General features: G+C 31.1%; 2 protein-coding genes across 5 annotated transcripts; both read right to left on the bottom strand.

Moving 5' to 3' along the window:
- Nucleotides 1–6,877: 6,877 nt before the first annotated feature.
- Nucleotides 6,878–111,334, bottom strand: LOC144845369 (netrin receptor UNC5C-like). 4 transcript variants are annotated; one of them, XM_078702648.1, is made up of 16 exons: nt 110,930–111,334; nt 84,814–84,852; nt 46,103–46,321; nt 43,532–43,645; nt 41,392–41,667; nt 36,100–36,267; nt 29,918–30,079; nt 28,690–28,776; nt 24,348–24,497; nt 21,993–22,649; nt 20,879–21,147; nt 15,203–15,439; nt 9,860–10,006; nt 9,328–9,495; nt 8,597–8,784; nt 6,878–7,482 (listed from the first exon to the last, which is right to left on the bottom strand). In XM_078702648.1, the coding sequence occupies exons 1-16, from the start codon at nt 110,988–110,990 to the stop codon at nt 7,311–7,313; spliced, it is 3,114 nt and encodes a 1,037-aa protein (XP_078558774.1). In that variant the 5' UTR covers nt 110,991–111,334; the 3' UTR covers nt 6,878–7,310. The 4 variants fall into 4 exon arrangements, with proteins under 4 accessions (XP_078558774.1, XP_078558773.1, XP_078558775.1 ...); XM_078702647.1 differs by having other exon boundaries at nt 24,348–24,500; XM_078702649.1 differs by lacking the exon at nt 84,814–84,852 and having other exon boundaries at nt 24,348–24,500.
- Nucleotides 111,335–125,433: 14,099 nt separating this feature from the next.
- Nucleotides 125,434–129,075, bottom strand: LOC144845673 (uncharacterized). Its single transcript, XM_078703100.1, has 2 exons — nt 128,360–129,075; nt 125,434–128,256 (listed from the first exon to the last, which is right to left on the bottom strand). The coding sequence occupies exons 1-2, from the start codon at nt 129,073–129,075 to the stop codon at nt 126,711–126,713; spliced, it is 2,262 nt and encodes a 753-aa protein (XP_078559226.1). The 3' UTR covers nt 125,434–126,710.
- Nucleotides 129,076–144,179: the final 15,104 nt, after the last annotated feature.

A 144,179-nucleotide genomic window follows, 5' to 3' on the forward strand; every position in this document is an offset into this window, starting at 1 on the left:
GTGCAGGAACATCCGCGTTATACTGTCAAAAAATTCAAACCCGCCGGGTACCCCTCTTTTAAGTTCTTTTATTAATTTTATATCCTCGCGATTTTATAAATCGTAAAAGAGCGCAAATTTTAAAGAGAGATGTAAGTGTGCTGCTGCTGAACGAACACAAATACGGGGCGCGGAACTTTAATTGAACCTCCTCTCTTTTATGTTAACAGTTCGTGAGCAGTTCAACGAGTCCCAGTTAATTTCTTTAAAAAAAGATTTAAGGAAACCTTAAGAATAATGGTTTCAGGGATTTTTCCGTCACTTTTATGCATGAAAGCTATATCCATGGTCACTTTAGTTATACATCATAATCTTCATTCTAAATCATTAGAAAGACGTACAGTGAAATAAGTCCTTGTAAGTGGATGCAAGTTGTAGGCCTACCTGGTGAACAGCTCGTGTTAAATAGTTATTGTGTTATGTATACGTTGTCATTACGAGTATAAGGTATTTTGAACAACACAATAATATTAATTGACCAATAGCCTATACGACATTGATAAAATTGAATTCAATAAGCTTGACAAATTGCGTCTCGAAGTGGGAGTAACGAAGAGATCAGGACAAGTGGGAGTGAACTAAAAAGCAGAATCTAAATTTAAATTCAAACAGGAACATATTGTGTTCGTGCTCATGAACTAATTAAAGCAATTAGATAAAGCCATGAGTAGGATAATCATTATATGGTTGGACACTATTCCACCTTTTGCAAAGTAGTAAATCCTGCTCAGGATAAAAATGCAAGTTATGTAGGCCTTACGCAAGCATAGTTTTTGTTTGCATTAGTAGGCTAATAGGCCTAGCTAAGCATAGGATTCATTAAAAAACATCACTTACTCATGATTTCTGTAAAAAATAAGTTAAAATCGTTGGCTATTTATGACGGGGAAACGCACCACAAATGCCACCCACTATCTCTAATCAAATTAATCGGACATTTAATTCGCTACACCGACACCTGGTTTCAAATTGGAAATCAGCGATTCACGAGGCACATGGTCACACAAACAAACGAATATTAGTATTATCACTGAACTTAATATGCACAGCAAACAAATAATTACAAACCATCGATACTTCACGTTACAATAATGTATCTGCGCGCCTCATCATTTTCTTCTTCAGAAGACCAGTTCATCATGAAATAAGCGTCTATTAGACCAACACTTTATCTTGTTGCACGGGGAAATAAGCTCCAGTTCATTGATTAATTCATCTAAAGTATATTACTAACTGTGAATTAGTAACTCAAATCTATAGATTACATATATAACATTATATATCTCTTATCAGAAGTCAATGTTCGTATTATGTAATTGACAGCCACTAAAAGCCTCAGATTTACCTATCAAATACAAGTTTTGGACGATCATTTATCATTAACTAAATTCAAATTTAATCCGTATATTTCATCTGATCTCTCCCTCTTGTAGACGTTCTTTTACCGTCTCTCAATATTATACCTCATTCTTACATTCATCACGTGATCGTATCGATCAATTGAGTGGCAATACAGACGTCGTCGCAGTTGACTAAACCGATCATGCTCACTTGAATCAATCACTGTAAAATCAATGCATCATAAAACAACACTCAACACAAATCCAAAACGTTTTCGATCAAAAGGAGCTTTTAATACTTCCTATACACATTATCGATGTTACGGTATTTTATTTATAATACCAAAGAGAAATGCTTCATAAAAAAAACTTAACATTTTTATACATATTATTATGTGGTCAGAAATAAACAGTTGTTTATCGTAAAAGGTATAAGGGACGAGATGAAGGTTCACACCACCAAGCAAAACGTAACGGCAGAAAAGGCTGTACACACGTACAATATGTTGCACTGTGCGCGCGCAAATGCATGGGGATTATAACGCGTCCGTTGCAACGATGCATGCATGGACTACCGACGACGCACCCAGAGCGAATTTTGCTCTTGGCAATGAATGTTTTTCTTTGATAACAAAATAGTTTTATTTAAGGACAAGCGTCTAACGTTTATTTACTCACAAATTAATGCGGTCAAATATTGATCAAGGCAAAATTACAAATTATAGTCTAACACTGTTTTAATAAACCGCAACGTATATACATTTTAAAGTACATCGTTATCATCTCATCCCATAAAAATAAAATACTTATGTATGCTTAACAAGACACTATCGAAAACATTTAATCTTTTTAATATCCCTTTCTGAGATCTTTTGCTGCATACTGCGCCCCATACTTTAACAAGCGTGTTTAAAAAATATGCGAGAAAACATTTTATTACGTGAAAACGAAATAAGATAAAATTAACTTTGGTACCTTTTGCACAACTGACTTTTGTGGGTACTGTATTTAAAAATTCATCTGCAAATCTCAAATTACCGAGAATGATAAAAGTTGATTTCCATTTGCATGTTATATTCAAATGATATGCAAATATTATGCAAATGCCCACAAGTTGGCATACCTCACAACTACATAAGTTTCTCTCTATATATTGTGTTATCATACGTTACAAACATCTTATTCATTTACATTACTTTATTTACATCTGATTTACAAATAGATTAATCAAAGAAACATAACTATAATAAAATATAATATAACAGTAATTACAATCAAATGTGGTTAAATATAAATCATTCATTGTATATTAAATACCCCACTACTGTAAATAAGGTCATGTTTACACTATAATATTTATACAATATTATTGAGTGAATTCACTTTATGTGTAACATGGATAGTTTTTTATTTAAATGGTATGTTGTGTGAACATACATTATCTCAACTCATCTGAATGTTAATTAATGTTTTGTCAAAGCATAAAATTAATTTGCATATTCATTGGATGTGTGAACATACACTATTCAAATGAATTTGTATAAATGTACGTATTGTGTAAACACACACTATCCAAATTCATTTTACAGTAAAATACACTATTCGCTTATAATTTTCTTTAACTTAAATTTCTCATAGTGGGAACACACATTAACTCAATTTATTTTGGCTTACTGTGTAAACAGCACTTTACCATATGAGTCTGCTAATATTAATCAAGAAATAAGCACTAAACATAGGTTGTATCAATGAAAACTGAAAACAAATGCATTATAACATATAATAATTTAACACAATATATTAATGAGAATATTTTACTGTTAAATGTGGCATCTCTTTAAACAAAAATAAGTCTTTAAAAAATAAAGTAAAATCGTAATATATGAGAGTATCATTACATTTTTCAGGGATACCACTATGCTTATACATTAAATACTAAATAATGTATTACAAATAATATTAGTGACATGGATAAGAATTTAATATTTTAATACAAGAAAAACAAAATCAAAACAGAAACAGCAATAATATAAAAACTATTAATAATAGATGAAGTATAAACAATTAACATCTCGGCCTAACAGTGTGTGTGATCAAGAAAGGATAATTCATAGTTTAGCCATTATCATGGTGTTACCAAGCCTGGTAAAGTAGTAACTAATAAGGGTCAATATTAAGCAACTATCTGTCTATTATACCTCTAGTGTTGTGTATAAATGAATAATAATATATATAGTCTCAACATGTTAGGATACTTAGCTAAATTTTTAGCACAAATGGTGTATGTAAATAGATTGTTTGTAATTTGTAAATTGAAAGATGTTACTAGGCCTACTACCAACAAAATAAACATTAATCTTACATAACTTGCATACTAAATTAAGTTTTTTTAATGTGCACCATACAACCTTTACCGGAATGAAATAATAACAAAGGTGATATAAGTACTAAAGTGATGTTGTACACTGCACCATAAACACAAAAATAATCACATTTTATCTATTTTTATTCCAGGAGGAACACAAACATAGAAACAAAACAGAAAAAATGATGGACCAACAACTTAAAATACTTGACTAGAAGCCAGCCATATTTAGATCTCTGGCAAGTGGTTTTTAAATAGAGGCTAACCAGTGTTGGATCACATATAGAATACAATATCTACATGGACTAATAGTTCAAGATGTGATCCTTTATTAGGAGATGTTAATGAAATACTGTATCTACAAAATTAAAAACAGAATTGGTATTGAAATGAGGTATATCTACATAAACCATCAGTCCCAGATGTGGTCTTTCATTAGAGGGTCATCTGTATTGTATTCTAATTAGTAGTAAATGAATAACAGAGATTAAAACCCACATGTTTGCTGACATGTATATACAGTATATGTATTTACTGTTCCTCCATGTATATACTGTATATATATACTTTTATATTAAAAAAATTTACCTTCAAGGAATACTGATAGGAAGTTTGTACAGCTCTTAAAAATAAATGATTAGGAGTTATGGAAAGCATAATGTACTCTGCTTCTACAATAATAGAACCAGATATTTAAAATAAATCTTCTAACATAGATAATGTGGAGAAAGTTGACAGTAGGTAGGTTTATTATCTCCTCACTCTTCAAACTTTAGATCTATTATGCGCAGAAAGTAATGGTACCGTCTGTTTGAACAGCCTTGCCGATATTCTTAAGATTTTAAATTTAAAGATTAGAGATCTTGCAGAATTTAATTACATGTCTTAAACCTGATTTCTCTGAAGTGAAGAAATGTATTAAAGATGGAAATAAGTTTTGAAATTGTGCAAATTTTAAGTGGATTAAAAACGTTTACAATTTCATATTGTAATCATATATATACAGTTGTCTGTTGGGGTCTCTGAAGGAGATATGAATTTCTATTTAGGTCTCGGAAGAAGTCAGTAGATATACAAATTATCATTAGCCATAAAACCTATTTGGATATGACTGATTTGGTAAATATATTAAAATTGGAATGGCAAAAATCCTGTTTGTTTTTGTTATTTTTTGCAATCATACCAAGTAAGTGTTTTGATGACATGTCTCCACATGCCAAATTAAAGAATTAAAAATCACCCGAAGCAAACTGTATAACGACACGCTTCACTGACCACGTCATGCAGACACGGATAAGCTCATAAACAGAGTCACATGGTCTCTTTTACTAACAACTCGTAACAAACGGTACACAGTTGTATGGTGCTGTTAACATTTGGGAAGTAGGGTTCACTTAGCTTATTAACGACCTCCAGAGGCCTATTTCATTTCTTTCCTCAAGCCAAAAATAAAAATAAAGCATACATTATATGTCTCTACACTGTATATTTGCTTACACTAAATTCTTGATTCTAAATGCATATGTAGGAGGCACTTTGGATTACAATGAAACAATCAAGATGTGTAAAATATTTCAAATGTAAATCATAACAAAAATGTTACAATAATAATATATCTTTTTCAATTTATTTTTTTTATTATTTTGTGGAAAGTGCAGAAAAGGTTTCAACCAAATTTATACATGTACTTTCCTAACATACTGTGAATTACCATGGTAACAAATCAGAAACAGGTAATATTAATGACGTTCATATATCATCTCAAACTAAAAATAAATATACCTAAAAAAAGACATTTTTTTTTTCCAATTTACTCTCTTTTCATAGAGTAGCTACTTCAATAAATTTTAATGTAGATAAAAAATTGAAAATGCTTTTTGTTTAATGAAAACAGTGTGAAATATGGCTGTTGGAAAATTGATGTAAAAATGGGTGCCAATCTAAAAGTTCAAGGTAATTTCAATATCGTTATCTATTTTTCTTAGGCTTATCAAAAAACAATCTAATTCCTAAAGTATTATCAGCAATAACATGGTTAGATCTAATATCAAAAAGAAAAAGATTTTGTTTTACAAATTATAATTGTAATAACATTACAAATAATAATAATGTTCAATGCATTTATAGGAAATTGCAATTGCAATTTAAATTTACTGAAACATTCGCCTCCAATGATCGTCATGCGCATGCGGCAAGATATGGCTTTGATCTGCAAGAACTATCTCTACACCTCTTAAAAGTGACGCCACGAAATGACACTAAAATTCCTATAGACATTCAACTCAACATGGCTTTTTGCGAAACGCTGTTATCAAATGAATATATACAGGACATGGTTTGTGTCAATTCATAGCGTCCCAACAAATTCAGTATAGGTAGTTTGTGAGGGTAGGTTTCTAAAATGTCTATATTTTCCAATAAAACGCTTAAAAAGGATATAAAATTTGTATAAATTTGACATCTTAAGAATAATTATATTGATACTCATGATCATCTTCCCCTACTTCATATCCCTGAAGGTCAACTTCCATAAAAATTAGATCACCAATTAATAAAAGTAGCACATCTTAATTACAACACACATTATGATTTATGAATGTGTATTGATGAATGTTTTCAATTTTCACATCATAGCATGGACCTATTCTAATTTATAGGTCCATGATCATAGCTCCTACAACTGTATTTAAAATTGTTAATGTATGATAAAATACAATCATACATTATAATAAACTAAATGAATCAACTTATAATTCAAATTTTACAAAAAAAAAGAAAAAGAAACAGCCACAAATGATAAACTGTTTTTATAATTTCACCATAGAATTTGGAATATTCTAAATAGGTTTTAGAAAATTTATAAGGAACATTACTTTATTATTATTTACATATTTCAACATCATACTTTTAAAAATAAAATAAGGATTTTGCAGCTCAAAAAAAATATTTTTAATAAAAAAAAAACACCAACTTTAATTTGTAGTTTAAAGTTGCACAATATACTAATAACAAAATAAAATTTGATTTGTCCAATAGAATTATCTTTTATCATTAGAACAAAAAATACTATTACTATATAATTAAATAAAACAAAATGCGATTTTTAAAATAAAAGTAGACTAGTAGACTGAAAGACATTAATGTATAAACTCTACTGCAAAAAAAAAATCCAATTGAACGATTGTTTGATAAATGTGTGCCCTGCAGTTTCTGTACATAAACTGATACAAAAAGTTTTGAATATCTGACAGAGTACTTTTATATAGATAATATATAAATTGTAAGATGGCCACGGTGATCACAAAACATTGTTGAATCGAACAACACACAAGTAGACTTGGGTGGCAACCTCTCACAATTCAGGTATCCACGCATTACTGTTGAACATGGGTGGGAAAAACGACTGCTTTATTCCGCATTTTGTTATACCTTTCTTTCAAAATTTTCGCAAAATTATCCAATAAGGAATATCCACACAAGGACGCACTTTTTGTTATAACATTTTCGACTGATTATCGTTCAGTGTACATAACTTTTAATGTATTTACAATTTCGATAAAAGTGTTTTATAGCCATGATGTCAGTTGCTTCTCAATGACTGCGACGGCATCTGGTCGTCCCATCTCTTGAAATACACCAAGTAAATCCATGAGGGCACCTTCTTCTCTGTGCAATGCTTCCCACAAATCAAGGATTAAGTCAGTAGGGCTAGGCCTAACTGCAAAATAGTTTGTATACCTGAAATATAACAATGGAATTCGTATTTAGGTATAGCATATTTCTCAGAAAATTAAAATAGCATTTTAGTCAAATAATTTAACAGTAACCAATCATGTGATCCTATTACCATTTACTTCTTTTAGGCAAATCAAATCAATTTAAAAGATCACTTGTTACTACAGTATTGTTAACATTTTGGTAGTCGTTTTGTTTGTGTTTTTTTCCCCCGTTTTTAGTAGGCCATTGTGTTCCATCCCAGTTTCAGCCTTCAGATGCAGGCTTATTTGTCAGTCACGTATACTTGAATATACTAGAAAAACGCCCTGTTTGACCTCCAAACAATTTTAATGTTATTATTTTGCTTTGCTTCCGGATGAGATCTTATTTAACATGGTATGACAAATACATATTTTAAGTTTAATGAGATTGGCTAAGCTAGTGATTAGACTGTTTTTTTTTCCAATAATTCATCGAATATTAAACAAATCTAATAATCACAATGAACTTTACCAGTCAGACTTCTGACTGATACCATAGTTAAATGGAGATCAAAGTCTACAACATCATATACTTATACACATCAATATAAATGTAAACAACTGCAGAATGGCAAAGGAGAACACTGCTAAAAGGAATAATTACACTATAGAATGACTACAGTTACTTCAGGCAATATAAAGTATACCAAATTATTTGTTAAAAAAGTTAAATGTATTTTATGGTACATACTAAAAATGTTATTTGTAAATAATTTGTTTTTAAAATTATCCGTTATTGTCGTTTATTAAGTCTTATGTAGTCTCATGGCCCTATGAGAAAAAAAAGAAATCTTAAAAATGAATAAAAAATATACATGGCAGCAGTCGCGTGCTCAAGTTAGTGTTTACCGACCGAGCAACCGACCGACATAGTGAGCTGTAGAGTCGCACTAAAAATGGAGACCATTAAATCAGAATGCCTTTATTGTATTGTATAAACATCTTTATTTAATTGTTAAATCTAATAATTGCATTCAGTGTTATTTTTGATCTTGATCTTTTAATCTTTGCTGACACACTTATAGTATTCACTTATCTGTGGTATTAGTAACCAAGTAGTTTGTAACCCCTTGTGTACAAGATCACAATCTTACCTATCAACTCCTAGCTTCACAGCCAACAACCTCCAATCATTCCCTCTTGATTTTGGTGGGTCTAGCACTTCACAAAGTTCTATTCTATATGGCCTACAGATTCTAAAGGCCTTGTTCGGTGGTTCTATCCTCATTGAGTTACCCGTGTCATGTTCAGAACAACAGTTTGATTTTTGTTCCAAGTCCATCTAAAAAGAAAAATTTTTAAAATAGTATTTAAATAGAATACATGTAGTTGAGGTAGCCTGATAAGCATAGGTTATTAATCAGCTGTGTTGATGTTGATATCTGCTACAGAATAATTTGTAATACTATGCCAAAATATGCATGATATTACAGACATTTTATGATTTAATTTCAATTTTAGATTCAGAGAGGTTACTGAAAAAAGTAGAATCTGGTTTATGTAGGTACAGTCAAATCTCATGAAACCCAACTCCCCGAAACTCTCCCTAAACCAGGTAGGCTCCCTGAAACTCGCCCTAAACTAGACTCCCTAAAACACGCCCTAAACTAGACTCCCTAAACCAGGCTCCTTGAAACTCTTCCTAAACCAGACTCCCTAAAACTCTCTCTAAATCAGGCTTCCTGAAACTCTCCCTAAAACCTCTCTCTAAAACTCCTCCTAAACCAGGCTTCAGGTCTTTTCTACAATGTGCATTCTGAATATTACACTATCCAATGGTGTTTGGTTTTGAAGAGCGGACTTTACAAACAATTTGTTAGCTTACTTCATCTGCAGTTCTTGTGATCTGCAGTGATTGTGTATTGCTGTCGATTCCTTGTGAGACTTCTATTCTACAGTGTACCATTCCAACCGATGCTTCTGTCCTCTCCAGTTGAAATGAACAGTGCAACGTGCTGGATGCTCCGCTCCAGATATGGCAAAATGGAATTTCCTTTAAAAGACAAACAGACTCATAAAATATTTCCACAAATATCTTATTTCATTAATATTGATGAACTATTTTACTACCGTATGGTTTCATCACGTAGCAATTAGTTGAAACTCATTGGATTGTACCATACAGTTGTTTTAACATAAATGGTTAATGACTGTTTCACCGAGATAGCAAGAGATAGTTTGACAGTGCTGGAGTAATATGGTAATATGTTTTTTTGCATATAAATTAAATGCCTGCATTCTTCTATGGCTAGACTTCTTCAGTTGATAACTACCATATTAACTAAAGAAGTTGTTAGCTTGACGAAACTGTCTTGACACACACAAGTTTTACACTATTTTTATGATATCTTAAATACCTGATAATTTGCAGCCAATTTACTCCTCCATCCAGTCATAATTTCCTCAATGCTTAAACACAGATTTGTGCCTGAGTATCGAAATTGTATAATTTGGGGCTTCTGTAGTAAAACACCTCCTTGTTTATGCTCTGTTTGAAGAACACTCTGAAAAATAAAACAAAAAAATTGTTGCTTTTGCATTTCCGAATAGTGATACAAAAACCTGTGTAAATTATAAAAAATTAGATTAGATAGAATTTGTCTTTATGTGTCCTTTTTAGGGAGTACAATTTTGGTTTTATTTTTGTTGTACTAAAATATTTTAAATTAGTACTACAATTGGTATATATACTAGAGCACCCATATACTTCAAAATTGGGCATTCAATTAAATATTTCATTTTAGCACGAACCCGCTGTGACTAAGTTATGAAACATATTGCTATATAGTTGATTTTCAACATGATCTTTTAGGTAACACATTAAAAATATGCAACTAAATCCTTTTAGTTCTCGCCTAGAAGGGATTTAATTGTGACAATAACAGACAATTATTTCCATAGAGTTACATACATTGTTTTATGTACGTAACCATCAACCAAAGAGCACATAACAGATAACCACACATATGGTTGAAGTAAATAAACAAAAAACAAATACAATAATGTATTTTTATTTAATGCACAAATATAAACTGGATTGACCGTGACACATATATAATTCAGACAAATCCTTTTAGTTCTCGCCTAGAGACTGCAAACCCGAGTCAAGCGTGTAGCCTTATTGGCTAATAGTTTCATCATCAGCGATCCACGGACCAACGGTTTGCGGACTATTGTCTGCTAAACGATGTGACATTTAGATTTACGATGTCAATAAAAGATGTAATGATGAATGATGTCTGCGAGAAAAAATGTCAAATACTATTGTAACTGTTGAAAGTTAGCAAAAGATAATACAAAAACAAATGAGTTTATCGATTGTCATTAGAAATGGCCTGGGATTGACCATTATGGATGGCCAATTTGTATGATGACGTCAGCAATTCACAAATGCACATACTGGGAGATAAAGTATACTAATGAAATTTATTGCCATAAATAAAGAATTCAGGAAAACATATTTTTTGTTTTGTATAAACAATTTTATCATGCCAGGAATTCAGAGTTACAAAGCTTAATTAGGGCCATAGACAGTACGTTGGTAGGTTTCAATCGGACTACTTTTTGACATCAACCCCACACCAATTTTGATACCTTTTAAATATTTTTTATTTATATTTCAAAAAGAATGTCTTTAAAATGAACATATAGAATATGTATCCTTGTAGATAAATTCCAAATTCAACATTTTTCCACCTTTAAAAGATGGATATTGTAAATGTACGATGAGAAGAATTAAACTGTATAACCAACATACATACAAACATGTTATGAAATGACAAGGTTTCAAGTTCAAACAGGATGTGTTAAATATATAAATACTAATGTTACCTTGGACAAAATTATGCCAAAAAACTCATAAAACAGTTTTCAATGCTAAACAACCACATGTTTGTAAAATTATTGCATAATGCCATTGATGATTATTAATATTTGAAAATCGATTCAACAACTGATCATCAATTTAGTATTCTGCTTGCATGTTTCATATTATAACTCTGACATTCAAATAATACATGTTTTTATAGGACCTTTATCAACTTTGACAAAGACCATAGATTCAATATAACATGCTATAAAGCAGATTGTTTTTATTGCTATAATGTAACATTTGGAACATCAGGTATTCAGTGAGAGGTGATGATGACAAAAATAGTATTAAAGATACAGAATTAAACATTGCTTCTTACATTGCTAATTGGACAATTATAAAGAATTACCATAATCTAAAAAACAAAGATCTAACATGTGTATAAATACTTCAATGGAAGGTGACATGATACAGTTATAACATAGAGATATTATAGTGTTATCTCTATGGTTATAATGATTGAACAAAAAAACAATGTTTGTCGCAAGATGTTGAAAATTGCGAAAATGCGTCCAACGCCCTAACAATCGATATTACGTTTAATTAAAATGATATCCTTTAAATCATGAAAATTAAGAATCGGTTACAAAATCGACCAATCAAATATCCAGTCTAATAAATTCTCTGAATAAGAAGACGCAATAATATTCTTGTTTTTGAAGTCAATCTCCTGGTTATGGATCCTCGCATGCGTAATTCCGTGGAACATCTTTTAACTTTCTTCTCGCATAATACAAGGATTACAGGGGACTAGTGCAACCAGACTATCTGGCTGCACAGGAAAGAAAAACTAACCACGCACATCATAAACATGATTGAAATTTATATAAAACAATTTTAATGAATTTATTATAACATAAAACACGTTTGAGAGTTGGGTTATATATCACTGGTAACTAGTCCGTGTCATTGAAAAAAGTTGATTAATAATAGTAACAAATTTGTATCCATTAGGAGAGGAGTTAGGATAAATTTTTACCCATTAAGATTTAAAGTTAGGGATTGCAAAGTAATTTAAGTTTAACACTTATATGTTCCAGTATGCTTATATCAACCTGCTGTCCATCATGTTATTTCAGAATAGTCTAAAACACTTTATTCTTCTTATTTATTTATTTTATTCAGTTCACAACGAACAGCAATGAAACCGCCACTAACAAGTTGAATCTTTGTCTACACTATCAAACTAGTTTGAGAAAAAAGCGTGATTTGCCCAAATATGGTAATGATATGCCCAAATATGACATCATCATGTCCATATATGGGCACATCACATTTTTTTGTCACATAAATGTTGATAGTGTAGACAGAGCTTTAATGAGCTACGACAGCATTGCTTGGTTTGGAAGCATGTGCTCAATACATATGTTAGATAAGTAAATATGCATATACGTGCTGTAATTATTAATTTATAAAACAATTTTCTACTTTGATAATTTAACAACTTCCTAGCCTATCATTAGGTGGTAAATTATAATGCTACTTAGCAAAAATTCTTAAACATATCCAGTATATATATTAACATGAACATGTTAATGAACACATTTAAATCATGGCCAAGTAAGGAATTAGTGCTAATGACTAAATTGTTCATGATTGAAAAGCAACAACTTCTAACGATGCAGTTGTTGTGACAGTACAATTCAAAGAGTGGAATCTACATTGGTATTCGAGACCGAAACACTCATTTATCAAGAATATTCTGAAAAAAAAACTCACATTAATCTTTAGCTAACTGAGTATTATACATAATAAAACACATTCTGATTTGAATACATGCTAAGTAGCTAAGTCTTCCACTTTACTTAGATTTCCTTTTAGTAGGCTGTACTAAAATCAATCACAATATCTGTTTGTCTATAAATCCAAATAATTTCCTACTTGCTTAACTTATTAGTTTTAATACATCTGCTTGAGATTTGTATCAATCAATTGCTTTCTTAACCCTAAAAGGAGATGGGGGATGGGGATTTAAGTTTAAAGAAAGATATTCACCCACTCTTACATGAAAAACATTACTGAGGTGCATTGAGTCAACCTTCTACCAAGTTTTGTTTTACGGTCAACTCTCCCAATACTGGACACCTTTGGGCTGGCCAAATATGTCTGGCTTTCTGGAAAGTCTAGTATTCGGAAAATGTTTTAAAGGTAAAAAGAAAAGAAAGAAAAATCTGGTATTAGGAGCATGTCTGGTTTCCAGAGATTAAGATATTGGGAGAGTTGACGGTACCATAAGATAATCAGTTTACTACTTGATATCTTATCTTCTCTTTCTCCAGAAAATACTCCTAATTTTGCCACGAATTCAAGCAATAAAATTAATTTGGTTTTTTGTATACTGATCTGTTTTTCATCTTCAGAAATAAATTTGAGAAAAAAAATGAATAATTCATACTAAATAATAAAAATTTAAGCCTTTTGAACTAATTTTCAGAAATGTTGACAAATTTAAATAGCATTCTAATCCAGTGCACATGAAGCTGTGATGTAATTAGCCTGAGGTGCTGTGTATATAACCCAACAGTAATGGCTAACACATTTGTTCTTGTTTATCATATATATCCTTGTAAAACTGTTTGCATCAACAGCGCTTACATTATGTCAGTCTGTACTTTGTTGGTTTAGTAAATTGTAATTCAAGTAAACATGGTTTTTCTATGGTTAAACAGTCATAGAATATCTCTATGATACAGTTAATGTACAATGGTACTAGGTAGGAATGTTTATGATTTTAAATGTACATGGCACCAGGGAAAAACACCATGTCATGCGTTGATCTGGGCTTCCATGGTTGAATTTAATGAATTGCTACAGATGCAGCATTATTGAGTGAGTATTCATATGGTGTTTATTCAAATTATTTAAAAATGCAAGTCATTATAAAGGCCTTATGATAGTAAGCACAAGACTCATGTTACTTAACATTAAAAAAGTTTTTACAATAAAAACACAATCTGTAAACAACATTTTGCTGGTTCAATGAGATATGTTAAGTTCTGTCTACACTATCAAACTAGTTGACAAAAAAGTGTGAGTGCGCCCAAATATGGTAGTGATGCGCCCAAATATGCTAGTGATATGACATCATCATGTCCATAATAGGCACATCACATTTTGTTGTCACATAAAGTTTGAAAGAGTAGACAGAGCTTAAGCCTTCGTGTTCCCAGAGTTTGTTATTCCATTCTAATCACCAGTTTCCGTCAGCATTAATGAACCATTGTCGATTAAACTCATTCAAGAGTATTATCTCACCATAGATAATCTTCTTGTTTTTAAAGGAAACAATTTTTGCTTGTTCACTTTATTCATACGTAAAACATGATTGATGATTATAATTTATGTACAAGTAATCTGAATATCCTTTAGTTGTGATTAACAAAAAAGGCAAATTAAAAACATGTTTAAGATCTATTTTTAATGTTAATTAATGGGGAAATGTGGTCTGATTAAATGTGTATTTTGCATTTGCTTCTAAAATTCTCCGTCACATAAAATTGAGTTCATGTGTAATTAAAATAAAATCACTTACCATATGATTAAAAACAAATATGAAATAACTGAGTTCATATTAAATATTCTGGTCCGCAAGAAAAAATAAGTATGGTGTGCAAAAGACTTTTTTTGGAACTAAACAAAATGTTGTTCTATTTTGCTTCCCATAAGCATGATACTAGGCAGCCTTACTTAGATGCAGTTTTGGTGGTACCGTTTTTAGGTCCAAAAACGACCCAACTGCACATCAATGAATAGGTCCTAAGTTGTCACAAACAAGAGTCACATATTATACAAACATGAAAGAACATCAACATCAATAAAATGTTCTTACCTCTAAAGCATCTGGTGTATTATCAACAACATAAATACGAATGTTGTAATCGATTGCCGTACTTAAACATGGCGCAAAAGCTGCTAACTGTAACAGTTTCATCGGGTGTCTGTCATGGTTCGGTTCTCCTACAAGACAGTACCAGCCTAGGTGGTCCACAACCATTGAACACGTGTCGTGATTAAGCTGACAGTACACACTTGTGTTAATTGTTTCTTCACCAAGTGTTGCTATTTTCTATTGAAAATAAAAACATTTTATCAATTTATTTTGGAACTAATGGTCTATCAGTAGTCATAATGTTTGTGGGGTACTGATATTTCTCTCCAAGATTCTACAGTATTGAAATGTGCTTTTTCTGGCTGTGTAACTCATTTTTAATTTTCTATTTTGTTTGTCAATTATTCTTTTTTCTTCTTTAGACAGTTGAACAACATGGTTAATGCATACTAAACAAAAATTAATGAATTACTGTTGAAAAGTGCTTTCTTTTTATATATATGTAAATGTATTATTCTAAATCAGATTTTATTATTATTTTTTAAATCTACAAGTAGTAGTTAGATTTCAAAGAGATATATATGAATATGGATAACTACTAATAAAAAGGTAAGTTCTTCCAAGCTTTTGGAAAACATAGCTTCAAAAGTTGGTAGGTATTTTATTTGTTATCTAAGAAATATTATTTAGAGCATGCTGTACAATACATTAAAAATTAAATTATTCCCTATGAAAAAACATTACACTTAATAGTGATATATGATGTGTACAATGGTAGTCTTTAAAACATAGTCACGTTTATTTTGTATGTTTTTTTCTAAATTGTTCATGCATCAATTTATTAATAGCCTTGTGGGAATGTATGAAAAATTACGAGAGCCTGTTATAAATAACAGTTGTATCTAACTAAAATTGTTATATAGATTAATGACAAAGAAAAAATTACACATTTTAAAGCTACAGTACTCAGGTAAATAATATAAAAGGAAGCCATAAAAAATATAATAAAACCCATATTTAGTAAAATGTATTCTTGAATAACTATTGGATATACTCAGATATTAGCCCATACCCTGTCTACATGGCATACACTCTTAAGTCTACACTATCAAACTAGTTAAAAGAGTGTGATGTGACCAAATATGGAAATTGGTAGTCATAGTGATATATGACATCATCACGTCCATATATAGGCATAGAGTTTAATAGTGTAGACAGAGTTTTACTTTCGAAAAAGCATTTCTGTACATCAAAAGATTATTCTTCAGTATTATACCCATCCCAGTATACGGTACACAACAACCGGCATGGTAACCAAGACCATAGAGTAGTACCATTATACAGTGCATCCAAGGGTAGATCCTCAAATTATTCAACAAAAGGGGGCATAAAGTGTTGATACAATAGTATTCACTTTAAAAATAAAATATTTTTGTCGCATTTGAATTAAACAATTTTCTACAGGGAACCTAGTCATTATAACATCTATTAAACTGATCCTCACAGAATGTGCACACTACAAATTTAGCTGATAACACTCAACCAGATATCAGATCATGACTTCCTCTGACCATATAACCCTTGTTCGCCCTATCAATTCATTAATTCTCATTTATTACAGTCTCTTTTCAATTTATCTTTCGATTAGCAACCTCTTGAACAATATTCATATCCATTAATTCAATCACTTATTCAATTTATTTTACTGTTACTCATCAACCATTTCCAACTGTTTTTCTCATTTGTGTTCATAAAACACATTAACAATAATGTTCCGGTATCAGGTTGTGTTTCATTCCCTATTTATTAAATCGCCTAACAGAAAATAAAGAATTGTCTAATAAATGTAGAAATTCCTCCGGCAAGTATGACTGTAAATCGTAATGTAATGTTAAATCTAAGTTAATGGTTATTTTCAAGATATGTTTGAGGCATAGTATTTATTGGTGATATATTTTTGTGGATTGAAATATATGTTAGAGTTAATATTTGAGATTGTGATCTATTTCTTTTACTTTTATTGTTTTATAACATTTTTTAAGTAATTGTGTCAATAAGAAATGAATAAATGAGGTTACATTCAGACAATTGTTGTATTCGTTTGGGACTTATTTTTTCGTTGAGTATATATTTAATGGAATATTTTGAGCGCTGAGCTTGTTCTTAACGAAAAGCTTGCACTGTTTAAAGTTTTTTATTCGAATTCAAATACAAAAAAGTACTCCACGAATCTTTTTGTTGACCACAAAAGTTCCCAATCGAATACGACAATTGTGAGAATTAATATTTGCGATTGCGATGACACTCTTAATTGGAACCACTGACAGCACTGGAAATAACTATTCATATATGGTAAGATAATACAAAAATCGGCATAGATGTTTTATTGTTTCTAAAGCACCTAATTGATCATTTACAGTCATTGTATTATTAACATGATGTACTTTAAATTTAATGTGTTATATAATATACTTTTATATAAAATTTCCTTTGAAAGTAGTAAAATTTTATGCAATATTTGCATTATATTTCACAATTATAATGTCTTTGAAAATATCCAATAATAAAAATACCATTGTTATGGATGTTGGCCTACTTTACAAATGTATAGTTTTCTCATTATTATGTATTTTAAGAATACATTTTATTTTATAAAAAATATCATTTGTAAGGCGGAGAAATAATTTAAAAATAAATTATAGTATAAAATAATTTGTCTGAGGAGAACAAATTATTTGTGTGTCAAGAATGATAAATGTATAAAGGTTAACATAAATATATATTAGGATGCATTAAGTATTACTAACTTTGTTATTTGGAAAAATAATTTACTGAAAAGAGTTTACAATATAATATAATCATAAAAATAAATATAACAACATTTCTTTTGGGAGAATTAGTCTAATGTGTGAAATAATATCATAATTATCAAGGTAATCTGATCGTACAATTTTTAGATTATTCTCAATTTACCCTAATTCCTACCCCCTAATGTCACACCCAGTGAGTATTTTGCAATGCCTTTTTCACATAGTCATGACGCCAATCTGAGGATGAGAAATCACTCAGGTGGATCGTTACCCATATTATTCAACCCTAGAGATTGTCTGTGAAACATTATCTCGCAATATTTTGTATTACCTAATGATTTCTAAGTTTCAATAAATATTCTAATAATCACAGACTGTAGCAATCTTGTGAAATTTAGTGTGATGAAAAGATGGAAAATGTAATAAAATATTTCTATTTGCAAATTTGAAATAATAAATATATGATATGATATAGAGTCTATTACACAGAAATAACAGAAACTTTATTTAATATTCTTTCAGAATAACATTCAATAATCATAGCCTCGTTATAACTTTGTTGTCAGAGGTAATGACATCAAACATTATTTTTGCTTTTGGCACATGTCTCGAAATATAGGACGAACAAAATTGTAACCAAATTTATAAGATTTTTTTGTTTTAATCTACACTGCAATGAGAAATATATATCTATGATATTTGACCGTTTTATAAATAGAAATATACTTGTTTATATGAGAAATATACTTGTTATATATATATAATCTGATTAATTTACTAAAATCCAGATGTGTACAAATCTACAGCCAATAAATAATAGAAATGTGTACATTTTAAATTTAGTATTACAACCTTTAATTGTGTTTTTTTTATTGTAATTATTTTTTATATATGACAGCTGTTTACTTCTTTTTATACTTGCATTCTGTTATGTAATTAATTTTATATGTGTTTTACTTGAGAGGTAGCAAGATTTATGTGTACAAGATGCATATACAGTAGTATCTTTATAATGAAAATGTAGAAAAAAAGAAAATTTACCAATATTGTCTAGACCTGTTTTCAATGATGTTTTGTTTGTATTAATACATGTATTTAAGGATACATAAAATTGTATAGTCATGTACTGCTGTTATACGAGTGATTCTAGGTGGTAGGTCTAGGCCTTATATATTTCATTTAACTGTACACATTTTCTACTTTTGCTGTTAGTTTACATATGGTGACTTCTGTGTGAAATAAAACTAGACATGAAACTCGTCACTTTGACGAGTTAGTTATCCGCACCACGACAAACGCCACGTGCACGTCATACGTTGGAATATTGCACACAGATAAAGATTATGGCATTATGACAAGAACTGAAGAATATGACATGCTGTTAGTGCTGAATTTTGTGTCATATAGTATATACATGCAAACAGTATAAGCTGTATACATATTACATACAGTGTAGAATAGGTGAAATTACGGGACCCGCCATTTATTCCAATTTTTAACATGGCGACGGTATCAAAATGAAACACTTAGATAGCAATTTCAGAAGGAAATTATCTCAGGAACAACATATTAACGTGTAGAAGAAATTTGAATACGTAAAATATAGATGCGCACCCTTTTAAATGTGATGAACTATTACGCAAAATATGAAAATACGACTTTTTTTATTCAACTGGCCATATGATGACGTCACAACATCCGATTGGCAAAATGTTTACATGAATTCGTATCTACAATCCAATAGCTTCCAGAAAACGTTTTAATCGTGATTATCACATTTTATTCTTACGAGCTATTACAGATTAAAATTTACTGTAAAGATGAAATTAATGACCCACGTAATTAAAATTTTTTAGGCATGATGACGTCATAAAAATTAAAATATTTTTATCTCATGCTAAAGAAAGTTGATTGACCTACACAATATATAAATGTAGGAGAAAAAGGAATACAGATAAGCGCGATGCGCTCCATTGAATGTGATGAGCAATAACGAAAGAGACAAAAATCCTATATTTTACATTCGTGTGGCCATACGATGACGTCACAATGTTTTTTTAGCCTTATTGATGCATGATCCGATATCTACAACTCATCAACTTCTAGATTTTGTAATAAAAATAAACGGTTTACTTTAGAAACTATGACTGTTTAAAAAAAGACATAATTTTGACGATTTTTTAAGCTTTTTCATAAAAAACGCGCACGAATTGTCTAATTCAACGTGTTCGTATGGCGTTATTTAAACTGGAAAAGGTCTAAATTGTTTTCAAAATCACTGGGAAAGGCTTGAAAAATATAATTCAAGAGAAAAAAATATGATTTTAACGCTATGTGCGCACCGCGCGCATAAAAAATTGCGCGCCCGTGGGAATTTTTGACATGCTCAAAATGACAAGAAACGCGTAAAAAGTTGATTAGAAATTAATTTTGCGCATTTTGAAATTTTAAATGCGCGTGCGCGCGTAACTTCTTGTCAAACATGCCATTTTTAATCCGTAGAAAGTTTGCCCCTGATATGACTTAAATTTTGTCAAAGTGTCAATACTAAATGACTTTTGGTTTTTAATCTATGATCAATCATTGAAATTCATAAAATTGCGCATAAGTCACGTTGCGCAACTATGACGTCATTCAAAAATAGGAGGTGCACAACTTCACGTAAATGCCCATATGTTGTCAAAGTTATGAAATGTTATGTTTACACATTTTAGAGGAACACGACTCACAAAAAGGAAGGAAGGAAAGAAGAATAATACAGAAAAAAAATATTGATCTCATACAATTACAAGGAGTTATCCGCTTGGTATACCAAGCGGATAACTAATAAACAAATCATAAATACTTCACACTAATTAATACCTACCTCCCATGAGCTACTTGTCCTAGACTGGCCCTTGCAGTAATATATGGAGTATTTCCAATCGCTACTTATTTGTGCTGCACAATGCGATGATGTTAATATCATAGGCTTTACAAGTGTCATACTGGCAGGCCCACAGATTATTATTGGAGTTAGCATCGTCTGTCTACTGTTTAATTTAGGTTTATCCATTGTTTCTCTATTATAAGTTATATACAGTTCCTCTGAGTAACCCTTTGGCACTGCTCCCTCGGGAACAAATACACTAATACCTGGAAAGGAACAAAATATATACATGTACACAAATGTAAATTAGGCCCTATATGGGTTTGCGACAGTTACAATTGATGATTATTTTAAACAGTCAAGACACCATAGCAGGCCATAGATATTTTTAACGCAAGGCATTGCCCGGGACTGTTCCATTTTCCTTCTGCGGTGTTCCATAATAAGGTGAGGTAAAGACAATCTAAACGAAAGTTCTAAACGGTATCTTTACCATTCAGCCAACTTTGCCCCTTTTAATAATAAAAGTTAAGTAAAATGAAAACAAAAATGTATGGAACAAAATTAGAGTACATCATATTAAAAGTATGAAATACATTTTGTAATTACATCTATAAGATGAAATTTACTATTTACTGTTGCAAGGTGGAATTGGTTGTATATAAAGGCCATCTCATTTTACCATATTAAATTTCGTATTTTAATAAAAAACAAAATACTCTACTAATGAAAATGTTTTATATTCGCACAAAAAAATCGTTGAAATAAAATTAGTTAGAAATTGTAGTTTGCTAATTTTGTATTCATATTTTTTTTTTAAAAGCAACTAATAAAAATATGACAAGTTAAAGAATTGTAATTAGGATACAACAGAATCAATACTGAATAATTCAACAATTTTCAATAAAAATGAATTTGTAGCATTATTAAAGGGACAACATCAGAAAAAAAGCAACAGAAAGTGTTTATTCCTTATACAAGTTGTTGCTTTATGCACGCATCATACGCACACACACAGGGGGTATGAAAATGAGTGTGATTGTACTGCGAAAAACGTATTTTGCAGTATAATATTTGCAAAAAATATGAAGTAAATAAAACACACATTTACCTGCATTGGGAACACTTAGTCTACCACCACGTGGCCCAATTGTACCCCATGCTACACAGTTTGTGTCGATATGTGGTGGCAAGTCTGTGGTTACCCCAGGAGGGGCAACTGAATCAGAATCATAAGATCGCATTTGGTCACTTCCTCTTGATGAAAAACTTTTCTCAGAAGGCATAGAGTCACTGTTTGTCAAGCTTGGGAGAATCGGCTCTGCATACATAGGTTCTTTGTTTGATAAACATCTATCTGAGCAACAATCAGAATCCGATTTTTGATATGGTAGACAGACATGGGTTACTGGCGTGAATCGACCTGACCTATGAGAAGGGGAATACAGTTCACAACTACATTTACGTGATGATGCAAGTGGGAGGTTCAATTTCAAATGCTCACGACTCATAGCATGACCATTGCTGTACCCATTTGCGAATCCGTTACCATTTTGGAGCACTTCGTATGGGACATTATATCTCATTCCTTCTGGTGACACTTGCTTCAGTTCACCACAGTATGTCATTGAGCCATCTGATAGATTTAATGGTGATGTCGTCATCTGTATTTTCTCTGGGTTTGATCCCATCAAAACTGCTTGAGTCTGTATTGGATGTGCATGTGTTAAATCTGGCTGCATGGTCAACATAGCTAATCTTGTCTCATCTAAAAGAAAAAGCCAAACAAAACAAACATAATTTATCATTATATAATGTATTTTGTTTTCCATGCAAGACATACTATTTTATCGTTTGATGCAGACCGCGATGCGAGTGAAGATCAAGAGTGAAAGATCAAGAGGGTACATTCACCTTTGACATTGTGTTTGTTCATGGGTGGTGAGTATAGGAAAATAAAAACTGTACATAATTATGTCTTGACCTCTACTTGTCTTTTCCATCCAGTTTTTTAAATCTATTTATTTATTTAGATATTTAATTTTTAATTTTCAGTTCATTTCCATTTCTTTATTTAAGGCTCGTCCAACAAAAAATGTTGTTTTTTATCTTATTGGGCATCTATCATCAATCACTTTTCAATTGCTTTGTATTTCATTTTTTTATTTTATCACTGTACTATAATTATCAGAGTTTGTAAATAAATGTTATGAAACAAACAAACAATGATTGATTTCCAATTATCTATTATTTACAGATAGGAGTGTTCTTTTTAGCTGAACACAATGACTTTATTCAGCATTTTTCGTGTGAGTGTTCATTTTCCATGTGTAGTCATCAGTATGCCAGATGCATAATGTAAATAATATAATACATGTTCTAAAATTGTGTTCAATTAACAAACAAATCAATATTGAACCCCATGGCTGTAAGGTAATACATTGAATACATTTAGATTATTTTTACTTGACAGCAGAATTTGAATTGTATATTTCTTTTATGTACTTACTCTGAAAGTGTACTGATGCAATGTTTGAAACTGATAAAATTAAAAGTTTAAAACTATACTTTGAAGAATGGAAAGAAATCATTATTGTATGAATGTTCTTGAAACTGGATTAGGGTTTCATGAGCTTTTGTTTAATTAATATCTATTATAAGATACTCAGTCATTTTGTCAGGAAAGATTATCAATGGTTAATGGTGTCCAATACTATAATTGTAATATTATTTTTAATCCTTATGGTAATATGAAAAAAAACAGTATTACCTTAAAAAAAGATCATTATAATTTATATTGCTACGCACTAATATTCTTTATTTTTTAAATGAAATTTAAATCCAATATTAATTTATTATTCACTCACACCGATAAATGACACACTGACATCATAGATTATGTGCGAAAACTAGATGGCGCGATGAAAAGCGAGTAAAACCATTAGGTTGATTGACAGTAGTATCATACCCTAGAGTATCGTGTCTTTCTCAAATTTGCCAAATACAAAGAAAAATCATATGTAAATTTGTATCAAATTTTATTGAGTGTTCTTTCTTCAAGATTTTATTCTACTGAGACAAAGATTGTAACGACAACCACAAACTGATCAGCAATAACATTTATAAATGTTTCTCTGCAAACATATGCATCATAATACTGTATAATGACATTGTTACTTGGTACTTAACCTATCAATACAGGATGCTGGGCCACAGTTCTAATATTTACTCAAGGTAAAAAAAGTGTTGTCTACCAAACTCAAAGTGTAGACAACATTGACATAAGGGATTTTTGAAGCTCTAATCTTTGCAATAAGAATGTTCATATAGTCACCTGACATTTCAATAAGAATGTTCAAATAGTCACCTGACATTTCAATAAGAATGTTCAAATAGTCACCTGACATTGCAATAAGAATGTTCAAATAGTCACCTGACATTTCAATAAGAATGTTCAAATAGTCACCTGACATTTCCGTGCAGTGTCGTCCACGTAGTTTCTTGCGTTTGCTCGCAAAGTAAGAGATGACAAACACGCTGACAAGTATACAGACTAGCACAGTTAGACCAATACCAACAAATAGCGCTATTGTGTTGGCATTACCTGATGGACTTGCTTCTGGTGGAAAGACAAAAAGATATAAGTAAGGTTGACATGAAATGCGATTTTATATACATTTTTGGTATGGAGTTTAAAAAAAAAATAAAATTATCATAATCATGGTATCAATGATCTTTAACTACCATAATTATGATAATTTTATTTTGTTTTGCCTTGTTTAATAACTAATATGAATGTTATGCATTGGAGACATTAAACAGTAGATGACGGCAATTCAGGCCAAGCTCCACCTGCTTTCACACAGTACATGCCACAAGCTCCTATCCACAATTTTTTATTAAACCACAAATTACTTTATTTCGATGACCTCTAAAAAGTATTTATTATTTTAAAAATATTACAGTCTTGAATTAGATATTGATTGTGGAGACTGAAAAAAAAAACAAGTCAAAGAAAATTTATGTAAAAAAAAAAAACCTATTTTACAATATCTGTAATAATATATTATATGATTTATCCTTAATGAGTTTCTCTGAAAGAAATTGATTTCTATTTGATTTAAAGTAATGGCAACATTATGGTAATTGTAAATCAGATTGCATATTCACAAATCCTAAATTATCTTGCTGTATTCATGTTATATCTTTTACAATACAAGCCGAGAAAAAAAGTATTTATTATATATGATTAATTGCACCAGCAAGAAAGTAGTACTTACGTATATAAGAGAAGATATTAGAGACAAAAAGCAAGTGTATACTACACGCAAACACACGGATTATCCCTTAGGGTGCTACGTGACACTAAGCTCATATTAACTAATGATTCTTAGTACTAGTATTATGCAGCTTGTTTATGATTATCAAATTTAATGGAAACAAAACAGCAGTTTTAGTATATTCCCCATACGTTTTAACCCCTAGGTTCCTAGAAATTATTGATGAATTTTAATGACGTTGGGTACATAAACATCATCTTTATTAATCTTTATCAATAATAACATAGACTGAATGACCTACTAAAAAGCAATATTCTTATTATTGTTTGTTGAAACACATCAATTACAGAAATATTTTACCTCGAAAACATATTTTATTTATAATAATTATTCACTTTAAAAAAAAAATTGTTTTACCATAACAACTTTTAATGGTTAAATGTAACAGTTTATCTACTGTAATCTTTATTTTAATAGCAAAATCACAATTGTTTTATTCCAGTAAAATGAATAACTTTATTAAATATAAAATAAGATATTTAAAGTTTGATTTTATTCATCTTTACTTTTTATGTTTTGGGGGTTTCGTTGGTATGTTCGTTTGCTCCCACTTGGTATTGATGTTTCTGGATTATAAAAGTATTGCTAAGGGTACTACTGTATTATATATTTGTACTTAAGAACTATTTGGCATATATATCTGTCTACAGAAAGAATATAGGTTTTTGTTTCTTCAGGTAAACTAGAAATAGACAATCGCCTTACAGTACTTGAAGTCCCTGGATGTCTAATCGTTTTGGGTATGGTATGCATACACAATTTATTTAAATTTGAAATAATTCTATCTTTCAGAAATCCAAAACAGGTTTGCAATGAACTACTTACAAAATATCCATAATTATATAATCATTTCAATCGTAAATAGATTAATCATTATATGTTTCATATAACAACAAAATGTATGTTGACAAAGCAATAATGTAGGGCATTATACAATGTATTAAAACGTGTAGATTGCTTTTTACATAAAATGAAATTTAGCAATTGTATCAATGAATATATCAATTTAAAGATATAAGAATGAAAGCACTCAGAAACTGAGTGAAGTACAAAATATTGTCACAGAGGTCACATGTTGATATTTCGGCTCATGTTGAAAGAATACAAACTTTTCTTTTTTTTATTTGTGAAGTTATTATTGAACCGATTTTCTTGAATTTCAATAGACAAGTTCTGTAAGTACAGTATAAACCTATGTACACCAAAATATTCAGAATGATAACTTGAAAATTGGAAGTGCTATCGTGCTAACAAACAAACATAGCAAGTACAGTACTTTGCAAACTTCTATTTTACCAAATAACAAAGTGGTTATCATTATTGGATGAAGAGTAAGAAGTAACAAGAAACTTAATTTAAAGTTGATTGTCATTTTTCGATTTGTGAATCTTATGAACATTACATTTACGATAAGTTTACAAAAGGAAGTTGGTTTGATATCAAGCTGATACATCGTAAAGTAACATGACTGAGGAGAAGGCAATATTGATGACCAATTGGATATAATGTGGGAGAATATTTCACTTAATATGAAAAAATGAATGATTCAATGAATAATATGATTGATTTATCTATGAAGGTAAAATGAAATATAAAAATGTTAGAGAAGATAAATGAATAATCATCCCTTTGAACATGTCATAATAAAATGAAAATGAATATAATAAAAAGATGATGTAATTGTCTAGGAAACTGTAATACAATAATAAAGATATTGTTATTCCAAAAATATATATATATTTGTTATTTTATAAAATGTATAATAGATGGAGATATCTTGTATGTTAACAATCTTCATGTAGGGTTTTTTTTCTATTGAGAATTGTGGAATGCAGTTTGTTGTATTTTTTAAAAAATTCTATGGATATATGACTTCGGAAATAAATTGAAATTACTGTTTTGATAGAATTTTGAATATATTGAGACAATTTTTGTCACAAAAATAAGACACCTAACTGCCTCATTTTATTATGAATAAGTCAATAAGGGTGATAGAGCCTTCAGTATCAAGTTTTGATATACATACTGTAACACTAATAACAACATTATATTATGTTTAGCTAGGGCTCTATTTGAAAAATATTTCCCCATCTTCTAGCTCCTCAAAGCTCTAATGGCAAACAAAATTATTATTTACATTAAACATGAGGCAATTCAGTATATTATTTTTATGACAAAAATTGTACATAATCAAAATTGTATCCAAACAGTAATATAATAGTTATGATTTTATTTTGATTAAGTAATTGTTAATATTTAACCACCCACACAATAACAAATTCTGAATCTATAAATTTCTCCTAGTAAATTGTATATAGATTTCAAATTGTCTAGATTTCTTGCTTGGGGCCTTACCATATTCAAATTTTATATTTTACATTATTCCTAATCAAATATAATAGATTTAACATTAAACTTTTGTCTTTATACTTATTGTAACTTTCATTAGTAGAGACAGTAGTTATTTATAGCATAACATTTTAGATTATGGATTTGACATCCAAAAAAATTAAGACAACATTTTTTTGTTATCTCCGATTGGTTGACAGCAAGAAATTGGGCATGAACAGATTAATCTATGACTTTTGTGAATGAATTAACAAAATATTTGTTTGATAGCACTTAATCTTAATAATCAAGACGTAAACATTTTGAAAAGTAAGTTGGGCACTGCTACCACTAAACCACAAATTGTGTATATGAATTAATTTTTTATTGGTAGCACTAACTGATTGATAGTACATTTGTTGAGCACAATATATTCTGTTTATATTTGTAACCATATTGAAAGAATCTTACAACAATATATTGTGTGATAATATTTCTATCACTATGAAAAAAATCTAATGAATAGCGTACAGTATCACAAATGTTGTACTACAGTACAGTCATGAGACGGACGAATTTGTATCGGCAGGTGTGAAAAATAGTTGCAAGACATAATAATATATTATGATTTGGATGAAAGATTTCAATAAATTCAGTTTGAAGGTGTTAATTAAAAACCCTCGATCAACCGAGTCATTATACATTCAACTTTGAATTGAAATATAAATTGGGAATTCTATTTAATGTGAATAATTCATGATGTTCGTTGATATAAACAGATTTGATTGAAATTATGTAATATAAGCTGTTCAATAGCAGTGAAGTTTTAAAAAAAATTAAAATTAATTAATGTCTTCTGTGACTAAAATATTACACTAGTGCAGATCATTAAAGTCAGGGGAGGGAGAGGAGTGACACTGGTCTGTCTTTACGACAGCATCTCTGTCTGACTGCCACCATAGATGCATCAGAAATTGTTTGAAAATATGTTTATGTTTGTGAGAAGTTCATAGGAAAACCTATGGGGATAAATAACGAAACATAAAATTCTATTTAAACAACAATTTGAAATGACTTTGGTGACATCATACCATTCACACTAAAAAAAGTATTATTTCTTCCTCAACAATAGGACCTCACCTGATGAATCTCCAAGTTGATTTTGATCTGGGTTTGGCAGTATGGCTGGACTTGGGGTTGGGTCAGTTCCACTTACTACTGGCGATACTAGAAAGAAAACAACTTGCATTATTAACAACTAGCAAATTCTATAAAAAAATTGTATTAGTTTCACAAAAACTTAAGTTCAAATCTAAAATCCAATTACAATCATATGGTAAAATTTATATACAGTCAACTCAGCCAATAAGGACACCCTTGGGCTGGCCTAATTATGTCTGGTTTTCCTCAATTTCTGGTATTTTGAAATGTGTTTTTGATGGTAAAATGAATTATTTGAGACTTTGGGATCTCAAAAAGAGTCTGGTGTTAAGAAATTTTCTAGTTTTCAGAAAGGTGTTGGGAGACTTGACTGCATTACAAATATACATTTTAAAATCAACTTCATATCTTAACAAAGACTATGAGAGATGAAAATATAACCATACAAGGCAAACACAGTACATTAAAAAAAAAAAAAAAAAGTAAAGTGTATAATATATTGTGAAAAAAAACCCAACTTTTACTGTGATGTGTTCAAAGTTATTAGTGCTCGAGGTGCATGCATCAAAAGAACAACAAATTATCAACTCAATTATTCGATAATTTACTCCCATCACATTGCCATCACATCAAGAACTTGTGACTACAATGTGATGTTACAACTTTTAACCATTAATATGTATTGTACAGTAACATTTGTTACTGTACACTTAAAATGTCTGTACTTCTTCCTATGTTCAGAGTTAAACTAAGCATACAAATCCTGAACTTTAGGCTTGGTGTGATAGTGAAAAATTAGTCGGAAATACTTTAAATAAAAACTGGTCAAAAGTTTACACAATAAACATGCAGGTTTGTAGTTATAGAATAATATCAAAATGTCACCAACAAGTAAAATATAAAACTAATAATTAAATTATACACTTTTCTAGCATGGAAAACTCAAATATTTAGTCCATAACGGGACATACTCAGAAACATTATTTTCTGTTATATATGCCTAGTAACTTATGTCAACACAGTCAGTGACTAAAACTACAGCGATAAAAAACACAACATTTGTATTTGTAACAAACAGTATTAAACATATTATATTATGTGTAAACATGACAATGATCAATTTAAGCTATTAGCAAAGGAAACATAAATATATTCATTATTAAATTGCAATCAAAACAATAAACCATGATTAGGAACCAAGCCTAACCTTGACAGTAATCGCCATAGCAACTTCCTGTTTCGTCCTCTGGCCCATCGCAGCCTGCACCGCCATGTGCAGGAGCAGGGCTAGAACAACTTCGTGTTCGCATGCGTTTGCAAAGTTGGTTGCATGACGACCAGGTTGACCAGGAAGTCCACATACCATTAACTGTACAAAAGAAGAAGATGATAGAGAAGTGCAACACAAAAAGAAAACAAATAAGATGTCAAAAAATAAGGATATAGTAGGAAAATATAATAGTTAAAAATAACTGGAAAGTTTAACATACAATGAATTTAGATAGTAAAAGAAATTAAGAAAAGCAATTAAATAAAATAACATTAAACAAGTACTGTATGTGAAAAAACAAGCAATAAGAGAAGAAATATTGAAACTGTAAGAATATTAAATACTGTCCTCTATAGTTAGAAATAACTTTTGTATTTTGAGCTTTCATTTGCAAGCAACATGTTTTTCTACCCTGGTAATCTTGTTCAATTGATATTCTCAACAAACTTCTTGTTTCAAATTGTAAAGATGGGGGTTTTGTGGAATACCTTTAAATACATGCACAAGCCCTTCAATTGAATCTAAATTGTGAAATTACATTTCCTAATAAACTAGACTGAAAAAGCAATGATACAATCTGAATGTTAAATAGAATCTCTAATTCTTTCAAAGAATAAACGATGCTACCTACATGTCACAGATGGAATAGTTAAAATGACGACCTAAAAAGATCAACCCTCACAAGTTGTTAGGAAAACTTAAATAGAGGCCATTACATTGATACATAAGCTTGCTACTTTAAGTATAAATGAAGGATACTACTTTGTTTATGATATAGAATATACATTCTTAAACAAAATTATATATAAGTATTGAGTAAAAGCTCAGATTAAATACTATCATTTAATTGCATTCATCTTTAATTACATATACAATTTCTGCGTAATATACAGACAAAAACTATTGATGTACATCTATGATTAACAACTAAGGAGGATAGACTTAACAGTGCTAATATGCTCCTATTGAATTCACATCTTCTCCATTTTCTGATGATGAATTTAATACATTGTCATTCTCTAGGGAGAATATTAATCTTTATTAAGAATTAGAAACTTGTTACAAGGTTAAAAACGAAATCTGAGGAATGCTGGACAATTTGCTTGCTGGGATGTGTTGGAATTCTCAAAACCATTTGAGCCAAACAATATACAAATACATGAAACTTGTATCAAGGTAAAAATTAAATAAAAAGTAAACAGGGGAAAATTTAATTAACATCCTGAGCCTGGGAACTTATTTTAGACAAAGCTAATAATAAAGACTACAATATTATACACAATGTACTACTAGACACTGTTAATAAATTAAAGAATTAACAATATACTTGCAAACCATTTGTCCAGTCATAAAAATTGATCTTCAGTAATGAATTTGAATAACAATATTCTTCCTGGTTTTTGTTAATAAAATAGCATACACCTTTGAAAACTAGATGTTATCTATTTTTTCCCAGACTACTACTTGTAAGTAATATCGTGAACAAAAGCATAGTAATTGTTAAATTTCAACAAAATAGACTGCTGAACTCGTTGACTGACATCTACATATTTAATAAGATAAACATTATCTTCCAAAAATAATGTCAGCCTCGAAATTACAATTGTTATTGTTGTTTTCATAATCATATCCAAATTTTCAATACTTTTTTATTACATGATAATCTACCCATCTACATATTTTGTAGGCTATGTCAATTGTATTCATATGTTAAAAAAGCCTTTTTTAATGAGTAATTGGAAGTGGATAAGATTTTAGATTACATTATGAACCTAGGATCTTCGGTTTGGTATGATCAAATGTAATATATAAATTTTCTATTTTTCATTTTTACTTTAACTTACCAAACTCACTACACATTATATAGCTCTTTACCACATTAAATGCTTGAGTAAAGTAGTTTTCAGTCAGGCGAGAAATCACGGTTATCCGTATACTGAACTGGGGACTACATGATTGCAAGCGAGAGCTATTAAATCCCCATTATGATCCATTCCTTACTGTCCTCCGACCCCATCAACATGTTTTCAACGCGACATTTAAAAGTAACAAACAGATAAATTCTGATTGTACACTCAAAGGAATATAACACAAAATATACATCAGCAGATAAATCAGTGTATTTTGAAAAGTTACTGTAATTATTATATTAATTATATTATTACAAATTAATTTTTTTTCGAGGGATTCTTATGCAATGTAAAATTAATGCTACATCCAGTGTAAATTAGCTTTCAATGACATAATCACGATAATGTTGGTACCGTATTGTTTCTAATAAATGCCCCGGGAGCGTTGCATTTTTTCAAAGGGGAGCGTTTATTGGAGGTAAATTTTAACACCCAAAATTACCTAAACAGGCTGCTTCAAAAAAGTTAAAAAGTTTGTTATTTCTAGGCCATATCCCGTTTGTCCATCTCTAGTGGTTACATCATTGTGAAATAAATATTTTCCCTTTAATACCAATTTAAGGCTGCTATATGGACTGGATACACATGCAATTCTATTTGAGCACTCATTACAATATGGAAAAAATCTCAGAGGGATCAGCGTTTATTAGAAACAATAAGGTAATTAAGTTTTATTCAAATTTTGGTGACCATTTGGTGTACTGATTACGAGATTGAAAGTTCAAGTCCAACGCTCGTCGCATTGCTTGTGTCCTTAGGCAAGACAGTTTACCTACATTTGCCTCTCTCTACCCAGGTGTATAAAATGGGTACCTGATAAAGTAAAAACACAACTGCGCTAACGCTGCATTATGGGAGTATGTTTCCATTTTGTTTGATCCAAAAATAACTGGGGTAATAATGTGAAGCGTTTGAAGGCTTTGTTCATTAAGCGCTATATAAGAATTATTATTATACATCATCTCAATTATAAGTTAAATAAACATCCAACTTATAAACAAATGAAAACAATATAGAATAAAGTTCCAAAAGACTATTATGATATTCTCCGATATTGAATTTATAAAGCATGAAAATAACTAACAATTGTTTAATGCTAAAACAGGTGAGTTAAAATTGATTAAAACTTGCTTTGGAGGATCATGAATAGAAAGAAAATCATAAATTTATTTGGATCACGATAATACGTTATACTGCTCTATCTTGTTAAGGGGATTTCAGTGTCATGCAACCCCACTTAGAATAACACTATTCTAATCTTACACACATGCTATGTATAAAGGCCAGATAAAAAGGTAAAAATGGTTCTCTTTTTAAAATTTATTGTTTAATATAACTAGCTGATGCCATTATAGGATGATTATGTTATTACCAAGAATTAATGACGCCCATGTTAGGCCGTATTAACGAAAATTGATCTAAATGTTTTGTGGAAAATCTTAATTTAACAGTAGCCTTTTGGTGGAATTAGAAGGTGGCTAACAGCGCAAGTATCGGTCCCATGGTTTGGGAGGAGACAGTGTAAGGTTTGGTACTATTATAATTTAGATACATTCTTTATTGAAAATATAAAATAGTATAAATCATATAATTTTTCTATTCACTAGAAAATGTATATTTGAGCATGTTTTTATAAATCATGAGTGAACTTGTATACCATGGTATTAGATCCATGTACAGAAATAGGTCCTATATATCTTATCCATTTAAAAAAAATGTGTTTTTTTTTTGCAAAATACTCAATTAGCAAAATCATGAACAGCTGGGGAAATAAATTACATAATATTTCATCCAAGCTTTAAACATTTTAGCTTACGGTATAATACACCAAGTGAATCCGATTTATTTAGAATATAATCTTAACTTTCCAAAAAGAATTATAAGCAGTCATGCATCGCAAAAACTTTTTATATAAAACAATTTCCATAATTTCAAAATTGTATTAAATCCCAACCTTTTATTGCACTGCGGTGTATTATACGAATTGACATTATATTTTCTATTGAAGTCTAAACGGATAGCATATACAAACAAACCAGTCTCTGGCGTATTATACAATTTCTTCAGCAATAACAAAACAACTGTTTAATAGCATATGCACTGTGGAACTTAAATTTTGGTTATATTGCAAGAATATTAAAAGAATATGGTTGATGTAATGTTGGAAGATTACCATATTGAGTGATATTATGTTATTGATTTAATATGGTTGCCAAGAACCCAGATATCACATGACCTCCACAAAGAATTCTACATTGCATTTTATCTATTTTTGCTTCCTATATTTTATTACATCTTAATGTTTTATCAATAATACTGATTATGATATTAATATCCAAGTCATCCATCATGTTTTTATAATTTATATTATGTTTATTATAATTATTATGAATTACGACTCATATTTGAGGTCTAGTTATTTATAGGTAGATTTAGTCACGTTCAACTATCATCCATCATATTTTAAGGCTCTGAATATTTTCTTGTAGGCCTATATGTTTTTGTCTTTCGTTATATAGGATTATGGTATTCCACTATACAATTGATGGCTATATTTGTTTGCCAAAAACATCGATAGTAATTATTAAATGTATGGACAACATAAATTTCATGTGAAAAAAGAGTAATTTTAGTTATTTTTCTGCATCTTATTTTGTATCCCCGATCGCTTCCCAAACAACTCGACAAATAGTGAAATCTGATAGCATTCCGCTGTGATGTAGTAAGTGGTACAAATCTGGAAGCATGCATCTTTACTTTCCCTACTGTAGATCCTCCAATGCATACCCTCAACCTCCCGACAATGGTACCCTCTGGAAGTGTTATGCATGTTGAGTTTTTTAGACATTTAAAACCACAATTTCAAAAAGGTAATTCCTGATACAAGAACACGCATCATTTTTATAGTTATAACAGTTCTAGGCTGCTTTATAATGCAGCTTTTAAACAAATCACTGGATGCAAGCAATTAGAACAACCGGTTTCATTTGCCACTAAAAGCATAAACAAATTTGTGTACATAAAAGATTAATACATTCAGTTATCTGCTTTGAGGTAAGAGTTTGATATAATATCCATTTAGAGTAGAATCTGCGGATGCATCATTTTGGGATGTGCTTATTGGATTAAGATTTATGTTCTTTACTTTAACTGACTTATGTTTACATCATTGTAGTCACCATGGTTACTAATAGATAATATAGATTAACTACTTAAAATTGCCATTTAAGGACAATTGAAATATTCATTTTAAAATGAAAAAACAAACAATACGCAAAAAAAACCCAAAAAGATAAAAACAGAAATTTCAAATCACTGAATTTTATAAAAAAAAAAAAACACTGTCTTCATGTGATGAAATCGATGTTGATCTTGGAAAGTACTTTAGTACCAAATCTACTAAACCCAAAATTTGAAGCAAATGTTCAACTTTGTACTAAACGTTCAAACAATAATAAAAAATCAAATGAAATTCTGCTGCAACATCGGAAGCATTAAAATATGCTTTTCCGCGAGGACAACACTCAACAATTATCACCATTAGCAACATTCCGTCACATCTAGCATAATAGTTTTTTGCAGTTATTGTTAATCCAGTTTATAGAGCAAAATCGGTTTTTATGTGTGGAAGCTTTCTATACGAGTGATTATAGCATGTAGCTATGAGTTGCACTGCTTATTACGTCAGCTCATGACACTAGATTTAGCTGTTCTGTTCTGAAGTGTATCAAACTGACAGAGATAAACACATGACAGGCCTACGTTGGAAATGTGTTTCAGTGAGCATAAAAGAATAACCAGACCCTATGGACACCAGTATTTCAATGAACTTGATACTTTCAAATTTGCGAAACGGACGTGGCTGTTTGTGATATAATTTAGAAATCAGAAAATTCAAATTTCTATATCTCACAGCTTACGTAAATGTTTTTTGTGCAAATAACTACCTACTGTCATAAAACTATATATATAATAAATGTATTAAGCACAATTTAAACAATTTATATATTTAAAGGACAGTGAACTATTTACATAAAGTTCACTACAATCCATATTAGCAACAACAAATTTGACCACATGTTGGCAGTGTTCGTCACAGAATTCTGAAAATTAAGCTTACCACTACATTACATACGGAAAGTTCCTAAAAATTTAGAAAACATGTGGGAGGTTCGAGGATGTGACTGAATGAAAAACAATTGTTTTTACCTGAGCAGGTCGATGTGCACGTTTGTGTTTCCGTAGATTGTCCGACACATTCTTTTCCTTTGTTCACTGGTTTAGGATTCGTACAAGTCCTAGTACGACTCTTAATACCAGCGTCGCATTCACTATTGCACTTTGTCCACTGCGTCCATTCACTCCAGCCTCCATCTTCTGCAAAACATTAATTTATACAACATGCAATTTGGCAATAAAGAATGACAATAAGAAACAAAACTGTGACCATCAGAGTACATGGAATGTTATTAAAGGTTTTAGGGCATGTGCTAGTAACAGAAAAAAAGGTTAATGACACTACAAAAGTCTTGACTACGTATACAAATTATATTAATATTATTTGCAAGTGATATGGACCTATATATATAGTCAACTCTCCCAATACCGGATACCCTTGGGCTGGCCTAATATGTCTGGTTATTCTGGTATTCTGAATGTGTTTTTAATGGTTAAAAAAATAGAATTTGGTAGCTTTTCGGACCAAGAAATGTCTGGATTTGGGAGAGTCTCCGGTTTTCAGAGAGTGAGAGTGTATGTGTACAAAGTTATTATGTATAAAGTTCATAAAACCTGAAATATCAAATCTCAAACACTTGATTTGAACCATGCCTTCTGAGAAAACGGTTTGAAACTCCACTAAAAACCATCTCATTCAATTGTAATATTTAATTTTAACATAATAATTTGTTCATAAAATAGAATAAAATGCTAATCTGTTCTCAATAATTTACGATTTTAAACATCTGTTTACATAAACAGATGTTTACATTAAATTTTATTTCAAATCTGCAATTCAAAACTAAACTGTTGGTATTAAACCTTAGCAGGCCATGCATTGAAGCTTAGTGTCAGACAAGGCATTTCTTCAGTAAAGCTCTGGGTTAAAACCTATTAATAGAAATATATAAGGATGAACAACACTTAATTAAGTATTGAATAGTGTACAATTATTCTTGTAGGCCTTTATTTTTGTAGTGGAAATCACTGAGCCTAAAATTAAAAAAAGAAATCTCTCTTTCCTTCTAGTATTGTTTCAACGATACAACTGTTTACGCGTTACCTGTTTTTTCCATACCAGATACAAACATTTTCATTGCTATGTTTGATGTCATGACTAGCAATGAACTATTTTACAACATATTAGACAAGAGTAATAGGATAAAAATAATAGGTTATTGGGTCTTTTGCAGCACTACTGCGCAAAGACAAATTGTAAAGGTTTATTTCAGCATCTCAACAAATATTTGCTATGCTCAGGCAGTTGCGCTTTTTTATCATTAAAACAAATTATTGAGCCAGAACCTTGGATTGGTAAGCACGAATGTTAAACACCAAGCTATATTGCTGCTACAGTTTATAATTAAACCATGAAAAGTAGAGTTGTAGCTTGGTGGATAAGATGCCTGTCTGCCGATCCAAGGATCAGGTTCAAATCATGTCGGGGGTCAAAATTCTTTCTCATCACAAAAAACAACTTTACTCTCAAAGACTTGTGTAAGACTTTGTTTATATGAAACATCATGTCATGTGTATGTTTGTCTGGTCCAGGATTATCACTTTTTAATAAAAAGAATAGTGAATGTATTTCCTTTCAGATTATCATTGGTAATATAGAAGAAGATTAAAGAAATATGTTAAAAAAGAATGAAATCTTATTCATTAATAGGTTTACCGGTATCTTCAATATACATTTAGTAGTTGTAAGTATAACTACAGAGAGTTTGGCCTTTTTGTCTAAACTAATGTTCAAATTAATATATTTGTTGAAATGTAAATGTCTCAATTTCAGTATTATTAGCAAAAGGTTCTGACAGGTATTGCAATGAATAAAGTAGCATACAGGAATTTAATGTTGGAATTTCTGTAATTCACATGTACTCTTGTTAATTGTTAACAATTGATTCATTCATTTCAGTTTCTTTCTATAAGTAAGGACTATCATAAATCTTTCTGCTAAAGTCAGAATCTATAAAACCCATAATAAACAACAGTATTATATTTTTGTATTGATCATACCTTCATGGAATCTGCTATAAAATGTTTTAAAGTGCATCTATATTGGAATATAGTTTGTTGTAATTGGGAATCTAGAACTTGATACAATTCTTGATTGAACTTTAATATTTTAGGTTTGAAAGCGAACACACAACTCTTGCGAACATTTTAAGATGAGTAAAGTGTGTGAGTGAGTTACAGCCATGACACTAGGTCTAGAAATTTAAAATGTAAATTGCCCTTTTAATACTATTACTATGTAACAAAAACAATATAATAGCAATCCAATTTTGATTGAAATAATTTCATACCAGTTCAAACATGATTCAAACTGAAGATATTATTGATTATTAAACACAAAATTATATAGAGCCTACAGCAAAAAGAAAAACGTTAATAGAAATAAAAATATACAACTTCAAGTAGAATTTTTTTCTTAAAACGTTTCCATGTTGGCAGTCAGTCTATCATCAAAGTATTGAGAGCCCATAGGCAAAAGCTAATATTAATGCAAAACAAACTATTTATATTACTTTCCCATAGATCTTTCATCTTTTAGAAATAGGTACTTCATCTTAAATGATGCATTATCAATCTACCTGATGGAAAAAAAACTCATTTCAAAACAATTTCTGTAAGGAATTATCTAAGAAAATGTTTTTTCATAAGAATGCTGAAGGGCAGGCACCCAGATGGTAATTGCAATGATGTTCCTTACAGCAATTCTGCTTACAAAAGTTATAATTCCAATGTCTTTTTTGTTATACTTCCTATGTGTAATAGTTTGAAAGTCACAAGTTTAGCAAAAGCCACTCAGGGTATATAAAATCCATAATATTATCTGGTAATTCAATAGTTATAAAAGTATACTTCTCTGCTAATAAATTTACGAACTAGATTGTCAAAATGTTATGACTTGCATTTAAATCTCTAGTGAAAATACCTATGAATAATCCATGTTTATTTATCATATTTTGGTCTATGTGGAATTTTAAGTTGGATATGTACCTCAATTAATTCAAAATACCTTATAAATCAAAATAATATATTAAGACTCAATGTTACCTGTACAACAATTCTCTCAATCCTAATTGTAGGCTCTATACTATTTTTTATGAATTGAAAAATATATGTACCAACAGCAAGTCCCTTTTGAAGGATGAGATAATTGGGACATTGGGAATCTTGAGTTCTGCCTGAACATGCCTGAAACTTGTTACTATTTTAATAAATAAATTTACCATTAAATCTCAAATATTTAATTTAAGGGATTAAGCAAGCTACCTAATCTGCTTCCTTGGATAGACTAACCATTAAGTTTGATTATGATATAAAATATTCCTGAAAATAAATAGACAGGAGTTGAAAAACCTCATCAGAATTCAAATTATCCTGAAATTACAATTTGGGGTTTATAATAAACGTCTTGCTTGAATAGGTTGAACCTTCAGGTGTGTCTAATTATGATCCACCATTAAACCAACGGACTTCATCAGATAGACAGGAAAAAAGATGAATGCCATAGATCAATCAGACATTAACCTTATAGTTTATTTATACATCCTATATCAGGGTTTGGATTTAGTATAATAATAAGAGTAAGAAAAGCATTCCAGACAATATTTTCAATCAATCGAATACCATATTTTAATCCAATCATTACTGTAATTTATATATGACTTGGTACTACTAGTTTGGCATAACTATCAACTATACAGTATCAAGCTTTGCACTATCTTTTAACAAAATCTTGGCAATCTACAGAAAACACCACATCTTAAAGCTTAGTTCACACAAGAATGCAAAGACTTATGGGTAACAAATGTAATTTGCCCAATCACAAGTGACATTCTACAGTAGATTTGCATGTGAAACAGTTTGATTTGTAAATGGTGCAAAGCAAACCAAAATGTGAAAACGCTTTCCTTCCTTAGTCAGAAACGTATATACACCACAGATAAAAAAAAGACAATTAAAATTAAACTTTAAATTTAGCTAATTTAATGCTTATAAAATCCAGATCACTAGTAATCATGGCATAAACTGAAAACATGTTAAAAATAAAATAAGTATCTGCTTTAAACTTTAGATATCCTATTATAATACTTTAATTTATTTAACCTTTTTGGTAAAATATATATTGACAGGATAAACTATACAAATGTAAGGTTTTAGGTTCACACTCTAGCCATAATTTACACACATATCTTGTTTAGAAGCCAGATTATATAAATTATCTTAATGGTACAAGAAAAAAATGTCCAATAGATCAAAATAGAGTAAAATGTAACCTAAAAGTGTTCACAATTAACCACAGCCATAACTTACATATTTCTCATAAAATATAGAGAAGATATTTTATATTTTTGCAGATCATATTTTGCTATTGAATAACTGTCTTAAGGGAGTTTCAAAACTTGTAATAGACAAGGATGGCAATTTAGACGATAAGGAATGCATTTAACCAGATTTTTAAATTACATTTTGGTAATGTGGGTGTTATTTAAAGTTTAGAGGCTTATAAGAAATGACAATGTGTTTCATGTCTAGCAACCTGTACAATACCCGACCTTCTTTTAATGTTGGTTAAATTAAACATGTTTCTGATGTTGCTAAGAAAGTTGAAATTGAAAAGGACAAACAACAAGTAATAAATCCAGAAACCACAAAAAAAGCTTTTGTTTTAGGTTTAGATATTTACGATGAGAATTATTAAAGGTGTCTGTTAAATTAGTTTATTTATGTTCTTCCTAAAAGAAAATATAAATAAGGACATTCCTTCTTAGAATGATCCAAACCAGATTTTCCTACATTTTATAAATATTTCTGTTCTGAAATTGTTCATAACACTATCTATACTATCTACCTATCCTTCGGCTGCGGAGTAGGCGATTACAAGACTTTTCCAAGCACTTCGATCTTCAATTACAAAAAATATCATTAAAAAGAAACTATTTATTATATGATCCAATCAAATATTCTATAATGCAGACATCTAAAAGAACACACATGACGATCAAGTATTGTTATTTTGTTTTTATTGTTTTCCTGAATACTGTAGGAAAGAAGACAGGAGACAAATTTCTCTTTCGATGGAGACAAGTATTATTTGAAAAACACAAAAGGAAATAATATTCAGACATTATAACTCCAGAATTACAATGAAACACTAGAAAAATGAAAAAATGAGTCACTTTGTTAAAAAATAGTCAATGAAAGCCAATCTATTTCATTAGATTGTTCATTTTGGAAAATTTAGAAAGATTTAGAAACAGAAATATTTACCATAAACAGTAACACTTGCAGTTTCACTGGTCCTCTTAGCCGCCACATTTTTGGCCACGCATGTGTAGTTACCAGTGTTTTCTGGTGCAGCATGATTGATGATAAGGCCATCTGATCGGAGTATGTAGTGGACACCACTAACAATAACTTCTCCATCCTTTTCCCAATAAACCTCTGGCGTTGGGACACCATCTGGTGGCGTACAAAAAAGCTGTCCATGATCCTCCACTCGCAAAATTTTATCGTCGGGCTCAGCCACGAATGGCCGACGTAAATCTAAAATATTATAGATAAATGATTATTTTATAATACATAACAACAATTAAATTAAAAGATTGTTAAAACTTAAAAATGTACTTTTTTTCAAACAAAACTCTTCCAGTAAGAACACACATGTGCCAAACTATACTCTATTCCTAAACTATGGACCAATAATTATGTAGAAACATTTAGAATGGTGATGTGTTCCTTTGAGATGGTCAAAACACTTTCAGCAATTCCCTTCCTTGACATTACACTTTATGGTCGAACAGGGATCAAAAGAGATTAGCTGATGGACTATATTAATATAAAATTAACATAAATAACAACAATACTATAAAAAAATAAATAATGAAAGAAGTTTTGACAGAAAAGAAAAAATATTGGAATGTAAGAGATTAATGACTAAACTTGAAAAAAGGTAAATTATCAAAATTGTGTAATAACTCGTAAGCTTACAGTTCCATTTGCTTAATTTCATTAAGGTCCAAGTTCAAAATCAAACATCAATGAATCATGTAATACGTTGAAGAATGCAATAAATAACAACTACAAGATTTTTAATTTGGATGGTTTGTCATGATATGAATAAATGACCATGCCTAAATTAGAAGATATTGAAAACCATATTGAATCTGTCAAGATGTTTACTAGATTATTTTTCTATGATTGGAATACTTAGATTGTATGAGAACATTTGTAAATATGGGTTTGTACCCCAAGAACATAAATAATAGGCTAGTGACTAGCTAATGATCTAGAGACTATGGCATCGTGTATTTTGCCAAGATTTAATTTGATGAAGCATGAGCTGTTATAGAATATATCGGATCGTTACCACCATCCTAATTTTGAGAGGGGAAAGGATGGAAGAAATGTAATGTTCCTATACACAGTTTTAATTCAGAAATATTTTAAAATAAAAATATCTTTATGCTATGCATAGTACTACATTTCTCGTTATTTTAACTCGAAAGTTCGGTGGAATCATTCAATTAAGAAATTCAAAATTATTTTTGATTTAAAAAATGTTTAAATACAAATGGTGATTTTTAAAAAATCAATTGATGTAATATGTTTTGCTAAATTATATAGCAAGTATCTAACAATTTAGCAACATTAAGTCAAAGATTTTATATTTACAGTTTTTCTTATTTGATAGGTTTAGTTTAGAATTCAGTAAAGACACCTGATAACACTAGGATATGATATACATACAGTATTGATCATTCAGTATATGTGACATAATAAAACAGACATGAAGTGGGTAAATGTCACCATTAAGGTCTCAAGTTTTGTAAAATCCTATAGAGCGACTCAGCGTAGTTGACATGTTGTTCGTTAAATGAACGATAATCAAACATAAAATCTAGAAAATTTCTTTGAGCAATGTTTAAACTGCTAACTCAACAAGCATTCGTTTATTTATATCATAGTGTATCCTTTTCATTAAAAATATGATACTTTATATCCTTTATAGATAGACATTATTTATCAGCAAAAATCTAGTGTAATTGTTAATCGATGTGTTTTGGTTTTAGGTCTCTGTCGAGACATTCTGTATCAACCAAAAAATAGTGTAATAAAGAAAATAAATCAACTTAAATATTGAAAATATTTAATCGAAGTGATAAAAAAAATCATAGGCATAATGAAACAAGATTCAGCTTTAATTGATGTTTAAAGTGTACATTAGAAATATATGGTATGTTTATAGATACTGAAATCCACAAGCGTTTTTATAGGATATGTAAGCCTGGTTTGGTAATTTCTGCATACATGTCAATATGCAGTTGATTCTCTGTACTGTATCTAAATATATTATCTAAAATCTCAGCCGAGTGTTATGAAAATATGTATTCATTATGACAGTACTTACAAGCAACTTGTATAAATGCTTTTCTGCTTTCAACTTCAACATTTCCAGTACCTAGTGCTACACATTGGCACCAATAATCTTGAAACTGTGCTTCCACAACAGCTTTTTCTATATCTGAAAGAAACAATAAAGTTTAACTCTTTAATGGCCAACTTTAACTCATCAAATGCTTACAAATTGCCAAAAATTTTAAGAAAATACTTTGTGACAAAACTATGTTTTCTGTTAACACTTTGGATGGAATTGCTTCTAGAGAATTTGAGAGAGAGGCCAAGGAATCAAATTGGCACCAGACAACTCCAAAATAAGCTATTACTTATCTCTTTATAAGAGAGAATCGGTAATTTGTATGTTAACACTTCCGACAAAATTGAGCATTAGAGGTGCTATGAAAAGGTCAAGCTATAAAAGTTTCAATATTAATCTTTACTGATTTTGATAAAATAATATAACACACAAACAAACTGACATTCTTCTTTTAACACATTGGATAAAATTGGAACATTAAAGAGAATCTTGCAAGATGCTTAGGAATGAATTTCAAACAATTAGCTGAATTTTCTGACATTTATAGGCTGCTAAGAGCAGGAAATATCTGCACAGCTACATGTGTTAAGATTAATGGTCTCAAATGTTCTTCTGGCCGATCAAGAAGAGCATGTGTAAAATATGTGTTAAGAATATTTAATCACAACTTATCTAAAATTATAGAGGGCGTGATATGATCAAATGTATCGATTCGTAATTTCATTTGCATTGCAATGTCAATGCACCATGAGCATATCTTTCTGATGAACACTGGTGCAAAATAAGTTTATACTATAAGATGTGTGGAAGATGCTAGTCTTCCTCAATTAAGATTCTATAAAGTGCATACATCTCATGTTAAAATAATTGTCAAACACTGACATTTTAAGAAATGAATACTACCAGTATTTAATATTTAACAGCGACCACATTTAGTAAATAACTAACATAGCGAGTGTTGATAAAGACGGAAGTTTCCAATTTTCAAAGGTCAACATATTTTTCCTGATTGATCAGTAACTTAAAGTAATATTATCCTATATAAACTTTACCAAATAAATATTAACGCCAAGAATGTATTATAAAGCTATGTCTACACTATCAAACTAGTTGGACAAAAACAAGTGTGATGTGCCCAAATATGGTGGTGATATGCCCAAATATGGTAGTGATATGACATAATCATGTCCATATGGGCACATTATTACATTTTTTTGTAGACAGAGCTTTAGGGAGAAGTGAATCATGGATTAATAAGATATTTTTGTATAAACTACTCTAAAAATTTTGAATTTTAATATAGGTTAAAGATTTTGAATAAAGATTGGGTTCACTTAAACACCTTAAAGTGGTCACATCCACATTAGCTAGTAGGATTAGATTACTCTTATTTGTATTTATAACAGAAGCCTTAGTAATAAAACGATTTAGATTTTAAAACTTCCGTAAGCATTTTCTAAAGCATGTCCGATAAGAATCCAAAATAATATTATATAAAAAAATCCGTAGAATTTATGACTACTTTGTAGTAGGTAACACTACTGGGTATCATGTTTAAAAGCTTTGAAATCATGATTTGACTTGATAATAGAGCAAGGGAAGTCTGCATGAAATAGCTACTAAACTAATGAAAGTTATTGACTTTTAACTCAATAAGTTTTTATTATTTATGTAGATTTGTTGGTATTTGTCAATTTTTAACTGAACACATGTAGTAATCAATACAATTATAATATTGTTTAAAACCCATAAATAAAAGTCATGATACAAATATACTTTTCCATTAAATCAACCAGTACATATACACGTTTAGAAAATATAGTAGAAATAGAACATCTGAGAAAAAAAAGAATCAATTTTATAGATCAGATTTATACAATCTAATCAGAATTGTTTATTCATTAATCTTCACTTAAACAATCTCAGAGAAAATGAATCAGCCAAACAAAAGGTAACACAAGTTTTCTATTCTTCTCTTCTTTTTAAAATGCAATTTTACTTTGACACATGCCAGAATGCAAGAGTTTGAACTTTACGTCACATTTACAACAGAAAGTAATTTACTAATTGCAGGTTGTGTATGTGATTAAATCAAGATGAAAGGCTTAAGGACTATGTATGCAAAATGAAGCTTTGATGTATGTTCAATTTTGAGCAAAAAACAGAGATTATTTACATATCATGATATATGACTGTGTTTATATTAATTGATGAAATGAAAATGTGAAAATGATAATATTCAAGATGATAGTGAAGATGATGTAATGATGACAACAACGATAATGATGATAATGGTGATGATAATGATGATTCTGATTATTCAAGTAAATATGTTAATAGTTGATAATGATGGTAATAAATGATAGTGAGAAATGATGATGTTCAATTTGATGGTGATAATGATAATGGCGATAATGATCCAAATGCTGATGAGGAAAATGAACACAAATATTCACAATTTAGGACATTTAAACAAATCCATCACCATAATTACTATAAGCAAACTAACAATCATAAAGAAGTAAATAATCTTGTTATCCTTACCAAGGCCTACATGTTGAATTTGTTCAGACGACTCATCAAATGTTGTCATAATGTGTATATCATTACGTGACACATATTCCCCATTACATTTTATTAATATTTCGTGTGTAGGAGTAGCTTTACATTCAATTCTTCCTGGCTTGTTCTTTACTATAAAAACATCTTGGGGTTGCTGCGTAAAAACTGGTTTCGGGGGCGTGGCTACTACGGTTGGTGTAACTGAAAAATAGAAAAATTGAATATTTTTTAACATAAATTAAATGACATTAATATAAAAATACAATTATCAGCTCTCACACATGTATCAAATGGAAGGTGAAACATGGTGCACTATCAATTTGAGTACCAGAAAAAACAAAAAATCTGTAAATAACAGCCTGTCCTCCCTGTTTTTGACCATTTCAACAGTTGGTATTCTCACCAATCACCATTTGAAAACTGTATGTTTTCATGGGCAACTTGATGACTCTGCATCTTTCAGCATTTGACTTGGTCAAGCTTTCATTACTTTGAAAAAGGAATTATGTTTATGATTTGCTTAAAACATTGTTGTAATAGTAATGGTTAAGTTTAATGGAGTGATATCCCAACACAAGGCTTCAGTATTTTAAGTTCAAGGATACAACCTTAAAAAGGTTGATAAAAATTAAAGACATCTTCTATACATTTTGTTATGTTTGGTATATAAAGTCAAGGACAGGTTATGCCTACTGTTAATTTTCAAGTAAACATATAACATGATTAGGTAAATAAAATTTGTCCATGGAGAAATAAGTTAGGAACCTATTTCTCCATGGTTATTCTAAACAATTAAGTTAAGTCTAATTGTATTTTATAGTATTTATATTTAACATATTTATGTGTAATTTTGGGCAAATGTCGAAAGCTTACAGTATATTGTAATTTTTGTAAACTTCAATATTAATCTCGTAGAGTACCATTTAATTTACTTAATTCTACATAGAACTTTTATGTAGTGTAATTATTATTCTAAACCTTATTGAACGTAAATTTACAATAAATTACTGGAAAAATAAATGTTTGCTATACACACACACACACACACACACACACACGCACATCGTAAAACAGCTGAAATCAACACTATCAAATTGGATGATTAAGGAGACATCTAGTATCGCTGAAAGCCTTTGCCGATGGGCCTAGGCATCCAAGCCTATATTTGCCGAAGGGCCTAGGTATCAGAGTCATGATGTCATGTTAGGCTGCATTCTAAAACCAATATAGAGAACATTAATTTTGTTCAACCTTTTACTTTTAACGAAGACAAATATGGCAGCTATTATTTATGAATACTGTAGATCATAAATTATATACCTTTTAATTATTATTTATTAAAAGTTATGATTTAATAAATTTTCATTATACTTACATTTTAATACCATAATTTTTAATACAAATTGATTATTTATGATAAAAAATATGTTTGTGACTATGCTGTAATTGGGTCAAATTAATTTTGTATCATACCTGAATTATGGTGTAGCTATCATGTAGTCCGGAAGAAATATTTAAAATTACAATATGAATATCGTCATAACAACACAGTGCCTAAAGCACCTGTGAAGCATAATAATTAATATATATATAAATTTAGAAGATTGAAAACAATTTGTATTGAATTAAAAAGTAGGGCTTTAATCAGAATATCTTGTAAGTAATTGAGTAATTTTTTTTAAAATTTCCTAATATGATTATGAATTTGATGTAATTTTGCAATATAGGTAAGGCTGAATAAAAAGATTAAAATTGGTGTTCATAAATGTTAAACTATATTATGTCCAGTGGCATTAGGATTATGTAAGGCTTTGTGAATTGGTTGTAAATTGGATTAAAGAGATTTAAACAAATCCCTAAACTAATACAAGTTGAGTAATAACCTTTATATTGATCATCACTTTATAAAATTATCAAAATAGATATCAAGGTAATTGTTTATTATAATCAGATTCAATATGAACTATAGGCATTATGAATGGATACATTTATATAGCTGCCCTATTTATAGCATGAAAGAATACTATGCATTTCCTATTAAACTTATGATCACAATAACAGTTCTAAAGAAACTTGGTATCATAACAATGGCTGGTGAAATCAAAATCAGTAGGAGAGAACTTGTCAATCTCCCACAACCATAACAGTATCCATGGTAAACTGTACCCATGACAAATATCATATCTATGATATACTGTAGTCCTAATATTAATAATAATATCCTGGATTTATATAGGGTCTAATGTTGTGAAACCTCTAAGCGCTGAACATTATTACATATGGAAACATACTCCCATAATGCAGCAAGTAATCAGCGCAAAGTTGTGTCTTGATCTAACCGGGTTCCCATTTATACACCTGTGTGGAGAGAGGCAAACGAAAGTAAAGTATCTGGCCTAAGGATACAAGCAATGCGGCGAGAGTTGGATTCGAACCTCGATCTCACGATCAGTAGTCGAACGTCCAACATACTGCGTCACACGCCCTTACAATCATAATAATACTGAATATACTTTATACTTTTCAATTTATACAATATTAATCAATATTTTAGGGACTTAAACCTACTTTAAACAATCCCATATAAAAACACCATCAACGCTTAAGGCAACATTATATTGATTACAGTATACACGGGTATATGCCCTGTAGCTATTTTCATGTTTTGAATTTTACTGCACATTTCAAAAGGTAATGAAAACAGAAAATTAGCTTTGATGTTCACCGACTTATTGAATTTTGCAGGTAAGATTAATCAACAATATTAATATCGAAACTATGAATAAGGATTAAAAAAAAAAACAAAACTAATAAAAATATATTTTGGATATATTAATTTGCCAGAAAACACATAATTAACCCAAAAATTTATATTACGATATCAAGTAACTATCAGTAGATTTTGAAACAGAACGAGCAATTTTGAAACAAATCAACCATAGTATATTATACTTATTATTAAGAATTTATTTAATATATTTTGCGGATTATATATAAAGCGTACTTAAATAGATAGTTTATAAATGATGGATAGATTTGTGGCGAGTAATAGATTATTTACTGGCTTGTATAAATGTAGTTAATATTCTCTCAGCTCAAAGTTACTTTGTCCATCTAATACATCAAAATAAGCAGCTCACCACTTGTCAAGCAAATTTGTCATCTCGTTCTAATCAGTTTCCAGTCTCTTCTTTCCGTTTCCGTTACTAAAAATCATTCTCAAAAATGGTTTGTCCAATTATGCAGATTTTGTGCATCTTTATTTCCAAACAAAAGGACTTAATTTCTAAAAATAGTTTATCCAATTAGTGATACTATGATGGTAAGTAAGTAAAAGGTCTTTCATGTATAATGTTGTTTGTTAAATGTTAAGATTCCAATTAACAGAATGATAAAAGTGATAAACAACAGTGCTTACAATTTGTCTAGGGAGTCACCAAAGGATACAGTTGTAATACAGATTATTTGTATGCATAAAATTGTTCAAGTTGTTGTTTTCTCATAAAGGTATCAAAGTACACAGTTTGAGTGGAAGCTCTTACACAATACTTATCATACTACTTACGTAAAAAGGCCAACCCAATATTTAACTAAATTTTCTATTGATCTAATTAATTTATGGCTCCATGCGCACATTATATAATCACGCACACTGTTGCAGATAAAAGGCGATTCTTCTTAGTATTAGGTCTTTAGTATAGTCCATAGAGGGCAATATTTATATGCGATAGAGAGTAAAAGAAACCCAGCATAAAAATCCTAGATATGTAATAATTCTTTTTTCATCATTTCTTTCACTGTTATTGACCTTAGTCCTAATAATGATGTCATCTTATAATCCACAAACAGTCGTTGATTTAAGTGGTTTTTTAACAGACAAAATGGTTATTTGGCATTTCTGTAGCAGAAATAGGACATTTGACATCACAGTAAATTTCATAAAGCAATTCTGAAAGCAATAAATCTGTTCAAAGTACCAATTTGTAGCACAAACACAATAAAATGATAAAAAGTAATAAAGAATTTCAAGAAGATAAAGAGATGTTTTTAAATGATTAAAGTGAATTGCATCATTATATTTTTTCCTCATATGGTCAATGCGCTATGACTCAGTATGAGTAACACTTTTAAAGTTCTTTCTCCGTTGGGAATTATTCCAAGTTTGATGAAATGGCATCCTCTGATGAAACGATATCCCATGATCACTGAAGCATGGTTCTTGGAAGAGGCTACAGTGGCTTTTACAGGATAACATTACTACACCCTTGAGAACATTCAGCGACTTTGGTTCGAATCTATGGATAAGTTTCCATTGAAGGGACTTAGTCAGGTTTCAAGGTGGTGTTAATAGCTCACAAGATGACAAATGCATTAATAATTGTTGGAGTAGCACACTTAATTGAAGATAGAAGCTGTTGGTCTAATATTTTGCCAATCCTTGCGCAATCAAGCAATTTGTTGTGTGTTTGTAGTTTTGTTTGCAAAAATTATTAAAAAATGAATGATGAATATTATTAAATGAGATCAAAATGTGATAAACAGTCCTTACTATTGTAAGGGCATGTGGCAGTGGGTTGGACATTAGACTATTGATTGTGAGATTGTGAATTTGAATCCAACGCTCGTCACATTGCTTGCACTCTTTACTTACTTTGCCTCTCTCCACCCAGGGGTACATATGTGTACCTAATCAAAACAGATTACTGGCTGCAACATTATGGAAGTACATTTCCAGACTTATTTGATCAAAAAATGACTGGGGTAATAATGTGAAGCGCTTAGAGGCTTTGTTCATTAAGAACTATATAAGATCAGGGAAGAGTTAAATTAACTCTTCCCTGATAACATCAACATATTATTATTACTAATTCTTCTATGACTTGATTTAAGTATACCCCTGTAAGTACTGTGTAAACACACATGTATTTAATTGTAGTTTTACCTACACTGATGAAACGCAGTACTACATTGCTTAACTTTTAACCTTGTCTTATTATCAATATTTATGAGTTCACTCTTTAGATAAAACTACAAAATTGAAATAAAATTGAAGTTCAAAATCCAGCAAGTCAAGGTTAGTACGGCAAGCCAATCCTGACAAAGATTGTTTTTTCTGATCAACAAATTGTAGACACATTTCACAGATGATGAAAAACTCAGCACCACAAAGGCAAATACTGTGAAACAATCATCTGATTTATGATCCACAGTTCAATTACCTTTCAAAAATAAAAGTTCAATGTTTGCCCTTTTTGTCAATATTAACTTATATTTCATTTTGCCATATTGTGGATTGAGCTTTAGGGAGTATTCCCCTACCCTGAACATACATAGTTAAAATTCAATATGCTCACAAAACTTTACTATATAATTATCACATCCAGGAATTACATTTTGATTTTTTCATCATTAATTGCATATTGTTCTCTTAACATTTTATTTTAACTATATGCAATTGTTTATTGTTCATTTTATCTTCTTTTATATATTTTGCTTGTACTTGTCTTACCACTGTTTTGTTATTGTTAGAGCATTCACAGATAGTGCAATCACATTAAAGAAAAATATATAATATATTATTATTAATGTAATATTAAAAGTGATTTTTGAAAATAAGCCATATTTATAAGTATACCAAATTTACATTTTTTTGTGCTAAAAATGGACATACTTATTTTAAACACCAAAATATTAAAATTATATATTCATGGAAGTCTCAAATTGTATATATCGTACAACAATTCTGTAATAGTAATTTATGATCGGTTTCTTTCCTTTTTGGACATCCCATCAAGGGGACAATTTCTTTCTTCTTCTTTTTTTGTTAAACAAATGAGGGAATACTATTCAGGGAATACTTCTATTAAGGGGACACTTTGTTGGGTCCTAAAGATGTCCCATTAAAAGGGTTCTACTGAATTTAACATATCAACATTAATGTATTAAACATTATGGTTTAACATTTATTAGAACCAGAAGGAAACAATTTAATTACTACATCAAACAATTGGTATTTCTATATTCTAAAAATAATTTTTATTTTCGTTTTTCCTTCAGATCAGTATACCACCTGTGATATAATAACATTCAAGAATTAAAAAGCTATGCTTTATTCTCTGTGTGTAGGCATCTTATTAATAATCATGTTGTAATCGTACGCCACTATATTATTACTTGTAACAGTAGCATCAATACCTCTTTACCAAAATGTACTTTACATAATGTTATTGTTTGAAAGAATAGCAATACACATTATAATTTGAAATAATATAACGACTTTGATACACAATCATATAAAGTTTCACTATACATCCCATGGCACTTTATCTTGTCAGAGAAACTCTACAATGCCCGACATAAAGACTGAGATCAAAGTCTGACATTGTAAAGAAAAAACAATACTGTAAACTACAATGCTGTGTTTTATTGCAGGGAAGATCGTCGGATAGATAAAAATTGTAAAACGATATCCAAATAAAACGTCTGTCATTGTTAACACCATCTGTTACGAGAAAATAAAAATGAGCCTTACATAGCATCCGGATGCGAGCATCAGCTCCGACGCACCTTATTGTTCGGTTGGTCATATTTCATTTTTGTAAAAAATAATCCTCAATGTCCCGTGGGCTGAGACGAAATAATGTAGGCATAGCATTCTAATGGTGTTTGTCTGTTCGTTGTGTAATTCAATTGCGATTAAGTTACTATTTTAATATTGAGTTTGTTTTATTTCCATCAAGTGGAGAATAACAAAAGAATTGCAACACATAAAATCTTACAAGAAAAAAAAATATGTTTAGTGATTAAGCACTCCATCAGCAAGATAGTGATAGTTGTGAAGAGGATGCCATAAATCTCAATGTTTTATTTCTTTTTTGTATACAAAGAACACAAACCACACAAGAATTCACAGAAATTTCTGAATGTATAAGAATTTTCAAACAATGGATACTTTGAATTATAAGTGGAAGACAGTCTTTGTTTATGAAAATAAGAAATGAAACAAGCTACGGACAATATATATCAGGAAGTAAATAGTAAAATATTAATATAATATTGATTACATATCTCTTTAATCTGATGACAAATAATAAGTGTAATAAAACCATTTTGTATATTTACAATATGGTTGATTTTGGAAGATACCATTCTTAATGGGATAAGAACATTGGTGGTCATTAACCTACAACATATCCATTTATCAAGAGGCATGTAATTAGTCTAAAATGTTTGACCCCTTTCAACTGGTTGGACTAGTCAAGTTGTTAAAATAACAATGGAAAATCAATAGGTCAACAAACTTAAATTAAAACATCAATCCATTACTTAAATGTTATGTTGAATAACCAGTAAATGATGGTGCTTCAATGATAATAATCAAACCCAATCATAATCAATCATACATAAGCATTTAGTTTCCAGATACATCCAGGACTCTGGAGAAAACCTCAGACACCTTCTTTCCTGAAGATATTCCAGCATGCTGTGAATACCCTTTATTTGAAGAACATATTTTATAAATTTGATCTTGTACTTATCACTACAATAATTCCAAAAGCACACTTGGTATGTCTAGAACATGTCTTTACTAATAATGTGTAATACTTTTGGAAGAAGAAAAAAAGGTATTAAATGAAGAAAAACCTTGCGGCAAAATACTAAGAGGATAACATTAACCTACAACTTTAGGTCCTATCCCAAAGGACAAGGTTTGAAAAGACTTACAATAATTTGAGAAGCATGTGCTTGTGAATACTTAAAACAACTACCCCCTGATGACATTGATTTATGGACAATTGCCTGCTAAAATGACATCTTTAGACTCCTGCATGGGCCATTTACATCTTGGTGTTCAGGCCTAGAAGTGCCATGAGCTGATTCAGTTGTGAGTTTAACTTTGAATTTAAAACAATAATATATTTGCAATTGAAAATTTCAACTATTTTAGTAAAGCCATGAACCAAATGACTTCTATAAATATTACAAATTTTAATATAATTTTTATTATAAATTTAAGAAATGTCTAGACTTTTTTTGTATTCTCTTAATAATGATTAATCTGACTGCTATGATAAATAATTCATTAATTTTCTTTAAATGTTAAATTATTTAAGCTAATAATACATTGAAAGACAGTGATAATAACAATCACATCAATGTTAGTATTATAAGATCTTATATGTTTGTATAGCACATTGACTCAAATATAGGTCTTTGTATGATAAAGTCAATTTTACATTCAAGTACACGTCATCATCATATCTACAGCCAAAGGCAGTTGAAGTAGGCCTAATGAATTAAAAACTATTTCACAATCAGCTGATCCATTAATGAATTAAGAAATGTTTTACATGAATTCAAAGAGCAAACCAAAAATAATTTATTCTTGGTATTTACTAGCAAGCACACCCAACAGATAACAGAAATTTACATAAAATACCTTTTTGTTACCATTTTATTTTGTTATATTACAGTTAAACCAATTACAAATTTGAATTCCGAATTAGTCGAAGTGCTAAAATATACACTCATTGTATTAGAACTGTTAAAATGTTCACAATTTAATATTAAACATGATTTTAATGAATAATTAATCACAATATAATTATTGGATCTGGTTTATTTTACAGGTGTTATTTCTCTTAATTAAAGATGAATCATCAGCTGATATAGATTATTATTCCATAGTGGTTACACTATCTGCAAAAGGTCAAAGGCTGTATAACCAGTGTTAGGTCAGTGACATTTGTCTAAGGGTGATTTTGATACTGTTGCACATGTGTCTGACATACCCCAATACCTTGACCAAAGCTATGCATTTGGTTTATTGGGTGATAGAATTGTATAGAAACTTGCAAGAGAAACAATGAAATAACACAGCAGTTCTCATCAATCTCCTTTATATTCTCACTTTATTTGACATTAATATATCAAAGCATATCAACCTCCCACTAATGAGTTTCTTCACTTCTGGGGATTATTTTTTTGTTGTATATTTGTGGACATGTTGCTACTGAATGTATGGGCTTCCGAATAGTACAATACATTTGGCTTAAATTTATTTTTGATGTTATCCTATGCTGAATTTCTGCAAAAAAAAGTAAATAAAATAAAATTTAAATCAATGTTTGCTCACAAACTACAAACAACATTAAAAGGTTGATTCAAAATTTATTGATGCACTTTTATTTTAGAAACTGTATTGCAATTTAGATATTTACATTTTGCACTGTGTTTGCTTAAAATAAACATAATTTATCCATCATCCACAGGCCCTATAGTATATATTTGCTGTGGCATTATTAATTTTCCACACATATAGGTCAGTACAATATTATAACTATGAATTTTAAGTAATGCTTTACGACCATCATCCAATAAAAAGTCTAAATCCCATGACCAAAATAAAATTATCCAGTCTGTTTAGTAGGCCTATATGTATAGTAATTCATATTTTCCTTTTCAGAGTATAGTAATCTCCCTTTGTTTTAGAAGCTATATCTATTACTTTTACTTTCAAACATAGGATACATTTCTTCTTGATTGATCTCTACTTACCAGGATAAACCTATCTTTTCATCAGCATATTTTTTTTTATACTGGGATATGGATCTCTGTAACGAGTGATATGAAATTATTTCTGGTTATCCGATAAGTAGCAAGCTTGACTAGGAGGACATGCTTATCTATTTATCATTTGTCATCCTTCCATATGCTCACATTTACATAAACACAGTTTCAGTGGGGGAAATAGTCTAAGAACATTACAGAATAATCAATGGTTCTTTAAAAGATTTAAAATATAACTAAAGTGAAGCTGTTGAGTACAGTTTTGACTATATTGGACTTTTATGGGCTTGCAATTGCCATAATTCATATTGTACTGTATTTATTTATACAATATGTAAACAAACAAGCACAGTAATTTAAACATTTAAATAAAAATTGCTTTCAAACTGCACAACCCGAATATACAAAATACAAATATATACCAAAATGCACTTTGACATTTGAACATTTTTTTTTCTCTAAGAATAAAAATTTACAATAAAGAATATTTCTTTAGCGAACTAATCTAAGCTACTGTCTGTGTATACATTTGCTCTTTTCTTTGTTGAATTTGATGTCTGTTTGTGTATAGGAATTAAATAGTACAATGCAAGAGACTACAAAATAGAGTAATTACTCTGGAAAAAATAAACCTGAATTATTTACAGATGAGGTAAAAGCATGCTTTTCTGTTTGAATCATGACCAACTAACAACCGCAAAGATTCTATATATGCCACCGGAAAGCCTTTAAAAGCAAGCTTGAATACTCAGTCTAACAGCAACGAGACTGAGAAGGTGTTACATTAATGTACGCTAAATCCGGAGCACTTGAAAATTTGCAAAAAAATCAGAGGAATGCGGTAATTCTAAGTACAAGTTAAATCAATCAGGCATCATTGGTGCTTCTATGCTGTGTGTAACGGATAAGAACCCCAATAAATTGAGGATTAAAATATCTAGGATTTGCTAATTATTAGTCCATCTCTAATGAATCATTTCTAAATGGCGAGTTGTTGCCATGAATTTAAAACCGTCCATCAATCAGTACTTTGTTTACTACTCTCTTTGCTAACTCTGTTTTTTGATAGAGAAAGGACATTTGACTTTACAAAAATTCAAGTGAATATCACGGTACAAGTATAATAAATGGCAATGTATTAAAAAAAAACATGTCAAAGTACCTTCTTGACTTTTTAATTTGATGATTACAGTAAGAAAAGTAAGTGGATTTTAATTAAACACTAGAAAATAAAAGCAACAAAAACATGATGTTTAGACATATAGTCTACTTTAACTTCCATGTTCTAAATGAGTCCTATCTAATTTAGATCAATTAAGCATATTTTTGCGCCTATCACAAATTACCATCTATAAAGCTGTAATATGACACCGGCACGAAAAACATGATAATCTCCAAATTCGTGAAATTACCTGAATTTACCTGGTTTGTAGAACAATCTTGATGAATTTACATCAACAGCTCTATGTTCAACTGGGAATATTAAATTTCAAAAAAAGTATTCCACATGATATACTTTATATGATGATATACACGTTTTCGCTAATAATAAGGCGACAATTGATAGAATCTAGTTAAATATATCTTATTTGAAAATGAACAAAACAGAGTTCTAAAGCTTGTTAAATCATTCATATGGAAATCTTTTGGAACTTTATCGTAAAACTTTTTAAAATAAGAACAAAAAACAAATTTACTGTGCATTACAAGCTCTTGTCAGACATGTTTTCTCTTTCATGTCTTGAAAAGAAATGATGCTAGTGGTTTGTGGGTATGCTCACACTTGAGGGCATAGTTTATGGATTGTACCATTAATGAAGAAGGGTATTCAATGATTTTTTTACTTTGTATATCACGTTCTTTGTCGGTTTATCCAGGTAAGCTAGGCATGAAATAGACTTTAAAATTAAGATTCTGGAAAATCATTTAAAAAACCATGAGAAACAAATGCTTTATTCTTGCCATTTTAGCAAAAGACTAGGTAGCACAGTAAAACAATATCTATATTGAACATGTATAAGAACAGAAACAGAATATTGCTGTATTTTTATACTTGCATATATTGTTGTAGACAAAAAACGAGATCAAAATAGTAAACAACAAGAAAGAAAGAAGAAAGATAACATGAGGAACTTAAAGTTGGTACAACATGTATTGTTTAATTTAACATGGTAACTAAATTTGAAAGATAAATTGATATGAGAAAAAGCTACATTATAATACAAATATTGTAAAGTTAATATGATTTTTATTCTACAAATTCAATTTGTTCATTACAATTGTTTATTGCATTGAACATTTTTATTACAAGTTCAATCTTTGTATTCACCATACATACAAAATATGCCAGAACAATGGAGTTGGAGAAACACGAAAATGCATTAGTGAAACGCAGCACAAATGTCCTCACTTTTAAATAGAAATAGACTGAACAACGAAGGTGTTGTGACTAAAGATATTCCAGCACATAATTTATAAAATTCAAAGTAGACACTTTTATTACATTTAACAGCAGAATCGCTGAGTCATCAGTATTTCTGCCTTTCAAACTTCTTTGCTTCAGATGACCAAAAATCCAACTGTACATAAAATTAAACGACTGTTTGTTACTTTTCTTGATAAAAAAAAAAATGAATTTAACTACAATTTTGAAGCAATAAAAATATTAAACAAAGCCTGTAAATGATAGTTGATAGATAGATATGTGTAATGACATTGAAATAAATGTGGTTTTTAATAACTATTGGGAATAAAAGAAATTTATAAGCATTGATTTTTACGAGATTGAAGTTGGTATGAAAAATTAGTAGCAATTAAATTATATTATTACTTGATTTTCAGTCAATGAGATATTTTTAGATTTTGATATTTCATATAAGAGGGTAGATACAGTAATATATTGATAAATTTTGCATACCGTACATTTCATACACATCCAATAGCAAGTAACTCCCAAGTTACATAATGTATCAACTTTATCAGCTTAAAATGAACATTTCAGGCTTTATGTGTAGTAAACAGTCTGTGCACTAGGTTAGGTTTGATCCCCGGAACTTGGAATGGTAGCATGTTACAGTTTTATCCCATAACTAAGTAAATATTATGATAAAATAGATAGAAAAATCTTTTTAATTATCCCTTTTAGTTATTGCCGATAAATGCTATCATGGATGTTGACAACTATCAATGTTTTTTGGACTATTAAAATTCAATGTAATTTAAATATTCATATTATAATCATTGATTAATATTTGATAAATTGCATTATATATATTATCTGATTTAGTTCCAATTGTAAAACACAAAATCACCTTGAATGACTATAAACAACAGTCAATCATACAAAAGATAAGTACGAGTACTTAACTACCTAGGCAGTAATATGAACAAGTAAACTAACAACAATACATTTTTATCACGCGATAAACTTATCTTTAAGTAACCAATCAATCCGTAATACAAATATAAAGTTGATTCGGTGGTCACAGACTGCAAGCACGGACCTGCCCGTCGAATTCCGCGACTGCGAGTGAAGCTGTTCGAAATTGATTGACACCTATGATAAGCTGAACAAAAGATTCTTTCCGGATCCACTCAAGAATAACTGGTTATTTATTTGATATAACTGAATATAAAACAATTTTATACGCCAGTCAACAACGATGACCTTATTTGAACTTAACACAACTTTTTGTGTTTAGCGAAAATCGCAAAAAAAATAAACGTCATAGTATTATTGGTAGATGGAACAAATTTTTGTGTGAAGTTTTGAGACAATAAATAGTGATGGAATTTCATTAAAACACGACAGACATTACGCGTATATCATGAACACTTATTGATACAATTTTCACACACTCGCACAATTGGAATTTCATGAAAATATACCTATAAATAACTAATACATTTTATATATCAAAAAATCAATTATAATAACACGGTATTAATAATATATTTTAACTTAATAAGTAATATATTTTAATATTTATATATTTCTACAAGTGATAAATACAATATGTGAAAAAATGACAATAAAACTGACTATATCTAAAGAAATTTTACAATAATATTGATAAAAACTCAAAATTCAATTTAAGTTAATTTTCAATTTAAAATATTAATGCTTAAATGGAATATTTTCATGACTATTTGTATAATAACTTGAATTTATCTCTTTTGTTAAATTATAATTTTTTTTACAGGTGCAGGTACACGCAATTTTTAAAATTCTATCAAATGAATTTAGTAATTTTTACCTTCTATTTTAAAAACGTGCATGTAATAACTCCAATTATTTATCAATTACTTACAGACTAATATATGGGTTAATAAACATTAATATAAATACAATTTTGTATTTAATTACATCAGGAAATAGCTCTTCAATCTTAATTTATAAGTTAATTCAAGGTTATAATGTTTTATTCACATTTGTTCTCTATTTATCAATGGCATTGAACAAGTGGATTAGAAGAATGATATTGTGACAGGGTGATTGTATTTGACAGAACCTGAAATGGCACTTGGGTTAGAGCATGGGGTATTATGTATAAGCCAACAGATGATAGCTATTGTATTGTAAACTGTCAAGCACTACCTTGATGATAGAAAACCTAAATAAATAAGTCATAACATTTGCAATAAAATAAAAATGTATTTAAAATTTGAACCCCTTACTTAGGAGGATCTCATTGTTTATGACCAGAGATGCATGATTTTAGTTGAGTGAAATAATAAGTTATTGTGCGGCCAATTCCATTGGTGGACTTTAATGATAGAAACACCTATTCAGAAGACGTCAATAATAAGGGAACACTTTGTTGGATGGCAAAGAGGTTCTACTGTAAAAGAGTTGAAAATGCAGTTCAATGAAGTTCGAAAAGTTAAATATATTTGATAATCTTAGAGAATGAATAATAATTGGCAGTCAGTGAAAGCCAGCAACACAAAGTTAATATTCAATACTGTTTTCAAGTCAATAATATCTGAACGACATTAAAGACAACGTTGGCTTTAATTGAAAATACCATATCTGGCAGGCAATGAACAAGATCTTTAAAGGGCATGGAATATATGTAAAGTTTGATAATAGCAACCAGATGAAAATGACAGTTCCATAAAGAATAAGAAATTGTGAAGAATATCAGGTACAACAAAAACTGTCATAACTATATAGAATTGCTATTATGAATAAAAAGCATTTAGGACATTTATTTTATCATATTTAAAATATATTCAATATATTTTGGTTTATTAAATTAGCTGAGAATAAAAATGACTTTGGCACTCTTCACAGTTGATTTATTACTAAGATTTAGAACCTTAAAACTATTAATATCATGGTGCAGCAACTGCCTACAGGTTGTGATTTGTCATGGGTGACTGGTTCGATCACTACAAATGTCATTTACGTTTGTGTGCCATCTCGATGCATTTATCTCACTGTGTAACATTGCGACATAGTTTTTAAACTTTAAGTGATCATCACAGGTATTACAATCTTGAATGCAAGGATTTTCTGGGAAGTATCCATGTACAGTATTAAGTGTACATTTCTTTTTGTTCCATCCAATGTCAGATATCTTGCTACATTTTCCTTGAACAATGTTGTAAACAATCCAGGTTGTATGTAATCATATGTGTGGTACAGTCACTCTTATTATCAAAACAGGTTAAAATGTATACGTGCGAAGATTTGTTTAAAACCTTCATTTTCTGAAACTCTACTCAATGACTGGCAAAAATTGTCTCACTTTTCACTTTTTACGGCTTAAACTTGACCTAAATAACAAATGAATCCTATAACTTTTAATTCACTGATATTTAAATCAAACACGAACAGCATTTAAAATAGCTAGCAAACTTGAATAGGTTGAATATCTTAAGAAAAAAAACTTAAATGTCACGACTAACAGTTAGAACAACTTGGATTAGTTCTGAAGTAACCTTAAATAATTGCCAATATTACATATTTTCATGAGCCAATTAATCACTATGATTGGGCAGTTAGATTTTCTTAAAGAGGAGAAGAAAATATTGAATGTCTTAAAAGATTAAACATTGGATAATATCTGAAATTCAAAGAATTAACCTAGACATAATCTGATGTTGAAGAGAAAACAATCACGAAGTAGTTGATTGCTCATACATTGCGTTGAATGTTAGTATATTGGATTAGTATCTTAAGGTGAAAATGTTACCTACATTCACACTACGCAAGAATATATACAACAATACACAGGTGTATGGCTTAATTACAACAATGAACAATGTGAAAAGAAGTAGTGATAATGGTTATGGGATCATATCCCATCTATAACAATTAATAGGTCTGGGATTAATGGTAATCCTGAAAAATGATACAGAAAAAACACAAGATAAATGGACATAAACAGGTGAAAGAACATAGGTTTATGGGTCAGGACATACATAGGACAAAGAACACAGGCTGATGATACAAACATTATCAACATTACAAGAAAATGACTGAAATACGCAGGTGTTCAAAGCATGCTAGACAGACAAATGTTTTGGACTAAAAAAACATAACAAAATTATTAAATCAAAATATTATTTTATGTTGTTAATGTTTGATATAATTATGTTAGTTTGAACATGTTCCTCCATGGTTTGAAATAATTGATTGTTAGATTTAACTGTATAAGAATATAACATAATACAATCAAGTCTCTGTATCTATTTTATTGCTTGGGAATGGTTGGGAAACGAGACACGTTTCCCATGGAATAAACCAATCAGATAATCATAACAAACTTTATAGATTTTGAAAATTTATTGTTTTTGTTGTACTGTACATACAAAAAAAAGATTGCAATTGAAAGAACTGATTGTTTGATTAGTGTACCCTTTGAAATATTGAAATAAAAATATAGAATATCATAATAAAAGTCAACACAAAACAAATGAAGCAACACCCATCATAACATGGCGACTTATAATACAAGGAAAAGAACAGATGTACAAATATATCTCTACAGACAATGATGATAAAAATGTGTGGTGTAGTCCGTCTGGTGGTCTACGCTAATGAATCACAATCAAAACTATAAACAATAAGTTGTAAAAAATACCAATCAACATATGCTCTATATAAATATCAACTTTTAAATACCAATGGATCTCTGTAATGATGAAATTCATTTAATTAAATTGTATTACATCATATTATATAAAGGAGATGTTATAACTAAAGTACCGGTATTATTGGTCAACAGTTCAATGGAACGGAAAGTGACGAAATTCAGAATGGGCCCATCAAATGCCCACGCTAGTCAAAGTGCAACACATAACCTTTTACCTTCTTGAGTTTTCAATACATTGTCAATAAATCAATATCCCATTTTGAAATCAAAACAACATTTACCAATAAGTATTATCATATTTAAAGGTTTTATTTGTACATGGACATAAAAGAGGCATTGTCTATAAAAGTATAGACTACAACTATACAATGAAATTGCAACTAATGAACAATAAGTTAGTGTTGGTCTTAAGATTTGATTTCCCCACTTACTCACAAACAAAACCATGTCAAGATTCTATTACCAAATGATCATCGTCATTATTCTTGTACCTTTTGTACGTGAATACATCATAAACAAAAGCGTACCTGGTCATTAAACACACTTGTTTTGAAAATCGTCTTGGAGGTAACTGATCCGGTAACACGGAACAATTGTTTAACTAAAGTTTTCATCAGTGTTTTTTCACGTCATCTTTTGTCGTTGCCTAATTTCTCAAAACCGGCAAAATGGTTCACCGTATTTAACCTTATAAAACAACATGAAACAATTTATAAACAATGTTCTCTCTATATAATCGCATTGTTCGCGTCTTTAACGTATCATAGACTAATGAATTTATACACAGGTGTCTTTATAATGAGAACGTTTGATTGACACCTTTAATGACCCTGGTTTGTGTAACAATCAAGCGAATAGGATCAGCGAGCAACAATAACTTACTATAAATCAGCCATGTAGTAATATGTAAGGCACCTGTGATATGGCATATTTAAATGTTTCCACCCAGAGGCTTGGGAGTGACGCTCCTTCCCATATTGATTAAATATCAAAAATTACTTAATAAGAAATGTATACTGATGGGTGTTGATTAGAATTTTCATACATATATTAAAAGAGATCGCTTATCATGAATGAAAGAGTAATTATCAGTAGTTGTAGTAGTACAAAATTAGGTTGAAGAAGCCTTTATAATAAGGTTGAACAATCAGGTTGATGGAGTATACTTTGGCCTTGTAAACCTCAGATGTAGGTAGGGTAACTGATGAATTAAAATGTGTCAAAAAGCAAACAATGAGAAAATATATTAAATAAATTAACAAGTTTAGATTTTGTGTAGTAAATCACGTAAAATATTGATTCAAAAAGTTGACCTCCTCATGAACAGTTTTACTGTTACTGGTATTTGATTTGATCTTTTGTATTAGAAAAAAGTATCTGCATTTTAAATTACCTATTAAGATTTAAATATCAAAAAGTATTTTTAATATAAAATCAAAATGATATTTCCAAATTTCCAATCAATAGATTAATTATTGCAGAATTAGTTTCAATTATTAAATTATCAATAGTATAATAAATAGTTTAAACGAATTATTAATTAGAAAAGTTAAATACTGTACCTTTAATTTAATTTTGCTTTGTCATCACAAATAAATTTGTTTAAAACATAATCTTAATATTATGTCATGTGACTTCAATCATTTACATATAGACTGATGTGTACAATTACAGGTGAGAAAATTCCTCCTCAGCTAGCACATTACCTTGACATTCATGGATAATGTGGGCATTTATAGTTTTAACTGGCTTACCAAACACAATATATTTCTTTCATTTTAATTATGGATTGAAGGTGGAACATCAGACATGAGTAAGTGATATGTAAATGAGGGGTATATGGCTTGTGGCACAGCCATAAATAAGGCCAAGATGTCTACTGAAAGGCTAATTGATATAATTTGTAAGAATACTTAACTATATATAATACATTTTAGATGGTCAAATAGAAAGATATCATGCTACTGTATCTTTTTTGAAAATGAGCTATATACGTGATGTTAATTTATTTTACGCATAGTGAGAGGACACTACCATTTTTTAACACAGTTTTGGTGAATTCCGGGTTCAAACGATGACCAACTACAATATGCATGTCATAGGTCGCCACAAAAGAAAGTTCTCAATTGAAAAGCTTATACATTACTAGAGTCAATGTATATTGTGTTATATAACATTCTTTTGCTTTGCTAAATACTTCAATTCACCCTATAGTGATTTCTGATTACTTTAGTTATATACAAATGAATATAAAGAAATTTATGTTGGCAATGCAGGTACGGAATTTCCAAAGACCATCATCATCCACTATCGACATACAGTATTTTAAGACAAAGCTTGAAGAGCACATTTCAATTTGTTTTAAAACAATGTGCGAAAAAAAATGTTGCAGAATAAAGATTTTATATAAAATCAGTTTAACCAGTAAAGGTTTTTTCACTTGGTCTGAGCAGTAGCCAATTCTATGACATTTAAAATATTAGTTTCATTTTTCCCAATGAATAATGAATTTCGTTAGCAAATTTATCTTCTAGAAAATTTACAGAGAGTAATTCATTTTCTTGAATTTCAATGACAAATATTGATGAGTTGTATTTGAAAATCATCCTTAAATTATGGTACCAACCTAATGAGGCACATTGATGATAGAACTCATTCAACATGAATAATGTCTCATAGAAAAGACTGGTCTGTGTGCACATAAAACTATAATAACCTATGTAATAAATCTTCTGCAATATAAAGCATTTCAGGCATAATCCATAATCAAAACCAAATTAAATTACCGCCCACATTTCTGCAGGTACCATATATTATCTTTTCTATAAAAGAAAAAAAAACACAATATTTACAGACATAACAGATACTTATTTAACTTAGTACAAATTGTACTTAATCACTCACTTTTTGTGAAAATGTTGGTTAATTTATACGTAATTATGTTATTTTCTATGAACCAGAGATTCAGAAATAAAAGATTGTATTGAATTGATCATCTTGTGTCACTGCTGGGTTGTTCATGGTTTTTTCTCTCTATATTATATTGGATTACATTTTTTTTATTGTTTAATTCATTGCAGTTTTAAATTTAACTTATTTTCACCAAAAGTTTGAAAATTGAATGAATTTATATAAAAGAAATTTGAAAATTCACAAGGTGAATCTTATCTTTTATTACAATTTATCGTTTTTATTTATCATATAAAGAGCAAAATAGAAAATGTGATTTGGAAAGATTGTATTTCTAAAGATTTATGCCCTAAAAGTTAAAGCGACAGGAGATATTCTTCATTTTTACAAAATGTTCTTTTATGCTCTGTACAAAAAACATATTTCTCATAAAAAAGAATTGCTTCAAATAAAATAAATTTTGACTGTTGAAGAATGGATATTGTATGCAGCAATTTGATTATTTTTACGAATAAATTTAAGAAATAGCATTTTAAAAGCGTTTATAAATTTTAGCATGACCGATTCTTTAGTGTTATATTTAAGCATGGTAGATTTAATATCGCTTGAAGCTGTGATATAAGCTGCAGCATGATACGTATTCTTACTATATTGTTCTTAGCGCAATTACGCATACTCAGGGGCTAGATTTTAAAATCATTAGCTATGAGAACAAAGGATAGAAGAAATTAAGATACTTATGAAAAATAACTGCTGTGTTCTTGCTTATAGGCCACTGCACTTGAGAACGTAGGGCATGACTCAAAATGCTTAATAGACCGTAAAAATAAGCGTCAATGGAACACTTGGAAGTCTAATGCTTGGGCAATTAACACGAAGCAATAACAATCTCACACCTTTGTAAATGCTCTCTGGTGGTAGTTGTACAATTATTATATAATAACTATATAATATAAATAAATAGGTAGACAAAAGCAATAACCATATTTTAATTGGTTCTCAAAATTAGCTATTTATATTTAAGAATTCATATCGCTCCTCGTGTTGTGGCTACAGATTTAAGATGCAATTTCTAAATAATTTCAGTGGGGAAATGGGAAGGGATAAAAAAGTTTTCTATGACTTTTTCTAATTTTAGCAGGTATGGCAGGTGGTATGGCTGGAAAAGTAAAGTCCACACAACCTTTCTCGTCTTCCGGTTTGAACTTTTCTATTATACAAAACTACTATAAAAACAAACCAAACTGTTTTTTTATTACATTTTTATTACAACTCATATATTTAGCATCTAAGTTTTGATTTTTCTCATTATTTAGAAACATTTTTGATCAAATAAGGTAATGAATAATTCATTGTCTACCAGTTTGAGTCATCGAAATGTTACATATTCCTGTTTTTAATTTTATTACTGCTGGTGCCATATTATATACTAAAGATATACTAAAATGAAATTATATATAATATATGGGCAAAACCCATTTTGGGTCAGTGCCCTGGCAAATCGGTATAAATGTCATAGTGAAATTATTATTCTTATACCATAAATTTAAACCTTAAATTACATCATAAAGATGCTAAATGTATGCATATTTATATGACTAAGCATAAAAAATGAATTATATTTTTAAAAATGACTGATGAATACATTATTATTAGGTTTGTATGACAGTACTCCAGTTCAATCAAGAGTAATGCCTGCTCATGGTAATTTAAGAGATCATACAGTGTGCTAGACAATAGGAAAGACCAAGCGTTGGATTCAACTATCAAAAAGTACAGAGTATCGCGTACTATTCTTTATGACTAACACGTACTAATCGGCAAACTTTTTCTAATAGCATCTTTTAATTTCACCGCTAAACAGGTTAAAATTTGCATATATTTGAATATTATTTAATGTCGGTTATCTAAAATTTTCACTGTACATTATTCATGATTAATAAATATATATCATTATATTATATTGAAATTATAATTGTATTTGTTTAACTTTAAATCATGCATACTATCATATTCTTCAATATAATATCATTAATTCTGTCTTTTTCTTTAAAAAAAAACCAAAAAAAACCCCATGACCTCATTAGTAAAGTATGATAAAAACGCAATTTAATCTCGAATAAACTGGGAGATTACTGCGTCTAATCACAGAAAATTGGATCTGATAAACATTTGATTGGAGAAAGAGGTTTACTCAATTGTATTATAGTAGACAAATTCTTTTTTGTTCAAATATTGACGTCTATAATATATTTATTTCATAAAACCTTGTGTAGCTTTATAAAATCTGTATAGATTTAACAGAAACAAATATAGTGTCGTTAAGGCCAAATAAATATGTACTTTATACCCAGTTTCCAATGGCTTTGAACCCTCTCGGTATTTTTAGGGGTCAATAAAATCACATGGCAAGTCTGCTGTGTGTGTGGTCTTTAGACACATTCATTTTAGGCAAAAGTCCCCATTTAATATTCTGCTCCGATTAGTTCCTTTTACATGAATGCAACAGTATTATTTAGTTAATATTAACTAGGAATAAACTAGATTTTCAATGAATTTGTTATAAAAAGATTAATTTTCACTGGTCATATGCCTCAAGCTTCGCAGAAACAAAATGGCTTTGGATATTTCGACTTTTTACAATTGCTTAAACAGTTTTAGTTCATTTTAGATGAATGCAACAGTATGCTTTAGTTAATATTAACTAGGAATAAACTAGATTTACAACAAATTTTTATAAAGGTTAATTCTCACTGGTCATATGCCTCAAGCTTATCAGAAACAAAATGGCATTGATTTTTTAATATTTTAAAGATTCCAAAAACGATTTATGTTGGTAATGGTAAATGATTTCAAAATCAAAGAAAATATTTAATTAAACACACTTTCTTTATAAAGGATATTGAAAAAAACACACACCAGAATTCATCATTTTTTATTTTTCATAGTATTATCAATTGAGAAATTATTCAGAGAGAGAATAAAATGTTTTAATGTCTCCATATCTCCTCATTGAGATTTCAATAACAATAACCTTATATACAAATTGTTCTCAATAAAAAGCAAATTACCCCTCTGCTGGTAGTAGGATCAAAAAAGCGTTTTATATGGCTTTGGCATAATAAACTACAAACGAACATACGCTCATTAATATTTTGTCGCTAGTTTATGTAACACCGGCATTGTATCATGGTTATTGAGTTCTTCCTTAAGGAATTGGCAGAATTACCCATTCCCGTCGATTAAAATTGTGAGTCATAGAGTTCTTGAATATTCCTGCAGCTGTACTTTTATAGGGGTTGGATAGCAGTTTGCACTTTTTATTTTCAATCAAGACCAGATCAAATGCGTTGGGAGAAATATCAATAATTTAGTCTTTGTCATATATTTTAACATAATAAACATTGCTTTGTTTAGGAAAAAAATGGTTTTTTTTATATACAAATGGATATAAAATTGTCTTTGTCTATTCTTATAATTTAACAAATATTGGTATGATTATAATACAATGAATTCATGTTTGTGAGACGCCTCTGTGCAAAATATTTTTGACAAATATTGGTATGAGTATAATAATGCAATAAAATGCCTCTATGCAAATTATTTTTTTTTTTTATGGAAACATAAGCTAAGAATAAAAAAAATATGTTTTCTACCGTAGTGTAGTACCAGTAACGAACGTAAATTTTACTGAAGTCATTAATTGGATTTTGTACAATAGTTTTTGGATATTAAAGAATTGTACTGGTCAAGAAACAGTGTTGTGCTAATAATTCACAGTTGACCAATAATTGGCAAAACAAAATATGCTATTACAATATATAGTGCATTCCATTATATATCTTTTACGATTAAACTTATCAACTGACGTTAGTAGTTCCATAATTTATTTTAAATATAAATTGAAAAAGATTTCAGATTTACTGACCTTTCAACATTGACTAGTTAAAATGGCCATTTTTGCTTTTATTACATCATTTTACTAGACTGTAAATTTCGGTATACATAAGTGAATTTTTTTTAATGTACTATGAATCAAAGAAAGCATACTAATTATTAGTAGTTCTAAGCCATTTGAACAAGCATCCAATCACAGTCCCCAACCATCAGGATGTTTATCAATACAAACGAAATCGTATCTTTTTTAAAAGTTTATTACATCAACTTAATCGACTATAAATTTCGGCATCCCTAAGTAAAAATATTTGAATGTAGCATAAATCAGATAATAAATGTTAAATTTTGAGTACTAGTTTTGCATTTTTATACCTTTTTTTGCCATTCAAAGAAAATCTCATCATAAAATGACTATTTACCAATAATTAAATTAATCCATAAATTGTATAAGTAAAAGAATGGTAGTATAGTGTACAGTGTATAGGTAAAGAATATTTCACATAAGCTTCTTCAAGATTAATCCTTCCTCTAAACATGAAATTTTGCTGCAATATGCCAATGATTACTAGAGAATACATAAATCATTTTGAAAATGAATTAAGCATTGAGGTATATAATAATATAATAACGTCAGATTTATGACCAATCGATTTCACTGAATTACTCTTTGATGATTTTCAATAGGATGCACACTTTAATGAATATTGAATATAATAATAGGTACTAATCAGTATGTATCACTTACGATGGTACCAAAATTCAATCAGTAATCAATGGAACGATAAATTCAAATATAAATGAGAATAGTTGAAGGAATAGTCTCTGCATATATCTTGAAAATCATCATATTTCATTGAGGTAATGAAATTTAAGATTTTACATAGCAAAAAACAGGGGAAAAAATATTATTAGTCACAGTATGGTGGTTTTATGTTTTAAATATGCATTATCCAGATTGTAGAAAGAATAAGTTGACACCGAACTGGCAACATCTCAACAGAAAACAGTAGGCATGTGGCATTGGGCTCCTGCACCCAAGACAAAACCGATATTGGTAAAAACAAGACTAGAATTGGAAGCATGTTAACAAATTAAGCTACTGCTGCACCACCTTATACACTAAATGTATGCAACTGGATCAATTAACCTCTAAGTTGTGCGTGATCATCCAGGGTTGATGCACTTCTACATCACGCTTCCCTTTAATACAACTCATTAACAAACATATCAATTTCTATTCAATTCTGAAATTGTTTCCAATACATTATATCTATACAATTATTCTTTGTTTGTAAAACTAAAAACATTATGTTAAAAAATAAACCAAACTGCTATATTCTAATAATATCTTAGATTTGGAATGAAATTCATTTTTCACACAAAAAAGTGCGCCAAAATCCCGCCAAGAAATCGATCGAAAACTAAATCAAACATAATGAATATGTTCCGATAAATAATTCAAAGTCTGTATTTAACAACGTTATTGGCATTTCAGTTAGGTAAACAAGCATGATCAATAATCAAATTTCATGTCTATACCATTGATGACAAAGTATTAGTGAAATAATGATCACAGCTTTAGTCTGTATAATGGATATTTATTGTTCGTTAAGGTCAAATATTTATAGTTACTCAATGATTATTATTACATGTTATTGAAATCAATTTAAGAAATAAGTATGCGAATTAAAGACGCCTTTGACCTTAGACTAGAAGGCTAGACATTCCTTAGACATTACTTTGCATGTAGATATGTTGGTTCAATTAAATTTACATTTAATTAGTAAATATAGTTGGTAATTTGACGTTTTTTTTATATTTTTGTAAGATCATAGGTCTGGCGATATCTGAAACCTAATTGATACATTTATCAGTTTGCTAAAATTATCAATATTACCAGTATCCAAACACATACTGTAGGTATGTATGCATTTTTACATTAATACATAGGTACCTAGGAATTTGGATCTTTTAATCTACATTATCACTCAGTGGAAATATAACAAAAAATTATCATTATACCAAGGAATAATTAGGTACCTGGAAAAGCTTTAATCTTTCTCAATGAGTGTGAAATTATAGGATTCCAAAGAAGTTAGTGATTTTTTACCCTAAGATGTTACACCCACATTAACTCACAAATAAAGCAACAAAAGCATGGTTTATGACTTGAAATAAGCCACTTTTACCCCTACACAAAATATAGGTAAATCTTCAAAAGGACCAATCCTGCGCCTCTCTCATTTTTGTTGGAGTTACTAATAAATCTAGATAACCTGCATTAGGGAACACTAATTGCATGTAAATGCCAGTTTTAGATATCATAATACCATTATTAAAAAGGTTATGGATTTAAACAGTTACTTTCTGTTTGACCAATGTAAGCCTATACTTAAGGGAATGAAAAAGAATTCAATGAATACTCATTTTAACATTTAATACAGTTTAACTGTAACTCTTTTCAAACCTTAATTGCTTTTTAAAAACTGGAATAGAATGCTTTAAAAGATCATCAACCTCTTGTGGCATTGTAAAAAAAAACCCATCAAACACATCTTTTGTCATCCTTTCCCTAAATACATTTCATATCAGATTAATTGTTTGGTACCCAACGATTCAAACCATAATCACCGTCTCCCGGCAATTTTCAGATATTTTGAAAAGATACCACAACAAAAGACGGAACAATCTCAATTAGATTAAGGATAAAAAAAAAACCCAAAAGGATATTAGTATCAGAGTAGATCAAATGAATCAACACTATATGAACATTGCACTAGAGATAGTCAAACAACTCAGGAATCTTTAACCTTGAGACTAAGTGTATTTAACCTTTTCGCTGTTTTTATTTGTACATAGATCAAAGTGTTTGGTTATCTATACTTCGAACAATACCGCCCATCAGTGAAAATTACACATAATAGTAATTATGGTAATACAGAGAGATAATTATTATCATTATGAGCTCATCATATTATCATTACAGATATAGTATTGCATTGTTATCAGAAAGAAGCTGGTAAAAGAACAAAAAGTCTATAGACCTAAATAATGGAAGAGAAATATAATAATGTAAAACCTTTTTGATTCAATTGATATCTAAAAATACATCTCAAACCCATGGAACAGTCTATCCACCCTAATTCAAGTACAGTATACCCTTGCTTAACCTCAGTATGCCCTTGCTTAACCTCACTATGTCCAGCAAGTCTGAGCACATACCATGTAATGTATATAAAAACGATGCTTGTTTGCAGAATGAAGTTTTAGCGAAAAGATTTCTATTTCATTGTTATTCTTTATGTTATACAAACGATACTATAAATGACACAAACCAGAAATGGTGTTGGTAGTCTGGATAAACCGACAGTAGCCTTTCCCCACGAAGTGGGGGACAATTACGATAAGAAGAATTTTGTAGTAGATCACCTCCTAATAAATGGAACAGTCCGCTATTAGCCCCCCTCGTAAGACCACTCCCACGTATTACCATCATCATTTCTTTTCATAATTGTTGGCCCCACTTCATGGGGAAAGGGCTACTATCAGGTAAGCAGGCATGAAATAAACAAAAGGAACTTCTTATTTAACAGACACATTGTAGCGACCACTTCGTAAAAAAATCCCCTTACTTCACTGTCAACTTCTGTGCTTGTATAAAATAGGTCTACTAAAAAAATAGCTAAAAATAATTAGTCCTAAGTTGTCAATTAATATCTTTATATATTGATGTTTATCCATTGTATTATTGTATTGTTTTCAATTTTCTCCAGACATGCATCTTGTAGTTTTTTTTAATGGATTTGACAACATGGACCAACACTGACAGACGTTTGTTTGTTTACAACATTTAAAGTTGTAATCATTCAATATAAATCATTTGTAAGGGGTAGACTAAACTGTTTATAGTAACACCTGTCAAAAAAACTATAAAAAGATTAACCAACAAAATCTACATCAGAAATCTTCTGCTGTACATGCTTGAAGGGGCATAAATACTGAAGAGCAGTCAAAAGGCCAAGTACTCAGGAAGTGTAAGTATGTAAAGCTTCCATCACTAACTTTAAACAATGAGTTGATCTTGAGTGATTTAGTTGTTGCAGAGGTAAACACTTATAACTCATGTCTTTTTTGAAAGGTAAAAAGGTTGTTGAATTAAGTTTCCAATCAAATTGAAGGAGCTATAAACATTTCAAACAATAGAGTACATTCCAAATTGCTGTTTTGCTGAACCTGGTTCGTATTTAAATTGTAATAAGAAAATTGAAGTTTTGCAGTCCCAAATTCATGCCAGGCACACTAGTTAGTAGGTCTGTCAAATATTTTAACATTGAAAAAACTATTCAAAAAGTATGAAAGCTCTTTACATACTATAAATACAGAAGAAACCATTTATGGAGAAGGGTGTTTATCTTGCTCTTTGAGAAAAATAGGCTATTATCGGTTTATCCAGGTAAGCTAAAGCATGAAATAGATTAAAATTCTTCTCTGAAACCTTGCCTTTCTACAATATGCTGAGTATTTCCAGTGAAGGTTCTAATACTATAGAGTAGGTTCTACTGAACATTAGATAGACAGCCAAATGGAAATAAAACAGATCAATAAGACCACCATAGTAGCAACACTAATTGAAATAATTAATCTCTTAATCCATGTATAATTACTGCATAATCTTAGTATTTACAAATATTATTAAAAATATCTTTTATATCTATACATCTTGTATATTACTAAAGCTATGAAATTAAACTGGGGAGGTTAAAAACTGTTTTAAAATTATAAATAACAACAGTATACAGAATTGGTCAATTTTCTATCAGTTCTATCAGAATCTTGCACAAACATTGTTACAAAATTACACTGGGTATATTTTGTGCAATAAAAAATATTAATATTACTTTGATATATAGTTATTAAAGTTAATTTATAAATTAAAGAATTATTTCATCGGTCACTGACTCATCCCGTCAATCAAATGATCATATATTTATCATATTCACTCAGGACATGAAGCTGTAAAAAGATCAACTTGCATATCTCTGCATTAGTTGCAAATTACAAAGACAAACTGACCAATTATAATAACTCTGTTACTACACCATGATTTTCTTACCATTGAAAGTGACATGGTCATTAAATGCGTAAATATACGTTCATTTGTCTAGATATATGGTTTGTATAGATCACATAATATATAGCAATAAATTGTACTGACAGGCCAATATTAGGTAATCCAATGCATTGTAAACTAATGCTAGGTAAACAAATCCAATATCAAAATTCAGATTAGAAAACAATAATAAGATATAATATGAATGGCACTAAAAGGTCAAGTGTGATCGGTGCACATAAACTTCTCACCCTGATGTCATAGGTTCAGTCTTCTTGAAGAAATAAACGAAGGATGTAGCCAAAGACTGGACTTTGATAGACTACTACTGTACTGTACAATGCACATATAGGAAATATAAAATACAAAATTGCTAAGATTTTCAAGTTACCTGCATAATATAAACAAGTTAAGTAGAGATGAACAAATAGGAACATATGTTAAAACATGTCAAAACATCAATCTAGGAAATATCAAGTCTTGTTAAATTCCAGGTGTCAAGATATTGCAGGTGTCAACACAAATTAGAAGCTGGATCAGGCTGGTAACATTTACTGCACAGCTACCATAATTTCATCAAAAGATGTATAATTTTATCAAACTACTTCTATAAAATGAATTAATAGTGATAGGTATTTTGGATGGCAGTAGGTATATGTCTAATAATAATGAAATTTTATAAACCTGTGCACACTTGGAATCCAAACAGTTGCACTTGTAACCAACATATTTTGTCAAATAAATTTAATGAAATCATTTTGATTTTAAATTCATATTTGAAATCAGTCTTATTTTATATGCATACTGTATTTCATGTTTTTATTTAAGTTTTAATCAATTTTCATATAGAAACTCTATACCAGCTGGTGATAAATAAATAATAAAATACGCCAATGAACAGTATTAAGTCACCTGAACAAGAAAATTATGCATGAGACTGATTAAACATATGTAAAAACCGTATTCAAATAATATCTCATCAGGTTAAAAAGCAAAGTGATTGTAAGACAAATGACAGAATAATCCTAATGTTTACATGCCGCACTTTGCTGTCTCTTTTAACCTAAACTTAACATACCGCAAGATTTACCTACTGTCTTTCTACCCATCAGACAAAGTTCTCTAAATCCTTCATAATGTTTCTAGGTCATTGACGTCTGAGCGCGCTCACATCTTATGGATATCACTCGAATTAAAAATTGTGAGTTTCTAATGGAATCCATAGTCAGTGGATTAGTGTTGAAATGTAGAAATGCTTAAAACGTTTCAACAGTTATTCTCATTTGTCATATGGTAAACTAAACTGCCTTTATACGTCTGTGTACTTTGAAAACAAACCAGAAAGCGTGACATTATTATGATAGTTTACTGTGTATTACTTGTGTCTGAACTGTTTATTGAACAACGACCCATAGCATTAACAAATCTGAATCAAATAAACATCATTATTTTAAATTATGTTTATAAATTACAATTAAGTATAGTTCACGAAGTTAGAAAATGTTATACATTGTGTTTTCTAAAGAACTTTAGTTCTAATTTAGTATTGTTATACATTCCAAATAGTTTTGAATCAAATTAGAAGTTGATCTTATTTTTACCTCTACATATTAATAGGCAATATTTTTCTATGTGTATGTTTCTATCTATTTTATTGAATAAGATTTAACATAATAAAATCTGTCTCTATATAGTGTTTCACGGAGTCACAACTTACATTGAAGACACACTCTTATGTTTTAATGCCATTAAGGGCCTGTTCAGACCTACAGAGTTATTCCTTCGTATTGTACGAGGCATACAACTCCATAGGTCTGAACCATGAAAAGATTAGTGGAAGCTACCTCGTACGACACTACTGTACTCTTTCGTTAGTTACGACAGCTCAAGGTACAAGATTAGTGGACGCCGCTTACGATACGAAAGTCATGCATCAACGATTTTGACCTCTAACCAATCAAATTTACTACTGCATACCAGATGTTCACCCAAATCGGTGACAATTCAGTTTGAAACGAAAGCATTAGAAAAGCGAGTCTGAACACTTTGCTGTTACGACGCTAATTATAATATGACATTGCTTACGATACGAAAGCATAACTCCATGGATCTGAACATACCCTAAATCAAGAAAAACAAAATTGGATAATTCTGTAACTGATTACCCATGACATGTGAACAGTCATTTATGGCAACAGGAGATTATATATCCAGGACAAAAAAATAGTTAACTCAGTATCCCATTGATATTCTGGCTACAAACAATCTAACCTTCATGTCAAATTTAACTTTTTCTGACAAATGGAATTTTTGTAATGACCCAGTGCTAACTCTAATGGTCCATGGGCCTGTAACTAATATATCAACAGTAGCTACTTGATAAACTAGTTTAATATTGTTACATATTTTATACCCTCTCATGTTTAATTTATTTCCTTTACCCTTTGCTAATGAAATTTATCTGAATAATATATCCCAAGTACAAATGATTAATTTTACATATTTGTTCACTATAATTTTTCCCGATTCAATTTAGAAATTGAGGAGAGACAGAGAGACAGATGACATTTTAAACGTGTTTAACAAATTCAACGTCAACACTTACGAAAGAAATACGACGAAGGAACAAGATTACTGTTCCTTCTCTCATTAAACAAACGAAGATAAAATGGCATATATAATATATATAAATCTCTTTAAACCTACACCCTGTGATTTCAAACAGAGTGAGTACCATTAGAGCAAAAAGGTTCGTAGATTTAAACCCCATTATCATCACACTCTTAAATCAATAACGAAATTAGATTCTTTAGTCTTAAATTTATTGTATTTTCTCTCATGTAATAACCACTTAGAAATGTCGAATGTAAGAATCAAATCCTTTATGTTATACCTGTTTAACCAGACTAATATAATATTACTGGTCACCATGTCGCCATCCAGATCACAGACTAATTAATATATTAATTTTTATTTATGAAGTTTAGTGTCTTAAGCTGTATGTATGTTCAATCAAAACATAATCGCAGGATTTCTTTCACTCATCTTGTTATCTTGTCTCTTTTCAAGGATGGAACAAGATTAAATTTTCTCTTCATCATCTACAAATTAGCATTTATTTCATAAACTAAGAATCGGAATTAACCTTGTAAATCAACAATCTATCTTGTTTTCATGTTTTAAATTAATTTCTATGGCTTCATATAGTCCAGATATATTGTACACCAGTTGGTAGGAATAGAGCTAGCTTCCTATGCAAAATAAGCTTATGGGTTTACTGTATTATATAAAAATGATGGTAGTCTTTTCCCCTCTTCTCATTGCAAATCCATTATATCAGATTAACAAAGTTAAGCAACATTGGACTGACAGAGAATTAGGTGTACCAACAAAAATCCAATAATATAGTGCAGTAGTGTTTGGTGGTTTAAACTGTAATGAATGCTGGATTAAAAATATTATATTAAAACAAGCTGACGACACACACTTTGGAAAAATAAAATTTTAACTAATATTGTAGAAAAACTACTTTAAGTTATGCAATTAGTATATGCTGTCACTAATGATGAGAATTATGTCTGGTGCACTAATCTGGTAGTATATGAATGAAATAGCTACACCAGTAAATGGGAAAGAAAAAACAGCTGGTCCAAAAGAAATGTGAATGCACTTTGCAAAGATGGTGTAACACTTTTAAGTTGCAGCAGAACTATAACTAAACTAGTATACTACTGTATAATATATCAACAATCTTAGAGAAAGTGTTTTGATGTTACTTCTTTTGTTAGAACATTAAATTAATACTGTATAATTAAAGGGCGGAATTGGCAAATAGTTAAAAAATACTTAGTCGTTTAAATCGTATTGAACCAATGAACCATACACTATTGTTTCGTTGTTTCTGACTGATGAACCGATACAACTAATGATCATTCTACTTGTGTAAAGACTAGACTACAATTAAAATTTCCTACTTGCCACGGAACTCAACCAAAATGGCTATTTGTCCAGAAAGTCTTGTTATCAGAATGCATTTCGAGTACAAAAGAATTTGGAACCTGGTTTTAAGAGAATTACTAGAGATAATTACTGTATTAAGCCAAATAAAAAAATACAGTATTTACAAACAGTTAAAATGCTATGAAAATTAAAACTGGTGATTAACAACTGAAAAGACTGTAACAGTAAGTTGAATAACCGACTTTTAACTATTTTAAAATGGAGAGAATAATGCAGTACAATTAAAAATGATTTTAAAAAAACATTATGACCTTACATAGTGGGTGCTGAAAGGTATTAAAGTTCATAGAAAGTCGATTTTTATTTAATAGAGAAAAATATTCAGATACTGACTATAAAAAATGTTCATTCATGTTTCATAATAGCATTTGTTTCTCACAAATAGGTAATCATAGACTGAGTAGTCATTACTATATTTCTATACTACCCATCAATTTGTAATGTGCAATTTGTATGTTTTTACGCAAAGAGCTAAATACCTCAGGATTTTTTTTTTCAATAAGTGTCAAAGGTTTGCCATTAAGATCAGTAATTTTTGTTTGCTGTTTGAAAATGTATCGAAGAAAGGATGAACCGAGTAAACTTTGCTGTGTGTTTATTTCACAGATTCTTCATCATCTCTTTACCGGGCGACAATAAGTTGTGTGCAAATAATCAGAGACAGAATATAAATCATAATGACAAATCAAACATCAAACAACAAAGCAATCTGTCAAATAGATTATGTAAGAATTCGGTAAGAAATACCCAAAGAAATATTTTCACGTATACAGTGTTATTCATAATATCGTTTTAATGCAATAACAATAATAATGGAAATTATCGGAATTTGTGTAGATATACAAATTGTTTATCATTTTTATGTTATAAAACAATAAATATATATTCTGATGTTTATACTCGCAAACTATTTCCAATCAAAAATCTGTTTTATAGTTTATTTCATGTTCTCTTTAAACAAAATACCATTAGTAGACTGAACACATTTAAAGAGAAGACAATTTTGTATATTTAAACCACATATCTTCATTAGAGGATGCTGTATTAGGACACAGATACAGATATTTATAGAATATTTGAATCAAAATATGTACATGACTGTTTCTTACCAGTTCTGATTTTCTTTTAAACTATTAATTTTAGATTCATTACTTATTAGAGAAATTGTTCTTAAAAGCACACGGCACTTTTGTGGAGATCAGTTTTCGCGGAAGGTAAACGTGTCTAAAATGTAAACCAAATTCAGTCGCTCTTTTCTAAATTGCTCAACATATCTACATTTAAGCTTCAACTGTAGCATATATATAGTAATTGGTTTGTATGCAACGATGCATAGCTTAAATAAGTGTTATAATTGACTAAACACTTTTACGTAGCCATTATATATCTCTAAAGAGAGATGGAGGGAAATAGAGTTTGAAGAATTCTATTTAACATATGTTCACCCTACATTATCTTCAAGTCTTTTCGAAAGAAAGGTGAAAATGTGAATTGGTATATGGCACTTGCCAATAACTAATCTATATCACTGAATTAAAGATTCGTATATAGATTCAAAAGATGTATAGTTTTTACTTTTTTTAGATGATCATATAGTAATGGTTTCCGTGCCCAAGGGCGTGTACAACATGCTATTACACACATTTTCAGCACGCCAACAAGAAGTGTGTTGTGATAACTAATGAGTTTCAGAACCAAAAGACAACTTGGGCGATTCCTAACAATTGTGGATTCACAGTTGTTATATTGTATTGCGTGGTTGTATAACTTTTAGGATAACATGGTATTACATTTTAAAGTATAACTAAACAGTTTATGGGGATCGACCATGGCAAGCATAAACAATTATAGAAGCCCAATAGTCAAAATTGGAACACAGTAGCTAAACTATGTGGCTTCAAAAATAAGTTGTTTTTTTTATTGTCATCATGTGAACATCTAATCCTAATGTGTGTGAAGACAGCTATACCATTTGTTACAATAGGAATCTGTTCAAAGATGTGATATTTACAGCTCTGCTGGGATACAGTCCTTGGCCAATTTATTCTATTTAAAAGGAGACAGAATATATCATTCAACACTTGTGTTCATCCACCTTCTGCCCAAGGCCATCACTTTCATGCTTCAGCTTTCCAGCCTGGTTTGAAACAGGTTAGAAAATTGGTGGTGACAAGATCACTGAAGCTGTTTACTTTAGCACTAGGTAATGTGGAATGCTCCAATTAGGGTTATGTTTGATCTGTAGACAATGGGCCTGGGGGTTTTAAATAACTTTACTGTGGTCGGAGATGATTTATATCTTACTTTTAACATTCCTCTCTTTGCTGTATCTTTAATTAAATAAATCATTTCATAATTTGTTAATAAAGTAAATCTTATGGGTGCCTATTTTTGCTGATTTGGTTTTATCGCATCTATACAATTCAGTCCTACATTTAGAGATATTGTGTTGATGTTTTTTTTATAATAGGGAATTCTTTCAAAAATGTAATTTTATTTTCTGATTGTGCTATTAAAGTAGTCTTTAATATTTTTTGTTTTGTTAAAACTATCCTATATTAATATTTTTTATCAAATTCATTTAAGAATTATGATATTATTGTTTTGAAACAATAATTCTATTGATTGATATTCTATAATTGACTTTTCTATAAGTCGTATTACAGTTATCATATCTCATCAACTATCAATCACAAGCCTATAACATAGCTGAAATGTCTATAGTTTATGTTGTTGTGCACAAAACATCAATTAACCAACAAATGCATGCATTCTCCTAATATCCCACCAAAGTAAATGGGGTAAAAATAGTAAATTTCAATGGGGTAATATATAGAACATGGTCTGGCTAAGCTTAGCTAAGCTTCCATTGCTTTTACGTGTGTAAAACTATGCTAAAACGGATGACTGAACACTGAGGTAAAGTAATACATTATATTAATTCAAACACACTCAAAAGTCAAATGCAACGGGTTAATTTATATAGAACATGGTCTTGTAAAGCGCCTCTGATCCGATTCTATTGCTTATGTTAAGCCTGTACAATGAATATGCTTAAAATGGATTGAATGAATATAAAGGCCAAAGCCTGTCATATTAAAGATATATTCAACATAATTTTCTGTTATTAAAAATGTTATTGTGCTAGATACAGGTACAGTAGAAAAAATACCATGCCTAAATTGTATCCAACCCAGTAAATATACACACCCCTGAATACTACAGATTGTAAAATAAAACGTACATGTTTGGACTCTAAGTGTTTATATTTGGAGCATTTATTCACCCCTTTAAACGTTTAAATATGTAGACTCGCGCTGTGCATACCAGCATACAGTTGCAGCGTTTTCAAGTATATTCAATTGCATACCGCTAGGTGTATGCCTCTCAACACTACAAACAATTCCAATGGGATTCCATGGTTAAGAAGAGCAAACAGCCCCTGGCATATCAAAGCAAAATTTACATGTAGAGTGAATAGACAAAAAGCAACAGTAGGTGTTACATGTTATGTACCGCGGCTGTCCCTGCTGAGCAGGCTTCAACTCGATACAATCCAGCTTTCCGGTATCTTAATCTCATTCCGATGTGCTCATATATTATTTCGCTGCAGGTTTATCAATTGCCTTGAATTGGTAAAACAACAAAGAGCATGTAATGGGTTTTTGTGTATGTTTAGTATATTCTTCCTTCCATGCTATATGCTAGGCATTGGATTAAAGCAACACCCATAATTATAGTAAATTAATTAGCATATGAAAGATGCAGCTAAATATTTGTCAAGGAATGGACAGTAATAATTAGTATCTAAACTTAAAGGAGGATTTGATTATACAAGACATTTTTTAAAGACATATGATTAAATGAATGTTTTTCTTTCTTTCTAGAACAAATAAAATATGTTAATCTTATTAGAATTAGAAATTCAGAGGTTAAATCTAATTTTGTTTTAACATTTTAACAAATGTAATTATAATGATTGCAATTGTAATTTAATCTGTCGGTAGTTAATTGAACTTTTAATAATCAAAATAAACTGTGGTAATGTATTAAGTGAGTATCATTATCAGGGTGAATGTCTATTGCTTATTGATGTGAACACATACTTGGAATTTGTAAGATACATTTAACTGAAAGCCCTCAAATTTCAAGGTGAGAAATAAGTAATTCCGAGTTCAACTCCCTGGTGTAACAAAGGGCCTAAGTCTGCTATACTTATTGTATTAAAGAGCTTAACCTGTTTTTAAATTCAATAATAAACATAATTTTTCAAGTCATCAACAGATATTATATTACTGTATATTATTGCCCACCTACTGCAACAGAGACTGTTGTAAATCTTATTCTTTATTTTTCTTCTCTGTATTGTAAATTACAAAACCTTCCTTAATTCTAGTGAAAACAAATAAAGAGAATGAGTATAGGAATTTGGATGCGGCAAACATAAACCACATGGAATAAAACAGCTTGAAAAATGCTACTTGTAGGATTAATAAGATTATTTATGTATGTTCCCAATAATCTCAGATAAACAGAAGGATTTGGGGATTAAGAAAGAACTTCCTTACATATCATTATGGATTAAGATGAAAACCTTTTTTAAATCATATTTTTTAAACATAATATTATTATTTTTACCGATACTTATGAAGGTTTAAATTTCCAATTCTGAAACACTAAGATCAATTTTTCTAAAAACCAGACACCTAGGAAACTTCTTTATATCATAGGGCCAGCCCCAGATTTTGGTTTCATCATGGAGTAAAAACCCTGTTTAGGCCGAGTTATTATATAAGTTGGTTCTTACCATGGACCTATAATGTATAGGTCCATGTTCTTACCTACTGAAGTTGCCAATAAGTGTGTCCATAAAACCAACATACCCAGGGTATATAACCGCTGGCCTTATGAAAACCGTTATATAGCTAAAGTAAGCACAGTAAGATAGCATTTATATAGAAATCCATGTTCAATACTATGCCAAACATATTAATTAAAATAATTTATATTAGGTTGTATGAAATAAGATACTTAATACTGTATAAACAATATATTGTAATAAAGTAAAATCAAAGTCCTAATTGCAATATAATTATTCATATCACTATCAATAAACTGGGTAGTGCATAAACTTGCCTTAACTGATAATACCCTACGTTACTATCATATGCATTAGTTATAGTCATATAAATCAAAAAACCCATATCCTTAATGATAATGTGGAAATCTGAATATTGTTAACGATGGGTTTCATATGCTGAAAGTAATAAAATTATTTCCTTCCGGCTTAGTTATACTAAGCAACACAATTTTCAAAAAAACAATATATATTTTGTTTGTAATTATATGCAACATAAAAATAATGGATACCAATACTAATTAGGCCAGACATTACTTCCTGTTTTGGAGACTAATAATAAATTAAAACTTTTTTTGGGCTTTTGTATGAGGTCTTAAACAATGCATAAAATATCCACAATGAACGTAGGCTACATGTCTGGTGGAATTGCCGTGCCTTAGGTTAATTAAATTGTCTTTGTAAGCTTTTGTTCAATAATCGCAGAATGATTGAAAACAAGGTGTAGAAAGAACAATAGTATTTCCTTTAAATCAGAGTAACATTGAGATGTCAGAGAGTATCATCTAAGGATTTAGCTCAATATTGTTCAATAATGTAATTATCACAGGATGATTGAAAACCAGGTATATTATGGAACAATAGAATTTCCTTTAAATTCCTTAAAAGCATTGTAATGTCAGAGAATATCTTGTGCAGGTTTAGTTCAAGCACCTACGGCTGACTGTCTTATTGATTGGCCTCTGGGTAGACAGTGTCTGTAACGACTGGTAACGCACATAACACAGGGCTGTTAAGTTGCTCATTTAAATGTCAGAAAAAATATAAAAAATACATCAACCACAATCCGCTTAGCATTTAGGATTTAATCCATGTTAAGCCAGGCTTTCATTCTAATGGGCTTGATTGTGTATGTTGGATGCTTGACATTGGCCAGGTACCTTAAATTTAAATCTGCCTGAATTGTAGTTGGATGAGGTCATGCTAAACTGAAAAACACACTTACCAAACAGCAAACTAGAATTAACTTGGCCAAAGGAGAATGCTTGAAATTAAGAAGAAGAAGAAACACTTTTAATTTGGTTAAAAACAAACAAAATAAAAATTATTTTATGGTCTTTTCGATGAGCAGAAAAACTGTTTAATGGTTTTAAATACTCCTATATCGTTTCCGGTCTAAATCAAAAACTAGTTTCTATGGGGCAATATTTCGATGCAATGTAGCCGTAGTCTCAAATTTAACTCAATTTGGTGGCCATCTCTGAGAAAAAGAACTGTGCCTTAAGTCAGCCGCACCTGATGGAACCATTTTAATTGTTGTAAAAATTAAGCTGCAATGTGATCTTTGTTTATAAACACTACCAAAATCAGTTTCAAGGAAACCATTCTTTTGGGATTTTTCAATAGAAACACTGACAGGTCCTTAACAACTCCTGTGTTCATGTTCTGTTGTTCACTTAACTTTAGGAAAGCACTTCTTGCTTGTACTTTTACATGCTCTGTAATTTTACAGTAAGTAACATTAACCTCAGGACCTGTTTAAAAGGTAAAAAGTGCTCAGTTTATGTTACATGTGCGGTAAGGGACATCAAGAAAATCTAGCCACCGACAATCAACCTATCAACAAAACAGTCTTTGTATTCTTATTCATAGTTGTATATCTCTCAGGTATCACACACCTGCCTGTTACAATCCTTGGAATTAATTACCAAAAAATATACAAAAGATCCAGTCCAATAACTGACCCGTAACCAAAGCACACAATCCAAATTAATTAAGAATATAAAACCTTTACTTTCTGCTGTAAAAATAAAATACCATTTAGATGATCTTTTGTGTCTGAAGAGTCGTTGACTGAAAATGATATCAACTGACCAATGTTCTGCTCGTTGTAATGATTAATAGAATCGTTTAATCAAAAGCACTCCTTACGATAATGAACGGTATGAAGTACCTATACTGACAATCAATGTTACAGTCTTAACAATGTCTACAAACATGTTTCACAAAACAAATGAAAGATAAATTTGCTTTACAAATATCACCTCATTCAGAGTTTTTATTAACCCATTAACTATTCTTCAATCAAAATCAGTTGACGAGTTCATTTAAAATAAACTTTCTACCTAATAATTCTGCTTTTTATACTCAAAATAAACTTATATTATGGGATAGCAGACTGCTTTATTACCAACTATAAAGGGAGATGATTTAACAAATATTTCGGATATATCTGTCTTCAGGTATAATTTTTAGTAATGTCAGCATATCCAAGAAGGTAGACACAAAATAAACTTTATCTTTCCAGTCGAATTGATCTTTTAATCCCTTTACTTTAATTTTCAAATAATACCTCTGTTGTTCCTACAATCTTAAAACTTCAATAAATTGTTATTTAACAGAACTAATTGTCAATGATTGAGTGGGTTTAAAAACAACGTGTTAAATCCGTGCAGGTGTATCAAAGGCGGTAGTACACATCAAAGGGGTTCTGGACAAAAGTTTCACAGGTTTTTCAAAGTTTTCTCCTATAGTTTTGTGTACAGCGTGATGGTAGTGTGATAGTGACCTTGGTAAACATAACATTTGGCTAATAGATCTTTTTGATAAAACTAAATTTCGTAAAGCAATGGTGTTAAAATGTTTCACCGCCTATTGAGCCTTAAGTAGAATACAATGCACGAAATATTGTGGTTTTCTTTATCAAATCTTTCAGGTTTAAAGCTTAATCTCAGAAATTAAGAATAATATCATTATATTGTTAAAAGAATTAAAACCAAGAAACCAACTATTATGTTTATTGGTAGGTAGAGAGGTAACCACCACTTGTATACAGTATGTACTAGTTATACTGTATACAGTAGAAAAAGGCTATTTAAACTCTGATTGAACTGGTACATATTCACTACAATGTGTTAAAAGGTTTAACTTTTAAATTTTTAAATTTTGTGAACGATTGAATGATGCGGTGAGATTTGAAAACTAATGATGAATTTCACTGAATTATTCACGTTTACTTTTTAAGCCATCAAATATTAAAATTAATCTTAATGTAGTATGAGATGTATGTATGAATCAGACATCAAAGTAATTTCATTTCGCTAAATCTGGGAAGGCAACAAATTGGTTATCGATTATGAGAGGAGGAATTTATGAATGATAAAACTTTCTTTAAGATAACAAGGAATTTGAATTCATCATTATATTTCTAAAAATAAAACACTACGATGTCAAAAATTGCTCCTATAACTTAAACCTACTGTATGTAAAGTATTCAATATTATGCAAATTTTATATTATCCAAGTAGGGATAGGTCAATTTTCGGCCAATTTTATGCACCAATCAGGCACCTGTGACCGAATTGACAGATGGTGTTAGGGGTGGAAGTGGTTAAGGTACTGTAGACAATCATCAACTGTGGTTGAACGTATTAAAGGCCTAAAAACAATAAACTTCTGTTAAAAACCAATAAACGTACAAAGAAAACCTCAAAATTGTTTTTTCTTCTTTTCTCTAATGAATTCAGAAATATTATTAAGTACATTGGTGTTGAATTTAAACATTTTTTAGTCATCATTTATAAATGGAAAAAAAAATCTAAAATATATTTATTGATGGAATGGTATCCATTGAAATATAAACGCTGGTGGGTAGTTACCTAATGAAGAATATGTGAATAACAAAACAATCTTATCCTGTTTGTGATAGAAAAGGAAAACGTTATCAGTAACCGAAAAGGAACACATTATGAATTGGTATAAACTGCTGAATGAACATGTCCACACCTGCAGCCCACTTTGAATAATAGGTTTTATTCATTCTATAAACGTATAGGTGAAATTTCTCATATTCTATACCTATACCAATAATACAATGGTTTAATAATTATATAGGTCATCTGTTAAGCAAGCTTAGCTATCATCAGCTAGCATCCATTGGGAAGGATCTATTCCAATATTGCAAACAGTTACAAAATGGATTCTTTATTGTGTTACACACTATGTACATAAATCATAACAATCCAGTAGCCTCCAGTGTTGGTATAACTCTGCAAACAGTGGCCGTCTTAAAGTAAATTTATCAATAATTGTACTTTCTCTGTATATATGCAGAAAGATTTACCTCTAATGCCTATAAATTCAGGGGTTCTCAATGCTATCAGCCCTTGAATTAAGTGCTTACAATTACATTTTCCAGCCCAAGGAGTTGTTCTGGGGTTGATCTGTCAATTGGAACAAATGGCCACTAACCCAAGGTTTTGCAATGCAAATATCAATAAAGAGGGGAAGTCAACCTAGCAGTAGGCTATTGCTTGTTTTTCCATCCTGAATATGCAACAGTAATAGAATAGGTCATATACATTACTTTTTTATGATAAAGGTAATTACATTAATTTCAAATAATCAGTGTAATTGGTACCTAAAGGTTTCATTTTATACACATGCCTAAATGACATCTAAAAGGAATTGATAAAATTGATGACAAAATCATTCATGGCAATCAGTATCTCTAATTGGATGGACGAGGGGATCGAGTAAGAAGGTTTTAAAAACATTTGAAAGTAACCTCTACAGTTAAAAATAGGTATCTTTTACATTTTTGTACAGTTTAACAGAATTGTACAACCAAAAAGTGTCCAATTTCGCTCAAACAGTTTGTGCAGTTGAACGGACTTGTACAACCAAAAAATGTCCACTTTCGCTCACATTTTTAAATACCTGGTTGAATGAAATTTTACAACCAAAAAGTAACCATCCTTTGCTCAATGTTTGTTTCAATGGAATGAATTTAATGAGATGTTTAAACAAACATGTGATCTTATGCTGACTTTTGTCAAGTGACAATCCATTTCAAAATCTCTTGTGACAGACTAGTTCTCATTCATCTAAACCAACTAACCTATTACTTTTGCATTGCCTCAGGTGATCAAATAATCACATTATATAATAGGAGACACATTCCAGTAATGCTGCAATCTGGGTTCACCTGTGCGTAAAACTAAATTGTGGTAAATGTACCTGAACAACTGTAGAATAAATATCCGTTCAAACACTGATGTCATTACTATTCATGAAAGCAACAGATAACTTTTCACCATGACTGCGATTTCTTGACCCAATTTCATATTTCTATTAATTTTATGAATATAAAGCAGTTATTATTATTTCTGTATAATTAGGCTAATCGTTTACCAGTAATAGCTGAGCCTTGCATGCTTAGCCAAGCTTGCAATACATTATGCAATCCATTAGTTAGAAAACTGAATAGTGCATAGCTTCAGGATCATCCATTTCAGCTTTTTTAGGAATTTTCTTTTTTAAAAATAGCATCTAAAAATACAAAGCCTAGTATACACTATACTGATAATATTTAATCATAATTATTAACAAGTCATTTATTTAATTGCCAACAGCTATAAATGATCTTATTTATAATTCTTGTTCTTCATTGATTTCAATATACCAAACCATCCGTAAACACTTGGAGAGATAAGTTAATCTTAACGAGAAATTCCCACACTGAGGACGACCAATCAGTCTCGTGTTACAAAAAATCAAATCCAATTGGATTATATCGACGAGCACAAATCATGTTACTAGCGAACACAATTGCGGTGATAGTCGAGCAGTTTACCGTAGGTCATAATCAATTTAACAAAATTTGCCATATCTTTACCAATGTAATCTTATTTGTAATCAAACGGTTTGTTCTATTCTTTGTTTGAGTAATTAAATTCAAGGTAGGTAAAACTGATGTTGCTTTGGCTTGCATCACTGCTAATAAACACTTGATTCACTTCAGTGAACACGTTTACATTAGGGCTAGATCAAAGTTTACAAAATATCAAATATTATACACAACTATTCATGTCTATAGGCACTTATTACTGAATACATGAATAGTAAATATAATTCTCCTATTAATTAACATCTTAGTTAGTAATCAGTTTAGATTAGTATATTTGCATAAACTTGAGCAAGAAATTGGATGCAAAATCTACACAAACATTTTGATGAATTCCTTGAGGAATAAATCAGGATTATTTTTCTCTTCAGTTGTAAGTGTATTGGAGGAAATGGTCAAAGTAAAAAGTAGGTTGACATATGGCGGCCTTCCTTCCCAGCCTTCAGCCTGCAGTACAGATGGGTAAATGCAGGCCTGCAGAGAAGCTGACTTCATGTCTGCCTGCATATTGCTGTCCTTTAGATGTAATTCCTAGGTCTGAGTAATTATTAATTGGCCTAACTGTTTAGTAAATGGTCATTTCAATATATTAATAATTTCTTTGTGATTAACTAGTAATAATGGCTATACACTTTGGTCATACACTTATTAATCAAAGTGCACTGAAGGTGATTGATAAACTAAAAGATGCATTGTGATGATTAATATTAAACCAAAAGATTATTATTATGAAAATACTTAAAATTTTCAAGCTTAGGCTAGTAATAATCACGGGTCAATATTATTTATTTAGTATTTATTTTATATTTTCTATAACTCACATTAAACTGGTACATTTAGGGAAGCACGCTCCATGATGATGGATTTGTGTCACTCTTATTTGTTGATGAAGGTTTTCAACCATTCCATTTATTGAGCGAGGGATGTATGATAAATGTAATTCTTTCCCCCTCCCCAAGACCCCTGGAATGTTGATTTAATCAAAGTAAACAAGGTTTCAAATTGACTACTTCAAACTGAAAGATATTAATGACCAACTGCTTATATAAAGCCGATTTATTTTATTAAGAGTGCAATTTTGTTTACTTGTTCTTCAATGCAAACGACATCTTTGAATTTTGTTCATTTGGTCTTTAAAGTTCACTTGTATAAATCATGATTTGTTTTTGGTTCACCAAATCCATTTTATTGGTTTAATGCCGAAATATCTCAATTGTGTCACCAAACATCATCTTAAAATGTTCTTCAATACGACAATAAAAGTTCTCCTTTATTTTGTATGCTATATATCAAGCTTTGTTTTTTTAGTTTCTTAAACATATCTCACTGGTTCAAATTACTGAAATCTCTGAATTGTGTCACCATACTCCACTGTAAATGATATCAATGGCTGCCCGAGGCATACTGCTTTGAACCGAGTACAAGCTAAACCCGGAGGTGACAATTATCATTTTCTGAAATGTGGATTTTGAATCCCGTAGGGATCTCTTTACAGTTACAGTAATGTATTGCAGCATACACAACGTTAACTATGCAAAGAAATGTGAACATGAATTCAGACTGAGAAATGAAATCAGACAAGGATGTACAAGATGATTTAATAATGATTTTAAACAATTTTCAAGGTATATTCAATATGAGTTGATTGACTTTTTTATCGATTAAACATCTGTTCATATTACATATTATGTAGGTCTATACAAATGCATAATTTCCGATAATTATAATTACACAAACCGTCGTGTTCGTAGTCCGAATGCCTTACATGGATAAACCAACATTACTCTGTAGATCACTTTCCATCAAAGACCAAAAACGAAAAGAAAATGGGAAAAGAAAACTGGACAGTCTGCAAACCACGCCCTCTTGTTGAAACATCCCAACATATTCTTTCTTTTTGTACTGTTGATGGACATGGTACGTAGAAAGAAGGGACTAAAGAATTTCTGGAATTCTACAATAAGTCATACAACGAAGCTGAGGAGTTGTTTGCGTTGTTTCCACATTTCTTATTGTGATTAAGATACCCACTTTCAAATATACACTATTTTTATTATACCATGTATCATCATTTTGTACTTTCTGCATCAAATAATATCACTTAAATGTACTTTCTCTAGATGTCTAATATGATAATATCAACGAAAATTAAATTTAACATGTTTTCAAGAAACGTCAATGGAAATGAGTTAAAATATCTTGCATGTGTTGCTTAGGGGCTTGTACTATATAAGACGTTGAAAATGTGTACTACTGACAGTAGTCTAAAAGAGGGACTCTTAACAAGATATGGCATTAGGTATTTACTCACTATACTCAATTTACTAACAACCCAGGCTTCAAGCAAAAATTAGTAACAAAGAATTGCAACAGCTAACATGATACTCAACAGTTTTCAATTATTGATTTCCAGTTTGTTTTTCTAATACATTTTCCATACTGTATATACTATTTCGCAGAATTTTAAAATAAATATTTACATTTGTTGAACTGCGTCCTAGTTTCATTCCTAAGGAGATTAGCGTAGGTAAGGTATCTTGAACTAGATGCTAACATCGTATTAACCACCAGGATATACGCATACGCATGGTATTACTTTCTTCCATATTATTACTTGCAACATTAATGTTTAAGTACTGTATGTGAGTCAATCAGTGCCGAATAGTTCAAAATCTCCGGCTATGATTCCGATAATCATCAAGATTAAGTAACGCTTATTGGTAGTAGTATGTCAGCCAAATGAGAGACGCTAGCAATATTACGGACGATAGATTTATAGCATATCACTGTCACGAATATTTTACTAAACCTTAAGAGCTTTGACCAAATCAAAGCTTTTCCCTGGAAGAATATGACAATCTGATGAGTTATCTAACATGTTGTAAATATGGCCTTGTAAATGGTATTATGTTAACTGGAGTATTTTTCATATAAGTAATCAATTCAAAGAGAACTAAAGAGCATTGGAAAAATACTATGAATTTATTTTTTAATAGTTATACAGTATATCCAAAAGCAGGTTTGGTGGAATCTTGGTTCTCAGGAATTAAAAATTATTAGAAAATATAAAGAAACTTTTTTAGCCTAGGTAGACTATACCTATAGCTTAACATAACTAGAGTAATTAAATTATAGATATGTTAATAGTTCTTAGATATGGTAGGTGGAAACACCTCAGATTCGGCACTTGGCTTCTCATTGTCAGGAAACAATATTTTAAACATTGTTTTTTTTTGTTTAAGCTAAACAACATAAATAATATAATATCATTAATATTAATTCCTAAAAGAAAAATAATGAATGAATGTACTACCTGTATATGTAAAAAAATAATACCTATCAAAAGATTATTAATATGCGTCACTCTACTAATTTGCATATTTATCAAATTTTTTATTTGATCTAAACATGAACTAATCATACATATTTGGATTTTCTGGTTGTAATGTTGATTTTATTTACACATTCAATGCAAGCAATCACCTAATTCATGATCATTTGGTTAGTTTTAAGCCATTTATCATTTCAACAAGATATAATATCTTAACACCTTTGAAAATGTGTGATTGGTCATAGAAATAGAAGGCGAGACAAGTAGAATATAAATATCCTTCTTAGGCTACCTACCTAAAGAAAATGTAACAAATGCAGTATAGGCACAACACATTTTGACAAGGATGTATAAAAGCATACAAATCTTGCACATACAATGAATAAGTTATAATAATTTATGAAAGATTATTTTTCTTTTTAACATCTGAAATTCAGTAATATAAACATTTATACAGTACCTTTGTAAAAACACAGATAAACCCAGGCACATATTATTATCAGCATTTGTCAAAAATACTAGTATCCATGAATTTGTACACCTTTTCATATTCATGTGTTGAAACATTCTTTTTGATTTAATAACACAAAAATAAGATCTTCGGAAGGGAACAGTATTAAAAGGCCTTATAGCAATATTCAAAATAACTTAAGTTGACATAGCAACATATTTCACTAAGGCGGAGGCAACCATGAAACATATGGAAATGGGGTAGTACTAAAGGCTCCCCGCGGTCTCACTTACAAAATTAATTTCTATACCCTTGGAAGAACTACGGCATTTTTTTGTACAATTTAATTCAACTGATTGGAACAAATGTCCACAATGCAATCAAATGAAATCAAATCTTTGCCGAAGAATCGTTGCGATTGAAATTTTTCGCCATCTGTTCTCATTAGATGCGGGAAACCTGACAGTTTTGATGATAATCTATTAGTGTTTTGTTTTCTGGGGGCTCAAAATTACTCTGCGCATATCACTGACTTATTGTTAGTCCGCAAATTAACAACTAAAGTAGCGGCATTCACGGAATTGCTAAAGTAGTAGAATTACAGTGTAATGTCCGTGAAACTTATGGCTTTATTTTAACATTTTTATTAAAGTTTTGGACAAGCATAACTGAAGGAAGTACTATGGGTACCAGGCAATACAGTATGTGCTACTGCTAACAAAAGCAAAAAAAAAAAAAACATATAGTGAAAAAAAAAGAAGCTAACTTTTGGTTTATCCAGGTAAGCTGGGCACGAAATAGACATAGTTAAGCAACCCTTAAATATTTCAGTATGGAATGATTATGGTGTTTTGTGGGGATGCTTTCACTTGAGGGCATGGTTCATGGACTGTACCATTTATAGAAAGTGGTGTTCAGTGAATTTCTACTTTTCGAGTATATCTCGCTCTCGCTCTCCAAGAAAATAGGGCATTTATCGGTTTATCCAGGTAAGCTAGGTACGAAATAGACGTTTCAGTATAGATATAAAAAGTATTGCGAGCACAAGAAAATTTCTTTATTATAAAAAGCTTCAGTATGGGAGGAAGTAAGAACATGTCAACGTAAATTAATAACCCTACAAATTTTAGCATATGGAAAATGATTTTAGTGGCTGGCATGTCAAAAACAATTTAATTTATATGGTTATAATTTCATAAATTCACTAATGCTATTAATGACAATAGAATTTTGCTTGGGAAACTGAAGGAATGTTATGCTTAGACAGTTTTATTGTCACGGCTAAGCAGCATCTGAAACTTAAATTAATAGAAAACAGAAGCATAAAAAAAAATGCAAAATTAATTTCAATTAAATATCTTTCTGCATACATAAAAGTGTTAATTATTAGGAAATGAAAGTTATATTTAGAGCAAAAAGAATAAAAATTAGCAAATAAAGATTTCATTTGCTTGGTATTTATTAGTTTTTCTGGGCGGAGATTAAAAAGATAAAGTAATACTCTTTTTAAATAAGAGTTTAAAAAAAATAAATGTGTTATTCGTGTGGACATGTGCAGGTTCATCTATTAATAAATTCCCTGTTTATTTCAAGGTTTTGATTAATTTTCCTCTAAACACAGTTTTAAAAGTACTACCAACATAATGTTGCTATATTATTTTTGGAAGGTTTGTATGGCAAAATCAAATGTTGATAAAGTTTGCGATACACCACGTATATAATTTTGAATATATACTTTGATCGTCCTCAGAAGTGAGAATGCAGAAAGTCCAGGAAACTGGGAATAGTACTTACATTTATATTGCAACAGTTGTTTAAACTTACATTATACCTTTAGTTGATTTATTAGAAAAGCTGGGTAACTTTATACATTAATTAAAATGGTCCAAATGGGGTAGAATCCCAAAGAACTTTAAGTTCATAATACCTTGGATAAGTTTGTATCTTATCACCAAATAGGTTAACGACTCCCACTTTGACGGTGTAATGCCAATTTCAGGGAACACAGCAAAAAGTAAAATGAAAATCTTGAACAAGAAGCTGTTAGCCTAGTAATATTAAAGGTTACACAAGTAATTTGAAACAGAACTGTTCCCTATTGATGCCAATACTTGTAGTGAATACAATAAAAAACAAAGCAAGGATGACGAAACCAATTACAGTTCTCATCACTTGGCAATTAAAATGGACGAATTTGAGCTTATTGCATTTATCGCTCTTACACCATCAGCTAAGGGCTTTTTACCACTGTGGAGTAATACAGTTGATATGGTCCAGATTAATGTCCATATCTATAATATTATAATACATCAACATTCAATACTTATACTGTATCCTCAGATACACATTCCGTTCATGTTGATGTGACGATTTTTAATAAAAGATGAAATGAAAATGGCAAATGGCACAAAAAAATTTTTCAGACCAATTTTTGACGACCGAATTCTGTGTTTGGTCATTCTCGCCATTCTGTCACAATGACAAGGGAATCTTCTTCTTCTAGTCCAGTATGGTACAGGGGTGTTCTAGGAACTTTTTACTTTCATATCTAAGCTCTCTCTCTGGAGAGCACAGGCTATTGTCGGTCTATCCAGGCATCGAAATAGACTGAAACCCTACAAATTCTTAAAATTAGCTTAACTTGAAATTTGCAGTAGACTGATGATAGCCAATGTTCTATTTTATGTATAAATTTATTTCTTAGGAGGATGATCAAAGAGCAACAGAATACTAAAACTTGTGGATTTTTGGATTGATTGATTACATTAACAATTCAAGATAAAACCAAAACAACCTGTCATTTTTCCTGGTTTTTAGAAATCTTAACAATTAACTTACAGAAAGACTTTCAATTCCCTCAAAGCTTGCAGGTGTGTTGTGAAAAAAAAACTATTTACGTAAAAGCTACTTCAAGGTAGATGACAGCTATGCTGGGCTTACAAACCATGTTGATGTACGAGAGCAAACCAGTGATTAATATAACATTACTTATGATTCTCTTTTTTTTTTATCAAAGTCTATTAACATTTGGTTAATTACAAAATAATTATGGCATCAGCTAATACCAAAGTTTACACTTACACTGCATTTTATCCCTGTATCAAAAGGCGAACAATTTTACTTACCATATTTTATTTAAATAAGTAAGCAAAATGATAACAATTGGGGCGTATCCATCTGAGGGTGTGGTTGGTGGATTAGGCCATTATTGTAAAGAGGTGCTCAGGGATACTTTTTCTTTCCATATAATGGTTCTCCCTTGGGAAAGCCCAAGGCCTACTGTCAGTCTATCCAGGTAAGCTTGGCACGAAATAGACAAATGTTTTCGTAATGAATTCGCAATTTGCTTCATTCATTTATCAAACAAAGCTATGCTTTAAACTTTGCAAACATTAATTACTCTAATGCAACAATAAAAGTTCAATTATTGTTCTTTTATGCAAGTTTTACATACTTTACTAATAAATGGAATGAATAATACAACATTTATTCATTAGAATTGTATCGCGGATAATAAATTGATGGAAAAATTGGGTTAAGACTGCTAATTTTCCTCATGTTAAATATGATTAATGTAAAGATATCTTATAAAACTTACACATAATGAAAATTTACTATACTCCTTCCTTCCATTGCCTCCAAGCGAAATATACTAGGCGATTACAATTAGATGACACTGGCTACAGTATGACTCAGAAAATAATACAATTGCTTTTATAAGAAAGTAATTTTCATTGTTGAGATAGACAAAGGACATCACATGGTATAAGTAACATTATGCAAAAAAATAATATCTTTAATTCTTTCCTTAATTTATTAATGTAATTTCTACTTTGTATCAGGAAGAAACATTTGCTTCCCTCAGGTTTGATATTTCAACCTTTAATGTTTCATTTAAATCAATGATTTATAATCTACAATTAAATCATGTCTTATCAAACAAATACATAAATGTTCAAAACGCTAAATATTATAAATGGATTATTTACATTATGAAGACTCAGCAAATATATCTTTTTATATTCAATTAATGTTTTTTCCTTATCATCATATATAATTTATGCACACCCTGGGCCAGTCAATAAGTTGTTAAAAACTGTGCATATTACATCAACTCAACTTCGCATACATTATAATGCAGCTGATGAGCGATTATTCATTGATATAAAATGGCCTAGAGCATTCAAAAGAATATACAACTTTTTATAAACAGAGATGTACAAATCAATACGAATTCCTTCGTATTTTTTCATCTAATATTCAATATACTGTAATTACAATTGATTTATATTTTGTTAGTGGTCCGGTCAGAAGTACGCGAGAGGAAGGTAGATTATTGCCATTGCCATTAGCGTTGAAAGGTTTATGTTAAAACAATGTAAGTTATATATCATTGCTAGCTTTTAGTATAGTTATGGATACGGTTTATGAGCAATTTGAGTAAACAGAAAGTTGTTGGAAATACTTCATACAAAAAAGTTCAAACATTCTTTTGAATTTAATATTTTGTATCAAATAAGGCGCAAGTCAAAACACAGATTAGTCGGATGCTAAATTCTTTCAAATCTGATGAAACAATCATATTTTTAATATGACAACTTTTTTTTATCTCGGTAAGGTTTTTTAAAACTGCCAATAGAGCAAATTACTATTTAAGCAAACATTTTTTAGTAAAAATGATAGTTTTATCTGTAGGGAACGGAAATACAAACACTAATTGAAACAGGAGAACAAAAAACATCGACAAGACAAACAGATAAATAAAACACAGTCTTTGTCAGATTTGTTGAAAAGTGATTTGAAGCCCCACAAATGGGTAATAAAAAGCGTCTTGAAGGGGTTGCTTCCAGCTGTGCCGTCAAGAAAGCTTACTGTAAACATCACAATTTCTTTACCGCATATCGTAACATCTTGCTAGCACTGTGGATTTAAGCCATTATTAATGTCTTCTTGAGCGCAAATGAAATTTTGCGCACTTTTGAACAAATATACCAAATCAGAAAGCTATTATTGTGTATAATCAGTCGGTACATGATTCAAGCCTTGCATAATCACCGCTTCTGACATCGAGCCGTCAGTCCGTCTGTTTAGAGAACACCCGTTTTGTTCCAGTTCACTTAATCTCCAATCTTTGTTTTGCAGTCTAGTGTAAAATGTACCGGATATCACTCAATCACTATACAATTTTGCTCATAGCTCCATTGACAGTCCTCCTAAGAAATCCTACCGAGGTGACAAAAATTTGTCATGGTGAAAATTTGATAGAGTGTTTTGCCAAGTTCGAAAGACAAACGAACAAAACGGGATCTTTAATTAGGCTTGTCATTTGAACACGACGAACAACACAAAGTTAAAGCTATGGAGTTAGCTTGGGAATTCCGCCTAATAAGTAGGTTTGCTTTTCCGCTTCAATACAACATAGTGTATAAATTGACGCAAGATTATTATATCCACAAGAAACTTAAACAAATAACCTTCTGAAAAGACCAACAAATACTAATCCACAAGTATTTTTCTAACCATTGTAGTCGTGCTAAAACAACAATAGAATAAGCCAGCCAACAATGCACTACACAAATGAACATAAACTTAATTGAAAGCTATACCCTCTATATATGGCCAATTTGAAATCAAATGGTAGCTTATCAAGATATCTATCTTAGATACAAATGATATAGATATCTTTATATAAATATTTTCACTACAATTGAAAATTCCTGTTATTTGAGGACGTGTGAATAATTTCTACATTTAACACACTTCCCAATATATACTATAAACACCAAACACAGTTTTAATCTATTATAATTTCTCTTTTTCAAAGATTAAGCTTTAATATAGTAGATCATAATAGTGTTCAACTATTATATCTCTGAGTAGAACCCTATTAATTTTCCCATAATATTTCCTGTACAGTGTCTAGCTCTTGTTTTAATGGTTTGATCACAATGATAGCAATTGATTTGAATCTATGCATAACCATGTTTAGCTGTGCTTTCTCTGTTATACTTCATCTACATTGGAAGTAATTAATAATAATCAATTAAAATTGAAATCGCTAGTCAACTGGAAACTAATTATTTAATCATAAACTAATTCTTGAGGTTAACAGTTATAACAGTGATAATAATAGTGAACAATACAAACAATGGTCTGGATTAATCTAATCAAAGCAAACATTTTAACAATAGATGAATAAATTAACAATGTGAGTAATAGAGTACAATGATAAAGGACCGTTGGTTGGTACAGTACTGGTCTAGTAGTAGCATAACAATTACCATATGATTCAAGTATAGTCCCACCCTCTAATTTAAGATAATTTTGAACACAAGACTTTGGTAGATCCGAGTAGATCCACCCATAATTGTTCCTACATTTCATAGCCAGACTCCCTGGGACAACAGTATACTCTGTCATTACAGGCCTATATGTACTTTTCTAAACATCTGGCTAGGCTAATATGTGATGAGTACAAGTAGAAATAGTACCCTATAATAATATGCTTTATTTAAACACGAAAAATTGGCTCTAGCAGTTGTTTTTCTGCAAGGCCGTGTATAAAAACAAAAAGTTCACAAACAAAAACCTTAACTACATTATACTGAAATATAAATACTAATAAACAATCTTAACTACTGATTTTGATGTTCATTTGTTAATTTATTTTTTGTTAGTAGCTTTATTACAAGTGGGAATTAAAATTTGTCAAGTTTGAATGTTTATGAAGAAGTATCAAACTTAATCTGCATATTTGTAATAATTCACTACAATTTACATTCAATTACCTTGCATTATCCATCTTCAAAATTCATTCTCGAATAACAAACACAGCATACTTCACTCAGAAATCATAATTCTACACAAAGTATCATTTTACTAAGTTAAATCAAGCTCATTAAAGCATGCATTTTCAAATGATTATCGATTCCGAAACTCGTCTTCATAAATTCCATACACACTAACGAAATTAGGTCAGACGATAGACTTTACATATCTGAACCATGTAATACATACAATGACCATGCTAATACATAGCAAATATCATTTGCTCTATTGATTAGTGGTAATTCTGAAACAGCGCTCGAAATTCAATCATAAAGCACTTGAGTATTGACTTTTAGCACAGCTTATGACGTTTAAGCTATTGATTGGAATATACACAAATACTAATTCATGTCTCTACAGTCATTTATATATTGGACAATTTCTAGACAGATTACATTTGGTATTGATGATCTGTATAATCAGCTTTGGGACAATTATTGGGAATATTCGTTTAAAGAAAGAATAATAATAAATTGCAAGAAAGAATACAATTTATCTTGTCTGATATGCCATAAAAAGACAAATAACTTTTTTGATTTTGTTTAAAAAAATGTTGTATAGACTGATATTCTTAAAATGGTTTGTCCACTTTGGGAGGTTGGTTGGAGGAAAGGCCTGTTGGGATGTGATGGAGGATATGTCACTTTATCCAGGTATATAGCTACAGGCATGAAATAGACTATTTTTAATCAGTTTCATATTTTGTATAGGTATAAAAATTGTACCTATCTTAAGTATGATCTAAAGAATTTAGTACATAAACATATGACTGATTTACAACTTTAAGGGTCAAAATATAATCAACAAAAGGGTGCTAAAAACCACATTAATATAGAAACTTGCACCTTAAGCTGATAAAATAGGCAATGATTAAGTGGGTAAGGGCAAAAGAGCAAGGTTACTTGCACACGTTTTGATGCAATTAAACACTGATATTGTTTCCCCTTGGCATAAAGGTTCAAAACCCCACAAAATGATTTAACATTTAAAGACTGTGAAGTCTTCATATCAATATGTCAGTGATAAAATATATGTTAGATGATAAAGGCTATGATGTTTGCTATATTTTTATTTCAACTATGTACATCCAACAGCGAAAAATCACCAATTATAGGATGCCTTAAAAATATTATAGATATAAATACATACAATCAACATTTTATTTTGTATGATTAATCATTTTAATGCATAAAACTTGTTTGTCTGATGATGAGTGCCACTTACCTGGATAAACCAACATTGGCCAAGAAGAGTGTTAGAACTTGAATATATAAAAATAATTGAATACCCTATCAGACAATGGTACATCCGCCTTATTATTCCAGACGATAATATGTAATTAAAACTTTAATTTGGTAGTTATTGAGTTTTCCACCATTTTTCTATTTAACATACTTTTCTCTATTTGCCACACTCTGTAAGGGTGGATGCTACAGTATTAAGGTTGCTATTTAATTATGCAAATATATTAAATTCTATTAAACCAACTTACATTTTCCAAGGACATTGTCCAAATTAAACCAACTTTATATTGATCAATTCACTGTACATTTTTACAATATTAAAAATTAATGTCCCAATTAAATTTCTTTACTGTACATAAGATAACTGCTGTTATAGTGTAGTTAGGCTTTGTTGGCAGAAAATGAATTTCAAATTCATATCAATTACAGCAACTGTTAGTAGTATAAATGGAAATGAATGAAGGAATTAGCCATCAGAATTGCGAAAACAAAATTTGTTTAAAGTCTGAAAATTGGACAGTCCCCAAACTGCGTTCTCTAGTGGGAATTCGTCACCAAAATACATAACTCTGTTTTTTTTAAAGAAAAATTGTTTGAAATGATTACAAAATGGAAAGTAAATTATTTTGAGGGTTGTGGAAAGTTGACTGTATTAAGGAAATAAGGGAAAAAAAACGTGGAAAGGGTAATATCGGAATGACAGAAAACATTTCAAGAGAAAGAGAGATAAAGTAAATCTTCTTAACAGCAATTACAGGTGGATTAATCTTAGATGTTGTTTATATTGATAAATGACATCTATCAAGAACATTAACTTCTTTCTAGTAGAGTAAGCATACAGCTTCATTAGATCGGATTGTGGCTATGGTTAGGGATTATCCTTCAAGTGTCTATTGTGTTCTACAATCCTTTTGATAAGTTTAAACAAAGATCAGGAACAGCCAGTATGGTGATTGTTAACTATCATGCAGGCATATAGACTGCACTGTAGGCCTTTCATGCAGCATTTTTAAGGTCGAATTGATTTCATTTGTATAGTAAAGTATGCCTTTTCCAGGCTTACACGCAATGTACACAAAATACCAGGACTAATGAATGAATAATGTTGTATACTACTATGAATGATCTTTTCATACTAATATAAATCATGCTGTCTTATAAACAATTCAAAATCTACTAGAAACAAACAAATAAAACTAAAAGACCATATGAAAATACAATGTTTTGTACAGTTTTACGGATTCTCATACAACTCAGGGAAAAAAAACATGTTTTTAAGATGGTTATTGATTTCCTCGTCAAGCCAACAAATGAGATGATTGGGAGATACAATTATTGAAAGGTGTAACTATAGGGAGATATTTTTCAGGGTTTTCTTGTTGTAATACCAATACCACCAATGCAAGTAAAAACTTAACTTTAACATTAAACATTAATGACGAAATAGTAATTTTTCCGATATGGTTGGTACTAGCATCAGACCTTCATTCAAAGAAATAAAACGAGAGCACTTAATAGCTCCCCTCGATTTTTAAATTTTTTTGTTATCAACCTACCCACCCCACCCCCGAGTGGAAAATAGTTTATAATTGAGTGGCTCAAGTATTGTACAATAAGAATTAATAATTTCACATCACTTTTACAATTTTTGAATCATGATCAGTTTAATGCATAACTTTCAGATTTTTGAGAAGTTGCATACAATTATTTTTAATTATTAATATAATATTAACATATTAATAATTCTATCACTCTTAGTCTTATACTATTTATTCCCCTTGATAATTATAATTGTTGTTGATAGACAGATCTGCTAAGAGCAAGCGCTAAGTCTCAGCTGGCTGGCAAATCAATGAAAATCAATAAATAAGGTGATAATCAAGATTGGTGTTTCCATGGTTGATGATAATAGCCAAATAATCGCTAGATATCTTTTGTAGCAAGCAGCAATGGTGATAAAACCGACACCTAAGACATCAAAACAGCTTCTTAATATGCATTACAAAATGTGTTACTTGTTTACAAAGTGAGTAAGCATTATAATTTATAATTTATATACGTAATTGAAACTTTAGGATTTATAATTAACCATAAAATATTAACTTCTATGGTTCTAATGTACTATTTGTTCAACTTAACATACTGTATGGTACCCTCACATACAAAAAAATATCTAATATTTGATAATTATTTAACATATGTCAATTAGTCTGTATCACATTATGTATTTGACATTTATTTTGGTAAGATATAATGTCGATACTTAGTAAATATTTCAATATACTAGAATATGATAAACATCTTAAAGTGTTTTATGCAGTCATGACTTTGAAGACATTCTTGTGATTAGTGACCTAAATCATTTACAGGCAATTTATTGTTACTTAAGGGATTAAGACCGACATCTAAGAATCGCTTTAATTATCTACCTTATTTCTGCAGTATATAAACAAACACATGAAAGCATCATCGGTTCGCAGAAATCTCAAAAGCCCTACTTTGTACGGCCTTATTTGTCGACCCATGTTCACAGAGTGTAATTGACTCAGATGCGCAAAAACTGACTGATAATTGCATCTGACCAAATTGGCCCTGGGTCATACGTTTTCTATGTCATAATTCAATATAGATTTCATAAGTATTATGCTGCTGGTAAAAATGTGATTTTGTAAGCATGTAAAATTGGGAATAAGTCAGAAAAATGACAGGTTATTACAGTAGTATGTAGAAATGCAACACTTTCAATAAACGATATGAATAAACAAGCCATGCAATGTACAAAATACCATCAACTATAATAGCAGAATTTTTACAAGGGTAGAAAAAGAGTATAAATTGTTATTATATCATTCAAACATACGGTATGTAAATTTTATTGAATTAATTACTATTTTCTGTTGCAATAATACAATAGAATAATGATAGATCTATTAGGATCAAATGAATAATACTGATAATAAAAATCTCAAAAATTTCCAAATTCCAATTGAAATGCATGAATAATTTGAATACTGTATTCATATTTTGTACATATATATTATTGAGAATTTGCAATGGTTATTACAGTATCAAAATAACTGCACACTTGGCGGCACGGTAACAAATCCACTCAAATTGAATTAAATAGATTGAAGCACATGATTCCAAATGCATACCACGCTTTATACCACCCATCATTACTTTTTTTAAAGGAATATGAAACAAGTTATATCGAATGTCGAAATTCGTTACAATGAATTTGACAAGCAGGTGATGTATGTTTAAGGCAAGTAAACTGATGCTATCTGTACACCACACAGCAGGATATAGCAGATATTTACAGCACAGACCATGGATTCATGCTATTAAGACACCACACAGCAGGATTAGCTGACACTTACACCACATTGTGGATGCTATCAAGACACTAAAAGAACACACCAATCATTTTACAGATATCGTTGATGCTATCAAGACACTCCCTTTATAGGTCTATTACATTGCACAGGATCATGGATGCTATCAAGACACTGACTCCCACACTGAAGACTAGACTAAAGCACAGGATCATGGATGCTATCAAGACACTGCCATGCAACTTGACTTTATAGAAGCACAGGATCGTGGATGCTATCAAGACACTGTCATGCAACTTGACTTTATAGAAGCATAGGATGGTGGATGCTATCAAGACACTGCCATGCAACTTGACTTTATAGAAGCACACGATCGTGGATGCTATCAAGACACTGCCATGCAACTTGACTTTATAGGAGCACACGATCGTGGATGCTATCAAGACACTGCCATGCAACTTGACTTTATAGGAGCACACGATCGTGGATGCTATCAAGACACTGCCATGCAACTTGACTTTATAGGAGCACACGATCGTGGATGCTATCAAGACACTGCCATGCAACTTGACTTTATAGGAGCACACGATCGTGGATGCTATCAAGACACTGCCATGCAAGATTTTATACTGTAGAAGCACAGGATCCTGGATGCTACAGAGTATCAAGACACTGCCATGCAAGACTTTATAGAAGCACAGGATCGTGGATGCTACAGAGTATCAAGACACTGCCATGCAAGACTTTATAGAAGCACAGGATCGTGGATGCTACAGAGTATCAAGACACTGCCATGCAAGACTTTATTGACGTTTACAGAATTGTGGATATTATTACTGTATGGCACAATCACATCAAAAACATCAGGAAAATAAACAGATAAAGGTGACTAGTTGCTATGAAAAGATATATATTTAATGTAAATATTAATGAGGCCATTTGGTGGCTGGATCAGTGGCACAAATCTGCTGTAAGGCTAATCAGGAGCTGAAACAAAACATTCAATAAGCAGAGCTTGAAGCAAAATATAAAATAAGAACTGATTATCTACAATAACTACTATACATTGCAATGATACAAGATTTATAGCATAACATAAAAATTCTACAAAGTTGGATCTTACAATAACAATTCTCAAATAGCCTTGTAAACCATAATGCACAGAACATTCCATAACATTATAAACTATCCTTCATACAATTTATGTTTTCTCCTGGCATTATGGAATACTGTACACACGTACATTTGAAAAATGCTAAAGACAATTTGATAAAACAAAAACAAATGTTACAGTATGTTATAATATTATAAAACAAACAATATACAGTAGAATGGGATGCTCTCACATTAGGGATGGTTGTGCATAATTGTATATGATCGAATAGGGTTGTATTTTCCATCCCTGTCTTTAGAGAAAGGATTTGTTTAGTCAAACGTTGCATCAAGTTCTTTTAAAGTTTGTATAAAAATGCATTGTGTTGGTGATAATATCATAATAAAATTAAATTTTGGATCACAACACTAATATTTACCTTCCTTTAAAGATATTTGCATTGAATACAATTTCTCAATTTTGTCATCAATCATCTTGTATAAGGGCAGAATTTATAAACCAAGTCATATATGACTGTCGTTTATGACTCGGAGGCAATACGTTTTCATCAATAAGTAAAGTAATGGAAACATTTACACTCTAGTCTGGCCTACTTGAAATTTCAAGTGCAAAATTCACTAGTGGTAACACAATCTCACAAGCAATTCTTCAGTTTATGTCGCCAAGCATAATATTATCTGACGGAACATGTGTCTCTCTAGTTTATCTTAATATAAAAATTTTGTAAATGTATATAGTTTATACATTTCATTAAAACAAATATATAATATATATATATATAAACAAATAAAAGCTTTATATTGTACAGTAATTACAAATATGGTTTCATTTTAATGGCCCTTTAGTATTGTAAGTCATGGGTCACATAATTTATGAATTCATTAACAATATTGTACTGTGCATTCAATTCAAAGGAAGTATTTAGAAATTGATATGCCGCAATAGAGTACTACAATATTCAATTATTGAACTTTCGTCATAATTGGTTTGATTTTGAGGCTACTAATATTTGGAAGTCTTTATTGTCTTATTGTTTGTTAAACTAACTACTTATTCGTATTATCTTTAATAACATTTCCTATTATATAGGTTAAAATTTCTCTCCCTGTCAGTGTCAGCAAGGTCAGACATAAAGATTGAATAATTTTCTTGTTAATAGACCTCCAAGAAAACAAAACACTGTTATCCAAGTAAAGGCTGCTGTTATGCGAACACAAGTTGCCATATCCAGCCATGCATGCCGTGAAAGAGGGTAATTAACAAGCGAATAGGTGGCCTTTTCACTTGCATAGCCTCCACGTAAAATGAGTACGCTCTTTAGCCGCCGTGCAACACTCGACCAATGACTGTAAGGGTCCCTTATGGAACAACTGTAATGATTTAACAATCACAGCAAGTGTTAATAATACACATACTTAAAAACAGCAAGTGTCTATGTTAAGAGCTTCTTGTGTGTACTGTTTGTTTACACACTTAAACAATTTATCTACCAAAAAGGAGGTTCCTTCCAAACAGTAGGAGATACTCCACTATACAATAGTCTCATTTATTTTAGCCTGAAACGTTTTTATACTAATTTAACTGCCAAGTTGCAGTTAAAATTCAATTTTGTAACCTTTTTTCTACAATAATTATTTTGAATATAATTTTAAACCAATTTAGCATTTGGAAGGATATGTTTTAAGTCTAAAATACTCTGCAACTATAGGCTACATACTATTATTATTTTATTACAAATATTATTATTACAGTATATGGTTCTGCCTACAGTACTGTATAAATCGATTTAATTCAACAACAAAAAAATGAGATGTGTTTCATGTATACACGCTCCATAAATTGGTGTAATTACAACAACGGGAAATTGCAGTGGCTTTGTTATTGACCTGAATGTAGAATGTTACATTTCAAGTTCATTTTTTATTTAAAATAAATACTTGAATTAATGTGAAAATACTAATTATAGAGATGTGTACTTTTTTTAAAAGGTTAAAGGTAGGTAAAAGAAATAGAAAAAAAGGATATCAAAATGAATCTATATCACACAAATTGCTACTGTACTTTTACACAATACAATGAATGTACTTTACTGACCTAAATAATGGATAATTCAAGTTTACAAATTACGAACCAAAATAATGGAATCAATATGTAACATGTGCGTTTCCTGGCTGGTCCCTCGCTGGGAACATTCAGCCAAGGTCTACACAAAGATTTATCATCAGGGTTCCACTAGCTCCCACTATAACCATCACACCAGACTACCAACAACAGATTAATGATAATTAAATTATAACAACTTTTTTTACCCCAAGGACAGCGTCGCTTAGAATGATATACTGTTGGTTTAGACATGGTGTTTCAGAATGTCATGATAAATTAAGCCAACTACAATTCTATTTTGTGTTTTTTTATGTATTTGTCAGAAGTTTTCTTTTCAGAAGAATATTAATTCGGCTTTGATGTTTTACCTGATTTTACCTGATGATTATAGTGAAATTAAATTATCTATATATTATGGACACTTAGGGGCCTTTATGCAAAATGCTGAATCTACCTATTTAATGATAAAATTACCACATAAAAACAATTCAAAATACTTTACTTTATTCATTTATTATTTATAATATAAATAATAATCATATAGAATTTTTTCTTACAGATCTATCTAAAATAAAAAATATATACGGTGCAGTAATCAGAAATATAAGAGAAGTGTAAAATTCACCATCAGATAGTGTTTCCAAAATTTAATTGCTAAGTTTTACTCTCTTTGACATCCTCAAGTAGAGAATGGATGCAACATAAAATGGTCTCATAAAATACGTTTCATACAGTGCATAGTACTAGACACTGAAGCAAGATTTCTTCAGTAATAACACTTTTTCCTTCTAAATTATTACCGATAAAATTTACAGTTTATGTGTTATGCAGTTAGAATTAGAATAGAATCAAAATCATCTTTTATTTGTCCTTTCGGAAATTACATTGTACAGTGTTGTTACTGTGTAAAATATGTAGGCCTAGATAGTTAAAAAAGTAAGAACGAATTCAATTCAATTTTTAAAAAAAGGAGAAACCTAAAAGTTTATACAATAGTGTAGGTGTAGGTGTATCACTATTGATAAAGGACAATGTTATGAAAAATAAATTTTGTACTGTAAGTTTATGGCCTTTATTGGTTAACAAAAAGATAATTCTAACTAATATGTTGGTCCATTTGCTCTTCTGACCATGGAACTACAAATTGCAGCAGACAGACTGTAGTCCTATCATCTGCATCAGATTGTTATGTACTTTAGCTAATTTAAGGCAAACAACATTCACAGTTTGGTATTTTAATTTAATGAGATCACATCTTTTAAATGTAGTCATATCAAGGCTGAGACACTAATAATTTATAAGAATGTTTGGATTTCTATAGGCATTTCTGATGTTTTGCCAAGTGATAAAAAAAAGTACAATTCCCAATATGGACAAACAGTGTTTACTGCAAATGTACTATTCTATATAAAATTATTTCTTAACACTTCAAAATTAAACATTATTTTAATCCTGTAGGACGGGTCCATTATCTGATAGGGATGCTCTGCTTTTCTGCTTTTTGTTAATGTAGAGGCAGAGTGTTATTGTGGTTATCTAGGTAAGCTAGGCATGAAATATAATAAATTATAGCAACTATTTTTAAACTGTAATTCATTTTTCTTCTTTTTCTCTCCAAAAATAAGAACGTACTTTAAAACTCAGAAAGTGGAAACCATTAGATTTCCATTGAATTAATTTCATTGCTAGAGAAGAAAAATTAATAACACTCTTCACAACATTTGAAGTCAATTGGGATTCTGATCTCGATTTTTAACATGTTGGGCAGACTATATTGATAATGCTTGGCCAAGCATAAGACAGATTAGGCAAATATGCATATCCTAATACAGCATTTCTACAACATAGGTAGATAATAACATATGGTGCTTACAAACAAATTGCACCACAATTAACAAATGTTTTATATGCATCCTCTTGAAATAAATGACGTATATTTTAATACATCTAAAATTATATGTCACAGTTTTTGTTGGTTTACCCAGGTAAGCTGAAACATATACCTTGATGTAAAAATATACCTTTACTATTATTAGATAGTAGATAATCGATGTCACATGTCTTAATATAACATGGTTTACTATAGCAATTTAAATTGCATAATATAAAAAATGTCTTACAGTATAAGGCTACAGTATACGCATTTATATAATAATTAATTATATTTTCTTATACCAAGTATACAGTACTGTACCTACACCTGTTTAAGTAAGATACTGTGTAGTTGAACTGCCGAAATTGATCAGTTCAGATAGGGTCACCAGTCAGTTAATGGCTTCAAAAGTTTAAAAAAATTCAAAACAGTAGACAATAAATATGGCCTAGGGGCTAGTTATTATATCAATGGTTTAAGAGGATGCTCGAATAAGCTTTTGGTTTTAGGTGAAAGGTTTGCGTATCTGCCGTCGTGACAGAATTGTTCTGAAGCAAACAGCCATCAAACGCTGGATATAGTTACACATTTGATGTACAGCATCAAAGAGAATTTTTGTTTTTACACCTCTTATCAGCTTATTTATTGATTATATAGTCTGATCACTGAGATAAAAAAACGGTTACGTGCAGACAAATATTGGTAGTCACAAAATAAATGAAAAATGAATTAGTTCAATTTTTTTTTAAACCTGTTAGTGTTAATCAAGAATGAATAAAATAAAAAAATTGTTTTAAACTTCTCTTTTCAATCTCATGTATTCACTAATCACACAATACACAAGCAAACATTTTCCCTCAAATAAGTATTTAAAAGTAAGTTTCACTTAAGGCAAAACATATAAGAATCTACATTAATAAATACTTACTTCTATTCAATCAGACAGATAGAAGATATTTTATTTTAAGGGTGTTACTTAGCCTAAGTGTAAAATACAATATTTTAGTTACTGGTGGGACCCTCAACCTGCACTCCCCTTCAATACAATCGTTCCAGATTATAATACTATATATAACTATATGTCCATGAGTATCATTGTATGTTGTTTTTAAATTCTATTTTTTTTAAAGTTTAAATAAATATTAGAATAATCTTACCTGCTTCTTCTGCTCCACAAACGATAAAACTTGCTAATAAGAGATACAATAATTTTTCCATGATAAATAAATCGTTTTCGTAAACTTATTAAACGAATCACATCGGATTTAGTGATTCACTGTGTAGATCATACCCCAGTATCAAGGCGGGCAAAATGCCTGGTCGTTACCACAAACTTGCAGAAAGTATGCTACTGAGTGCTAGCTAGGACGTGGTGGTGCTATTGCTTCCTTTTTATAATTAATAGATGTAAACTGTTTGCACTCCAACGAAGATAAATATCACAATTGTTCTCTCATGAGCTTCAAGAACCACTTATCAGATCTGGAAAAAAATAAATGTTAAACTGTAGAATATTCCGAGTCGTAATTTATACAGCATCAACACTCACAGCACTAGCTTCCACCACGGCATACAGCAAATGTTTATAAAAACCGGAGAGCGATCAAGCACGAGAAATTCGTTGGCCGAAACCATTTTCAAAAGGGTAAATATATCGTAAGTGTTGTTATTTCAACTGATTTTTTATCCTTTAAAGGCGTTAAAAACTCCCTTTAAATAATATTTCAGATAAATAATTATTCAATTATGATTTGTAATACTTATTATTATCATTTAAAGTAAAATAGTAATATTGTACGATTTACATTAAGTACTTAATAAATTAGACGTATCCTGATTAGCACAAACTAACCAACACACGCACACCAAAAAGAAACCAGATTTATTTTTAGAATATTATTTCATTAATCAATTTAAGAAGAAGATTTTTTCTAAAAGTTTGTAATACTGGTAATATGGTAAAGTAATTGTATATAGGTAGGCTACATTTCGGATGTTAATTTAAGAAGATACGGCAACATCATCCATGACATAAAAGAATTTGCAGATTCCTACTGAGTAACACGTGACTATCAAGAGAAATGGAAAGTGTTTGTGGATAGGTTTCCATTTCATTTGTATCAAAAATAACCACGATGGCCATTCCGCGGGCTTAAATCACATATCATTCACCACAAATATAATGATAGGAGACATCTAAAATTGAGTTTCGTAAAAGATGTTTTAATAAATTGAAATTCGTACTCTGCGCTGAACAGAAACTGTGTTTGGATGGACTTTTCTTATTTTTTGCAACATGTAGCAACATTTTCGCCCTTTCACAATCCTGAATCCACGACCACCACCGCTGACTTGGAGATACAAAATCATTTTTAGGCTACTTTATTTTCATAATGTACCTTCCCTTGTTCGTTTTAATAACGTGATACAGACAGAATTTGTATTAAGGCATATTGGAAATAATAATCAAACAATTTAATCTGTTTCTAAACCACAAACAAGCTACAGGTTTGTACGAGAACTATGGTTTATACAAACACAGCAACAGAACAGTAAACAGTTACAGGTAGATAAGTACCGTAAGTTTGTGGTTTTATTTCAAATGACGGTTCGAACTAGGCCTACTGTGTTGTTATTGACGGTACTGTCATACTAGGGAAGAGTAACATTACATAATACAGTACTGTACTAGGCCTGTCATTATCCATAAACTACAGTTAGGCCCGGACTTTTGTTTATGAAGTATTTTCCTGATATGTATGTTCAGAGGTATTTCAGATACCGTCCGAAAAAAATAAAAAATCATTTGTTTACTAATGGAAGGACTAAGTATAAACCAGAGGCACTTATATTAACATGATTCTAAACAGATCAATAAAAACAAACCTATAAATCAAAATAGACTCATAGACCTACCGTATGTAATTATTACAACGATCAAATTGAAATTTGTATGTATTATTTTAAGAGCGAACTATGTTTACTCTTAACTAAATCCTCCATGCAGTAATAACAATAATACAATCTTTTATTGTGACTATTGTATTTTAGCAGAACATAAGAATATCCATTTCCTATTGTGAAAATTACAATACATAATAGCAATTATGTGAAGTACGGTAGGCCTGTAAGAATTCAATGAGCCGTTGATTGTAATTATGTCACTAATAATAAATATCAGACTAATTAACTAACAGTAAAGTGAATCACAACAACAGGAACTGCACTGGGAGTCACTCTCCGTCTGAATGGTAGAACATGCCTACGTGATATTTTCATCAAGTAGAACATCTCAATATGAATGGTTTACTGTAAACGATTATGTTTTTGTGAAACCATAAATGCCCGCTCGTGAACTCAAAATCTTAGTGCTATTACTGACAATATTCGTCCCTAGAAAGCGTTTTCATAAAATGCAATGTGTTATGCGATGATGTCACGAGTAGAGGTTCAATAGGCAGCATTATCGTGCTACATTTGAAGCACGAGAAACAAGATACAGACGTGGAAAATGACAGTATCATAAGCTTACAAAAGGCGTCTAGCTAACTGTTTTAACTGTTTCGTTAAACCGCTTAAGACTTTATAAAAGCTGGATTAAGTCTTCGGCGTTTAGACTAAAAACAAAAATATAACGAGTATCTACACAACAGCTATTTGACGCATATTTTATGGATCATCAGCCTTCTTGTATGTGAAGTTTCTCCATCTCCATCAATGTATAAGAGTCGTTTATCAGAGTAGTGAACTAGTAGTTGACATGTTTTGTTTTTGATATTATTACCCTAAATGAAAATGACAGTTTATTGAACTTGGCCTTCTGTTTAACCTTATTTGTTTTTTAATTGTTGATTAATCAGTTTGCTAGGCCCCGCGTTCGTTGTCTTCATATGCAAGAGTTCGATCGATGCATGTGGAATTGGATGATCTTTTATTTCTCCTATTTTCACAATTTAAAGTATACCATTCGTCAGAATGCTCATCTGGTTACTGCCATCAATGTATTCTTGACAAACGGAATATTTTTCCATTATGTGGCTCGTATACCGAATGAAGAATGTCCGTGAACATGTTACAAATGAATTAAATCATATTAAGGCTTATTATAGGCCTACTATTGATTAGATATATTGTTGGACAACATCCATGTCAAGAAGAACATCCTCCCATCAACAATAATAAATGGTAACAATGAATAATAAAAAGTAGGCCTAATAATAAGTTGTAATTGGTCAGCCAAATATGCACCATATATTATGTTCACAAATTATTATTATTTCCTGTCTTCTTTCATCTAAAATTAATTTGACCTTATTATATAATAAGATTATAAATTTATATGTCACTAAATCATATTGAATAATTCTTTGTCCTACGAAAAAACAACGAAAAAAAGACACAGACAAATTAAAGGACCCATGCATAAATTAATGCAAGGCCATTTTATAACAAGTGATGAATGAAAAGATTGTTGTCTGAAATGATGAGATTTATTAATATTCCTTTGCTTCCTTGTTTTAAATTTATGTTTACGATTTACATACAATTCCATTGTCTCAATGTGTGGACAAAGGGATATAAATAAATATGTCATAGGCCTACCACAAATACTGGTTAAGGGGCCTGCATATTTCATTTTAAACGGGTAAATAGGCCTACATAAGTCAACCTGCTTTTGAATTCCTAGAAATAGTATAGGCGGCATAGTTTCTCTTTCTTATGTCTAATTTTGAACCCGCAAATTTGAGTTTAGTGTCTTGACTTGACAGTGTATTGTTAACCATCCTTAATAAAAAACACCAGAGAGTCATTTTAAGAGAGTAAAATTACTATAGTAGGCCTATATTGCTTGTCGGACAAGAATAAACTTAGCACGAACTCTTTTGCGTTTAACTGTGATTGCCATTAACTATGGTAATTTATATACTATAGCCGTCTTTTTGGACGCATTATTGACCGCAAAAATATAAAGTAATTATCCATTGGTCTGGAATTGTAGCATTTGAAAATGTCTAGAAGACGTGACGCCTGGAAAGTGTGGGTTCAAATCCACAGTGACAATTGGTGCTTGATCAACTGAAACCACAAGTTAGTGTATACACGGAATCTCTACACCATATCGGTGTGTCGGGAATACAGAAGGGTCAACAGAGATAACCACAAGTTTTTGTACGAGAATACAGGGAGGGTCGACAGAGAAAAGAAATACCTGTACAGTATTTACCGAAAATGCTAAATGAATAAAGCATGAATGAAAATTTGCAGCCACGAAATTGTGTTACAGAAAGTAAAATATAACTCTGACGTTGCAAAGCAATTTTTTTGCCAACCGAGTCATCGACAGCTGGAATTTACTAAAGTCTGAAGTTTTCTCTAGACCATCAGTGACATCTTTTGAAATAAGACTGAGGACCCTTCCCAAGGAAAAGGGTCAATCTATCAAGTACAGTATGAGGTAAGTATCAAGTAAGTAAGTACAATATTACAGATCTATACTAGGTCTATCACTAAAGATAACTAATTTCTCCATGATATTTCTGTACTATTCAGTAAGCCTATCAGTGACAAAATGTTCTGAGCAATTCACTAATGATGTGCGAGAGTACTACCATGTTTTAGGGAGCAAAAACAGTTTATACGTTCAAACAGTTTTATTTGCTTTTGAAGAACAATACCATATTTCCAGATATTTTTCTTATAATAATATACAAGTAGGCCTATGTTTTGTTGCAAATCTGCTTCTTTTTTTCAATTTAAAGTTTGTTCATGTAGAAGTTTAACGTATGAAATAGGTATATACCAGTAATTCATCTTTAACTTAGCTCCAAGTTCAATCAAAACATCATTGTATTCGCTTCATGATCCGAAAATCATCATTTTATAAATACTTGATAATTATTTTACTGCTGGACTGTAGTTCAATCGGTGCCGCGTCTAGTTACCTATAATGATTAGTGGTTTGAGTAATTAAAACCAATGCAAGGTGAATTTCTAGACTACTGGAGACGAAAGATATGAACCCCAAGTTCCAAACAATACAATTACAAGGTTCCAGACACAGACATTTAAACCGTGCTCCGTATACCATAACATACAAAAATAAATAACGCAAATATCAAGTTGAAACCACCCAAGAAAAATGGTTAATTATCCTTTATTTGGAATTTTAAACAGACATAATTTGTGTTTTAAGTTGAATAAAGTTGAGTTCCATCTAGCTAGAAAATGCTTATATAGTTTTAATTGATAATAAGTTGCACCTCAGCACGTAGGCCTACCATGTTCTTTTATTTGTTGAAGGTTGTACAATAGTCTCTAAAAAGCACATTCTCAAAGACAGACACGCCTACATGGATGTTTTCTAGCCATCCTACAATCTTCCCCCCTCATTTGTGAGTAAGGCCTCAGTACACCTGGCTATTTTATTCAAATGTACCACACGATGTTCAGACTTCGTTGGGCCTAAATATTCTATATCGGTACAGTGCACAAAAACGTAAATAGGAAAAATGTATCAGAAAAATACCGGCGAAACAATTCTGAAATGAAGGATGATTGCAACGGAAGAACACGTATTAAATCCATCTGTTGACGTCACTCGTGTTATCACCTCACGATTACCTTAGACTGTTCAGTACCGTATTTGCCGTTTAATGCGATATGGGGGAATACTGTTATAACGATTAAATTTCCATTACATATGAAATAATAAAATGTTAGGTAAACATCTGGATAACATAAGTGACATGAGACACTGTACTGGTTTCTCAGCGTGGGAACACGACTTTTGACCAAAAGTTAACAGGCTACCGTCACAGCTGCCTCCACGCGTGATAAAGGTTTGGGGACGCACTACCTGACAACCACGGCTAGGCCTACATGATGTGATACTTGTCTATTAATAAATAATATTGATATACATATATGATATAGTAGCAGCATATGTTTTATGAAATGTTAGTCTTGCAAATGGGACGTGCATTTTATGTGACATTTTGCAATATTTTAGAGGACGAATAATGTTTTGATGGTCTCAGAAGGCTTATTTTATAACCATTTTGTGTCTAGTGGTAAATCCGGCGTTTCACCTGGTGACGACCCCATTGTAATTCATTTCGGAAGAGGAAGATGTATTTTGGATTGTGTTGTGGATTTTTGTTTCGTGGGTACAACTACATATTCGCTACCGACAGCAAGTTGTTCCTTCTGGAAGACAATATGTACTCTGTGTATAGGAAACGTGTTGCAATTACATTGTATCAACCTAATGCTATATCCAGACCTAAACATGAATCTTTACCATAAAAACCAAACTGATGACAGAAAGCAGAACCGCGAGACAGAGAGCTCTATGTGTTCCATTTGAGACACAGTGGACAACCACTGTGATAATGCTATGTTGTCACTGATTGCCCTTGTCGCACCACAGTGTTCCGCAAAATCCTTGTCGCTTAAACATGCCCAACTGGGTCAGTAATTAGTTTGATGATCTTCCTTTGTTATGTGAAGTTTTAGTTCATTAGTAGGCTATTAATGTAGATATCTCGTTTACTTGAACCAAAAGTTACTTCCTTCATGATTGAAAACAGTGTAAAAACGGTGGGCCTATCTACAAACCGGAAAGTTATTATCTTCTAGGTCAAGCTTCAAGCTTTGTTTCCCTGACTTGTTTATGTTATGAGGACATGAATTGGAACATACATCGTCCCTTTCCCATGTTACCGTTAAGTTATAGACACATTTGTTCCGTTTCACGGAACGTAAGACCCTTCGTAAAATGGTATACGCCGAAATGTGAAGTATATATGCATTGATATGTGCAGGGCCCAAATCTGTCTTCATTTAGGATAGTATAATAGTAAAAATAGTATCATATAAAATAAAATTGTGAATTGCTCGAAATAAAATGTTGTTTACAACATTATTGACTGGCAATTGCAGAATATAACTACACCGCAGTAATGCTCTAATAACGACAGACTTAATAGACAGGTCCGCACGCTAGGTCATTCCAATCCCATTGTTTTAATGAGCATTTTAGGTATAAGCCATCATTAGGCGAGAAATAATACTATTTAAATGCGTCAGTGTGATTTGATAGGAACACTGTTTGTGACCCTTGAGACACAGTAGAAACATTTTAAATACATTTTTATATGATTTTAGCCTATATCACGATGAAATTGGGTTAATTCTCATTACAATAATAATGATATAGCGTTAGGTGATCTGGGAACATCATCAGAAAATGGGTTAGGTGTTTCTAAGCCTTCATCCAAACACCATAACAAAACAAAAGCAAAAACGGTGCTTATATAATCTTTTAAGCACGAATGAACATATTCCACACCCAAAACGTTAAAACAAAACAATAACTGTATATATTGTATATTCAGCCCAACGTATTTCTCCATGGTCCGCCTAAGTTTAAAAAATAACAGAGTTCAAAACATGTTCTTTTACATTTAAATAAAAATGCTCCAAATGACTTAAAATCAAATTAAATGAACAGCTATAACGGTGGATTTGAACCGCTCAACAATTTACACAGAGACATATAAATTTGTATTAGTTATAGTAATTACCCAAAACAATCGGAACAATACAATCAATTCTAATCTTCATACTATAAAATGAGACGTTTATTACAACGTGATTCTATTTGGTTTATCAAACGTGGACTTTTAATGAGGATTATTTACAAGTCAAGATCATTAATTGGCGCTTACTCTAATAAGGACATACACCAAAAAAAGTTAGAAAATGTGTTCTCGTTAGAGGGCGCTATAGTATTTTCGTCATAAGAAAAAATGATATAATAGGGTTAATAGAGGTCTGTACGATGGAGTGTTACCATATTATTTCATAAAGGACAACATAATACTGATCAGTTACAGGTAATAACAACAAAAATATTACTGCAATGAACAATTTCGTCGAAAAACACTAATACGAAGAAATGAATATCTTGCTTCATAGGATTTATTATCCAATAAAACAACGAAAATTTACAAATTTAAAGGATATCAAAGGATAGGATAATAAAAGTATTATAACAGGGACATTGGTATTATAAAGCGGTGTCGAAACACATAACTATGGACTTTGCTGGTTTCAGACCAAGAGCATGTAGGGTAGGCCTAGTAAAGATGTAGACCTAGTAAGTCTTGACGGCGATTCAAACGTTTTGGCGTTTCATTCCTATAATACTTGAACTGGAATGTTGATTATGTGTTTTAGGTTATAGTTTACAGAAAAATAAAAACGAACAGGAATAACAACATAAAAAAGACTAGAATGACTATACTTGGGAAGTATAGTAGATAGTAAGGTTTAGATAGAACCTGAATTTTGAACATTTTTTTTCTGTTTTCAAAAGTCCACTTAGGAATAAGCAAACATCGATAAGGCTGATTGGTATTGACCAATGATGACCAGGAGGTTGTAGGCCTAGTTTATATGATTCAGTTTTCAACATAGACGGCCACTGCTTTATAGATTTGCTATCCAATTTCTAATGCTATTTTCAGTCGATATTGACATTTAATACACAGGTAGGCTACACCATTACGTCATAATGACCGACAATTGGATATCATCGTTAAATAATATTTTACTTTTTTGTACAAACAGGAATATAGCATAAAATAATATTAATAATATAAAAAAAAACACAACTTTTAATGATTCCGTTCCATATTAATGTAAATTGTGTATGAGTATACTGTACATAATTTTTTAAGACTGTTTTGAACATATTATTGTGGTCTCGGATAAAAATATAAATCACAAGTGGATGAGGTGCGGAGGGTTTTGTTGCTCAATGAGTGTAGCCTTATTATTGAATAAAATTGTGACAATCGATTTTCTTTTGTGTAATTCACATTCTCAGTTTTTATGCATCTTCTGAATTCTTAAGGACGCTCTAGTTAACAGTTCAACGAGAAATTAATAACAGAAAATATTCAAGATGTATCAGTATACGTTATATTGTGTAAACATGATCGTTTTTATTAATTTCTTGAGTGCGTGACTCAGTTCAATTCATGATATTAGATGTTTAACAACGTTCTCATCTTATGATTCTACGCAGGCGTAACATGTCATATGGACTGGCTGATTGATTAGCAAATCGATTTATCAATTATTGGTTGCTAGTATCTTTTATCTGTTTTTATATTTAAAAATGAAACTACATTTGTTTTTTTATTTATATAGATTGATTTTATGGCATTCGATTCGATTTATGTGCCGCGTGTCAGTTCATAACATAGACTAGATTCCGGATGGTCATGTTGACAATGATGATTATGATAACAAAAGGTATGATAAATTATGATGTTGCTAAATTAGATTTATCATCATGATTACAATGGCAAGTAAACGTATACGATGACGATTAAGAGATGGTGAGGATATGATGTTGGTAAAAGAACATTATTACTGTAGTTGTGTGCGGGTTCATTGGGAGGACGATATGGCGTACCGGTTGTGCACTATCCGTTTAATTAGGCCTAGAGCACGATCAAACATTACGTTCATTCGTGCATGTATTAACGCAAGCGACTAATTTTGAGTTTTGTAATATTTGATCTAGCAATTATCCATATTGTGTTTGTACACGAGCCGGAGGTAAATGCAGTTTAAGTCAACAGATCCCAGGCACTATTAGTCAAGGCTGTGGAGATATCTTCTCTTTCGGTTGTTTGTATTTTGAAACTGAGATGCTATGTACTCACTAATTCGATTATATAGAATAATAAAAAGATCTGTGCATATTATCATCAAAGTAAGGAAACCCACAATTGAAACATGTTGATGTTAGTGTGCTTGAATTGTGAGAATCTATTACAGACCAATTTGTATATAAATGGTAATTCACCTGAAAAAAAAGTGATAAAAGGACATGGAAATTGATAGCAAATTGTAAAAATGTGAATTGTGTACATGAATTATTGACAAGGCGTGTGGGCGTGTGGCGCAGTGTGTTGGACGTTCGACTACTGATCATGAGATCGAGGTTCGAATCCAACTCTCGCCGCATTGCTTGTATTCTTAGGCAAGATACTTTACTTACGTTTGCCTCTCTCCACCCAGGTTAGATCAAGACACAACTTTGCGCTGATTACTAATACTATCTGCATTATAGGAGTATGTTTCCATACGTGTTTGATCCAAAAAAAATGACTGCGGTAATATTATGTTCAGCGCTTAGAGGTTTCACAACATTAGGCGCTATATGAATCCAGGATATTATTATTATAAAAATGGGGTGGTTTTTGCCAAAGGGGGATCACCAAACTTTGTGGATATCATCCTCTTTCATCCACCTAAGATAAATACACGTTACCTGGAACCAGTTTCAGAAATATAATTACATAAGACCGATTTTAATACTAGTTATTACTAGGCCCATTACGATTTGGTTCATTCAATAAAATGTTAATAATACAGTTTTGACATTGCCAGATGAAGATTTGTTGAAAACAAGTTGAAATGTCGCACTCGTACGTATTCGTGAATGGGTTAACGTAAAGAATTATATACAGAAAGTTAATATAACAAGGCCATAGATGGCTGCAGTCGCGTGCTCAAGTTAGTGTTTACCGACCGACCGACCAACCGATCAACCGACCAATCTTAATCTTAATCGACCAACCGATCGACATAGTGAGCTGTAGAGTCGACTAAAAACCAGTTGAAAACATTCAAGTTTTGAACATAGTTTTGATAGGGGCTATAGTCTAGACCTACATCAAATTAATATTTACGCATTAGCAAACATTAAGTAATACAGTTGACAAGTTTATTTGCTTCCTTCGAGCGGTTACCCTTCACGACGCATTAATTAATAATAATATTTAACTGTCACGAAGGCCGATTTTTTAACGGTCCTTTAAGTTTAATTCATGTATGTATATAGTGAGATCAGGGAGAAGAGGGTGTTGTTTAATCTCCCGGGTGAAATTTTCTTTTCAGCTTAACTCTGACGGCCGTGATTGTACTCGGGTGAGACTCGAACTCAAGAGTTTATAAGCCTATACCGGTATCTCACGTGTTAACTGATGAATTTTTACAAGACAATAACTGTAATTTAAAGTCGGTATACTATAAAATACTCTTAATCTTGTCATGGTAAACAACATGAGAATTAAATTACCATAATTAGGCTGATGGATAAACGATTTTAAGCACACATTTAATTGGGCTTAGAGGTTGAAAATATAAATACCTCAGTAGCGAATGAATGTGTTAAAAATGTCAGTCCGGTCCACCAATTAAAACCATTTTAGGTAAGTTCTTTCAACACTAATATGACTGTGGTGTATCAAGCCACCTTTGGAATCACCTCATTCAACAAATAAGGTAACAAGCATATGTATTTTAGCCTAGGCCTATAATTTACTATTTTATTTATATATTTGGCAATAAATATTTAGCGTATGAACATAGTATGCCTTTAATATTGAAGAACTGAATACTTAAAAAAAGTATGAAACGTAGACGTCAATTTGCACAAATTATTTAATGTATATAGTTATTATCATTAATGTACGCCATTAGGGAATCGTGAGCTTCTTTGCATTTTTTCATAACTTGCTTTAACTTTCAACTAATTATATACGGTACACTCTATCTTATGAAAGCATGAAAATAGGTTTCTCGTCTATAAATACGCATACGAGTATATATATATCCTTCAAAATGGCCGTAAAACATGAATTTCTGTTTGTTAAATGTTTATATAATTTTAAAAAAAACAACAGAAATCACGAGAAAAACACATGAAAAATTAGAACTTTGCAAAATTCTGCTATAAAATCTACTTTTTTTAATACTTTGGTGGTTAAACCTGATGTGAATATCTGGCGACTTCTCAAAAAATGAAAGCGGGAAAATAAACTGAAGTCGAATAACAACACCAAAAACGTAAAATTGAAGGCATGTAGGCCTAATGCTTCCTTATTTTCCACTCTTTTTAGGCTACAACATTTGTGTACAAACAAATCACATAGGTAATTTGAAATATAATTCATAATCCTCAGATTAATTTAACTAAAACATCAGATATTTTGGATCAACGGAAATTTGCTGAAAATGTTTAAATTAAATTTAAAAGACGCTGGTCACATTCTGGTGGCTTAAATAAAGAGGATACGTATATGATATTGTAAAGGTAGGTTTTAAGTGTAAACTTCGATGGAAACATAATTTATGTGTAAATCCATACCGGTACTGAATAATATCATCATGGATGAGTATTTCAATAAAGATGCGTGTATCTGCAAATCAGTTAAGGACCTTTCTAAAACTCTCTGTCTACACTATCAAACAAGTTTGACAAAAAAAGTGTGATGTGTCCAAATATGATAGTGATATGCCCACATATGGTAGTGATATGACATCATCATGTCCATATGAGCACATCACATATTTTGTCACATATTAAGTTTGATAGTGTAGACAATGCTTAAGAAATGTCACTAATTCTGAATAAATATAAGAAATGTCATGCTACTTCTAAATTACCTGGTTAATATAAGAATTTTTTTTAAATACATTCCTTATTTTTTGCAGGATAAGCGTAATTTTATAGATAATCGATTTTGTTTTTCATACGATATGTCAAATCGATGCGAAGTAGATAAGGCTTACTTTATGTGAGACTAGACAATTTCAACAAAATTACATTATATATTCAGTTTATTACGCATTAATTAATTCTATTCATTGTTGGATTATTAATCTTTTTTGAAAATTCAAATTACTATGTTGAATAATAGAAAAATGGTAACCGAAGAGGGCGTTTTCATTCTTTACGAAAAGAACAAAAATGAAGTTTTATTTCTTGAGATTTTTCTTTTACATTCCATTTTCAGAAGTCATGATTAATGTACACGCTTTAATTTCTTTTAGAACAAAAACAATTATTACACAAACCTGTCACAATCAGTTTTCCTGATTTATAATGTTTTACACGTTTCATACAAAAGTTTATAGAAAATTACATTTTTATAAAACAAAAAACGTAAATAACATATAAATCACAAAAATTTAAAGAAATCCACTGAACATTTTTTAGTTGGATGTGATTTAACAGCATAAACTCTCTAAGTGAACCTCAATTAAAATGTAAATATATCTAGGTCTTTATCAATTATATTGTTTTTATAATACTCTGTGATTAAGTTATTGAATTGATCATCGTATTGCGTTTCATAGGAATAGCTGATTTAGTTCATCCGATGTAAACGACCCAATTCTATATACATTACCAGTGACTAAGGACTATTATTTTTTTTCAAATCCATCGAACTGCTTATAACTGATCGTTTACTTTGGTGCTCATATTAATTATGTATCAATATTTGGTAATTTCCGAAAATTTGTGGAGGTGTTCATAAAATAACTGATTTGATTGCTATCTAGTGATTTGATAACAAATCATTCAGTATTTCTATTTATTCTAAAAAAAGCACATGCTACGAAATACAGTATTGTGAAAATAAATTTAAACCTTGGTTGCCACTATAGTCCGTAAAGACAAAGTGTTTTTACCAAGCTTTAAAAAGATCGTCAAAAAAAAAACGCGTTCACAAGAAGCAAGAATTGATTTTCCGGGTACCTCTCCCCTCCCGTTTTCACATTTATCCTCTCTTCATCCCTTTTACATTTACATACAAGGGTAGGCATATTGTGGTAAAATCTAAATCGTTGCAAACAAACTCTTAAAGCTATTGGAAGAATACGCAATATATGTATCGAAATCATGTTCATTTAGTCAGGCATAAATGCATGATGCATCGTATATGACACATTCCATCCTTTAAAGGTTTACCGCGACTTACAAAGCCGAGCCAATTTACTAGGATAACGATGACGAGGGTTTTCAAAGGCGACGGGGGTTGCCACAAAGCCGTCGACAACTAACAGGACAAATGAGACCAATTTATCAACAATCACTTATAATTAGAAAAGGAATATTCTCCGTAGGTACAAAATGTTTAAAGGTTTTACAAACAGAGTGATTTATCAATCTCAATGATTGTAACAACCAACAGAGCAATGGCAAGAGAGGTATATTATCGATCCAAATCCGCTCATTTTCCAAAACAAAAGTCACAGCCTGCAGGTACATATCTATTAGTGGCTCAATTCTCTGTAAGTCGGCTCTATAACTTACGCTCTACGTATTCATGTCATTTTCCCTTGTGGTACTGGGTTGAATTGATCTAGGCCTAGGTTGTACGGTATATCGTGTTGTTTTAACCCAAGTTGACGTTATTTAGGGCGAAGATTAGTATTCAGATTTCATATAATTTCTAAGCTTGAGTCGAGTAATCAATAATTTGGTATCAGCAGCAACGGGAATAAATTGTACAAAGTATATCGTCTGCAACTTTAAGACATTTTGAAGTTATTTTTAAATGATTTTAAGACCCAATGGACAACAAAATTAGGCATTCCTGTAATTCATGTTTCTCGAAAGCATTATAATGGTTTCTGGATTATGTATATCCATGAACATATTATGGTATCGCATTGTTATTATTATTCTTTTATATTATACAACATTTTGCTACTATGGAGCTGCTTTTCGGTGATCTAAATATAGTAGGCCTATAAATAAGACCACCGAAAAATTACGTATTGTCTAATATTCTATATGATGAGTTAATAATAATGATAATTAACTAATTAACTTAAGGTAGCTACGGTAACAACATAATCTTGGAGTTTAATTAAAAATAAGGTCATAAAAAGTATAAAGTATGACATCCATCATGCAGCGCCCTCTATGTAATACTTGACTTATAATTTGTATGCAAAATAATAGTAGTAGTAGAGTTACTAGTACTATTATATACCATAAGCCTACTGTAATCGTACGTAGCATATACTGAAATTAAAATTGTTTAGATGTATTATTAAGAAAGTATTATAACTATTGTATATATGAATGCAATTAGGATAGCGACTTTATATCAAATAGGCCTACTAAACACCAACATGTGGTTCTACACATTCAAGCATTAACATCTAGTAATTTATTATTCTTATTTAAAACATAATGCTACATAATCTAGTACAACTATACCCTGTAGGTATAAGACAAGGTCATACCACTACAAAATATTAACACTTATGATCGGGAATGCATCACATCGATTCAATTTGTACAAAATATTACTTTCATCTTCAAATCAGTATGCATTATTTTCTATGGAATCCTTACGCAGCCATTAACCGAAATTGATGTGATATTGTAACCGATATATAATAAGCATAAAAATATAAATTGGATAAGGGTATCAAAATACTTGCATTTGTACATACTATACAGCCCACGGATGAAAGGCAAGGTGCGTGAATGAATTCAAAATAAACACATTGACTGAATATAACATAATTCCATCATTACCATAAAGCAATTATTTTTTATCAGGGTAATAAGGTGTGTTTGACAGTCACTCTTTAAATTCAATAATTACGTTTAAAAGTCACGCTTTAGATAATTACGTTGGTATTCTGAGAGACAATTTCATTGAATGTTAAACAAATATCACACTTATACTTCTGCAATAATACAGTATTAATCTTTCGCCGATACAGCAAGCGAATTTGCAGCCACTGAGTCCATTCTGTGAGCTTATTAATGTTAAGAATATAAAAAGATATGCCTTTTCAGATTTAGTCGGAATAAAATAGACGTGCCAATATCGAAATAAATTAGTTCTATAACCTAACCCTTAACATGATACAGGCACCATGTTGTGATACAAATGAGATGCTGTATTACCAAATATGCCTATGATACTGGGAAATATTATAGTATGTGTGGATACGGCACTGAGAATCGGGTAAGGTAATGATAATGTAATGATTGCGTTATTAATTAATTTGTCAAAGTTTCCAAACCATTATTATGTGTTGGTATTAAATCTGGACCAAGGCTCTAATCATCTTGCAGTGTACTCTTAGGTAAGTCAGACCTGGATAAGGAAAGCCTTTCTGATGAGATAGTGTTATCACTTTGTCTAAGACATTATGACGGGGGTTAAAGAATACAGGCAAATTCTCTTTACACGCGGCTTCCTCTAATTCAGTAAAAATTCTTTCAACCCAATGTGCAATATCTTCGATTTTTGAAGAGATGTCTGATGGCGTAAACTGGTTCTTGCTTGAACTCAACTTTGAGGAGGAACTCTGAGAAATCAACTTTGACACATCAGAAACTTCAAATATTCGGCATGCTGATGACGTATCTATTGAGCATTGTGGTTGGCACAGACAGCTTATAGGTCTGCTTATATTGTTATGCTGCTGTTTGTCAACAGAATCGGATGATTTAGTCTGGGGTGAACAAGGAGGCTTGACGTGATCATCCAAAGTTTGAGACTTCTCATTTGATTCACGTTGGCACTGATATTTCCTATGAGCTTCAAACAGTGCCACTTTTATCATGTAGCTGGATATGTCCTTGCGACCTTCATAATAATCAAACTCTGGATGTATACCTTTATTTGCAACTGTTCTAATTTCTGGAATAAATTGTACCAATGCTTTTGACAGAACATAGGCCACACGCAATGTTTCAGGGAGTGATTTCATTACTTTCACTTCCATAGCGCAAACGGAAATGTGGAAAGCAGTTTGTCCAATCTCAGCCTCCTTTCTAACACACACCCTACCTTCTTCTCTGGATTCTTCGTCAAGTTCTCTCAAATCTTCTTTAGTTAAGCTTCCGTCACTTGGAAGGTCATAGTCAATATCGGATTCATTTTCAGAGTCGCTGAATTCAATATCGTGGACGTGGGATTTCATGTAAAATGTGCTACAGTTCTTTGCAGGTACAATCTCTTCGCTGGTTTTCACAATCGGTAATTCACTTTCATCATCCGTATAATCAAATGTTTCGGCCTTTGATTTAAGAATTAAAAGCGTATGATTAATATTTGATGAATCATACTTTGATGGTTGTTGTTTAATACTGTCGTTCAACACAATAGCTGGTACGATGTCTATAGTAACTCTTACACTTTTATAGTGCTGACCACACCATATGACGTCAAACATGCATATATCCCCCTCGTCTGCTGCACGATCGATCATTTCAAAACCACCAAGAGACGATATACATTCTCCAGGATAAATATTAGTACATTCATCAGAGTTCCACAGTTTAGTAATTGACATTGCTCTGTTAAATTTTCTGATAAACGGTTTGAGGATTGTCGTTCGGTTAAGAAACCCATCGCTAATATATTCCTTATAGATACCAGGTTCGATTGTTGTAACTTTCAACTTAATAAACTGATCATCTGCATCCTGCTCGGGTACAATATTGTCATTGAAATTTTCAAGGTGAACTATGATGTCCTTTTCGTCGGGTAGGCCTTGCTTGGTTCCCTCTGCACTGCTTCCAGCAAGATAAGGGCGGAATGCAAATTCAGGATTATTTTTGCTGATTTCATCTGAAACTCTAAAATAGTTCACAAAGCTTACTTTGAAAGAAAAAACATTTATCAGTAATTATACACAAATATCGTTTTCTTTATTATTATTGAATTACATTTCTTACCTACCTGTTGAGAAGAGAAAATATTTGATAGTTTTGTTGTTGCTCTTCTTCATCATATTGGATGATTCCCGTACCACGTGTACATAATAATTGACATAGACGTTCTCTGTTCGCCTGTCTATCACCTGCTACATTTTCAATCCAGTTTGTAATCTTGGATCTTCTGATGTCTCGAGTAGAAGAAATAGGATTATGAACACAGTCTATATAATTGACCAAGGAGGCATCAGTCAATGGTTCAAGAATTTCGACCAGGTCGTCCGCTTCCACCCAACGTGCAAGACACAATGGAGTAGACCCATACATATCTGTAATGTTTGGAGAAGCACCAAAGCAGAGGAGGTTTTCAAGTATATTGGAATCTTTTAACATCATTTGCTTCCAATAAGTGACAAGCCAGTGAAGGGGAGTCCGTCCCAATTTATCACGAGCATTAGGATCGGCTCCAAGATGAAGGAGAATAAATACTTCATTTGAGCTGTCGAAACTGTAAAAATAGTTACGTGATGCAGCCCAATGTAACAGGGTTTCCCCCTTACCAAACGTCTCATTTATATTATCAACAGAGGCTGCAGCATATAGTGTAGCTTTATGTTTTTCATAAGCATCGCCAATTACGGGTCGTAACGTATCTATGTAATGTTGGAGTTTAGTATTGCTAGAACATGCAACGCTCCAGTCTGCCTCATCTACCGCTTGTATCAATGGATATGTATTCATGTTAATAACATGAAATATATTGATCTGATCTGTTTATCCAAAGTTCTTATTTTAAATGTTTAAACTAAATGTGTAAGTTCAGAATTCAGCAACGAGTACAACGTAAGGATATAACGTTAGCCTGTTACAAGTACATACCACCATACACCATCCACCGGTCACAGCAATGAAATGGACCCAGCTTGTTACGTATTTATACCGTTATACATTATATCATTATCATGCATAACAAACATTAACTGGAACCATCAAAGTCGCAATGTATGCTGTGAGCATTCGAAAAAGATGAAATTTCTCGTCCCATTTATCATAACAGAAAGAATATTCTAGTCAGCCATCACCTGGAAGATTCTTGCTTCAGTGGATCTTTAGATTGTCCCCATTGGGTCATCAACGTTATAGGCCTACATACAAATATATTCACATTGATTACTAGGCCTAACTGTAAATACAAATGTAACTTACTGAAAAGACTCCAACAATACCGTGGGCAACCTTACTGTGGGGAGTCTCAATTGAGATAAACATAAGTTAATAGATAGACATCTAAATTAAAACGTAGACAGCCAAACCAACATACATGACTATATGCTGTAATATCTACCATGCTTGAATGAATCATGTGTATATGTACACATTGAACATAGCAGTTGATTGGAATAAAATATAATAACCATTCAGACATGGCAAACAATAGTACCAGTCTATACTATTTGCTTACCATTCATAAAAATATAATACCATTATCATGATAAAGGATTTTAAATATCTGTAGCCTACACGGGAATTTACCACTTGGTTATTTAGAAGCCTAAGTCACACCTGTGACCCAACAAAATGACCCTTGAATGTTAAATATTATATTGCCCGGGTAAGTGTCCCCTTAATATTTTTGTCACCTGAATATGGTTATAGGAAGGGTTCTACTACAGTGTATATGTTTTTACTGAAGTGAGATCAGTTTAAATGAAAAAACTGATCTTCATCAAACTATCTACATCATTTGAGAATATATTACTTCCGATTAAATGTAGCTTCATTACAACTACTACATCATATACCTCATTTGTACACTGTCCATCATTAGTGTAATTAAACGGATAATGTCAACAAGGTTAGCAATTCAATATTGATAGCGTACGATTCTCCATCCTAGTATTCCACACAACTTTCATAATTTATTTCGGTAACAATTTCTTGGATGGACAAGGCAGACCGACTATCGCCAAAGAAATTATGTCATGGCAGCTGAAGACAGTTTGAACGGCGTGAAGAAGAAGAGAAGGCATCCATCGTATTTCTTCGAACACAGTTGGTAGGCCTACTTGACGGAAGACTAAACGAATAAAGTTAACTAATATGATAAGTGGGAATTTCATTTTCGTCGATGTGAGGGGGTGAGAAAGTGAGAGGGCGAGGCTTTCACCCTGGTAAATATTGTTCTTCATACTGTTAGTGTTATATTTCGTTTTGATCAATAATTATCGCCTTTAAAAAAAATTAAAATGTGTGGAGTAATAATCTCAATATTTTACGATATCAAAGACTGATTTACACTAACAGTAACACAGTGGTACAGAGGTGGGCTGAAATAAAAACTACGACTAGCTACATAATTTTATGAATACTCTGATTTGTTCGTTACAATTACACTAAAGCTTGGTTCCCAGTAGCGACGCAACGAAACGCAACCTACGCAACGTAAGAAAATGCCCTTGCAATAATTGTGTTTTTCTCTGCCTGCGTGACATCAAACCTGCGATGTTTGCAGCACTGTTGCGTCGTCGGTTCCCACTTGTGATTACGCAATACAGCACTTTGCGTCAAACGTCGCTGCCTTGCGTTACGTTTCGTCGCTAGTGGGAACCAAGCTTAAGAGTTCAACCTATTTCAATGAATGGAAACAGGAATACCAATCGAATGCAAGGAGAAGTTATCCGCATGGAAGTATTCGACGATTTGGCTTTGATCGAAAGAAAAACATTTGACACACATTGCGTGTCATACGTATACTTGACAAAAAATATGAAAACGTGATGATCCATATTGGTGGCGCTCGTAAAGGAATGCCAACATCATGAAAAACACAATAAACTAGAGACTTTGGGCAAGTCTAGCATAAATGATTGAATTACTCACGGTCAAGCAAGAAACAAAAACAATAATAACCAATCGATATAATTATTATGAGTTATATCAATTAAAAAATAATGGCTGAAAATACAGACAAGAAATGAGCCTAACTCAAGTGCAATGACCGTTAAAAAGCTTGACCCCTAATTAAATTACAATAAATGTGCAGATTGACAAAATGAAAACTGTCATTTACGAATAATAGAAACATATCATTCAAAAAAAAAATGAAAACAACATTATTAATCAAGTTCAAGTTCAAGACGCAATTAATTAATGATGATAAGAACAAATATTTCGATAAATAATGTATAGACGTTTGAAAGCTTTGATTTACAAGGCAATGTGTATCATTATTTATATAACCGTACATTATTATACCATTACTATTATTATAGTGAACATATCCTGCACAGAAGCATATATGCCTTTATATTACATTCAAAATATCAATGATCAAGGGCAAATAAATACATTGAAGCAAAATTCTAACATCAAATATGATTAAACCGTATTCCTTTTTGTTTATTAAACTCCCTGATCTCCAGATAATGTTATTTTTTCCCATATCAAATTCTTTCATTTGCCACTGATAATTTCCCCAATGGTTGTCAAATTCCCAGCCACGATCTTGTTGCTTATTACATATAGGGGGTTTATTCCGTCAGGACAGAAATAAAATGAATATGGGGCTGACATGCAGACAAGTATACAATATGTACATGCAAATAACGCTGTGGTGTGATGTGTACACGCAGCGTTGATACAGGAATGTGTACACATAACGCCGATGCATAGAAATATGGACACGTAACGTCGATACACGTTAGAGAAATGTGTACACATAATGCCCAAGAAGAAATAATACATCCTCATGTATAGCGTTACACGTTAAAGCATATTATATATTACACATAACAGTATATGTACACATAACGCCGAGGCATTCTGGTGTACACGTAGCGTCGTATACATTATATATATGTGTATACACGTAACGCCTACATACTCAGTGTACACGTAGCGTCGGTATATTTACACCAGAGAGGTGTAGGCCTACAAGGCGTCGATAGAAAACGTAATGTGTGTTCACCATAACATGCATTTACATTTTATGAAGCACAATTATGTATTAAGCAATGAATGCCAATGATAATCACAATGAGCTACGTTAATTAATTGTTTTCATATTTTTGCCACCTACCTTCCGTTCAAATATTTTTCCGGGTGAAAATCCATCAAATATATCGAGTCTTATTTATCTCTTTCAAGAATGTCCGAATCTTAATATCAAAGTGACTCTCACCTGACTAGATCTAGACTACGATGCATATCAATTAACTGCAAAGATAATTGCTTTGATATTCTTGTCAAGTAAGAGAATTACGCTCGTAAGACCTAATTAGGAAGATCACCGTGAATGGCATATGCCTGATTTTGTATCCTACGATCACTACTGCTGTCGGCAGATCTCAAGGGATGAGGTCCAGCCGGCTTACGGCAATCTATAGCTAGAAATAACTTCAGTGTGATTATACCGAAAATTAATCGTAGAGTTTGTAAAAAAAACGTCTGAGCGAAAATAAATCATTTACTGAATAGTTAATTAAGTGTGAAAATCGCTGTCTGATTTAAAGTCTTATTTCTCAAAAGCTCTTTAATACTGACCAGTTAACATAATCATAGTTAATTATGCAAACACATTTTATTTAAATATATTTTATGAATAAGAGAACATGTAGGCCTACATTGTAACAGTTGATAAGAAATTCCATCGTCCAAAGACAAAACTACTTATAATGTCAACAAACAAATGAATGGAAAGTGATAAATAGAAGTAAATTTTACGTTCTGAAAAACGATGCACCGAAACAAACCAACCACTAATCGACCAACCGAAGTGAAGGATTCAAACAGTTTTAAGGGACTACTTGCACAAATGGAAATATGTATAAATAATAACTACTTTTATCTTAATGATATGAAAATATGAAGGAACTTTTAACACTCTGAATTGAATAACAAGGAAGGGGGTATGCCATCCGTCCTCTGAATTCGGCACTGAAGTATCATTCACCCAACCAATCGATTTATTGAATATATGAATGGACAAAAAATAGGGGATTAGGGTTCAGGTGGATGGTACTTAATAAATTATTAATCAAATTATAGGATTGATAAATAGAAAATTGTAAAAGATGGAACATTTTAATTTAAAAATGCTCTACATTTAAAAGAAATGAGGATCGTCTACCTGAGCTGAAACTGTTAAAATTGAATGAATGTGTAGGAAACGCATTGAGGCAGGCTAATGTTTATAGAAGTATACGGTAACAAAAAATCGCGTAAAATAGGAACGATAGAGGGCAATATCATTAATAAATACAATTCAAATTCTTTTAATCAACACATACAGTCTATAACTATAACTACCGGTACATATGGTAACATTACAAACAGGTGTGGAAAGATGTTTGAAAATAAAACTGTAGGAATAAAGTAAATGTATTGACATAAAACAAACTAATAATATTATAATTATTGATTATATAACAATATTGTACTCTGACTTCAAATACTATATATTATTATAGCAGAATACACATCAACATTCTGATTAGCTCAATTCGATGGATATCCATTTATAAAAATATTTGTTGCATATAGTATATATAATACCTATAAAGCCACGAGAATGTACTGACGACACCAGCAGTTTACAAAAAATTACATAAATTTATATTTCCTCAAAATATTGTCGTCGTAAAGCTCAATAAATAATGTACTCGTTGTCTGTCAACAATAAATCATGTACCCGCTTTAAATGTCATTGCTGATACATAAAAACAGTAGGTACTGATAAGTCTCCTGTTGACAAATGCCTACAAATTGAGACTATTAAACTGTCGTGAAAGTATAATCTTGTGAAATGTCGAACTTACCCCTTTGCGCTCTAAATCCGTCTTGCTGTGTGTTGAGTGCATTCTGGTTTCGTTCGTATACGGTAGGCTACACTGACGTAACTGCAATTATATTTAGACATAGCAATCCACACTAATGAGACAAAAGGCCTGGTTTGAGTAGATATCAATGCTCACATGGATATGATTTTAATGATGTAATAATATTTTAGAAGGCTGATTACTGTTGACAAAATGCAATGCAATTAAAGATATGATATACATGATACTAATTTCCAGGAGTCATCGGGTATACTGGCATATACCTCTATCAGATAACCAGTTGATCAGAAAACGACGCTAAAATGTATACTGAATAGCCTCTAAAGGACTGATTGAAGGCCGTGATATAACATTTAACACTCTGATATAAAGTTATATTTCATTTCCGATGTCAAACATAGTAAATAATATCACGACAATGAGGGAATAAATGACAAAGGCGGATGCAGACAATTCATTTTCTATCACTGATGGCTAGTAAATTATCTTCAGATATTAATTTTCTCAACGGTTATTATGGTTGGTCAGTTACGGCATGAGCGCTAATGACGTAACGCCTGTTAAAACACAATTAAGTGAATGATTGAATTGTCCACAGCGATTGCTTTTATAGTGTAGGCCACTATGTAATTTCGTGTCATTTTTTTGTTAAAAGCAAAATTCCAGCTGATTTAGTGTCTTTAGGATGTAAAGTAATAAAAAAAATATGTTGCCATTTTTTTAAAAAAGCTTAAGGGTGTCAAATCCAAGATGGCCGCCAATACGTAAAATATCCAATAAATGTACCATATTGGACAAAGTAACACCCATTATGAATAATATTTTAAGTTAAAATTAATGCTATATGGGTTCTCTGCTATATAAAAATTATTATAAACCTATATTCATTAGTATTTTGACATTTTGAATTTCAAAATGGCCGCCATTTTAAAAAAATGGATTAAATTTCTTATTAAAACATGTGCAAGTTATGACGTTGATTGAAATCACATAAAATGATAGGCCTATGACAACAACACAGTTATTAACACAAAATTTGAAATTCAAAATGGCCGCCATTTTTTAAAAAGGGTTAAATTTCTTATTAAAACGTGTGTGTGTAATACGTCACTTAGAATCATTTTCTCTGTCTGAATTTTTTCGAGAAAAGTGTCAGAAGTTGTAGAGAGAAAGCAGAGTTTTTAAGATATTTGTGTCACTGTTGTATAGGTAATACAATTCAACAAAAGCACTGGCCGCAACACTATTTTCACAATGCTCAAATTCACCAGGTCGAAATAATTGCTTCTTGATGTCATCTCTGTCCACCTCCACTCATCTCGGGCAAGAGTCATCACCAGGCATTATCTTGTATTTCCCTAGTACATGAGTTTTTATACCACAACCATGTGCACTCATCAAACCAGTGTATAATGGTGGTCAACTTTAAGGTACATCTAATGAAATCGGTTGAGATTGTAGAAGATGAGAAGTGGGAGTTAATGCTGCCCATGAAGCTTGTGAATGAGCTGTATCTTTCTTCAAGCTTCTGCCAAAAGTTGACAGGTTGAAAACTTACCAACCATACTGGTGACCATGGCCTTGAAGTTTCAGACATTGAATTACATGGCAATAATGCATTTATTATTGAACACCATATTTATACAGGATTTCACAATCTATATTATAAGTTAGAGAGTTTGTACGTTTGTTTGTTAGTTCGTTATACACATTTTTGTTACTGCACATAACCTTACATATTGGGTATCAAAATGACCAGAATTGTACCGGGAAAGTTCTAATTTGAACATCATCCGCCATCTAGGATCTCAGTTAAGCTTGGTTCCCACTAGGACGCAATGCAAGGACGTAGACGCAACGCAAACCAGTTGACCAATGACAAGCGACCGTCAAATAAATCCATCGCTTGTGATTGGTCAAATCCCTTACGTTGCGTTACGTCGTTTTGTTGCGTCTCTAGTAGGAACCAAGCATTAGGGGCCAAAATGTGGTCAAAATGGCCCACTTTTCCTCACTTTCGATGTTAGTTCTGTTTCAGCACGTAACCATGCATATGGGGTATCAAAATGACCGCAATTGTACCGGGAATTTAATTTTGCTTAGGCTAGGGGTAGTAAGCTATCAAATTGACCAGAACGGTGTGGTAGGAAATTGTTATAAAGTATTTTAATTAGCCCTGGAAAGGAGGTGGGATGTATGCCTGTCACCAAGACCGAAACTGTACTGGGAATGTTTTAAACTACATCTGAAAACAGGCACTGAGGGATTATGAGTTGGTAGTGATGGCTAACATAATTTGTACTGGAAACGTCTTAAACACAATCACCCAGTATCTGGGATGTGTTGGGAGGGAGGAAGAGGGGCGGAAATACTGGCGTAATGAAGTATAACGTGATTGGAATTGTACTAGGAAAAGTTACTACATTTGAACTGTCCATGGGAGGAGTTTGTTTTTGTGGCTGGGATGGTGATAGGAGAAAGAAGGCTGGGGGCCGCCATATCTAAATTATATATATCAGCCAATATGACACCTATTCATTTACACAGTTTACAACGTACTTAAAACATAGGCCTATCATAGCTATGTATACCCCTAACCCTAAAGTTGAATTGACATTTGTCCTGGGAAGAATTTGTTTATAAAAAAGAGTGTGGGATGTTATTGAAGAGGGGTGGAGGTTGGCGGGTATAGGGACACTGGGGTCTGAGAAGGCTTTAAACTAATTTAGAAAGCCTGTGGCGGGTATAATTGCCAGTAAGGTATAAATACACTTGTTTTATATTGTGGTCCTGTCTGAGATACAAACATTGAAATACAAGTTTCACTTTTATGAAAAGAAATGAGATCTATAATTTAGATTTAGAATTAATTGTTGCTGAATATTTGATATCAATGTAAGTTGTTCCATACTTTTGCAACTCCAACTTTGAACGATTAGGTAATTCAAGGGTCATAGTAGGGGTATTATATATCTATTATATAGAGAACATTGACAACTTTAGACAGCCTTTATTATTTAGACAATCCTATGAGAAGTGACTATTTTAGAACATTGTGTTGAAACAACAAAAATTATTTAAATTTATTTTGTAGTGGCGGCCATTTTGAAATCCAAGATGGCCGACAGATTATCGCTATACATAGTTAAGATTGTATAATGTGTAATACCATCAAAACGGACTTGTTCCACATTCATAATTTGTGTTATTGGTGATATTCTGGTTTTAAATAGGGTTATTTGAGTATTGGCGGCCATCTTGAATTTGGTCATTTAAATTTCTTTAGAAAAAATGGCAACATATTTTTTTTCATTCCTTATATTATCCAGATATGAAATAAAGTCAAAGTTTGCTTTTAACAAAAAATATACACGACATTCATATAAACGACATACCAGCCTACATTATTAAGTGGACTCTTCGTTGAATGCTTAACACTTGGCATTAGTGTTCATAGGATAGATCATGGGTAATGAGTAATTGTCAGTCGGGCAGTTCGATTTCAATAGAAAGGCCAGGAGATGACCACTTATGGTGTTTTGTATTACAGAGTATATGAATATCAATCAAACATCATTATCATCATCTTAATAATCATTATCATAATATTCATGCTCATCGTCATCATCAGCACTTCGTCGTAATCATTCCTCAATCATTACCATGGTCATTTTTATATTATTTATTATCACAATCATAAGTGTATAAACAATTTTTAAAAAATACCATTACATTATTCTTATTTTCAAAATCATCATTCAAAATTCATCCTCATCCTTATCATCATCATCATCATCATCATCATCATCATCATCATCATCATCATCATCATCATCATCATCATCATCATCATCATCATCAGCATCATCATCATCATCATCACCATCATCATCATCATCATCATCATCATAAGCATCATAAGCATCATCATCATTACCATCATCATCAGCATCATCATCATCATCAGCATCATCATCATCATCATAAGCATCATCATCATTACCATCATCATCAGCATCATCATCATTATCATCGTTGGCATAATCATCATCGTTGACATAATCATTATCATCATCATCCTCCTCCTCCTCCTCATCATCATCATCATAGTATTTGAAATATTACACAGTCCTGATCCCTAACATGTAGGGCAGATGAGTTCAACTTTACCTTTTGACGATGATGGTAATGATGTGTGCAAACGCCATTTACATTTTGACAAATATAAGTAAAATCATTTTGTGTAAATGTTAAGTGCCAACAACATCGTTATTACATCTAATTTACAAACTGTAAAGTTGATAGTGCATGATTTATTGTGCAAACAAAAATATAATGCATTGCCATGTCAATCATAGCAGGAAGATAATTTCTCCATTCTGAAGTTGAGGCCGATTTTGGAAGGGGTATAAACAGTTTAAGCGAGCATAGATTTTAGTTTCCGTCTCACGGAGCAACTATACAACATATCACTTGCAACAATTTTAAGAAAGCCATTCATATTTTTAAAATTCCCTTTTAATAACTTTAATAGGACCAACTTAATATTATAACTAAGTAAAAAACTACATTTAAAGAAATAAATGATTCTTCGTTGGTTAATCATGATTGTAAGGAGAGTTCATGCTGAAGAAGAATGTGGAGGGAGACTATAATTAAAAATTAGGGAACCTCTCAGTAATTGCTGCTATGCCTACGTTTTTTCAAAAGTATGAACTGTAATTATTAAACAAATTATGAAATAGGTTCTAGAATACTCATATTGTGGAGTTTGTTAGGGCTGAAATAAGGGTGTTTGGTTCAGTTTCTTCCAAAAGCACCAAATCTACGAATTCAATTTTTGATTCTTGGGTCACCTAATTTGCATAATTTAAAATGGCGGACATTTTCGCTTAAGCATCTCTGAAACTACTGGTCATAGAGAGTTGATTTTTAGCTCAAAATGTTCAGAACATAAACATTCCTATTTACTCTACTGGAGTATTTTTGAAAAAATGACCGAAAGTACCAGTTTTAACCTTATTTTAACCTTAATATTTATCCCTAATAGACTCCATAGTCTCTTGACCTGTGTACCTCGATTCTCAAAATCGACTATACTCAATGTATCTCGATATAAGATACACAATATCAGGAAACTCACTTTCAGAAAGTCGTGTGGCCTACTTTTGAACAATTTGAACAAGGTTATTAAAAACAAACAATCGCAGTTTAAACAGATATTGAAACACATGTCCTGATTCAAAAGAAAAGGAAAAAGTATTTAAATCGTAAAAATAGAGTAATTTCTTAACAGATGTAAATCAGAACATTTTGCCAAACACAAACATACAATAATACATTCCCATTGTAATGATGTACAAAGAAAATTGAAAGCGACAAAGAAACTGCATATTTGTATATGCTACTTATGGTGATGACCTGAAACTAATTTTTTGATGATAAAAAAAATCGATTAAAATTGTAAATGGCATCAGTGAAGGATCGTGAAACGGAAGCGGTAACCTGTATGTCGTTTGATCTGCAGGGGGAATGAGCAGCCTTTCCCTGTGTAGTCAGACCTAGTGTAATACCTCACCGACTTTACAAATGCGCTAAACCAGGGAGTGTTTGCATGGAATTATAAATATCATCTGCTTTAGCAGTACTCATGTAAATATTTCATGCCATTTATATTACCAAAAACCGGAAATTGTATTTGCGTAGAGCACATGATGGTAAAGGTGACGCTGGGGTTCGTGTGTATTTGGTAACAATCGAGAAACATGCGACACATGTACAAAGAGCGATGATAACCAATACAGAGTTTGATATCAACGAATTCATTAAAATAATGCTGTATGTGCATACAAAATGAAAACTGATACATCAGAAATTAACGCATTTGCGTCAACCTTTTGGTGCGTAACGCACCATAAACGGTCATTGAGTTTGTCACTTCCGCCATTAATCTGGAATACGTATATTTGCTTATACTGTGTATGCATGCAGGTTTCAGGTTTTTAATCTTCAAAATTAATCAAACGACAGTCTTCGTTAAGGGTACATTTTATTATGGCCACTTGCTGACGGTTTTAATAAAATAATTCCTATAAATAAATATTGTAAAAAATAGGATAATGAATATCTATTTGAAAACATCTCCTCCATCACATTTACTGCAGGCAGGTGGAGACGTACTTAAGTTACCGACATTACTATGACCACAAACGTCTCTTATTTGTGTTGATTGAACAAGATAAACGATGATATATTGTCATTTAAGCTATTTACCTCTTCTTTGAAGATGCCTATATACTAACAATACTGCAACTAATTATTTATAGAAATCCACATAGACTAATTATACAACTATACAAGTAGAGGTGACGCTAGCCAATAAGTGATATGAATATTCCCCTCTAATCTCTCAATACTGAATGGAAACGTTAGTAGGCCTACTCAGCAAAAGGACTCACCAAATATATTTTGATATTAATGTTTTCAAATAAGGAATGACTATACACAGAAATCAAACTTAGCACATAAATGTGACAGATTGTGTATGAAAAAGAAATCATAAATAACCCCCAAAAAGGTCTTATTAAAGTCGCCCTTCTCACTTTGCCAATGGAAAGGTGAAAGTCCGTCACATTCTCAGCGCACAATACTTTTCAATACATTTATTTAAATAAACCATCCAATCTGTTTTAATATTCTCCCTTTCCGACTTTTCGCCTTCTCATTATTAAACTATGGCGCCAGGAAGGAAGCAAATATTCAATTTCTCTATTCCAATGATTGTAAAACTCACACATTTAACAGAAAAACAACAATTTTTGTATTGGTAATCTAACTTATTCTAACGATGACAAAATACAAGCGATACGATCTCCGACGACGCTCGCGGCGCCGTCTTCTTACAAACGAATGGTTGAATTCAAACCATAATAAACTGCAATGAAAGTGAAAATATATTTTTAAAAAGTAGATATAAGTTCACAGGCTTATTTAACTTCACTGTAGAATACTGGAAATGGATTATTTTCTTGATAACATCAACATTATGAAGACAGTTAAGTTTTTCCTTCCTTTTCTAACCCCAGACTTGTGGAACTATTTTAACATTTCTGTTATAAAATATATAAACACAAGAGGCAAAGAACATTAATTCTAAACCGCCCGGTGATATACTGAAATTTAATTAATTAATTTGAAACGATAAAGATGAGGAAATCTGTGAGAATGAGAAAAAGTCGCCCCAACCGAGACTCGAACTCGGACCGCCTGCTTGATATGCAGATGTCCTAACCATTAGACCACTGGGGCTTTCATGGTATTGTTCGAACTCGATTGGATAACGACTCTTTAACATTCGCGGCGTGGTACGGCGGAACAGCACTAGTCCTCAGTTGTACGCACGCGCAACAGAGATCAAATTGATACGCCCTCATCTTTCAGTATTTTTATTCACGAGGCGGGATCTCCGAAGAGATACTTTTATATATATAAACATTAATTCTAAACCGCCCGGTGATATACTGAAATTTAATTAATTAATTTGAAACGATAAAGATGAGGAAATCTGTGAGAATGAGAAAAAGTCGCCCCAACCGAGACTCGAACTCGGACCGCCTGCTTGATATGCAGATGTCCTAACCATTAGACCACTGGGGCTTTCATGGTATTGTTCGAACTCGATTGGATAACGACTCTTTAACATTCTCGGCGTGGTACGGCGGAACAGCACTAGTCCTCAGTTGTACGCACGCGCAACAGAGATCAAATTGATACGCCCTCATCTTTCAGTATTTTTATTCACGAGGCGGGATCTCCGAAGAGATACTTTTATATATATAAACACAAGAGGCAAAGAACATTAATTCTAAACCGCCCGGTGATATACTGATGTTATAAAATATATATATATATATATATATATATCTTTCAAACAGTAAATTAATTACATAGAAAAGAATTTTGTTTCAAAATTCACCTGTTTCAACAGGAATTTCATATAGTTTCATATTATTCTGGTTGCCTTTAGGCTTGTTCTTATTTTCGCCGTTTAGGTTACATTTAGGTTACGTCGTAATGACATTGAAATTCACTTCAGGTAGAAATTCAATTAGCAGCGGTTCTGATTGATCATCCTATGATCAAGATAACAGATACTACTGTATTTACCATTCAGTTTTTAGAACATACAAAATGTATTTTGATTAAGATACGAATCGATGAAAATGAACCGTAATGAAAACTAATTAAAGAAACGATCAAGGTGTTAATTTAAAAACTTATGTTTCATACCCTGGGATATATTGCAATGTAGATTGATGATGTTTTCGGCAGGTGCATTAACACGGTAGCTCACCTGATATTTGTATGGTAGCTTAATGATATAATGTCACTCTTTACCTGCAAACTCATGAGTGAAATGAAAATATGAAATTATCATAATTATACTTTCAGAACAATCGAACTAAGATTATCTATATATCAGTTGGAAAAAAGTAGCTTAATTGACAATTATCCACATCTATCAATCATAGTACTTTCCTTTCATTTCAGGGGAAAATGGCAAAAGGCTTCCTATGTTCTAGAAGTGTTATCAGATAATCTATATTTTTTTGAAAACTCTTTTAACATGACCACAGTGCTCGTTTTGCCATTTTCCTCCTAATTGTGTCATGTTTGCTACCTAATGTGCTGTATCTCCACATTTGACAATATTTGACCAGTATCAAGGCAAATTCCGCAATACAGGTTCTCATGAGTATCACATCTGGTGCCTGTGACATTTAATGTTAGATTAAGGCTTATGGTCTACGATACCAACCTTACATATTATGAAACATGGTACTGTATCAAGGTATTTCCTTTGATAAATTATAAAAAAAAGGTGCCGTAAATCGGTTAATCCAAAGCCAATGTTGAAGATTTATACATTAAATCTTCAAATACGTTCCATTACAATGAATTTTATGCTATTGAACTTTTAAATAACAACATGCTGTGATATTCAGGAAAGGAAAATAAAGTCATCTATTTCTATAAGAAAAACCAACTGGAGAAGATTTCACATATTTTCGCAAATTACGACTAGACCAAGAACAGAACTTTCAAAACGGTGACAACAATGAAGTCAGCATTATCTAGACAAAACACAGTAACTAACTTTGATGGTTTGTATACAAAGAAACAACATTAATGTATCTATATATTGATGATGTGTTATATTTGGTATATGCATCTTTAATCACATGAACTGCTATAACAGCTAGGCTAATTTATACAAATGATTGTATCATGTATTCGCAACTTCAATGTTTCTAAATGATTTACTTTATGAATCTGAAATAAATGCGTTCAGAGTGCCTATTGAGAACCCATATTTTACCAGAATCTTAATATATTTGATAAAATCCTATACTAATTATGTGAGCATCTACTCAAATCGGTCAATCAGTTATGAAGCACAGATTCCCTTCATACATCAAAGCTAGCGAGTGAATGCCAGAGGCAAAAAAGACATTAGTCACGAAAATAATTTCATCGGAATATTGTAGGTTTTTTCTTAAAATGGATTGCAAACGGAATTTAAAGAATGATGTAGTGTGTATCATCGTTCATAAAAAGGTGCTAGATTAATAATGATAAAAAAGTTTCATTTGAACACAAAAACATTTATACCGACCGAAGAGCAACAGAGATTTGGTTTTCTTTTTCTTTCTTTTTTTTAATGGCTCTTTCATTAGCTTTCAGTAAAGTAAGCAAGATATGAAATTTAGCTCAAGGAACTTTATATTCAAACTGTTCTACTACACTTTAATTAAGAACTAAACGGTCAAATGTTCTTATTTTTAGACAGTTCCAGCTTAGTTTTGTCTCACAATATTAAAGCAATTTGTATTACAGCTTAAATTTGTTTACCGTTAATCTTTTGTCGATTTAAGTGTGCAATGCATTAACACATTTTATTTTTTGTGTAAGTGATGGTCCTCCGTCTCAAAAGGACCGGTTTGAATA

This window comes from Antedon bifida, chromosome 6 (genome assembly GCF_963402885.1).
Source record: "Antedon bifida chromosome 6, ecAntBifi1.1, whole genome shotgun sequence".
NCBI lineage: Eukaryota > Metazoa > Echinodermata > Crinoidea > Comatulida > Antedonidae > Antedon > Antedon bifida.

Excerpts from the sequence above, each read along its gene's own strand:
- LOC144845673 (XM_078703100.1), bottom strand. The coding sequence starts at position 129,075 with ATGAATACATATCCATTGATACAAGCGGTAGATGAGGCAGACTGGAGC. Across the intron at positions 128,257-128,359 it reads ATATTTTCTCTTCTCAACAG|AGTTTCAGATGAAATCAGCA; the intron begins GTAGGTAAGAAA and ends GAACTATTTTAG.
- LOC144845369 (XM_078702647.1), bottom strand. The coding sequence starts at position 110,990 with ATGGAAAAATTATTGTATCTCTTATTAGCAAGTTTTATCGTTTGTGGA. Across the intron at positions 30,080-36,099 it reads GTGCACATCGACCTGCTCAG|TTAATGGTATGTGGACTTCC; the intron begins GTAAAAACAATT and ends TCTTTTGTACAG. Across the intron at positions 15,440-20,878 it reads GGACAAGTAGCTCATGGGAG|AAAATAGCAACACTTGGTGA; the intron begins GTAGGTATTAAT and ends TATTTTCAATAG.